Raw genomic sequence first — 144,179 nt, 5'->3', positions numbered from 1 at the left:
AATAATATATAATTTTCATCTTAGGTTAATACGTTTATGGTCGAATATGAAGGTATTAATTTAATTACAATATGGTTTTTGATGGTGGACTACACTACTACCATCCCTTTCAAGGATGCTCTGTGTTCCATCATCTTTCTTTTCAAATTATATATAATTTTCATCTTAAGTTAAGTTCCCTGTGATATTGGCATATTATCCGTAGGGTGAATAATCCGATGTCCCGTAGAATAAATAATAATAAATGGAAATGTAAGTAAAGTAAACCTAGGTTGTACGGTAATTTTGATAAACTAATATTTACAATATTATATTACAGAAGAGGAAGATAGAGAGTTTACAGATGTCTTTAGAGAGGAAATAAAGACATTTGTACGTCAGCATGTCGTAAATGGATCTCTGCAAAGTTGCGACATGAAAAACAACGCCATGCTTCCAACTGTTGGCCATTCCTACGTGAGAAACAATCTATACTCCACGGTACATTTTTGTCTTCTAAAAGTTGCTTTTTATTAATTACTTTTTCCAAGTGTTGAACAAATAGGTACTAATAATAATTAATTTACAATGTCAATTTTAGCTTCCATCTTTCATGGACACGTACAATAGGGCTACCATCGAATGCGCGAGACTACTACATTTTGATTATCATCAATGCAACAACGTCATCCATCAGATCGACAAACCTTTGGTTGACCATAACAAAACGCTGATGGAAGAAATAAGGGATCGCCCCGAGTTGACTAAAGTTTATGAGGTAAGATATAAAATAAAACATTTTCACAATTTTCAACATGTCTCAATTTATATATAGTCCCTGCGGTCAAGGTAATAGTTTTCAGACCAAGGTGGATACATATTTTGAATACTTTTCTCTTTCAGTTTATAGGAATATTCTTATTTTTAAGTATGTGACTGAATTTCCAAAGACTGCTCAACATAATTCAATTCTCTTGGATACTTCTGCTGTCTGATTTTGCTTCTCTTCTTTGATCTACTAGTATGTCCGAGATAGACGTGTTCTTCAACAGCTTAATTTTTATTCCTATTATCAATTTTAATACTGCTGTTGGATGAACTCATGATTTTGATTTTATTTGCGTTGAAATCTTAGCCAAATTTTTACGAATCAAAATGTTTATAGTATTCACTCGGCAAAATATTTTTTTGTTATTTTAAAGTTTTCTCAAAATATAAAAATAATACTTTCTTACAAACTAACACAAACGATGTTCTAATTTATGAATTTCTCTCGACTAGTTTTCTGATCCTCTGTATATCACCAAATGGTTTATTCTGCTATATGATCGCGTTAATGTTATCCATGCCATATTTATGCCCATACATATATCACAAAGCACCAAGAATGTGTTTTGCGACCATATTGGCTGAGCTACGTTGGTGAGCGATGGCGACTTATGGTGTATTATATATATACTCGTATATATATATATATTTATATATATATATATATATATATATATATATATATATATATATATATATATATATATATATATATATATATATATATATATATATATATATATATATATATATATATATATATATATAATATATATATATATATATATATACATATATATATATATATATATATATATATATATATATATATATATATATATATATATATATATATATATATATATATATATATATATATATATATATATATATATATATATATATATATATATATATATATATATATATATATATATATTTAAATGAATTATTTATTGTGACATAGCATTATTTTTAAATCTTTTTGGTGATTTTAGGTTCTGTCGTTGCTTTACTTTCTTACATTTCTTTTAAATTTCCGTTATTTTTTAAAAACTTTATTTTAATGCGTAAGAGAATATTTACTTTTTCAAATGTATTCAAATTGCAAAAAAAAAATCATTTGTATGTAAAAATGCACAAAATATATATTTCGTTGAATGCGCAACAATACGAAATATTTGGACAAGTCTAAACTAAACAAAGTCCAAGTTGAGAACCCGTAACTAAATTGGCTACCCATTACCATTTCTGACCAATTTATATATTTTAACTTTATCATTATGACTTTATCTTCGTTGACTGGTTTTAGACAGAAAAAAAGTCTAATATCGATGTGGAAGTTTTGTTTGAGATGACACAATTACAAAGATATAACGGCATTGTATTTAGGCAAGTCGAAATAAGATAACACGCGAATACATTTCAAGCGATTTAGCTGTTGTTTTTTTCCCTAAATCTCCTCTTTCAATTTCATCTAATATTTCATTCATTTTTCTTTCAGCTACTGAAAGGAACCAAGATGCGAGACGTCCTGCATAACGACAACGACATAACTTTCATCGCTCCCATGAATGAGGCCTTTAAGGCTATTTCGAAAGAGGAATACCAAGAATTACTGGAAAATAAAGAAAAGGCCAACAGCCTATTCCGCAAGCATACGCTTAAAAGTAATATTACCTTTTAAGCTTACGTATAACTTAATTTACTTTAATTAGGCAGAGCCGCAAATATGTATAAGCTTTGTTTAGTTTTTAAAATTCCAAGTTAGATACAAAAGTATTACATCAGTGGTGACTAACCTTAATACATCATGCACCATTTTTTTCACTGATGAGTTTTTGTTTATCTTCTTATTTTCTGTTTCAAAAGATATATCTATATTTAAGGATAAATCTACAATAGTAAGATATGAATCAGTTGCTTTTGTATGTAATTACAATAATTAAATGAAAATATGTTTATAATTGAGAGCATATAGTCTCTGAGCAAGTAAAGTCATGAAAAGGACGTTCAAATGCCTCTCGAAATATCTTGCGCGTTTGTAAATCCGGCTAGAGTAACATCTCACAAGTAGCAATAAAATTTTCAGACGCCTGAAAGTTGAAAATTTCAAAGGCTGTACTGATTGAACTGAAAACACATTGGTGTTTTAAAATATTGATATAGGCGGGCGCAAGGATGCAATGGGCCACTTCAAATCATCTTATGCGCCACGTTTGGCTACCCCTGTATTTCTCTAACGTACTGATCTTGTTTTTAAGATGTATTATGCTGTTCTGGACTTGTTGATTCCCCGTGGCCTCTGATTTCATCCGTATCCACAATTGACAACGATCGCTACCTGTACCGAGACAAGCATATTGGCTCAGCGAAAATAAAGAAATGTGACATCGTCGCTAAGAACGGAGTTCTACACCTGGCTAATAAGGTATGCTATTTTGTACCCATCATCCCCTTTAAACTTGTATACAAGAAATTGTTATTTATATTTATGTATAAAATATGTATATTTTTTAGATGATCACCAATGCGATGATGAAACCCAGGGTCAAGAAGACTAGGAACCCTACTCTGGATTTTCTGCTGTTTGGAATTTAAAACATAATAATTTTTAACTATCTTACTACGTGTGTATGTTACATATAGTTAATGTTAAAATTGTGATTTTTACATTATATTACATATGTTACTTTAACTATTGCGCAAACAGGAGTTGTACTATTTTTTATAATACTAACTACAGGGTGGCGCAAAATTAATCACACTATCGGAAGATGTTACAATTTTCGCAAATGGTGTCGTACGTCAATCATATTTGGCATTTGTGAACGACACAGCTGCAGTTTATAAACATATTTAGCGTGGCGCTAAATCTGTTTGTACACTGCAGCTGTCTAGTTTACAAATGTCAAACATGATTGACGTACGAAGCCATTTGCGAAAATTATAATATCTTCCTATAGGGTGATTAATTTTGTGACACCCTGTACAATTGATGCACAAACTTAAATTGTGTCTTTTAATTATATTACGCAAATAATACTATAAGTACCTCATTCATAACAAAAAATTGTGCTATTTTGTATCACATTACGTATGTTACTTCAATTACTGCATAAACTAAAATTGTGCTATTTTATATTATATAACGTATATTACTGTCGTTAACGCAAAAACTAAAACTGAGTTTTTTTTCTATTGTATAACGTATATTACTGTCGTTAACGCAAAAACTAAGATTGTGCTATTTTATATTATATAACGTATATTACTGTCGTTAACGCAAAAACTTAAATTGTGCTATTTTATATTATATAACGTATATTACTGTCGTTAACGCAAAAACTAAAACTGTGCTATTTTCTATTATATAATGTATATTACTGTCGTTAACGCAAAAACTAAAATTTTTCTATTTTCTTTTATACAACCCATTTTACTATAAGTAATGCACAAACTAAAATCGTGCTTTTTTATTATATTAATTTGTTTTAGCTTTATAATTAATACATAAACTTTATTGCGTTTTTTTGTAATGCATGTCTAATAATTTTTCTTGTCTAGATGATTAACATTTTGGTTGTTAGTTCACGACGGGTGAATTAATTTTAATGGAACAGAGATAGGTCCAATATTTAATGTAACTTTATTGATTACGTTTCTTTAAGGACTTATCAATGATTCTCATAATGTTAGTTTATAACTTAAAAAAAACCATAAAAGCCTGAAGCAAAAATTTATGACTTATGGTTCATTTTACGGATTTCTCGGACACCGTAAAATGGTTAGTAATAAGATATTCATATAAGTTTTGCATGACAAGTTATTTTATACAATGAAAACTTATTCATGTATTCAATTTCTTTACATACATGTTTTGTATATATTTTTTTAATATTATGGAATAAACAAAAAAAGAATTTTTCAAATTTTGTTTTCTTTGTAATATGTAGTTTGTTAAACCCTTACGCATACCTACTACTGTAAGGATAAATGAAGGAAAGATAATATAATACTAAAATATTACACAAAATCTATGATGAAGATGAACGAGCCTACAGATCAATGTTCATAATAAAAAAATTAAAAAAAACAATTTATTTTGGTAATTTATGAAAATAGCGCCACTTTCATGAAATACTACCTCAAGAGCGCTTCACTGTGACTGACTTGGGGTAATGAAGATAGTGGAAATGATTCAGCAAACAAATGCGTTTTTAGTTTTATTCTAAAGATCATCTCACCCTCAATATTTCTAACTACTAGTGGAAAAGCATTCCACGCCATCGGTCCGCAACAGCAAAGTCACGCTTGGCAAATTTAGTGCGCTGGTTGCGACCTGGTAAGATCACTTTGCCCATGACAGTTGTAGCCGATCGAAGTGTGGGACATATTTAAACCAATTTGTATGGAATACACAGCTCTTTAAATACTTAGGTGCCAAATTATGTATTGAAATCAATGACATGTACATGAGTAGACAGAGTTTATATTTAAACTCAACCCCTTTAAGAAAGCGTAACCAGTGCAGTTGGTAAAGTAGTGGGGTGTTGTGACTGAATTGAGAAATTCCAAAAATAAAAGTAGTGTTAGTTCAAATGTGTCAAAAACGCAAGTGTCGTGTAACAGCTTGGGCCTAGATATCTAACAACCCTTGACAGAGAGCAACCAGTTCATCGAAAGGGTAGAAAGCTTTGATTACTTGGGAATGTATACAACGGAGAGTGGCAGTCTTCGTAACGGATGCATTCAATAGTATGAAGGTTGTCTGGTGATCGGTTTGTACTCAGTGAAGATCAAGTGCCACCTATACCATACAATGCCTGTATCGCTCCTATTACCTTATATGGCTGAGACGTACCATCTTACACGGGCCCGGAGCAGTCGTATACTCATACAATTAAGGGCGTGCGGTGGTTTGACATTGTGAGGAATGAGGAAATAGGGCAAAGGACTCAACAACCTATGGTCACAACTGTCATTAAGAAAAGGTGATTTAGTTATCTAGGCCATGTACTTTGCATGCCTCCCAAGAGCCGCCATCACGGTTGCTTCTTTTACAAGGCACAGGTTCACATCCACTGCTGACAATCCGTCAACAGCTCAGATTTTTTTTATTTTTTAGATGGGAGTTGCATTTATTATTTACCTTGCTTATTATATACAAGGTTTAAAGCTCTTCCGTTACACTAGAAGGACTGTTGACTGTCATCAACAGTCCTTCCGTTCCACTAGAAGACGGTTCAGCATTTTACGTCCTAGCTTGGTTGATGGTGCCAATGTGCTTCACTATCACATCACCATCTCCCGTGAGAGTACCTTATGAACTAACACGGATCCGATGTCGGATAGGTCCTCACCCAGGCTCTTGCAACGCGCCTCCAGCTGTTGTCTTTGAAAGCTGACGCAAATCTAACTTCTGAGGATGCAAGAGAGCTGGCAGCTGGCAAAAGAGCCCAGAGGCAGTTTGTGCCCTCCATATGCTCCACATAGGAAGCAAACATGGGTAAATAAATAAGTAAATGATAGTTCAGAGAAAGGTGTTCATTTTATCAATGAAAAAGGAAATAAAAAAAAGACAATTTATCGCAGTTAACATATTTATTTTCATAAAAATATAAAACAAAACATAATAATACAAACAAGTTCACTCTTAATACTAATTGAAAATAATAAATTTAAAAATACCAATAAATTTTTTCATACATTTATGATTTCCTTACTTACACACCATTTTTTTTACATCCTTACATTCCCTCGAAAAACTTAAAAAGAGGTACTATTTATTAAATTACACATAATTTTTTGTGACTTAGTTTATGGGGACTTAAAATTGTATGCCTTTAAAATTTGTGTCAATGATGTAACATCAGACCATTTGGAAATGCATTAGTATTGCTAGTGGGATATTTAAGGCAAATACTAAATCTGATCTACACTAGCAATTCTGACCATAAATGCTTTACTTGGTAAAGTACATCGAAATAAACTTCAAATATGCATGTTCAGCTGCAAAACGATTCTACACCTGAGATATTTCTCACGAATGTCAGAATGTCTTCTCACGAAGACGAATGTCATTCCCTCATAAATTCTGTAATTTAGTGATGTAAAAAGAATTGGTTAATAAAGTGTTCCCAACATTCAAACTAATTACAAGATTGGCTGAGTCAAGGTTTAAGAGCTGTTTACAAAAACGTCTATGAACTTAACTACATAATTCAGTCTAACAATTTATCTAAGGCATTCTTACTCAAGGCAAGGTTACTCGACGCTGTTGTGGAAACAGATGCAGCGTTTAATTATCCGACAGAGTTTTAAAATTTACTCGATTTGAAGGAACAGAACCAGAATAGAGAATATCACGGATCGCGTGGCAAGACTCAAGTGGCAATGGGCGGGACATGTTGCAAGATAGGACCCCACAAGGTGGACCCCTAAATTTTTGAGATGGAGACCTTGGGAGAATAAAAGAGGCGCCTGAATACCTCAAAAAAGATAATCCGACAACATATTCGCTGTGGGGGGTAGAAACTGGCTACAAACAGCAAAACACCGAAAAAAACGGAAGGATACAGAAGAGGTCTATATCTAGCAGTGGACAGAAGGCTAATGAAGAAGAAATGCCATCGCACATAATGAAATTGAAAATCAGCATGCGAAATATCAATCGGCTAAAGCTTTCTAAAGGCACGTGACTTACATTAAATATTATAATAATAATAAAAGCTCCCAACTCACATACAAATATACAAGTTCGGCATCTATGAGTGCGTATGTAACTATACATGCATTTAATAATTCTACCACACACTGCGCACTCCATCTTCTCATCGATTCTGTTGTGCTGAATGCCACGCGCATAGACCTCATCAATACTGTTCACGGAGCTCCTCTAGCCCGCAACTCAAAATTACCATCAATCCCCGCCACCTCAATGTGACATTCGATTGTTCCTTGTACCTTTTGTTCTGCCCTTCCCGCTTTCATTTTAAGAAGCCCACCAAAATATAGCTTTGGGCAGGCGCGAGTCATCCATACGAATGACACACCCCGCCCATCTGCGCAGAGCCCTCCCTATGGCCACTGAGATAGGACAAACGAATAACCTCATCATTCCTATTCCTATGATTCCAACAGATATGCCTTTTCAATTTAATAAATCGCAATGCCCCATTCGACTGGCATTTTCAATAAAAATCAACAAATTGTTAGAATAGTGAGTTTAGATCTACACTACACCCTTGCTTCTCACATAGACGATTAAATGCACCATTTTTTAGAGTTGTAAACCATTCACTCTCTATATCAGAACAGGCAAATATGAAAATATTGTATTCTTGAAATTAAACATATTAGAAATATGTATATTTACTTTTCTTCCATTTCCATTTGACCAGACTGAGCCACAGCAACATGTAGCCAGGTACAGATAGTGTATAAATAAAATAAGAACCCGATGACAAATTGCTTAAAGTGCAGTTTATCGGGACTTTTAATATTATGCTGTCTAATTTTGTCATTATGTAAAAATAAATAAATAAATAAAAGCAAGATCACTACACTACTTATAAAGTGATCACTTAGCCAGCCTATGACAGGCTATAACCCTTGTAAATACTCACACTCTATATTCTTTCATATTCTTCTCCTCTCTATGCTGAGATGGCAAATTGTAAATATAATAAAAAACACTTAAAATGCTTAAAACTAATCTTCGTCAGCATGATGAGGAAATTCATAAGAGGAAAACTGCACACAAGTAGATTATCAAACATAGTATCCCAATAATAAGAGCAGCAATACCCCCACGCATGTACCTAAAACAAAAAATCTATAATTAATTAAGAGCATCATATTTAGACGCCAATTGCAATGTCAAATGATGAAAATAAGCCTAAAATATGAAAATTAAATATCAAGGCAATAAAATAAGAAAATACAAAACCTCTCAAAACGAACATAATTCGTTCTAGAATCTTAATCATTAAGCGAAAAAAAATCTGTTTTGACTGCTGAGAATGTCCCGACTCACTAGTGAATGTCGTGAAAAAGGGACTTGCCCTTTCTCTGTGACTCGTTAAGGTGGGGACTGACCGGAGGCATTTTGTTGCAACGTAACACATTACGATGCGAGCATTTCGTATAGTCAGTATAGCGAGCCGAGCGCTCCATCCATAGTCGGAGTGCTCGCCGCGAGCGACGTTACGACGAAATGCTCCAGTCAGTCCCCACCTTTATGCGAAATGTCACTTATTAAAAGAAAGTTTTATTTTTTTTATTTACTCAATATGCAAATTACTCAATATGAGAGGTTTCACTGTAATTACGTATAAATAAAATTGTGAGAACTTTTAAAAAAAATTTCAAGATACAACAAAAAAAAAATTTCTTTCATTGGTGCATTTTATGAGGGCATTCAGTTGTGTCACAAGTGTCCCGGATGATTTTATTGATTGTTATAATTTTTTTTAGTGATTTTGAATCAGATTCATTTTTTAAGATTTATTTTTAACCCTTTACAGACAACTGCAAAGAAATAGCTCAAACTGATTTTACTATTATTATTTTATGAGCTCTATGCGTATGGACTGAAATCCATGTTTATGAACTACAGTAGTGGACTCTGTCGCACAATGTCGGTATTATTTTGTATGTTTTGAACATATTATCTTAATACCATATATTTGAAATAAAAAACCTGACATTTTTTTCAAATTAAAACATCATTAAAACACATCAATCGAATATATAAATCAAATTTAAGCAACTTTTTTTATTTTTAAATATTTTCTAATATTTTCATATGAATAAAATCATTTAATTACATTTATACCCATGATGGGCGATCAAATAATTGAACCAAAATAAGAGACTAAAAATGAATTCTTCACATGAAGTAGTTGTTTTAGTAGGTGCATTTAGAGGTCCTAAAATCATTATTATTTTAACTTATTATTGTTGTAAATTATTCAGTTATTTTATGAGTTTTACTATCAAGATATTTTTTATTGATTAAACTTCAAGATTTTATAAGAATCTAAATCTCTGAAATAAATAATAATTATAATAAATAAACACAGTAGATGGGTCAATCTACAAAATTTGAGTCGCAACATCCGCTAAATTCAATATTATAATTCGCATAAGATATAATATCCAATAATATCGCTTTTAAAAATAAAAAATCAGGTGCCAAAATTAGTTTTTGCTATTCTATAAAAAATGCATTAGCCATACTTATTAAACATATTTTACAATGATATACTATGTATGTACATATTGTACAGTTGTTAAATAAATAAGCTTAAATTTTATTTTTAATTTAAGTTTTACTTAGTAATTAATTTTTTTAAATCTATTGTGACACGTGTTTCGATACATTTCGCATCATTTTCAAACACCCTATGTGAAGCTAATTCTAAATTTTAGAGTTGTGTACGCGGAATGCATCGAAACACGTGTCACAACAGATTTTTTTTTTTAAATAGTGATATCTACTAAGTAAAACTTAAATTAAAAATGGATATATTTTACCACAAAGCGACTGATGAATCAATTAGAGAAAAAAAAATTGAGTGTGGCATTGGTTTGAAGTGCGAACAACACAATTGTGCAAGCAAAGCAGCATTTACGAAAAGTATTATTTTTAACTTTAATAAAGAAAATAACACTAATATATTTTATAAATTTGCTTTAAGGTGGAGACTGACCGGCGCATTTCGTCGTAACATAACGTCGTAACATCGCTCGCGGCGAGCATCACCGAGCATCCAAAACTATGGATAGAGCGCTCGGCTCGCTGTACTGACCATACGAATGCTCGCATCGTTACGTGTTACGTTACGACGAAAAGCTCCGGTCAGTCTCGACCTTTAGAAGCTTATATTGAACATACTCTATCTGAAATCACTTGTAGATATTTGTCTAATCAATTGATAATAAATTATTTATATCTAAAGTAAAAAATGCCCTAGATAGCCAAAAAAAAAGAAAAATAGTCAGATGCCCTACTGAAGATCCATGAAAGATATCAGGGAGAGATTAAATGATAATAAATTGACTTGGCAAATGTCTGATATGGTTGCCACACAATTTTCTTTTTTAAAAGCACGGTGAAAAGGGGAGTGAGAACTAATTAAAGCATCTAATATAATAACACACTTGCTTACCAATGAAAATTTAGCGATTTTAAGGACCTAATAATATTTTCAGTTTGTTTTCGAGTTTGTTCGAATGTTCCTGTATTATCGATTATAAACTGTGAATTAGCGGCCTTCTCATCCAAAGGCATCTGGGTCTCTATGCGCTTCTTGGCAATTTCCGGAGAAAAATCATTTCTGTGGCACAATCTCTCCAGCTGTTGATCATCTTGACTATAAGATAAGAAATAGAAACATTTATCGTTCGTTTAAGTCAATAATTTAACTGAAAATTTTAGGAATGAATAGCCGAATACGGTAAAACCTCGATATAATGGGCTAATTGGGAGAGGCAAAATCCGTTATATTTAAAATAAGTTAAAAAATAAATAAAAAACTTTTTTTTTTGAACTGTACTTACATTTAAATTAACAATACAAAACACAAACAAAATTGTATTTATTATCTCCGGACACTTGTTGTGAAGTAACATTGCAGTTGGATATCAACGCACTTGCTTTCAGTAATCCTGCTAGTCAAATCAGGATTAAAAGCTAACAATTAATTTTAACGAAACTTGATTTAACAAGTTTGTAATCAACACTCTAAATTTACAAAATTGCATATAATATAGTTGACCTTTGTTATCTGATGAATAGTCAATAAATGTTATTAGACCATCGACATATGATCTTACCACTGATAACTTCTGGCAGTGTTTCCGGCTAGGTGCAGCCAACAAGCAGTACAGCATTATGTCTCAAATTCTAGTGCTAGACGTATGACGTGATTATCATGACAGCTAAAAATTATTTACATGCGGCGACACTTGAATTTAAGCATGAATAATATTAACACAACGGTTATAATTTTTCTAACATTTGGCCGGATTTTTTGTCCGTTATGTCCGAAGTTCATTAAATATAGGTCCGTTATATCGAGGTTTTAATGTATTATACATTGCTGAACATTTGATTGCAATATATTTTAATATTTATTTGTCTCACCACATTACAGTTATGATTTTGTGCATGAAGCCCATCATTCGGCCAGTTTCGAAGAGAAGCGGAAGCTCCATTACTATGAACGCGTGTCCGTGCAGAAAATGCAGTATGGCTTTCTTCGCCAAGACCCTTTGGATGCGCGGGTGTGTGATTTGATTCAACCGACGTCTTTTGTTTTCATCGTCAAATACGATAGCTCCGAGTTTTATTCTGTTGACGCACCCGTCCTCGTTCAGTATGTCTTGACCAAATTCTTCTCTAATCACCCCCCAAGCAGGCTGCCCAGGTTCAATAACTAAAATAATAAAATTTCAATTTAAATTTTTCAATTTATTTATTTCAATTAATAGATACACATTACAAACTATAAAAAATTTCAATCGTATAAATTAAAAATACATTAAAATAAAATATATGCAAGAACTATTGCTAAATGTGTAGAAGAATCCCGCTTCGAAAAACTCCTTCAGACACATTGAACAGATCAATATCCAATGAGATATAATTCAACATAGCGGTAGCTCTTCCTACAGGCATAATCATCGGCAGGTTGATCCTGTGTATAGGAATGTGAAACAATCTATGTCGACGCTGTATTAGGTTACTATCGGGAACATACAGACCAATGTTCTGGATAATTTCAGGATTATCAATCATACCGCGCAACAATGGATAAAAATGTGTAATCAAATACACATTCCTTCTAGTCTCTAAACTATTGTAGCCAAGAATACCTTGGAGAAACTCGGTCGGGTAGAGCCAAGGATAAGCTTTTGGACTTTCTGTACCATAAGAGAATACTTAAGCTCGTGTGGCCCTCAAATCATGGAGCCACTCTCGAGTCTACTTCGCACCAAAGAGTTATAAAGAGTTCTCAGCACGCGGGTATTTTCGAAAACCCTGGCAATATGCAGAACAAATCCTAGCATTTTCAATGTATTACCACTGACCGCCTATATGTGATGGTGAAATGACAGGGTGCTCACAAACCTAACGCCCAGATCCCTAACATTCGATGCTTGCATCAGATTTTGGTAATTCATTTTGTAGCGATAAAATAGAATTTTTTGGGCCCTAGTGAAAGACGTGACCAAACATTAAACATTAGTTTGTTTCGTCTTCCCCATTCACATATATTTGATATATCTGCTTGGAGAAGATGAAAATCGTCAAAAGTTGTCACCTTTAAGAAAAGCTTTAGGTCATCCGCAAAAAACAGAAAATAAGACATAATTTTGTTTCAAAGTTAGAAATTATAAATTGAATTAAATACTTTGATTTTCTCTCTGCCAGACTACTGGATCCTGTGAAGTTAATGAAGAAAATTAAGGTGAAAAGATTATCAATTAACATTATTCATCAACCCTGAACCTAATTATACTCAGACAGTCTGTCGCCTTCACAAACTAAGTTTGAAGTAAGGTCCTTACAATATATTGCCTATGTATAAAATTTAATCTAATCATGGATCCAAAATGGGTGAACTGAAAAAATACTATATGGAAAGATATTTGTATTAGTGAGTAGTTTTATTTTCTGTAATTTTCCATTAAACATTTTACATGCCTATTTACTACAACTTTTATTGCTTTATATTTTCCGTTTTGCCCTGTGTTTTCTTGTTTGTTACTTTCTTATCTGTTATTCAGTCTTTTTAACCTTAATCCCATGTCCCAAAATGAGTGATGGAAATACTCAACGGGAATATTATATATCACTCACTCCTTTCAACAACGTCATAAATCAAAAAGCGTCAATTTTCAGTTGTGCCCGGAATGTTTTCGGAATGCCCAAAAAAAGTACTATATCCCAGCAAAAGCGGCATATTTTTAACTTAATATATACCCGCTACAGGGCAGAAAGTTTTTGCATTTTGAAGAAAAGGTATAGTTTAATTTTTTTTTTTTTAATTTACTAAATATTTTTCAAATTGAGAAAAAAAACATTCAGGTTTTACCTAAAAAGATCTGTTGCACAGTAAAATGTTCAATAAGTGGCATGATATTTATTTTTAAAACATTTTATTATATTTTTAAACTTTAAAAACGATCTCCTGAAAAATCAAGTTTTTCGAAATATGACGTTGTTGAAAGGAGAGAGCGATATGTGACTTGCGTATGTCATATGTTTAAATAAATAAATAAAATAAAATACTCACTCTCCCTCGCGATCTGGTCGGCATCGACGACCGGAATCCCGTGTTCTTTGAAGATCTGCAGGACCGTGCTCTTCCCAGTCGCCAGCCCTCCCGTCAGACCAACGACAAACATCTCGAGGGCGGAAAGATATTTGGGTAAACAACAAATACGAAGTATAAAACAGGGCAACTGTTGACTTCGCATACAATGCGCAGCGGCGACGTCTAACTAACTAACTATGAAGCAATCGGTGAATCGGATATATCAATCAAATGTAAATGACTTCAATTACTTGACTTCAGGAAATATAAAACAGCTGCAGTCACTTCGCGATAAGACATTTTGACAGAAGCAAACCGAAGATATAGAATGTTGCCAGTACAACACAAAAATTAAAAAAAGTAGGTACTATTAATTTTGAATATGATGCCAACTTTGATGAATATTCGAATTGGTATTTCTTTGGATATTTACAATAATGTAATCACAAATTTTAGCCTACCCAGATTAATAAATATAAATTTAAAAAAAACCGTTAGTATAATGAGAAACAGTATGGTGCAAAATAATTCAAATGTACTAAATCATGGGCACAAGTAAAAACAGCAAAATTAAAAATTTATTTCACAATTTATATTAATATTTTATAAACTCTAAAACATAATTTTTATTTTTCATACTCTTTCGCAAAGCTATTTTATACAAAAGGGCTGTACAAACTAGAAACGATTCCGGGTCAACCCAAATAATTAAATATATTTATTGTACGAGAGCGAAACATGGAACTGACAAATGAAGGATGAAAGCAGAATGAACGCTGTTGAAATACGCTCCCTTAGACGAATGTGTGAAAAATCATTGTATGACAAAATTAAAAAGGAATATATATGAAAAGAATGTAAGGCTGAACAAGGAATAATTGAAAATATTAGGAAGAGTTCTTTGAGGTGGTATGGACATGTGGAGCGAATGAATACCGAGAGAATGACTGAGAAAATATATGTGACGAATGTGAGCGGTAAAACAGAACGAGGTGTCAGAACAAATTTTAGTCATCTGCGTAAATTTGCCAAAATTATTGTGGAGGAATAATAATAATGTAAGGGGAGAGTCAATTCGTTGTCCCCTATCATTCTCAAAACAAAATAAGACTGTGACATCTGTGTGTTTTTAATTCAATTTAGGTTGTAGTCTCGGATAATTAACAGACAAACGATCGAAAGAAATTATAGTTTTAATTTATGAAACGACCGCCAGATGCCATTAAGGTCACTGCTCAACGAGTTCTCATTCAATTTATTTCAAATGTCAACATTAATTAGAAACTGGATTCGCAAATTTATCTTAAAGGTCTACGTCAACTAAATTTATTTATACCGTACATAAAACAATTTTCGTAATATTCCTTATTCCACATTATTCTTCTACAGTGGAATGTATTTGATATGATGTAAGCGAATGAACTTGGTATGTGCGAGTACGATATATACGAATCCCATGAAGCGAACTATTACATAATTAAAATATAACTTTGTTTTAAAATCACTATAAATTTATAGTGATTCTAAAACAAAGTTAAATTTTAGTTATAAAATTGAAAATCACAAAGTTATTGCTTCAAATATAAATTATAGAACTATTACATTTTATTTTCATATTTAATAATCAAATACAGTAATCCCGGAAAAAGCGAACAAGATTTTGAAGAAAAACAATTGTACGATTTGAAAAAAAATAGGCTTTTACAAAAACATATTTATTATTATATAAAATTATTGTATACAAACCTTTTGTGGTACTTTTTTTTGCATTTTTGGACTAAGTAGAATCAACTTAGTCCTCAAATGCAAAAAAAAAACGTACTACTTAAAAAATGTCCCTTACTGTGTTTTGAGTTTGGATGTAAGGCAGTGTTCCGCAATCTTTTTCTGTTCAAGGTACACCTGCCAAATCGAGAAATTTTAGAGGAGCACGAAAGAAAATAACAAAGTTTATTTAATATTGATTTATTATTAAAATGAATATAAGGCGAAAACATATATTGCTCACTCCTTTCAAGAACGTCATAAATCAAAAAACTTGATTTTCCAGGAGAACGTTTTTAAAATTTAAAAATATAGCACAATGTATTAAAAATAAATATCAAGCCACTTATCGAACTTTTTACTGTGCAACAGATCATTTTAGGTAAAACCTAAAGGTTTTTTCTCCATTGGAAAAATATTTAGTAAATTTCAAAAAATAATAAAACAATAAAATGCAAAAACAACATTTTCTGCCCTGTAGCGGATAAATATTATGTTAAAAATATGCCTCTTTGCTGGGATATAGTACATTTTCTGGGCATTCCGAAAACATGCTCAACTGAAAATTGACGATTTTTGATTTATGACGTTCTTGAAAGGAGTGATCGATATAACATATTACATTTAATGTGAAATGTGAGCCTGCTTAACTGAGCACAAGCAATCAAAATTTGTAGGTTTGTTATCTCACAAAACTAGACTTCTTTCCGCGGAACACCAACTAATCACCACGGCCCACCAGTGAGCCGTGGCACACACTTTGCGGAACACTGGTGTAAGGTACTATGTATGTACTGTATTACAAACTCGGTTTATCCGAACTTTTCCAAATCCAAACAGGACACAGCCCCAATTATTTCGGATTATCGGGGTTCCACTGTGATGTTTAATTTTTATGCCGGCATGAAATTATAGATTGATGAAGTTTCTATAATTGATGATGAAATTATAGAAACTTCATTCCTGATTTAGAAACATTGAATTGCATAAATTAACAGAAATTAAAAAGAATATATTGCTACAAAAATTCTAAATGTTATTCATTAATACGTTCCTTCCATTTAGGTTATTGTATGCAAAAAATCTCATCTACATGATTGTTCCAAAAAATATGTATTTTTTTTCTTCTTTATCAATTTACATTTTCCCTCCATTTAGGTTTTTGTATACAAAAAAAAAACATATCTACTAGGTTTTCAAAAAAAATTTTATTTAAATGATTTTTTTCAATACCCCGTATTTTCAATATCCCTCCGCTTAAGTTTTTTTTCAGTCCGTTAAAAACGTAAAAAATAGGTTTCAATGTACCGCTAATATATTAATATTATTCCTTTAGAATTGCAACGATTTCCGTGAATTTAAGTGAAACAAGATATACAATGACGATTTAACAAACTTCGCCCGTTTCGACCGTAACAATATATTTGCATTCGAGGTAAAGTTACACGATGCAGTATTAAATTATTAGTAGTTTAGAACACAAATCAAATGCATGTTTTAACCACGGTATGGCATTTTCTCGAAATCATTTAATTATTCTCGAAATATCAGCTTTGATCATGTTTCCACCCCGACCCATGTTGTACAGTTATATTTCAAAACTTATTGATGATATACCATAAGTCTTATTTTAGATACAATGTGTTTCTCATTCAAAGGATCTCTTACTTTCGAAAAGATTGTGAAAAAATGATTAAATTGAAATATTATTTATTTACAACATTTTGAGTGTGTCCAAATACTTGTTCACAAATCTGGATTATCTCCAATTTCACCAGCCTAGACGGTCAGGAAAAAAACTCCCAATTGGAGAAATCTTCTCTATTTTTTTGAAAATAAAAATGCTTTAATTGCCTTGTCAACCGAAGTACTGCATCATTTTTTTTTACTTTTACTTTACTTTATTGTACTTTATTTTACTCTACCTTTTACTTTTTATCTTTTATTGTTTTTATTTTTAAAGTGATATATTTTAATTTTTTTATTTTTGCTTTCAAGTATTCTGTATTAATAATAATAATAAAACCCTTATCCGCACCCCAATGGTGCATAGGGCACTGTCATATAAACGCAGTGTTATCTTGATCGTTTACACATGAAGGAAAGGTGATCAGCCCTCCGCTTCAGGTATCCAGTCCAGGGTAATAATATTGAATAAATATTACAGTGAAAAAATCACATATATTTATTTTACCCCCCTTGGGAATCGAACCCGGGACCTCCAGAACGGTAGCCGAGCGTGCTGACCATTACACTACGGAGGCGGACAAATTCTGTATTAGTCAACTATTTTGCATTTTATATTAACACTTTTATTCTAGTTCTACTTCTTATAATTTGTATTGTATTCTTGCCAGTGCCCTTTACTATGACCTGAATTATATTGTATTTGTTTATATTTTATAAATATTTTTTGTATTTGTATTTATATCATGTTGTTTAATGCAAAAGAATTTAAGAAAGGAAAAAAGACAATAGATGCCCTTCCCTTACTAAGCAAAAATGACCGCTGAAAAATCCAAGATAAATTAGGAGGTTATACATCACCCTCCGTACTCACTAGACTTTAATCCGTCTGACTTTAATCTATTTAGGTCTAAGGAGCACTACTTCAAAGTTAAAAAGTTCAAAATGTGGCCGATATAAAACCCAATATTTAAAAGAGATTAAAAGGTAATCCGATATTTTAATTAAAATACACCATATTTTTATAAAAGGGTATAAAAAATTATAAAATAGATGGGAAAGAGTTTATTGGCAATGTTAAGTTTGTTTCGATTTTAAATTTGGCTTAAATTCTTTATTTAAAAAAAAAATTGATGTATGTAGACACCTTCGTCTTTTAAACGTATAACTCATAAAGTACATTGATTAAAGAAAAAACTTGTTTTTTTACCACTTGAGTTTTATTATTGACTACATGTTTCAGAAGTTAAACTTCCATCATTCAGGTCTGTATAATAACTAAAATATAAAATATAAATTTGTTCTATAAATTGTTCTATATTTTTTAGTTATTATACAGACCTGAATGATGGAAGTTTAACTTCTGAAACATGTAGTCTATAATAAAACTCAAGTGGTAAAAAACAAGTGTTTTCTTTAATCATTGTAACATGTCTTACCACAAAGTTTATGCCGAAACAATAAATAAAACATAAAGTACATATTTGATAACTTTTTTTCATTTTCATCTTTTTGATTTTTTGTTTTGTTTGAATTAAATATTTGTAGTTTATATTAGTACTTAAAATCTAATTTTATTTCTGAAAATATCTATTGTATTTTTGCCAGTGCCTTTTATTATAACCTAAAATAAAATGTATACCCACACACAGGCTATGCCTATGATGTGGGTTTTTTTTGTATTAATACATATTTTATATATTTTTGTACTTGTAATTAAATTATATTGTGAAATGCAGAATAATTAAAAATAAAAATGAAAATGACGTCATTTACATTTTATTATTTTAGTAACATTAAAAAAATCTATTTTATACAAGGAGGACGCTCAGAGACGACATAATTCGAAACCAAAATAGAGAAAAAAGATTTTGTAGAGACCATGTAAACAGGATGAATGCATCAAGGAACCCTTACATTGCGGCTAACGTGATATCACCGGGTCACTGCCTTCCCAAAATACCACCAAAGAGATGAAACGATACCTGGGCGTCGCATGAGGAGCGAAAAAACAGATCTTCAGATCTTGTATAAGAAAAAGAAGAACAAAAAAAGAAAAACATTCTCCTTATAGTCCATTGTTTACTTTGTGTAATACCACTTCTATAAACACTTATTTGTGACAACAAAATCATTCCATCAGGTCATAAAAATAAAATGATTAGGATTTAACATTTGAAAAATTTTGTTTTCCAAAATCAACAATGGATGATAAGAAGATTGTTTTATGAATATAAATTATGATAATATGTATGTGTGTGAATGTATATATTATAATATTATTATATTATAATATTATACTTTAATTACTAAAATAATATATTTAATGTATATTATAAAATAATATGTATGGTATATTTTAATGAAATAAGTACTGAAGCAACAAAATCGATTCTAATCATATCGCTCACTCCTCTCAAGAACGTCATAAATCAAAAATCGTCAATTTTCAGTGTTGCATGTTTTCGGAATGCCCAGAAAATGTACTTTATCCCAGTAAAAGAGGCATATTTTTAACTTAATATTTACCTGCTTTAGGAGAGAAAGTGTTGTTTTTTGCATTTTAAAGAAAAGGTATTGTTTAATTCCTTTTTTTAAATATACTAAAAAAATTTCAAATGGAGAAAAAACCTTCAGCTTTTACCTAGAAAGATCTGTTGCACAGTAAAAAGTTCAATAAGTGGCTTGATATTTATTTTTAATACATTGTATTATATTTTTAAAGTTTAAAAACGTTCTCCTGAAAAATCATTTTTTTTTTATTTATGACGTTCTTGAAAGGAGTGAGCGATATCACCACATGCCAAAGTAAATTGAACTTATTACAAATAATAATACCGCATAAGTTTGATCTCCTCCGTGATGAGGAATTTATCACGACGCGCCCTTGTAATATTATCGAGAGGGTAAATGAATTTGTTTATTTAGGCGAAACCATCGATTGTTTCTTTAATGAAAACCTACATAACGCGCGATCAGTTATTGGCTAACTGCATAAATTAAAGTCCTCTCCCAACATCGCGAATGGCCGTCGCTCTCGGGCCTTTGAATTTCAACCCGAGGCTATTCCTACAAAACTAATATTTCCTTTATTCAAAATGTTCAAATTGCCTAAATTAATAGCGCCGAAAGACCTCTATAATCGGAGACACGACTCTCCATTTTCGTACAGATCATCAAAAAATCACCCGTGAAGGGTAGATAGGTACTTTTGATTCTATGGATAAAAATAAATCAAATCACGGTTACAACAATTCGAGTGTGTTCAAATACTTGTTCACGAATCCGGATTATATGCAATTAGGAGTTATTTCACACATTATTTTTTGATATTTCAAAAAAGATGAAAAAGAAAATGGATGTCTGGGCATTTTCAGGGATTATGATCGTCATTGGCTTGGTCTTCTTCATTTATGTTGAGATGTCAAAAAAGAATGTAAAAAAAATAACTCCTTATGGGATCAAATTCAGATTTGTGAAACAGGGAATTTGGACACACATTAAAAATGTTGTAAATGAAAAGTTACATGTCTGTAAAACAATATACTTTTTCAAATTTCTTTTTTAAAAATATAGTTAATTGAAATAAAAAATCACAGAACAATTGGTAATATTCTTCTTGAAATTATAAATAAGGGAGATTTAAGCTGAAAAAAGTTTTTTTATTTCCTAACGGAAAAACAATGTTACGTCACACTCTGCGTGTAACGTCATCCCCTGTATTCACCTGTCTCTAGTTTATATGTAGAGTAGCTTCCAATTTCTATGGGTTGTATCGTTACGGCAGGTATGGGCAACCTTTTAGTCATATTATTTTTGACATCTCAATAAAGATGAAGAAAAATATGGAAGTCTGGGCATTTACGGCGCTTAAGACCGTCATATAGGTTGGTTTAAGTGAGCACTTTACATACGTGTAACATTCACCAATTCTACCCATGATTGACATCTATACTACTCAAATTCTTAGAAGTTCTTTATATATGATGCAATTGAAAAAAAAAATGCACAAGAATTACTAGAATTTTCACTAGTGACATCTATTGGTAAGATAAAGAATATTTTTTATTTAATAGAAAGTCTTTATTTGTATGTGAGGTCTGAATCCTGGATTACAATCACATACATGAAAATGCCAGAAAATATCCTTTTCGATTTATTATTTTAGCTTATAATTTGACCAGATAATTTATTAACAACATTTTGAGTTTGTCCAAATATTTTTTCTCTAGCCTATAGCCGGTCGTAATCCCCGTAAATGCCCAGACTTTAATATTCTTCTTCATCTATGTTGAGATGTCAAAAAATAACGTGATCAATAACTCCTATAAATTGGAGATAATACAGATTTGTGAACAAGTATTTGGACACACTCAAAATGTTGTTAACCTTTCTAAAGTTTGGGGCCAAATTATCATTCTATCTCCGAGTCAAGGGCCGGACCAAATTATGTTTTTATAATTTTTTAAATTCCTTGTTTATTTTTTATTTGGGAAATTTACAGATAGGTTACATAAAATGATTCACAAAATACTCCAGTTATAAAATCCCACAATTGGAAATTTTAGAAAATACCTAAATTCATGTATCCAGGAGTTGACATCAGTAGCTACGGTGGTCTATATGGTGAGACTGAGAAACAAATAAACAAAGCTGCAGTTATATCAGGATGCTTCAGAAACACGGTGTGGAGGAACAAACACATGAGAATAGAAAGTAAAATGAAAAATTACAAAACATGTGTTCGACCAATAGCCACTTATGGGATTGAGGCAAGAGCACATACTTCCAGAACAAAATCTCGACTTCGAACCTCCGAGATTAAGACTTTCCGATCCATAACCGGAAACACATTACGAGACCGAGTAAGAAATAAAGAGCATTGTAAGATGCTCCGGAGCATGTGTAAGACGGAGCATGTGTAAGACAGAGGATATCGTGAGGTGGGTACGACAACGAAGGCGATACTGGAAGGAACATATAAACAGAATGTCAGAAGACAGGCTTCCACGTATCGCCCTCCAAGGCTGAACATCCCAAGAGCGACATGCAGAGGCACAAACAGATCCCTAGGATCTACAAAAAAGAGAAGAAGAAAATACCTGAAATAGGAACGGGAGCGAGGAAAAGGAAAAAAGGGAAAGGTCAAATCTTAAGTCAATGACAAATTGTATGAAACTAGGGACACACCACGATATAAATGTCGAGTTACAATGTAGGCGATCTCAGTGCTGACAATGACGAGTAGAATATATGAAAATCTCAACAAATTTAGATGAACGATAAATATAGGAACTATATTTTAATCAAAAAAAGTAATTAATCAAAATTACCATATCCGCTCCCATGTGGAGCATATAGAGTCCGCAAACTGCCTCCAGGCTTTTCTGCCGCCTCCAGCTTCTTTGAATCCTCTCAAGTCAGGATCGCGTCCCGAACTAAAAAAGTAATACTTAATTTAATTAAATATGTTGTTACTTCTTATTTTTTATTTTATTTATTTTATTTTTATAATGAACGCCACAATATTAATAAAATACAAATTGGTAACAAAATTTTATGTGAAAATTTGCCTTGTACTTGAATTAAGAGACCATTAATATTGGCATTGGTATTGCTTGAGGATAAACGCATATAATTTTCAAGGTTTTCATCTGTTATCCTCGTTCGATTTTTGATTAAGTGTGTTGTACTTAAAAATCAAATTTGTTCTTATTTTATTTTTTTGTATATACTTTGCTGCGTAGACCAAGTTGTGGACATAATAGCTCGGCGGGCCGAATCTAGCTCGAGAGGCGATGGTTGCCCATATGTGGTTTACGGACTGCCAGTTTCAAGTTTCAAATTACAAGCTGTGCTTCATTGAAGTTACGTATTCAGAATATAAACCCAAATTGTAAAGAATGATTTCAAAGTAATAATTTTATATTTCCAATATAAATTTCATTTATTGTTTCGGACATTGGACTATTCACCCTACGGATGTGTGTGCTATTGAATATTTTTCCAAATATATTTTATATTAAATTTGATATATCAATCAACACAACCTCGACATATTCTGCAAATGAGGTAGCCAGCGATATTGACCTTGAAATACTAAACGCGACGTATGACGTATCTGTATGCGTAAGGCGAGTAGGAACAATTTGACGTATCAGGAACGTTTCTGTGGTTGCGGGTATACTCGTACCTGAACGTACGGGATACGGCTTATTAAAACGGATATTAAAACGACGATTGTAAAACAAAGGTTAGGAATAATCGGCGGGTACGTATGAGGACATGCATGAATGTGGCTGAGGCGAAGATTGTTTCCAAAGGTAGTGTGGTGTAGCATTATATTCCCTCTGCGTACCCCTGCGCAGATACGGTGTGATAGTTAGTTAATCAGTAGTTAGTTTTTCATTTTTTTAATCAAACATATTTTATAATGAAGGTACAAAATTTATAATTCAAGTGGAACAAATTATATTATTAATTTACTACTATTAAGCTACTACTATTATTAAGTTACATTTCAATTAAAACCCATTGTCAACTGGATTCACAAAAGTTTCACGTTGTATGATGAATTCACAAAAGTAACATTTGAAGTGAAACACATTATAAAATGAATTTGCAAAAGTTAGATTTCAAGTGTAAAAAATTGTATATTAAATTTACAAAAGTTACATTTTAAGTGAAACACATTGTATAATAAATTTACAAATGTTATATTTTAAGTCAAACACATTTTATAATGAATAAACAAAAATTTCATTTTAAGTGAAACTCATTGTAACATGAATTTACAAAAGTTAAATTTTAAGTGAAACACATTGTAGATTGAATTTACAAAAGTTTCATTTTTGGTGAAACACATTGTTTAGTGTATTTATAAAATATACATTTTAAGTACAACACATTGTATGTATTATATGATAAATTTACAAATATTGAAATTGTATACTAATCCTATAAAAGTTACTTTTAAAGTTTAACACATTGTATAATGAATAAAAAAAATATTGAAATTGTATACTGAATCTATAAAAGTTACATTTTAAATGCAACACATTGTATAACGAATTTACATTACATTTTAAGTGAAACACATTGTATAATGAATTTACAAAAGTTACATGCGACTAAGTAAGTAAATGTGAGAGGGATGAATTGAAGTCGCTACACAACCGTAGACATAGAAAAGTGGTTGGCGTAGTACTCTCGGGTTGCTGGTATAGCCACTCTGGAGTGTGCGTCTGCCCCGCCGTGTAAGGGTACCGGGCGGCCTGCGAGTACGGCCGGCGCCGCGACGCGCTCGCAAGGTTGGGCGGCGGTGACGTCACCCATTGAACAGCTGCCAGGCGTCGCAGCGGGCCAGCGGGCATGCGCGGCGCCATGTTGGACGCGTGTTCCTGCGGAGGGCGCCGAGACGCCCGAGACTTCGCGCCCCCGAGCGGATCCGCGTGTCGTTAGTACCCCTCCGCACTCGCTGCCCGAACCACCTAGCGGACGGACCTCTACCTAGCTAACCTCGAGGCTATGAGCAACTAATAACCTCCTCCAATGTTTGATGATGATTTGGCGGGGATCGAGGAGCATGACAGGAAGATCATTATTGAGTTCTGTCACCTACTCGAGAAGTCCAAGCAACTATTCAATGGACTGAGGTTAGTGAGAACATTTAACATTTTTACGAAACTAACTGTCATTTCAAAATTACACCCCCTTTTACCCCGACTAATTTATAACACGTTGCGGGATTTTAACTTTTTAAACAAAAATTCCTTGGAATTTTATAATATTTAAAAAATATAAATATTTTGAATTAAGCGCTTTTAAATTTTCTATAAATATTATAACAAAACATGTTAACATGAAACCTTTTAACTTTGGTTTCTAATCTCTTTTTATTTGTACTTTTTTATACAAGATTTATAAATATTTTGAATTGAGCGCATTTAAACGTTGTTTAAATATTATAACAAAATATGTTAACTGGAAATCTTTCAAATTTGGTTTCTCTCTTTTTATTTCTTCCTTTTTTATTTAAAATTTATATATATTTTGAATTGGACGCATTCTTACTTTCGTTTAAATATTATAATAAAACATGTTAACAATAAATCCTTCAAATTTGGTTTCTAATCTCTTTTTATTTCTACATTTTTTTTTTATCTAAGATTTTGAATTGAGTGCATTTTAACTTTACTTTGATTTAATTGTTGGCTTTTAAAATACAAAATAAAAATGATGATTTTCAAAATACAGTTAATAATTTAGTTTGGCTCGTCTAATTTATTTATTGACTCTTAAAATCCATAAATTCTTCAATTGAAATGTGGGGTAAATGATTTTAAAAGATACTAAAATTCTAAAGTAAATAATTTTGTTTGGCGTATTTCATTTATTTGTCGGCTTTTACTGAAACATTTATTTCTTAATTTTAATGTTGGGATAATGATTTCCAAAATATGAACATTAAATTATTTAGTTTGGCTCCTTTGATCTATTTGTTGGCTTTTAAAATACAAATATTCGTCAATATAAAATGTGGGGATAATGATTTAAAAACAAAAAAATTCTAATGTAAATAATTTATTTATTGTAACTGCTAACAGTTGGTAGAATTCCATATTTAATTGTTGGGCAATATATCCAAAATAAAATAAGGTTTATTGGATTGAATTCTACATTTATTTATGTATAAGTTAATACGTGACGCATTTCTTCTTATCAAGACATTCTCGGACTGTTTGATAATGTCTTAATAAGACGAAACGCGTCACGTATTAACATATACATATAAATAAATGTAGAATTGAATCCAATAAACCTTGTGTAATTTTGGATGTATTACCCAACAAGTAGATAATTTAGTTTGGCGTGTTTGATTTATTTGTTTCCTGATCGGGTGAATATGCACCCGCGAGTGGTGAGTCAACTTTCCTTCACGCTCGGTTACCCCGCGGTACAACATTGTCCAATAGATCCTCAATTAATAAACCACCCGTGAAAATCCTTTGATGGCCTCACGAGCTAGTACCCACTTACTTTCCTAGTCCAATGAACATTCGAACCAAGACCCGTACACCGCTTTCAGACGCTCGCTTGTATCTATCACTAATTCATCTACAATATTCATATTACGGGGTTCGAATAACGGACTAAATAAGAGATAACGTAAAGGTTAACGCAATTTTATTAATTACAAGTGTTGATAATAGTATCAATACGGAGTTATCAAATAATTGCTCCACACAATGACTGGAAATAAGCTCTGTAATTATCTGTCATTATGTCACTTAAATAATTTGTCATTTGCGAGTATTGTATTGGTACTGAACTTGGTATTATATTGATACTAATTCAGTAGAGTATAATTTCTCGTCAATGTTGAGTACACTAATTTAGTAAAGTTACGTTGTGTGTATAACTTGTAATAATAATTTGTTTTGTTATTATAGTGATTTGTTGAAGGATATGTTCGATGGAATAATTACGATTGATTTGATGTAGCTTCAAGCGAGGTGATTGAGTCACGAAATTCAAAGCTTAATAATTTCCTCATCAAATAATCCTTTGATACATATTGCTTACACACAAATGAGAACAATTTCATATACTATTTTATGACATCACAAAACCGATAAAAATGGAAATATTTTTTTGTTTGTTTTATTTTTGCTTTTAACTTTAAAAATAATAATGATTTGCTCACAAAACACATTTTGTTTTATAACAAATTATCTACTTAAATTTAAACAACAGATATACAAGTAATAATTACTACTTAAATTTACAACGCATTATTAAGTTGACAAAATTGGTTTTGTCTTTTCCAAAGTCAGAAATTTGCACACAAGTAATTTTTATTGATTTTATTAGGGTGTTGTTCTTTAGTTTATCCACTAAAATTTGTATAATAGTTATAAACACATTTTTAACAGCCACGTAAATTTCAAAATCAAACATTTTCACAAAGAGTAACTTTGGTTAATTTTACGTTAAACGCACATTTATCGCGGGGTGAAAAATGTACTTTAATTTATCCACTAAAAGGTTAAATTTGTACTTTTATTTATTAAATATAATTCAAATTGTTATAAACGCATCATAAAGTTGACACAGTCAGCTTTATAAATTCCAAAATCATTAATTTTCACACAGAGTAATTTTGGTTGATTTTACGGTAAATAACTATTTACTTTATTTTGTCCACTAAAATTTATACCACAGCTATAAATGCATTATATAATTAATAAAATCAGCTTTAAAAATTCCAAAATCATTAATTTTCCCACAGAGTAATTTTGGTTGATTTACGGTAAATACCTATTTACTTTATTTCATCCACTAAAATTTATACAACTGCTATAAATGCATTAAATAATTAATAAAATTAGCTTTGTGAAACCAAAATTATTAATTTTCACACAGAGTAATTTTGGTTGATTTTACGGTAAATACCTATTTACTTTATTTCATCCACTAAAATTTATACAACAGCTATAAATGCTTTATATAATTAATAAAATCTGCTTATTTAATTCTGAAATCGTTAATTTGCACACAAAGCAATTTCGGCTGATTTTACATTTTACGAGGAATATATTTTATGCGTATAAAGTAAGGGAAATTGTAAAAATGTATAAAATATTTAATCCTCGTCTTCACAGACTACGCACATTATTATAACAAGGATTTTGACTAATTCCATGGCATTTGCCGAAATCCCAACTTTGGCACGGCACGCACGAAATCCGATCATATCATTTTAAACTCTTTGGCCTTAAATGAAATGTTAAGTCTGTAACGTTATTTTCATTGTTTACAATCTCGGTCTCGATTCCATACGAAAATTAGCGTTTAACCATGTAGCGTAGACATATTTTGATATTTTTAATGTTTTTGGCATTTTCAAAATCCTGTTTTTGTACGAATTCTCAGAAAATTAAAGATGATGAGTATTTTTGACTGAAAAGAAGAAGGTACTGTTAAAGTTATCTACTCTACGTAGTTAAAGTTAAAACTTCTGTAGGAAATCATAACCCTTATATTATTTATCGATTTGGCATTAACTTTGTCGAATGACATGTTGATTATTTAAAAAAAATAATCACTTGTGAAATTTAACTTAATAAGTTTTATTTCATTACTCACTTAAAATAATAATAAATTAAATAAAACTCATGAAGCGGTATTATACAAGTGTTTAATTAAAAAGAAAATCATTGGCCTTATTTTGCGATGAAGACGAAGCCATATTCATCGTGATTACTTTATGTAAGAATGACTTTATTCTTCTCAATAGCTTTTACTATCTTACTTATATTATTTTACTTATATCTTACTAGCTACTCTTATATGGTTTAAGTATTACTTTTTGTAAAACGTATTACTTTTTTTCTTAATTTTTTTTCTTTTTTTCCGTCTTAACATTTTTCCAATATATTATTGAATTAATAATGAATAAAAAGTACATTTTATTTCATCTCTTGTTCTCAAATCCCGTTTTACATTAAAATCACCTTAAATCTTCATGATAAATCTATTTCTTAATTATTCTCCGATGAAGGTAGTATCTGATACTTGTTTTGTAAGTATATTTACAAAAGTCTATTTAAAATGGTTGAATAATACTAATCATAAGAGCGATTTGTCAATTTTAAACCATTTACCTGATGTCCAAAGTGAAATTTTACTGGATTATAAACCCTAAAGTTGTGAAAAGGTTGCTAAATAGAAAATAAATAGAAAATGATTAAAATATATAATTTTTCACTGCATTACGATCTTTAAGATAAGTTTTTTTACTATGTTTCATATTTATACACACGCTGTGTTTTTCAGTCCGATTTTACTCGAAGCCCGACGGAAAACAAGAAATCTTTTGTCCTCAGTACCAAATGTATCCCTGATTCAAATTAGTCAAAAGCAATGGAAAATTCCTTAAAGCCATCTTAAATGCAACTAAAAGCAAGTAGCGTTATATATTGCGAATTTCGATTTGATGATTATCAACAAAAAAAAATGTAAGCAAATTTGTTACAACCCTTTATATGTTATAAAAATATATATACTGTTTTTTTTTAACGAATTTAAATCTTTAGAGACGATTTTAAATCGCATTCATAATCCAAATTGTAGTTTATTAATCAACAATTACTTTTGTGTAGATTTCGGTGGACGATCAAAAATCTGGTTCTAACACGTGTGGGTATAATGTCACATATGCCTAATATAAAATCAAGCGACATTACTTTGAATGCAAATATTGCTCAAGGGGAAAACAGTTTATTGAAAAGCATATTTATAATTAATTTGTTCGATATCTTGAATGCGTAGCAAAATTGTTTGTTTTGAATTTTTGGATTAACATATTTTAATAGTTACTTGGTAGGGAGGCACGAGTAGGTACTTTGAAAAGCCTAATAAGCTTTTAAAATATTATGTTGTAACGTTTATTTTTCGTTAAATGTTGGCTTATGTCACTTAATTCTCCTTCTAAAATATCACTATCTACCACGTCTATTCATCCTTCAACAATTTCCAAGGGCACAAGACTTAAATCTTGGTTTGGCTTCACATACGGTGTTCTATAATGATGCTGAATGCATCGAAACACGCGTTACAATACATTTTAAGAAATATCGGTATTTACCAAGTAAAAATTTAATTAAAATAAAATAGATATTTCTATAAAAAGGTAGCCAAATCAATCAATTATTTTACAACAAATATTGTTAAGATAACCATTGTTTTACACCACGTTAATATTTTATTTAAAATAACTGTTTTTACCCGGGTACGCGCATTATACGCGCATTGTTGTTTTTACACATCTCTGCTCATTCATATCTTAACTCGGTAGTCTAACTAACCAACTATCACACCGCTTCCCCGCAGGGGTATGAAGAGAGAAATTATCGTACACCACTTTATCGTTGCAAACAATCTTCGCCTCTTCCGTATTCACGCATCTTCTTATACATATCCGATTTTTCGACTCCTGGCCTGCCAACGCCCAAGTATTTAAAATACTTGATCTTGGCAAGCTTTTTTCGGTTTTCATCTGACTCTATGTACTTTATTCGCTTCATAAATTTGTTTTATCATTCGTTCCTCTCTTATCCGTTCCCCACTATGTGTATCCTACTCTCATCTCGTAAAAAGTCATAATATATTCTTCAAATATGAATAACCAATGCTCAAGGCATTGTCAAAGGGATTTGAAACGACAATTTAAATATTTCGTGAATTTTCTTAGCCGATTTGTTTGTCTATTGATTGATTAAATATTATGTCACTTTTTGCATGACTAAACCTTAATTTTTTGACAGTTTGTGTCAACTGTCAAATTATAACGTTTTGACGTTATGTCAAAAATACGTTTTGATCCTATTTATTCTTTTGAAAGCATTATAGTCATTCGATTGCTTCTTTTCTACTCCTTTCCTTGATGCCCGGCTAATGTTTGATGAAAAATATCATTTCACTCTCTTGAACATTATAATAGCCCTCAGGTAATACAAGAAAAATGACAGGTATAGTCGGTATCAGGTTTTAGGAAGAGGATGCGGTTGCAGGAATCTTTCTTCATATTAAAAATCAGTCATGCCTATTTTGCGAGTACAAACTAGGCAATAGGCTAAACTGAAAAACTAAATTGGGGAAATAAAGAACAACAGAGCATGGCTCTCTTTCTCCTTCTCTCGGTGTTATATCATTCTTTTCTCTCGTGCAACGAAATGTGCCTAATACACGTGACGCATCCATGAAACTTCTCTCTCGATTCTCGTCCAATTATCGGTTATCGGATCGCTGCTTAAAGAGTTTCACAAAAAATAGAAAAAAATCCATGCCAATAAATATTTATTCATGCGACTAGTGATTCAGGATCTTCTTCTTCTAACCCTTATTCACACCCGATGGTGCATAGGGCACTACATCGTATTGGCAGTTTTATCTCGATCGTTACTTAGATGAAGGCAAGGGGATCGCTCCTGAGCTTTACGAACCAGTGCAGGGTAATATTAAATAAATATTTAAGTGTAAAATCACTAATATTTATTTTCACCTTTCCCTCGGAATTGAATCCGGGACCTCTAACACGGTAGCTAAACACACTAACCATTACGCCACGCAGGCGGATTCAGGATCTAGGCCTAATATATAAATAATATATACCAATTCCGTTATAAGTGCTGGTAATCCACTAAAATGTTGACATTTGAACGTTTTGTTTAGGGACCTGCCACAGTATGGTCACAAGCAGTGGCAGTCCTACTTCGGACGGACGTTCGACATCTACACCAAGCTGTGGAAGTTCCAGCAGCAACACCGCATCGTGCTGGACACCAAGTACGGCCTCAAGAGATGGCAGATCGGGGAGATCGCCTCCAAGATCGGGCAACTCTACTACCACTACTAGTGAGTATTGCAAATTTTTGAGCGTTACACTTATCTTTCGGGCGAGATTTGCTTTTACTTGCACTGTATTTTTCAGAAACAACTTACTGCAAATTTACTGAGATCTTTATATTTTTAAATGTTTTAATTTTATTTATCGGTTATATTCGCACTAAAAAAACATATTTTGATTATGCGTATTGAAAATATTGCTAACTTAACCGGTCGGTTGAATTTTTCGGTCATTTAAAATTGCCTTTGCTTTGTTTCCCGTCGGTGAAAAATCTATGAGGATCATTGACAGTTTTTTTTGTTAGAAACAAACTACCTTTATAGTTTAAATTGTTCATTATTATTATTTATTACAACTGGTTAAAACTCTTACTGAAAAAACATGTTTTAACATATTCTGACTATGCGTATTTAAAACGTTGCTATTTCAAACTCTCGGTTGAATTTGAAATTGCTATTACTTCACGTCGGTGAAAAATCTTTCTCGCATCTATGAGGATCATTGACAGTTTTTTTTGTAAGTAACAAACTAGCTTAATATTTTTAATTATTTATTATTATTATTTGTTACTATTGGTTAATACTCGTAATAAAAAACATATTTTAACATATTTTGACTATGCGTATTTCAAATATTGGAAATTTAGCCCCCTGGTTGAGATTTTCGGTGATTCAAAATTGCCATCTTTTCCGTCGGTGAAAATTCGTTGTCTTTCTCGCATCACTGGGGATACTTGTTAGAAACAAATTTACTTTATACTTTTAATTGTTTTTTATTATTATTTATTACAAATGGTTAATACTCGCACTAAAAAAACATATTTAAACATATTTTCACTATGCGTATTTCAAATATTGGAAATTTAGCCCCCTGGTTGAGTTTTTCGGTGATTTGAAATTGTCATCGTTTCCGTCGGTGAAAATTCGTTGTCTTTCTCGCATCAATGGGATACTTGTTAGGCACAAATTTGCTTTTATTTTTAATTGTTTATTATTATTATTTATTACCAATGGTTAATACTCGTAATAAAAAAAACATATTTTGACTATGCGTATTTCAAATATTGGAAATTTAGCGCCCTGGTTGAGTTTTTCGGTGATTTGAAATTGCCATCTTTTCCGTCGGTGAAAATTCGTTGTCTTTTTCGCATCAATGGGTATACTTGTTAGAAAAAAATTTACTCTATATTTTTAATTGTTTTTTATTATTATTTATTACTAATGGTTAATACTCGTAATAAAAAAACATATTTTGACCATGCGTATTTCAAATATTGGAAATTTAGCCCCCTTGTTGAGTTTTTCGGTGATTTGAAATTGCCATCTTTTCCGTCGGTGAAAATTCGTTGTCTTTCTCGCATCAATGGGCATACTTGTTAGGCACTAATTTGCTTTTATTTTTAATTGTTTATTATTATTATTTATTACTAATGGTTACTCGTAATAAAAAAAAACATATTTTGACTATGCGTATTTCAAACATTGGAAATTTAGCCAACCGGTTGAACTTTTGACCATTTGAAATTGTCAATGTTTCCCGTCGGTGAAACGTCTTTGTCTTTCTAGCATCAATGAGGATCATTGACACGTTTTCCTGGTCGTTATCGGGAAACTTTATAATTACATTCATACTGAACTATCGTTAATATTCATATTAAATCGCATATTTTGACTATGCGTATTAAAAATTATTATTAATATACCCCCCGATTGAATTTTTCAGTCATTTTAAATAGCAGAAATGTTTCCGGTCAGTAAAAAGTTTTTCTCTTTCTCGCATCATTTAGGATCATTGACAGTTTTTTTGTCCGTTTTTGGAATTTTGTATAATTACATTAATACTAAATAACACAATTTGATTGATTACGACTTTGTTCGATTTTATATCTCTTATATTACGAGGTTAAACTAGAGATTCTATTTTTTTTCAGGTTTTTTTCATTAATTTTCTAATAATTTTGAGTACTATTTTTTTTTAATAAATAAATTTTCGCACCAAAACATGCTCAACAGATGGTCCAGTCGAAAAACTCACAGGGAAACAGTTTTATATGACAAATTCTCTTCAAACCAGATGTTTAGATATTTCATCCCACATTTATATAAACTTTTACTTAAATTCTAATGTTACATGTCACAAGTTTAAAATCACACATTCAAAAAATATTTTAGGCTCAACATACTCGTGTTACTTCATAAAACAAAAGAACGAAACACGAGTCTATCAAGGCCTTTTCAAAACTGACGAAACCATACCATTTCATCGCCATCTTGCTTTTTTGTTTTTTTTTTTCCGTCGCTCACTGTCTTATAAGCGGAACATTTTTTAAATGATATAAATGCTAAATGGGTGAAACCTGTATTTGGAGTTAGCATAATTAATGACCAGGAGCAATTTGAGGAAAAAATACAATAATTAAACATAGATGAAGAAGAATATGGAAGTCTGGGTATTTTACGGGGCTTACAACCGTTAAAGGTTGGTTTATTCACATACTCGAAAAACGCTACAAAATATCCTTTTAATTTATAATTTTTTTAAATTTTTCATTAATTTAAACCCTAATCCGCATCCGATGGTACATAGGGCACTGCATAATATAAACACAGTGTTATTTTGATCGTTGCATATGAAGGTAATTAATATTGATTAAATATTAGTATGAAAAAATCACTTTTATTTGTTTGACACTATCTTGGCAAACGAATTCGGGACCTCAAGAACGGTAGCCGAGCATGCTGACCATTACAGTATGGAGCCGTACCGTATTTTAAGCCTATTTAAGCGTTTCAACTTTAAGCCTATAGTTTGACCAGTTAATTTATTTCCAATATTTTGAGTGTGACCAAATCGGGATCATCTCCAATAAGAGTTTTCTTAATATTGTTTTTTGACAATATTAAACCTTGTCAACAATTTGACCTCTCAACAAAGATGAATAATCTATGTTGAGAGGTCAAAAAATAATATGAAAAATATCTCTCAATTAGAGATAATCCAGATATCGCTCACTCCTTTCAAGAACGTCATAAATCAAAAAACTTGATTTTTCAGGAGAACGTTTTTAATGTTTAAAAATATAATACAATCTATTAAAAATAAATATCAAGCCACTTATTGAACTTTTTACTGTGACAGATCTTCTTAGGTAAAACCTGAAGGTTTTTTCTCCATTTGAAAAATATTAAGTATATTCAAAAGAATAATTAAACAATACCTTTTCTTCAAAATGCAAAAACAACACTTTCTATCCTGTAGCGGGTAAATATTAAGTTAAAAATATGTCTCTTTCGCTGGGATATAGTACATTTTCTGGGCATTCCGAAAATATGCACAACTGAAAATTGACGTTTTTTTTATTTATGATGTTCTTGAAAGGAGTGAGCGATATGTGAACAATTATTTAGACGCACTAAAAATGTTGTAAAAAAAGGGAATAATTACGATTTGTAACTGTTGCCATTTCAGGGGAAAATCAGCAAAATAATGACACACCAAAGTCGGGAATTGGTTTCCTTAGGGAAGTTATTACATGTACCTACTACGTAATTTAGACAACGTTAACTTCACTCCTAGTCTTTCATTTATAATGACTGGCATATTTAAATGCGCGTTGTCAGAAAGTCAAAGTCACTCAATCAATTTATTATTTTACTGAAAAGATGTAATGCTGAAGTTATCTCAAATACGCCATTAAAGCATTAATCTCGTAGGGAATCTCAGCTCACGTCTCAGATTTTATACAACAGTTGATTTTTAACTCTCTCAAATATTTTTTAACTTAAACAAACACAAAAAACGCAAACAATGACAAAACAAAATGATAAAATACACCTTTTCTATGTCTGGGTAGGAGTTGAAATAATCGGCGGGTATGTGTGAGGAGATGCATAAACGTGAAAGAGGCTAAGTGTGTTTGCTAAGACAGAGTGGTGTTGCGTTCTATTCTCTCTGCCTACCCCTGTGGAGAAGCGGCGTGATGGTTAGTTAGTTATTTATATAGTTATTCTATCGTTGTGTGTACGAAGCTCTCTTAGGCTCTACACCCGCACCCGCGCCGTCGGAATGTATTTCTATTCTCTGTATTCTGTATTCTGTATTCTCCTTCTCTATATGTTATATGTCTCTTCTATCTCGTGTAAAGAAATGTGCCTAATAAACGTGATGCATCCTTGAAATTTTACTCTAAATTTTCGTACAATTATCGATAATCGAATCAAGATATTTCAATTGAAAAATGTTGTTTCCCTGTTAGATGTAGGTATATATCATTAATACACATGGTTTAAGTTTAAATGAAAGTGATTTTTCTGAAAGATCGATTTTTATATACTTTGAACTAACCATCAGAATATAACAGAAGAAGAGAATAGAGCGCCGCACTACTGCTTTGCAAACAATATAAGCCTTATTCGCATTCAAGCATATTTTTATATTGATTTGGTGTTTAATTTGCAGAACTCCATTTTAATTTATGTATTACTTTCAAATCAAACACAATTTTTTTGAGTCTACTAAGTTGTATTTTATTATCAAAAACACATAATAAATTAATATTGTGATAATTTTTTAGGGCATTAAACAATTGTGACAACATTATGTTTTTATGTGTTTTTGTTAATAAAATAAAATTACTTAACTAAAAAAATCTGTGTTTGATTTAAAATGAATACATATTTGTATACATACTCGTCGATAATTCCGACTTCTGATGTGACAACGACCAAGTAATTGAAATACTTGATCATGGCCAGTACTCAAAAGATTTCTTTGTTTAATGTTTAATAATCTCATCAAAACATTACAAATAATGATATTTTTTACGTAATACCATATACAAATGTTAAATTTTGATAAGTTCACGTAATTTTGTTTTTGCACAGTGAATGTGTAACGGAAAATGTGATTATAAAATTATGTATATTTCGGAGAAAATTCAATGATGAAATGTAAGATATTTTTTAGCAGTTTTTTTTTCTCGAAATTTTCATCTCTGCAGATAAGAAGAAAATAATCGCCAAAATAAATGTCAAATGTTAAGGAGATACAAATTAGTGATTTTTCGAAAGAACATTTCGTTGACAGTTTTTAAGGCGAGAACATAAAATTATTTAACATAATATTATGTAAATTTCCTTAAATCTGACAGCGAAGAATTCTAAATAAACGATAATATTTTTTCCTGAATATTTAACGATTTCGATTTAACGTCATACATACAATTATTTTCGTGAAGTTAATGACAACAATTTGATTTTTTTTACTATGAATAACGCTCAAAAGTTCTTAGTTGTTTCACACCAAAAATTCTACAACAAATAGGGCTAGGAGATGTTTAATCATTGACAAAATATTAAATATTGCATACAGTAAAAAGTGATCACTAAAAGCAGGTAATGATATTAAAGGACATTCATATTTCCCTCTCAAAAACCTGATTCGTCTCTGTTGAGATACCCATAATATCAAATTAGTTACCTTAACTATGTAATAAAGTCGTGTAAAACAACCATGTTTTAGTGATGTGACTAACGGGTTGTAACTGTTGCATATTCGGTTTTCAAATTGGAATGGTGTTTGGTAATTTTTATCGGTTTATATTTACTTAAGTTTTTAAGTCTTGTCTCTGTGGTGTAGTAATTAGAGGGTTTGACTATCACCCTTTAAATCCCGCGTTCAATTCCTAGAGGGGGGTTAAAATAAATATATCACTAGCAATTTTTCACTCTTACATGAATTAATATCATCCTGGACTTGTACCTCAAGCGCGAGAGTAATCATATTGCACTTAAGTAAAAAACATCAATGAAACTCTTTTCTTTTGTAAAATCAATCCATCCCGAAGTCGGTTATTGCATTCGTTCACCCATTTCTACCGGATACAAATATTAGTACAAGGGTCATCCAAAAAGCAGTACCCGTTTGGTAATATAAAAAAAGTAGCATACATTAAGAAATATAATTTTTTTGTAAAGAATATGTCTTTCTCTATTTCTCTACATATATGTAGCAAATTTAAGCATTTAAACACGTGTGAGGGGTTCCTGATCCCAGCATCATATTTCTCCGCTGCTAGTATATTTTGATATACGTGGTCACAGCCGGGCACAGCTACTCATATTTATCATTTTCAAGTGACTTAGCCCGTGGAGACACTATCAATGCTAACGCATGTTGTGCGACATTGAAGATCTTACGGCGGGGGATTTAAAATCAACAGCGAGGACTTTTGTCTGCTAGCGTTATTCTGCTCCCCGATCATGTCAGGCCGCAAAACACAACAACTTGTGCAAAAATTCAAATGGGACTCTTGTTTTTTACTATTTTTATTTTTTATTTGCTCGGTAACTATGTAGCGAAGTAGTTAAAGGTATGTTCTTTACAAATAAGACATTCATATCTGTTCATATATACTAAAAAATACTAACTAACAATCACGGCGCTTCTCCATAAGGGCAGGCAGAGAGAAAAGGACGCCAAACCAATTTATTTTTGCACACAATCTTTGCTTCTTCCACATTCATATATCTTCTTATACATAAACGCCAATTCTTCCGATTCCTGACCACTTTCAAGTATTTGAAACACTTGATCGTGCCAAGATTTCCTCGGTCTTCTCTTGCTTCTATTATATTACTAACCACATTTGTCTCATAAATTTGTTTGACTATCCTTTCTTCACTCGTTCGATTTACATGGCCAAACCATCTCAAGACACCTTATTAAATTTATAAACACTAGGTTTTTTTAATATTTCCATACGGGTTCTACTTTCTGGACGACCCTCGTACGTTGGTGAATTTATACGTACCTTCTTCGTGTATTATATTTTTGGCATTTCTTTCTCTCTTATATTTTTGATGTATCTATTACGCCTACATGCAAAAACAAACAATTATTTTCACGAAAAAAATATATTTACAAGATGTTATCTACTACGGGCATCATTAGCTTTTTTGCCTTACATTATTTCCTTGCAAAATAACGAATATTTCCAATATTTTGCAAAAATATTTACGATATTTTGTAAAAATATTTTACAAAATAAATTGATTCGCCTCATGAAAGGGGAAATAGGAATCATTAAAATGATGAAGCATAGGTAATTTGATTATTACGGATATACATTATTCCGCCAGACAACCCTTTTTATAATATCTTCTATCCATAAATTACTAAATATGTTCGTAATAACAAGGTTTTCAATATGTCTGAGTAATATGAGAAAAACACGTTTTTGAAAATCATTTGGCTTTAAAACTTAGTTGGTTTATTAAATTAATTTATTGATATTAATAAATTCTCCTTATAACTAACTCACCTCTGTCGTGTAGTAATAAAAGCGTTTGAACACCGCGCTGGAGGTCCCGGGTTCACTTAAATTTAATTTTTTACTTTGATATTTATTTAATATCACCCATAACACAGTAGGGTAGTAAGAATAGGGAAGGTAAATGGGAAAAATACATTACAGATACGCAGATCAATTTACAATAAATATTTCTTGTATTAGACGTACCTAATTATGCCTAAAAATATAAGTTTTCCTACGTCATCCTTTTTCGGCCGCTTTTACCATCATATATATATATATATATATTTATATATATATATATATATATATATATATATATATATATATATATATATATATGTATGTATATACATATATATATATATATATATATATATATATATATATATATATATATATATATATATATATATATATATATATATATATATATATATATATATATATATATATATATATATATATATATATATATATATATATATATATATTTATATATATATAAATATATATATATTTATTTATATATATATATATATATATATATATATATATATATATATATATATATATATATATATATACATATATATATATTTATATATATATATATATATATACATATATATATATTTATATATATATATATATATATATATATATATATATATGTGTGTGTGTGTGTATATAAAGATAAAAATATACATGTGATATGTACATTTTTATAGATTTGGTGTTTAATTTGTAGAACTCGATGTTAATTTATGTATTAAACGTAAAATCAAACACTGATTTTTTGACTTTGTACACTAAAAAAAAACAGTGTTTGATTTTACATTTAATATATAATGTATGGTTTGTATTATAAATCGTATGTTTTGCAGTTCAAAAATTGGTTTTTAATAACGATATGGTTGGTCGGTTCGTTGGTAGGGTTTATTTTGGTGGGCATAGTGAAAAGCCCTCCCCGAGTCCCGCCCGGAGGCTGCCATTGTCCCATTACGTTCGAGCCGAAGCTCCCATCCAATACGGGCGAGTCAACAACCTATCGTGGGCCTGGAGCTACACGGCCAGGCAGTACATTACAGATGAGAAAATAACGCAAATTTCCCACCAGAAACGTGATTCTACTTAATGATAATGCCCGCCCACATACAGTCAATCTGACACGGGAAAATTTTGAAAATATTTACCAAGAGTCGCTGGAATACTCAATTTCGAGCAATAAAATATCCGACAATTTCCACACCTATTTGTTTCATTATTATTGAGTGTTCCTGGGAGAAAAAATAAAGATGAAGATGAATATAGAAGTCTGCACATTTACGGGTCTTACGACCGTTATAAGCACATTTTTTTAAATAAATATTTGTGTACAACATTTTGAGTGTGTCCAAATACTTGTTCACAAAATCTGGATTATCTCCAATTACAGGAGTTATTTTCATATTGTTAAATATTTTTCATATTTTAAATGCCCAAACTTCCATATTCTTCTTCATCTTTGATGAGATGTTAAAAACAACATAAATAATTGTGTTTTTACTATTCACAAAAATACTTCGATTTCATACTATTTCAGTTAGCTTAAGCGACTCAAGAGTCCGCGACACTAACCACGGGACCATGACCCGACAAAAGTTATTTAAATAGTGATCACTTTACGCACGTGTAACATTTAGCAATCCTACCCATGATTGACAACCACACTACTTAAGTTCTTGGATGTTCTTATTAAACATATAGCTTGAATTGACTAGAATTCTTTAGAGACATCTATGGTGAGATGAAAGAAACTTTTTTTACTCAGCTGAAACTCTTTTATTTGTTTGTTATGTCCGAATCTTAGATTATATTCACATACATGAGAAACGCTAGAAAATATCCTTTTATTTTTTCTTATTTTAGCTTATAATTTGACCATTTCATTTATTTACAATATTTGAGTGTGTTAAAATATCCTATGATGGTCGTAAGCCCTGTAAATGCCCAGGCTTCCATATTCTTCTTCATCGATGTTGAGATGTAAAAAAATAATATGTAAAATTACTCCTAATTGGAGATAATCCAGATTTGTAAACAAGTATTTGGACACACTCAAAATGTTGTAACAGTTAAAGAGTTTACGTATTATTGTATGTCTGGATGTAACAGACATCAATGGTTAGGTGAGATGGTATGAGCACATGGGACGCAGAGAACCTGATCATATTGTGAACCAGACAATCGCCATGGATCTTCGAAGATAAAACACACTTAATAAAAAAACCGAACGAGTAAAACAGGTGAAAACCCTTGGCACTAAATTTTAATCTTTTTCTTTCGCCTCAATCCTGTAGATTGGTATTCAGCAACAAATGATACCTCTTTTACTTCGGTCTATTTTGCGAAATATTTAGCTTAAATCAGTTAAAAACATTGAAATTGTGTAGTTCAAAATATAAATTTAAACATATATCGCAAAGGAATTAACAATGGGTATTATTAAATTAAATAGTACTTTACAACATTTTGAGTGTGTCCAAATACTTGTTTAGAAAATCTGGATTATCTCCAATTACAGGAGTTATTACCTCACATACTAATATAAGAGTTTCTGCTTATTAAAAAGCTTCTTTACATCTCACCAATAGATGTCTCTAGTAAAGTTCTCGTGATTCAAGAACAAGGTTTCTAAATTGGTACTGGTACAATACTAATGAATAATTCGATAGTTAGTTGTATATGAGTCATGCATTTGTTGATGACATGGTCAAATAGAATGATCTGTTTCATATCTAGTAATATGATATTATTTATATCTCTTTTATTAGAAGATTCTTTATTTGATGATTTAATGGACGATGTGAGTAGATTGTAATAGAGGTTTATTGCGAAACACTCGAAGCCCCTTTTACCGGACATGGGATGTGTTTAATTATATGTTACACGTATTCACTGTCTCGAGAAAATTGCGGGTTTGAATCTAATATTGCCGCTGCGTGTTTTATTTCTTTTACTTCATTCTTTATAGAGAAACACACACCTTGATGTTCCAGAGTAACTTCTTAGCAGCCTTTTGATCTCGGCTTAAATATATTTTTCCGCGCTAAATGTAATACATGTTTTTTCGTCAGACGAATAAAATAAATAAAATATATTTTCCAACATATTAAACTTTTAAAGGTCACATTCAAACGTAGAAGCAAAGCTTTTACGTGGGGTTTTTAGTAGGTTCTTACGGAGTTTATTGTTAAATATTCAAGGAAATCTCTCCCCGTATTTTTATTTTTTCATCACTCGTTCTATTTCTCCGCGAGAACTTCAATTTAAAAAAAAATTAATTGTCTGATGTTGAAATGTAAACCCCTTCGAACTTTATACAGCTTGTGTATATAAGACGTATTACTTAGTCTCTCATTTTCACAATAAATTCGCCCGAAGTAACTTTCACTCAAATATCAACGTCTTTCAAATTAACGTGTACATTTATTAAGGATATAAGAAATATCTCGAAAACCTTTTTAGTTCACTCCGAATTAATTAATTTATCCAAATTACCATATTTAAATCGCGAAAATGCTTGTGAAAGATTCGCCGAAAAATTCAACATTTTTACGGTATACATTAAAACGACATTCTTTTTAATAAGTTCTAAGTAGTTTCGGGACTGTCTTTGGATTCTTCTCGGATGCTTATCAATTATTCAATCGGGGTTAATAAGTATGGCGAAGGCACGAAGGAACCGACGCGAGTTTCAAACTTACTCAAAATAAAATGGTTTGTAAACACGAAGTTTATTTCATTAATATCTTAAATATTAAGATGAAACACGAAACTTAGTTCTAAAACATTCGAAAGAACATTTAACTTAACGAACTTTTCTGCCGATATACACGTGTTCGATAAAATAAATATTTTATTCGCTTACAGGAGGAGGAAAGGTGTTAAAGTACAGAATTTCCAAATATTCTCTTAGTCAGGTACTATTAATCCACCAGTAAGCCATGGGAGAGGCTTTACCGCACTAGTAAGGCCTCTCGTGTGACCATTCTGTTTTTCTGGGCTTGAAGTTAACAAGTTTCTCTTTAAGTTATCTCAGTTCAGATGTCAGTCACTTCATCTAGTGCTCTTTCCTTAGATTCCGTTCCCGATTAAATTTCCGACGCTTTTCTCAAATCGGAGCACAACCCTGTTTTCGCAATCTTCAACTTTCAGATGGCACAGACAAGGTTTCAAAAGCCAACTCTACAATTTTAAATTAATACAGATCAACCCAAGAACAATTATCAAAGTAATTCTAATAAAAATAAAACTCATTTATCAAAAATATTATTTTAAACATTTCAAGTTTCCAAAGTAGAACCAATTTTAAGAAATGTAGCAATTCTTCGGGTATTAAAAATGATAAATATGTTAATTTCAAAAAAGGACAATCGTAAGATGCCATAATATTTTGAGAATACCAAGTAATTCCAACAAAATTAAAAATACTTAGGATTTAAATATTTTATAAGCCTTGGGTATTAAAAAAAAACAAAAATCAAAATAATTAAATGCCTTTCAAATATGAAAAAGAGTGAAATAAATCGTAGAATTAAAACAATATAAAAGGGTTTTAATGTATCCTAAATTGAGTAAAATAAAAAATAATCATTGTAAATCCCTCTCCAAGAACAAGATATTAGTCTCTTTTTGGAGAGGCACAGCGTTTCTAAAATAAGATATTTAATAAGTAGAAGGGTTTGAGTAATAAATTAAAATGAAATGTTTTTCTAAAGAAATCTAAAATAAGCTTAAGCTAGTCAGCCAATTATCAAAAAGGTCTTTTTAATTATAATTTAGCAAAATAATTCAAAGAAAAACTTGATTTCACCCTTACAAAATATGTACATCGAATATGACATTTACAAGATGGGCCGATGACGTGGTCCACGTCGCGGGTTCTAAGTGGACTGAAAAAGCCCAAACGAGAGAAGTCTGGAAAAAATACAAGAGGCTTAAATCCAGCAGTGGAGAAGACGGCTGACAAAGAAGAAGAAGAGGAGTCTGAGTCACAGTCTTCACAACTTTATTCCCATTTTTAATAACGGGCGTTTTTTAATAAGTCTACGAAAATAGTGTGAAATTGAAATGACTGTAAATATAATGAGAACCCAAATGAGCTTTTGAAAAGCGAGTTTTTTTGAAAAAAAAACACTGAAAAGACTTACATGAAATTTAGAGTTTCTTTTATTTGTTAAAGTATAAACGTGCAAGAACAACCATTAATTTAAAAATATTATTACATTTTTTGCAGATACTTACCAAGCCACCTTGTGTACTTTATTGGTTGAGTTCTTTAAAAATTTTATTTTAATTTTTTTTGTTTAATATAGTTACAAAAAACTTTACAATTTAATTCATTTACTACACATTTCTACTAATAATACTCGTATATCTTATACTCGTAAAGCTGTGCCTCTCCAAAAAAGAGTCTCTCTCTTGTAATTCGAATCGACTTACACGAAACTTAAAATACAAAAAAATAAGCTATACGACAAATTTTGATGGCTGTAAAATATTAAATCCATTGTTTTAAGGGATCAATATAAATTATTTATTATTAACATTACACATCCACTATCTTTTTTTAAGACATTTAAACTAAATATTTTATGAAAAGCAGTGAGAATTTTCTAGGGTAACTAAAACACATTTAAACAGAAAATATTACAACATTTTGAGTGCGTCCAAATACTTGTTCACTTAATCTGGATTATCTCCAACTATAGGAGTTATTTTCATATTATTTTTGATATCTCATCAAAGGTAAAGAAGAATATGGAACCCTGGGCATTTACGGGGCAGACGACCGTCATAGGCTGGTTTGAGTGATCACTTTACACACGTGTAACGTTCACCAATTCTACCCATTATTCACAACCACACTATTCAAATTCTTGGAAGTTCTTTATATATGAACCGATTTCGAAACGTTGTTCTTGAATCATTAGAATTTCACTAGAGACATCTATTGTTGTGATGAAAAGAAGCTTTTTTTATTGAGCAGCAACTCTTTTATTAGTATGTGAGATACGAATCCTGGATTATAATCACATACTTAAGAGACGCCAGAAAAAAACATTTTCATTTTTATTATTTCAGCTTATAATTTGACCACTTAATTTATATACAACGTTTTGATGAGATGTCAAAAATAAGATGAAAATAACTCCAATAATTGGAGATAATCCAGATTTTGTGAGTAAGTACAGTATTTGGATACAGTATTTTAAATAAAAAAATATTATGTTAAATTTTTTTACAGTTTGTTTATTATTGAAAATTAATTCTTGAGAATTAACTTTAATTTAATCGAAATTTGTCGAAACTTAATCCACTCTCTTGTATGAATAAGCTGCGAAATAGAGTTTAAGCCTCAACAGAGCCATGATAAGCGTTGTTGCGTAAGCCTCACATATAATGTATAGTCACACAGACGTTACGCAATACCGAAAATTTACTATCCTTATTTGAACAAGTTTAAAATAAAATAAAAAAACAACACAAGTTAAAACAGGGAGTTTCCGCTTAGTAAAAAGTTTTTTTCCAATAGATGTCTCTAGTGAAGTTCTAAAGATTCAAGAACAAGGTTTCTAAATTGGTTCATATATATAGAACTTCCAAGAATTTGAGTAGGGTGGTTGTCAATAATGGGTAGAATTGGTGAACGTAAAACCAGCCAATAAAGGTCGTCAGCCCCGTAAATGCCCAGACTTCCATATTCGTCTTCATCTTTGATGAGATGTCAAAAAATAATATTTAAATAGGGAGGTTTGGATTTTAAACTGGTAGCATTGTTTCTACAGACTTTCAATTTTACAGTTGACAGTGGATTAGTAGTCAGTACGTTTTGCCATGAATAGACTGAATGACTATTATGCGCGTCGTAGGTTCGGCAAATGAGCCGAAAATAATATTAAGCTTGATCTTCTTTTTCAACGAATAATTTTGTTCCCCGATGAGGCACATTTTGGTAAGCAGAATTGCCGAATTCAGAGTGGAGAAAACCCGGAAGCCTTTATCGAGACGCCCTTACGTCTACTCAACGTTTGGTGTGTTTTGTGGGCTGGTGGAATCATTGGCCCACATTTTTAAAATGACGATGCCGGCCAGAATGTTACGGTCAATGGAGAGCGCTACAGAACCATGATAACTGACTTATTCGTAACTCAGTTGATTGGGATTAATATGACAGAGCTGTGATTTCAACAAGATGGCGCAACATGCCACACAGTGGATGCCACCGTCAATTTATTGCTGGAAATTTGAATTTGCATACATCCTTTACTGTAAAAAAAATCCTATACTGTAAACATGTAAATTTAATTGACACGTTTGCACCGCCCTACCGCATTCCAACTGTTGAATGATAAAATGGGACTTCTTCATCTGAAAGTTCCGCCGTATTACGTTACGAAAATTCTCGTCGGCAAATTTTTTACAGGCTTTCATGTCCGCTGGTCTACGGAGTAAATTAGCTTTTTTATTATTTATTATTTCAAACATCTTACATCTGGATTAAAATTCAAAACGGGCCGACGCCTCCCCAGCAAAATATGGCTTGTATTATTTGGTGAAGGTTGTGTTGAATCACTGAATAATTTAAAAGAAATTAAGGTGAATTATTTGATAATAATGATTTCAAAAAATTACGCGTGTAGTAGTTACCTACCCGTAATAGACACAAAACTTAAAAAGAAAGAAGAATATAGATTTCATGTGATCTTACTATTTTCTCCGCCTCCGTAGTGTAATGGTCAACACGATTGACTACCGTTCTGGAGGTCCCGATTTCGATTCTAAGGGGGCGGTCAAAAAAATATTTAAGTGATTTTTTCACTCCAATATTTATTCAAGATTACTCTAGACTGGTACCTGAAGCGGAGGGCTGATCACCTTTCCATGTGTTAACAATCAAGATAACACTGCGTTCAAGTAATGCAGTACCCTATGCACCAACTTTTTAACCACATTTCGAAAGCGTTAATTCTCCTTTCTGCCGCTTTTATGGTTTATGTTTCAGCAGCATAGAAAAAAATGAGTGGAACCAACTCCTGACAAGCTTTATCTTGGTGTTGTTACTCACACCCGGTCTTTTCAGATTTTGTCTAGCTTAGACAGTCTGGATATTAACATTGTTTTATTTATAATGTATACCTCTATAGTGTAGTCGTTAAAGCGTTTGGCTACCGTGCAAGATGTCTCGTATTCGATTCCCAGGGGAATCAAAATAAATATCTTTATATATATTTATTTCATACGATTTTTATTTCATTTTTATTTTTTTAAAAGCTTCTACACATCTCACCAATAGATGTCTCTAGTGAAGTTCTAGTGATTCAAGAATAAAGTTTCTAAATTGGTTCATATATATAGAACTTCCAAGAATTTGAGTAGTGTGGTTGTCAATAATGGGTAGAATTGGTGAATGTTACACGTGTGTAAAGTGATCACTTAAACCAGCCTATGACGGTCGTCAGCCCCGTAAACACCCAGACTTCCATATTCTTTTTCATCTTTGATGAGATGTCAAAAATAATATGAAAATAACTCCTGTAATTGGAGATAATCCAGATTTTGTGAACAAGTATTTGGACACACTCAAAACGTTGTATTTCATATGACACTAGTCTTGTTCAAGAAGGTTGATCACCTTGTCTTCATGCAAATAACGATCAAGATGACACTGCGTCACTGCGATGCAGTACCCTATGCACCATTGGATGCGGATAAGGGCTACAAGAATAATTTATAATTTAAGGATAAGGACACACCTAAAACGTCATGAAAAGTGGTCGGTTTAGTCAGCCAACGGCTCGTACGCCTTGTGGATGTCCAGACCTCCGTATTCCCCAGGCGCGGGTAGTCACCCCGTTTCAGTTCAGCTACCTAATATATCTTTAAAATAATATTATTCCCCTTTTTATTTACACACGCGCGCGCCGGGTCGGATCCACCGTGGGTCTGTTTGTATAGGAAAACCAGGCGCCAATAACGTGAATCCGCCGCTGCACGTAATATCATCACCAATATTATTTTTACAAGAACACGTTACTCACTTTCCCTGAAAAAGCAATCTATCTAGTTTTACTAGAAAAAAAAGAGAAAAAATGAATGAATTAGAATGCCACACCAATCTGTCTTTACAAACAGTCTTCGCCTCTTCCAGATTCATGCTCTCTTCGTGCATCTTCTTCTCTTCTTCTTTAACAAAACTTAAACTCTGATCTTTCACAAACTCTCTCCAGGCACACTTGCGTCCTCCCAAGTCAGGTCCAAAGTTCAGAATAGAACTGCCGGCGGGAACCTGATGCCTTGTAACAGAGGCAAGTTTGATTAAGACTCTCGGGAGGCATGCGGAGTACATGGCCTAGCCAACTAAATCGCCTTTTCTAGACGACAGTTCTCTCACTCCTTTCAACAACGTCATATATAAAAATTATCCATTTTCAGTTGCGCATGTTTTCGGAATGCCCAGAAAATTCACTGTATCCTAGCAAAAGCGGCATATTTTTAACTTAATATTTACCCACTACATGGCTAAAAGTGTTGTTTTTTGCATTTTGAAGAAAAGGTATTGTTTAATTATTTTTTTTTAATATACTATATACATTTTCAAATGAAAAAAAGTCGTTCAGGTTTTACCTAAAAAGATCTGTTGCACAGTAAATTTTTAAAACATTTATTATATTTTTAAACTTTGAAAACGATCTCCTGAAAAATCAAGTTTTTTGATATATGACGTTGTCGAAAGGAGTGAGCGAGTTGTGACCAAAATTTTCAAAGCCTTATCTCTTCATTCCTCTCAAAATCAAACCATCGCACGCCTAAAATGCCTCGCAGATACTTATTCTTAAAGCTAAGTACCCGACTGCTTTGGGCCCTTGTAAGGTGCCATGTTTGAGAGCCGTATAAGAGAATAGGAGCAATGCAGGCATTGCTCCTCATACACACACGCCGATTATTCCGACACCTCACCTGACAATATTTGAAATACTTTTTATTATCATATCAAGTTTTTGTTAATTTTCAAGATCATGTTAAGTTTTTCTCAGTTTTTCGCATCTTATATTACCCCACCACGCTCGTGTCATAAATTTGTTTTGTTTTAAAATGTGGAACAAAAGCAAAATGAAGGAATAGGTAAATGATCAAGTGTTAATTTTATGAAAATTGTAAAAGGTTTATATTCTTGATTTTTCCCTTTTTTTGTGTATATTACAATGGTTAAAAACAAAGAAAAATGTATTAAAAAAGAACTCCACCGACAAGACACGCAAGGTGGCTTGGTGGGACTCTGCATTTTTTTTTATGTTTAAAATAGTGATATAAATAAATGTATACAATTTATTTAATAAAAAAATATTAAAAATAAAAAAAATACACAGATTTTTTTTTCATCATAACATAACCACATTAACAATTTGACGTATTGGAATTAGTTTGAACAAGCCGAAAATTGTTAGCGTTCAGAAAAATACTTATTGTATGTGAGAAGCCAGGTGGCCATTGTTAAGGAATAAATATTGATGTCCCTTAAGGTCTAATATTTGTATATTTTTCCTAAAACTTGTCACCTAGTTGTTCCCATGTCAGGATATGAATACACGCCCAACTCGGCATTGCTTCTCGTACAAATTTACTCACGACATAATAATTATCTTAATAGCCGTGATAAATATTATAAATCGTAAATACTTATGAATTACTAATCTTTCCAATTCTAGATTAAATTCACTATCAAAATGTGGAAATTCTGACTAAAATTTTAATCAATTATATTTATATTTAAGATATATAATTAACTAAACGTAATCGTCCGCCTCCGTAGTGTAATGGTCAGCACGCTCGGCTACCGTTCTGGAGGTCCCGGGTTCGATTCCCAGGGGGGTCAAATGAATTGACTGTTCCTGAAGTGGAGGGCTGATTGCCTTTCCTTCGTGTGTTAACGGTCAAGATAACACTGCGTTTGTAATATGCAGTGCCCTTTGCACCATTGGGTGCTGATAAGGGTTTGAATGAATAAATTTACCATCACACCGCTTCTCCGCAGGGGTAGGCAGAGATAATAGAACCCCACACCAATCTGTTTTGCAAACGATCTTCACCTCCTCCATATTCATGCTGTCCCCATACATACCCGCCGATCTGACCATGCCCAAGTATTTGATATACTTGATCATCTTAAAGATTTTCCTCTTCTTTAAAAATCAACCACACTCGTGTCATAAATTACTATTATTTTTCATTCTTTCAATTCACATACCCAAACTATCTTAACTCAACTTCCTTAATAGTATTGATAATGCTTATCTTAGCCTTGAATTCTCACCTCATATCACCATTCGAACATCTATCATAATTCGAAAATGAACGGAATTATATGTACTTTTGATTTGAAAACACGAAGAGGATTTCAGAAACTTTTTAATACAAAAAATGTTTTAGGATAACTCCGATGAGTGAAATTAGTCGAAAGTACAAAAAAGTGAGGGTATGTATAACTCATACGAATTACCATCAAAGCTTATCTCAGCCTTGCATTCTTTCCTTATATCATCATCCGAATGTCTATCATACGTCGTTTTTTCGATTCGTCTGAGGGATCGCAATTATTATATCAATTTAATTAGTTTTTTTTAAACTTGTGCACTACAATGCAAAGGTGTTTCATTATGAGTTCTGACCTACTTTTTACATAGCTTAGACTATGATTTTCTCTGCGTTAATCTAACCATGATGTTTGTGTGAAAGCACTAAAATAAATAAAAAGAATTGACCTACTTTCGGTTTTATCATGAAATATGCATTAGTTATAAATTCAGGTAATATTATAGAATGAAAAAATTACTTGTATTGAAGCGAAGCGATGTAAAGACAAAGCGAATAATTTGGGAATAACGTTTTTATTCTAGACTATAACTTTGCGAATATCTCTAATTATGTATTTAGTTTGCTTTATAATGAAAACCTGTTTTAAATAAATTTTTAACTTAATATACACCTCACATTTCAAAAGACGCCTTTTTTACAATGTTGATACTTTTTGGTTTTTAGACGATGTCTACAGAATCACTGCTATCTTACATTTTCACGCTTTTAAAATCAACATATTTTTATTATTTTTAAGTGATTCGCTTTTAAGTATTTTTAACTGCAAAAAAATGGATTTGGCTGTATTTAAAAAAAACACAGGCATATAAAAAGACGCTCGTTTGACACATAATATGAGTATTATGATCATAAATTATTAAGGACCAACTTAAAACATGTTGTTTTAAAAGATATTAAACATAATTTGAAAACTTCTAATTATTAAAAAACGTAGCTAGTTATAAAAATCTAGCTTCAAAACTATATAACTGACTAAATATCGTAAAATTAAATTAAATCAAAATAATATTTCTAATACTAATACTCTAGAAAATTGAGCCGAAATTGTTAGTCTGAAATTATATTTTTATATTTAAAAAAATCAATATTGTTTTTTTGACATTATACATTAAAAAAGTGTGTTGTCTGCTAATTTTATTCAGTATTATAGTATTGAAATTGGTTATAAAAAAATGAATATTAGTGGAGAGCTAAAATTGGTTTATTTCATATGTTTTACAAATGCCTTAGTGTTCAAAATAAATAAACGCAAAATGAAACCAGGGTTTTTTTAAAGTCACGTTTTGTTTTATAATTATTCGTATACTCTGTTCTCACGTGGCATGGCAGTATGCCTCGGTGCTCTTTATTATTTATAAATGGGATTTTGTTGTATAACAATTTCTCCAATTGTTGCCAGTACTAACTCTAGTTATGTAATGGTGATATCGACTTTTCAATAGACCATTGCAACTGACAGGCAATTTGTTATGCATATTTTAAAGACGGTCCAATAACCATATTATTCGTATCCATGCTTGATACAAGTACCTATAGTATATCTCATTTGTTCCAGTTTCTTCGGCTGTAATATGAGCTGTCAGGTACATGCGAGAATAATACCGTTAGAATAATTGAATGTTATCGAAGACTCTAGATGAAAATATGTATTTGTATAAAAGGGTTTGTTGGGGATTTTTTTTTAAGAACAGGAAATTGGACAAATTATATAAGATGGGTACCTACGTCATCAGATTTTAGGGTGGCTTTAATAAAATATTATATAAGCTAATACTGAGTCAGCGCCGAATTTTAAAATCTGCAATATCCAGTTTTGATCAAATAAAAAAAAGCAATAAAATGATTGGCGAATGGTTATATACTAATGTTACTAACATTTTTATTAAAAAAATAAGTAAAAAGGACTAACCACAAAGTTAATGCTTTAAAAATAAATAATATTGAGAATAAAAAAAAAGTTTTTAATAAATATCGTCAGGATATTCTAACATATAAAATAATATCAATGACATTAAATAGTTATTTTATTAATAGCGAAGTGGCTAGTGTGTAGCGACAATTTTCGCATATACGGAAAGCGTTTTGAAGTGATGGAAAAGTCGATAAGTTATTGTGAGAACATGAGCGGGGAGAATATAATAGTGTTTTGAATACAGTGATAGAAGTACGTCCGTGGAAGCTTACATAATGTAGGGACATTATTTTTTTTTTGTTTAAACAAAGTTAAACATGGAATTGGAAAATGAAGAATAAAAGTAGCGTTATTGCCGTTGATATGTAATGAAAGAATTAAAAATACAAGTCTTTGAAGTGAATGAAGGTAAGGCTGAATTAAAGATAGTGTGAAAGAATAATAAATTCATTTTAAGATGGTTTGAACTCGTGGAGCGTATGAATGATGATATACGATAGTATATTTGGCTGGTGTAAAATGGATAGTGAAATGAAACTAAATCAATTTAAAGTCTGAAATCTGGTCTTGTCAAAAGTTTACATGTAACTAGATGTAAGGAATATGAAGTATGCTAGGACTTAGGCTCATGACTTTCTATCCTCTCTGCCTTCTCTCGCAGAGAAGCGGCGTGATGTTAGTAGTAGCGGTAGACTTGATTAGCGCGATTCTTTATGTAGAAATGAATTATTCTAATTTTAATTAAAATTGAAATGTTCTAAGTTAAAATTGAATTCTTGGTAAAGTTCCACACGCTTCTACGAGGGATGATCTATTAGCGCTGTCATCCATTATCTTACTGTTTGGTCCCTACAGACACTCGAATGAATAAATGAATTAGATGGCTGTCCAGTTAATCTATGATCTGGCGATATTCTATACCTCTGAATACAGGTAGTTTAGTTAATATTTTCACAGTTAAAAAATTTACTCTTCTGACTGCAAAGTACCTTACATATATTTATTTATTTTTGTTTCATCAAACAAATAATTACAAATTACAATAATGTGCCCTCACTGAGTTTGCCCGAGCCGAGGACTCATTTAACAATATTTATGTTGCAATCAAATAAAACGTGGCTGAATGATGCGATCTATTTCAGATTTTCCCGCTTCCACTATCCTTTTTATTTGTTCTCCACTTTTAATACTTTTAATAAATAGTTTTTTTTCTCTTCTTTTAATAAATAGCTCTTTTATTTGTTTTCTACTTTTAATGACTTTATGGATAATGGAAGCAGGTTGTACAACTTTAGTTATATAATGTATGTGGTACAGCCAGATGTATACATACTAGAGATATTTGAGAAGTCCTGTGTTAAATGGAATAGTACCACTTATTTAGTTTTGATTTGAGTACGTATTTGATCTTTTTGCATTTTTCGCCATTTGTCGTTGTTTAATCTACCTGGTCTCAAGTCCAAAATGGTATTTTTCTCCATATGTCATTGTAATTTACTCGCTCTTAAACCAAAAAAGGTCATAATTACATATGCCGTTGTATAACCTACTTGGTCTTAAGCCCAAAAAGGTAATTTTTCCAATTGTCGTTTAAAAACCTACCTGGTCTCAAACCCAAAAAGTTTATTGGTTCCATTTTTCGTTTTATAACCTACCTGGTCTCAAGGCCAAAATAGTAATTTTTCTACTTATTTATATAACCTACCTGGTCTTAAGGCCAAAATTGTATTTTATCCATTTGCTGTTGTATAACCTATCTGGTCAAGGCCAAAAAGACAATTTATTTCCATTTGCCGGTGTATAACCTAGCGGGTCTTAAATCCAACAAAGGTAATGTTTTTCACTTGATTTGTATAACCTATCTAGTCTTAAGGCCAGAAAGGTATTTTTTCATTTGTCGTTGTATAACCTACCTGGTCTTAAGGCCAAAACGAGTAATTTGGTTTGTTCCAGCCTTCGGACGAGCGAAACCAATTACCTGAATGAGGCCTACTCCTTTTACGCCGCAATTAGGGGTAGGGCCTACTACTCGCGGGCCTCTAAGGAGGACAGATCTGACCTGATGGTGAAGAAGCTGCGCTACTACGCCAGGTTCATAGTGGTGGGCCTGCTGCTCAAGAAGATGAAGCTGGTGAAGGAGCTGGTGATCGAGCTGGACAGGCAGGTTGTGGACTACTCCAGTACCTACGATCCCGAGGATCAAATAGAGTGGAACGTGGTTCTGGACGAGGTCAAGTCATTCATCAAAGCGGAGGCCATGATAGCAGTGCTTCACGCAGACTCCAACCCTATCATCATATCTCATCGGTGAGTGCAATTTATTTTAACTAATTCTTATGACACGTATATACGCACACACACACGCACACACACACACACACACGCACACACGCACACACGCACACACGCACACACGCACAAATACAGGAATATGCACATGCATACGTTTCATGTTGTTTCATGTTCCGACCGAAAATATTCCAGTTTAAAACTCACCTTTAATCTTCTTCGTGTTAGCTTCTTTCATGATCAGCCTCCACTCTGCTCCTCTCTACAACTCGGTGTACGCGCTACAACACATGTCAGAGATAATTTGGTCCATGAAATTTAATCGGGTTTGCCCTCTGTAGTTTGTGCATTCGCGCATGCCTTCCGAAATCGTAAGAAGCAGGTGTGGGCGTCTCATATTATGGCCTATGGCTCACTGTTGTGTTACTTTATTTAGTAAGTATCTAGACTCCCCAGCCCTGCTTAATACCTCGTTGTTCTCTACATGTTTTAACCAATGAATACCCAACACGCGCCTGTAGCACAACACCTCAAACGCCTTCAGCTGACTTCGGTCTACCGTCATAATAGTCAGCGCTTCGCTTCCGGGAGAAATAAACATTGAGTTTAAAATTGTGTAATTTTAAGATCAGGTATTTTAATTACTTCAATCCAACCGTCATATCTCTTTTATTAGTCTTTTTTTTATCTCGAGATATTTGTATGGAGATACAGACTCACACACTGGAATATGCATATGTAGGTATTATGATGTTAGCTTCCAACCGATGAAGTTTTTTTCCTGGTTACAAGTCACCTTAAATAATGAGTTTAAAATGGTGTAATTCCACATTCAGTCGTTTCAATGGCGTAATTTTGCTGATAAAAAGACAACTTCTCGATTACCGAAAGCACTCCGATAGATTAAGCTTTTATATCAGCATAATATCATTGTAAGAGAGTAAGTTTTCTTCAAAGAGAGGATAAAAGCGACCCGATGCAGCAGAAAATGGATTCTAATGGATCATTCGGATTGAATACTCTTAAAGGGCAAATACAAGAATGGAATGAAAAGAACCATGAGTGTTTACAAAGACCGGGGGAAGATGTTTCTATTGACAATTTTATATGAATTTCATAAAAGATATTACAATCTCATAAAATATACTGTTCTGTATGTTGAAAATGATTCCAGTAAAATCCAACAAAAAAATCTTTTCTCTTTCCATCAGTCTCTTTTGAACTCAGAAAAAAATATGATGAATATTTGGAGCACTTTGTGCTTTTTCATTTTATCCCTTCCCAAACAAATAAGTATTTATTGCTTTTCTTGTAAATAATATATGTATATAAAATACATTAGCGAGCTTATTGCTAAGTAGCAATGTCTTTATCGAAAAAAAGAATTTCAGAAAGAAATGTAAAACTAGGGATACTTGAAAAGAGAAAGAGGTGGTATGGACACTTGAAGCGAATGGATAACGAGAAAATGAGTAAGAAAGTGTGTTTGGCAAAGGTGAACGGGAGAACAGAACTAAGATGGCCAAAACAGATTTGGCACGACCAAATCAGACATCATTTTCAAACACCGCGCACCGGTATAAATATAATATAATAACAACTACGTATGTAGTTTTTTTTCACGTGAATTTTATTTGATCAGCAACAAGGTTTCGTCGTAACCGACATCATCAGACTGGTGTCAGTTACGACGAAATCCAGTTGCTGGTCAAATAAAATTCATGTTGGAAATAAAACATAGTTAAATAAATGTATTCTATTAAAAAAAAACGTTAATAATAATCGGTAAATATTACCACATCGTGACTTTACTTTAAAATCTTTACTAGTAAATAATAATTTATCGAATTTAATAATACCCAGGTAAGATTACTGTGCATCAAATTATTACATTGTACAATACGTTCTCTCAACCTTTTTTTGTCACTTGTAACGAAATGCGAGTAATTAACGTGACACCTCCTTGAAATTTCACTCTCAATTCTCGTCCAATTATCGATTATCGAAGCTCCACTCTAAAGGTTTACTTCCACTATATTGTAACGTTTAATGAACTCATGTAATATCGAACCCTTTTTGCTCGTATCACATCTGACCATGAGCATTTTTTATTTTGAATTTAGCAATTTTGAGTTGAAAGGTAGCGTGATCAATAGCGCTCAACATGGAGAGTGTGAAAACACTCTAATTCTTTACCCTCAGGGGATATTTCTGCGACATCACAATACATTTGTGGAACAATGTTTAGGAGATCTCTTCAAAAAATACATTTAGAAAAAAACCCTTTTAAATTGTAATGGTTGAAAAATTTAGCGTACCGAATACGAGCTACAATTTTCACTCTGCTGCTATTGAATCCGTGTATCAAAGGACCCTTTTCATCATATTCAAATCATTATTCCTTGACCAAACTTGTAATTTCATTTCATTTCCTTCGACGCTTGTACTGACAGTCCTAAACGACTTTCGATTCTTCAACTAATTCAATACATTTTTCACATCACATACAGATAGATAAAACTCGAGTTTTTTCCTTCTTTATAATTCATTTTTTCCTTCACTTGTGAATTTTTTTACGAATATAAATATTTTTTCGGATTTTAACATTATCAAGTATTTCAAATACTTGGGCGTGGTCAGATCAGCAGTTGGAATGATCGGCGAAGATTGTTTGCAAAGACAGATTGATGTGGCGTTCTATTTTCTCTGCCTACCCCTTTTTGAAGCGGCGTGATGGTTAGCATTTTTTTAGTAACCGAAAACAAATGAACATTTTATTTGTAAAGAACATACCTTAAACTACTTCTCTACATAGTCACCTAGCAAATTTAAGCCCTTGTCGTAAGTGTGACGAGTGTTTTGTATCTCAGCGTCATATTTCTCCACCGCCAGTGTATTGAGATTAAAAGACAGGCTGACGTGGCGTTCCATTCTCTCTGTCTACCACAGCGGGAAACGATGTGATAGTAAGTAAGTTAGTAAGTTAAACGTCACTCGGTTAGTTTAATTTGATTTTCTATTCCAAGATGTAGTGCATCATGGAAAATCCATGGGGATATGGGAGGGTTGGTCGGAAGGCGGAAGTAAGTGCAACCCTTCTCTGATAACATCGTTAGACTTAATTAACGATGCACTCGGCTTGCTACGTCTTGTCAACCTGACACTCAGTAAGCTAATGGAGAGAGAGCTCGGTATATTGCAGAATTTGCATGACGAAATTCCTCTAAAATGTGCCGAAGAAATTTAGAAGAAATTTAAGAATCTTACATACAATTCACGAGAGTCTCTGATAAATAAAAAGCTTGCTCAACTCATCCATAAATGCAGCCGAGAACTCACATATGAAAGAATGTGTCAGTTTAATGATATAAACAATGTATTTTGTGCATTAAAAACATATTATTTTTGACATCTCATCAAAGATGAAGAAGAATATGGAAGTCTGGGCATATACGGGGCTGACGACCGTCATAGGCCGGTTTAAATGATCACTTTACACACGTGTAACATTCACCAATTCCACCACACTACTCAAATTCTTGGAAGTTCTATATATATGAACCAATTTAGAATATTATAGGAGTTATTTTTCATATTCTTCATCTTTGTTGAGATGTCAAAAAAATTAAATCGTTAACTTTCATTTCTACCACGAGTTAGTGTTTGAAAAAAGTTGTATTACACAAACTGAACGATGATTGAAAAGGAGATTGTTATACATACAGTGGTATACAAGTTCAGAAAAATCAATCATGGGTAGAATGGTGAATGTTAAATTATAAATATAAATACTTATGAAGATGACTTAAATCAGCTTAAAACAGGTCGTAAGGCCTGTTACCTCCATTTTCTTATGCATATATGTTAAGATGTCAATAAACACATCTAGATATATTTTTAGGGCTAGACAAGAAATTCATTTAAAAGACGAAGTTATATTTTTTAATGTAGGCTAGCAGACCCTAAGCGTGGGCAATTTTTTTGTGTAGAAGAGAAATTTATTTGAAATCAAGTATGTTCATGACGACTTGGTATTGAACATGATAACATAACTGTAAATATTTTAAATGAATTGTGTAAAATGTGCCCTTGGCACGGGAAAACTGGGTAAGAGTACGTTATTGTAACATGAAATTATATATATAATATGAAATAAAAATAAATAAAATGATAATATGGCACCATAAGCCAGAGACGTGTATTTCATATGGTGATCACCAACCAGTCTGATGATGTCGGTAACGACGAAACCCGGTCGCTGGTCAAATAAAAATAAAGTGGAAAAGCTAAAAATATTGGTTTTAATGTAATAATATATTAAAAATGCAATTCCATCACGAAGTGTCGGTGGATAATATAAATCATATGGTATAGGCTGAAAAGCAGTATCTACAATCGCGTGCATGCAGGAGAACGTAGCCAGTACCTACCCTACCATACGAAATAGTGCCTACCTTACGTTACTATACATCTCTACGCCTATCCTAGTTAAAAACCTGTGCACGCCACTAACATATACATACACTTATCAATGAAGACCGCGCGTGAAAACGTGGTCCAACCCGCAGATATAAACTAACCACGCACTGTGGACAAATTTGAAATTCTAGTGCCATTTGAATTCGTACTTATTTAAATAAATTTAAATAATTGAACAACGACTTTCGTTTCTCGGAGACTTCGCAAGTTGAACTTTCGCGTGTAACAGATTTACCGTATCAAAATATCAACAAAAATATACATTTTCAGATATGTAAATTCCAAGAATCTTGTCAAATTTCCGATGCAAAGATGGAGCTGCGTGGTCGCGCCGTAGGTCGATCAAATCATTATATATATTTTTTGACATCTCAACATAGATGAAGAAGAATATGGAAGACTGGGCATTTACGGGGCGTATAACCGTCATAGGCTGGTTTAAGTCACTTTACACACGTGTAACATTCACCAATTCTACCCAAGATGGACAACCATACTGCTCGAATTCTTGGAAGTTCTTTATATATGATCTAATTTTGAAACATTGTACAAAAATCACTGGAATTTTCACTAGTGACATCTGTTGGTGAGACGAAGAAGCTTATTTTTATTGGACAGAAACTCTTATGTAAGAGTTTCTGCTCAACTGCAACAAATATATAAGAATATGTAACTTTCATATTCTTCTTCATCTATGATGAGCTGTCAAAAAACAAAATGATAAATAACCCCTTTAATTGGAGATAATCCAGATAGTAAACAAGAATTTGGACACACATGGAATGATGTTAAATAATTATATCGCTGGAACATATCTCCCAAATTCCGAAAACGTAAATTTGTCACAGTTCCCGTCAATTAAGCATTTTTCGAAATTTTTAGCGACGAATTTGAGATTCTGCTGTCCAATTAATGATTTTAGACTTTTTTTAGAATAAAAGTTGGACGGAAACGTAATTAAATTCGTGAAACAAATCCCTTCGACACGAACGATGTAGGGGGATATTTCTACAGGTAGGTATTTAAATTTCATCTCTGAAATCGCTTAAATAATAAAACGGAAGATTGAAAAAAAGATGATTGAGAGATAGATGAAAGATCGGAGAAAGAAATATTTATACAATGGAATCGTTTTCAACAAAAACGTTTAATGTAAAATAACATCCGACACGAAAAATATTCCGTCCTGATAAAAATGTTCCTTTTAATTTGTACACAGTTTGGCATTTACAGAATTTCTTTTGAAGCGATGTAAAATGCTGATTCCGTAAAGCTGATAGCACATTTGGCTACCATGCTTAAGGACTCGGGTTTGATTCACAAGGTTGTGGAAATAAGCCCCAGTGATTTTTTATTCTAATGTTTATACCGTCCTGGCTTGGTACCTGAATCGCAATACATTTCCTTTACCTACAGGGTGGTGCAATATTAATCACGCTATCCGAAGATGTAACAATTTTTACAAATGACATCGTACGTTAATCATATTCGACAGCTCTAGTATACAAACAAATTGATAAAACGGGAACAAATGTGTAACAACACTGGCAGTAGCCATCTTTATATCATCTTTTATACTTGACAAAAGAATTGTAAAGGTCCAAATAAAGATTTCCATTACTTTTTTTTTTATTTTGTAAAAAATTTTTCAAAAACAAAATGAGAAAATAAATTTTGCACCACCTTAAATATTTTTATATACTGCAGCTGTTGAGTTTACAAATGTCAAATATGGTTGACGTACGACGCCATTTGCAAAAATTAGAACATCTCCCGATAGGGTGCCAGATTTTGCCCCACCCTGTACTTATCTAACAACATAACAATGCTTATAAACGATGCATTGTCTTATGCAATACTGAGTACGTATGAGTATTAGAAGAAAATGAAAGAAATATAATTATCGTCTAAAGAAATATAAGTATTTGTCTGGAGCATTCTGTTATGTGAAAGCGAAACGTGGACTATCGGGCAGGTAAAACGGAGGCGGCAGGAGGCCTTTGAGATGTATTACCACAGGCGCATATTAGGGATTCATTGTTCAGAATATGTAAGAAACAGTGAGCTTTTAAGCAGAGCCACTGAGTCTTAATTTCTAAATGAAGAAGCCAAATGGATAGGTCATAATATAAGACACCCAGGCCTGCTTCTTACGATTGCGGAAGGCGTGTGCGAAAGCACAAACTACGGACGACGACCCGTTTAACCTGCATGGACCAAATTATCTCAGACGAGCAGAAGATAGAGTCGGTGGGAACTGATCATGAAAGAAGCAAACAAATTATCACAAAAAATTTAACCCAAGATGAATGAAGAAGATCCGTGATATGGCACAAATAACTTCAAAGTGAAATTTTTACCAAGAGCGTAGGATCGTTACGGTTCTAGTGAAATTTTCTGCTCGTTATCACTTAAAAGTAAAAACGCAGAATAAGCATCGGATCGTTTCCTCAATCACTCTTGTCTTCGTTATTAATCTTGTTGAAACATCACACTTTTAATCGTCAGAATTTCGGTCGGGAAGGAGAAATTCTCTCAAAATGATTTTGACGAATCAGAAGATTTTGACGTATGTGACATATTTGGACGTATGTACCCTTTAACAAAAACCTGTTTTTCTCTCGAAAACTCGCTGACACAGATGTGTACGAGTATATCTGAAAATTGAAATCGCGTTCTCATGTAAAATCAATTTCCCCTAAAAAAAAGGTATTCATAATGATTTTAAACCATACTCTCACAATTATACGATATACACAACCATACGAAATTATTTAACATAACAATTTTATATTTTGACTTCTCAATATAAATGAACAAAATTATGGGATTTAGGGGTAACGGCCTGTCATAGACTGGTAAAGTGATCATTTTACACACATGCATCATTCGCCATTCTATTTATGATTGACAACCACACTACTCAAATTTTCGGAACTCCTACAATACGAACATCATTAATCTCATCATCCGTAGATATGAATTCACAAGACCCATCTTTACATAATTTTCAAAAATTTGGCAAGTTATTTAATTGACAACATTGAGGGTATGTCCTAATCCCTATTCACAAATATGGGTTTTTGCACTTAGTAACTCTTGAGTGGAAAAATGCAGATGTCTGAACGAGAATTCGGAAACATACGTTCTGAAAATTTTAACCTATTTTCATTTTTGGCGCAGTTTGAGCCCGCTGACCACGCCGCCGGTCGAGCGGTCTCCAATGATGAGCCTCAGCCTTCAGGAGATCCTCATCATCGGGAGTTGCTCAGAGCAGGTAAAGTTCTCCGAGCTGACCATGGACATGTTCAGGATGCTGCAGACCCTAGAACGGGAGCCCCAAGAGGACTACAATCACCTCTACGACGCATCTCCGGTCACTCTGCCCAGCAGGAACTACGACGGGATGCCGTCTACAGCAGGTTTGGATATTTTCAATAGTTTTTTCTTTCTCACTTAAATATCTTAAAGATAGTTTGATTTTAGATAATTATCCATTTCATTTTTATACTCAATTGAATTCCCTGTAAAAGTTTTATATACAGGTGAGGAAAACCAAGTGTAACTTATATGTAACATATCGCTCACTCCTTTCAACAACGTCATATATCAAAACACTAGATTTTTAGGAGATCGTTTTTAAAATAAAAAAAATAAATGAAATGTATTAAAAGTAAATATCAATCCACTTATTGAACTTTTTACTGTGCGACAGATATTTTTAGGTAAAACCTGAATGTTTTTTCTCCATTTGAAAAATATTTAGTATATTAAAAAAAATAATTAAACAATCTCTTTTCTTAAAAATGCAAAAACAACACTTTCTGCGCTGTAACGGGTAAATGTTAAGTTAAAAATATGTCGCTCTTGCTGGGATATAGTACATTTTTTGTGCATTCCGAAAACATGCACAACTGAAGATTGACGATTTTTGATTTATGACGTTGTTGAAAGGAGTGAGCGATATATTTATGATGTGTTTATTTTACATATTGTTCCTTTTTTACTGTGTATAAGCTGAAAACATTTTTCAGTTGAAAACAGAAAGAATAAAAAAAGAAATGAGAATTAAATAAAACTAAAAAGAGTCTAGACACGTTAAGCTTTCGAGCGAGTTGGGTCTTCTGAGTCTTACTTTTTTATACATAAAATAAAAAGTCTTTTACGATTCACAAACAAATTTTTATTTATATACATTAAACGTGTCTCTTGACTTGAGACAAATCATCCACCATACGAAAGAAGTTTGAGAATCCCAGTTTTTTACTACCCGACATTTGGCTGGCATAAGTGATCACTTTATATACTTTTTCGGATTTGGTACACATGTTTATTATTAACAGTGTTAATTATTAACGAGTCAAATAGTCCACTTCCGTAGTGTAATGTTCAGCACCCTCGGCTAACGTACTGGTGGTCCCGGGTTCGATTACCAGGGGGGGGGCAAATAAATAAAAGTCATTTTTCACTCTTGTATTTATTCAATATTACTCCGGCCTGGTACCTGAAACTCAGGACCAGTTTTTTTTTTCATGTGTTAACGATCAAAATAACACTCCTATTTTATAATAAATAAACGTTTTTGAAAAAATGGACGAATATCACATATGTTTGATCGGAGCAAGCTTGTGTTAACGACCAAGATAACACTGCTTTTATATGATATAGTGCTCTATGCATATATGAATATCACTTATGTTTTAAAGGAGAAAGCTATATATGTACTACAAAAATTGTAAATTGATAGCACAATCTATTAAAATTATCTATATGTTCAAAATATTACGGAACATGTAAAAAAAAAACATTTTTTTTCGTTCACAAATAAAATGATCATATAATTCAAATGTTACGTTGTTTTAATATCACAATAAATATATTATTATAACTCAATTATTATGTCAATAATATATATTAATCAGTCTTGATAAAGAAGCGGTTAGCTTCGAAACCGGTAGACATAACAATTAATTTATAATAAAATATTTATAGTGATTTTAAAACAAAGTTACATTTAAATTATAAAATGCAAAATCAAAAAGTTAGTGCTTCATTATAATTAGTTATAATGATTAAAGAAAACACTTATTTTATACCACTTGAGTTTTATTAAAGACTACATGTTTCAGAAGTTAAACTTCCATCATTCACATAAAGGCCAAATTATGAATTATTAAGAAAATTTAGAACTCCAAAAAAAACTAAATTCTAATAATAATTTATTAAATAATATATTTTGCTTTCCATTTTTCCTTTGTTTTCAAACTCCGCCCCTTGACTCACCCCCTCCCCCTAACTTTCCTCTCCTTATTTAAAGAACAATTTTATATTTTATATTTAAGTTATTATACAGACCTGAATGATGGAAGTTTAACTTCTGAAACATGTAGTCTATAATAAAACTCAAGTAGTATAAAACAAGTGTTTTCTTTAATCATTATAACTAATTATAATGAAGCACTAACTTTATGATTTTCCATTTTCACCATGTCTTACCACAAAGTTAATGCTGAAACAATAAATAAAATAATTAGTTATAAAATAATCATAATTTGAAGAAAATTTTAACCAATGATTTTTTAGACAAAAGTGTGGCTACCGCTTTAACTCACAGTTTGGGAATCCACATTTACTTTTCCTATCGTTTTCGGAGCGTCGCGTCGTGGACCAGACTGCCTATCATAAAAAATGAATGAGAAGACGCATTGTCGCCTTAGGATACGAACTCAAGTCAGGGATAGCGCAAACACCCCGCGTTAATCGGGACACTTTGTCCTTTTGGGAGGTTCCGTGGCAGCATTAGGCCTCATTCCCCGGACCTCAGCTCGACGGACGTCTCCGCCGAGACTGTATTACTGGGGAAAGTGTCCGCTATAAAATGTTTAAGTGTGAACGGTGTCAAGGCCAGTCGCAAGAATGGGAGCATATCCCGAAGACCCACGCTCCCCAAGCACGCGACACGTTGAGGCTTTTTGCTTTCGTCGGTGTAACGTTAAGAACGTTGTACAATCGGCACGGATTCGTAATATACATATTCAAACGTGCAGTAAAATGTAAGAATATTGTAAAAAACCAAACAATTGAGAGAATAATAATTATAATTTGTTTTTATAAAATATAATAAAATAACTTTGTTCTTAACTACTTTTCTATTGGTACATTTTATATTGAAGTAGAATATGAAACAACAAAAAAAAACATTAAAGAGAAAATGATATTTTTTATTGATATCTCAACATAAATGAAGAACGGAAAAATATTCAAACATTCAGTAAAATCTAAGGATATTGTAAAAAATAAAAACTCGAGAGAAATTTTTTTTTTCATGTCGATATGAATGAAGAATGGAAAAAATATTAAAATATTCAGTAAAATCTAAGAATATTGAAAAAAAACTAAACATTTGAAAGAAAAAAAGATTTTTTATTGATATCTCGATATAATGAAGAATAAGCAAAATATTTAAATATTCAGTTAAATCTAAGAATATTGTAAAAAAAACACTTGAGAGAAATTTTTAATTTTATTTTTTATCTCTCAACATAAACAAAGAATGGTCGAAAATAAATTCGATAAAAATTTCGAATAACGAAATGATGAAAAAACGGAACACACAGATCCGATGATCTATGAAAAGGAAGAAGGAAATGAAGAAAATATTTCCAATCGCCAACTCGTATGTAAAACAATTTGTGAAGAATATTAAGTATATTTCAAAGAGATAAAAAAAACATCTCTGGAAACCAAATATTTATTTAACTCAACCATGGATGCCGTCGATTGCGCATTCATACGAATATATTATTTCATAAGACGGTGTCAATTGAAAATATATATAATACACCACTTCCGCAAATATAAACAGTGTGGTAGACAATCATGAGTACAATGTTGAATGTTACTCGCGTATAAAGTGATCACTTAAACCATTCTATGACCCTGTATTTACAGGGCTGACAGTCGTAAGCCCTGTACATACTGGAGTTTCCATATACATCTTCATTTGTGATGAAATATTAATGTATGGACTATAACTCCTAAGTGGAGTACAAACAATTGAAACCCTGAATTTTGAACGAGGTTTTGGACACAGTCAAAATATTGTTAAGAAAATTATCATTTCTTTTTTACACTTGGTTCCCCTTACACTGTTTAATAATTGCAACATAAAATACCCACCATAGTTATTTTGTAATATTTATGATAAACCTTTTTTTAATATGCTAAAATAGTAATAATTTGTGTATTGTATATTTTTAATTTTAAAACGCTTTATTTTTCTTGAGATATAACATACTTACAATTCATCATTATCAAGGTTTTTTAATTATACCACAACCAGAACTAAAAATACTTCACACGTGATTTCAAACTATGTACAATGTCACGACCAATACGAACACATTTAAACTATATAATATTACTTATAACCAGATTAAACAAATAAATTTAAATAAATTAATAAAGATAAATTTCTTTGACTTTTTTACTCCAAATGTTGCCAATATTTGTCTCAGTTCAATTTAATTACTAGGCTCTTTTAGACAATTTTGAAACCTCTGATTGAATGATACAAAAAATTTACTTTATGGTTTTAGAAATTGCACCATGTAACATTATAATGAGAAGTTTTGATGATCACTACATCGTTAGGACATAATTTTTTTTACTATTTTAATCCTTCCTTCTCCTTATCCCACAGTCTTAGGTTTCCAATTCCTTTGTATCCTCCCAATTCACCCTTAATTCGGTAGGTAAAAAACTGGCGATGAACTATTTTCCTTCACAATTGTCGTGGCCAAAGCTCTCGGCACGCAAACTGAGCGTCGCTCTTTTTCGATATCATCGAGACATTTTTAGCGTAGGTAGCTATTGCGTGTGTTTGACATTCCCATTTCTATCTCATATTGGTCAGGAATCGAAAAAAATGAAATAAATATCAATAATTTCCGCTAGCAATAAAGTCGACTGTCAAACTGACGAATCTTTGGCGAATGAAGGCAAAAAGGAATAGAGAGTTGCCCAAATTTCGACTTATTGTCCTTGGGAATTTCGTTAACCTTTCCCTAACGGTGCAAAAAAACTTCCGCGTGCAACGGTGATATGTATTTTCATCAAAAACGGGAAATATGTGAATATTCCTAAATGCTTTTATTGGCATAGTTGAAGATGACGTGTAACAATTTTGTAATGTTAGCTCTGGTAGGTATTAGAAAACGAGAAAAAAAATGCATCGCAAGTTGCCGCAATAGCTAGATGACCGCCGTTTACGACGGCTGCGCACTACTGGCGCTGCTGAACACGCTACGACATGTGCGTATACGCAAAGCGCGGCACGTACGCATACACTGAGAAACGGTTGTGTATTGGTGATTTTACCCCTGATTTTTTCACAAACTATTTATTTCCTTCGACATAGATTAATAACTTTAAAATATGATACTTTTATGTAATACTTATTTGTATAACGGAGGAATACAGAAATGCTGAGCCCGTATCTATATTTAAATTGATATTTCCTTTAACCTTCCCTTCCCGGTGTTGTATACCTAGTAAACATTGCTTCTAAAAACCATAATATCTCTATAAATATAATACAAGGCTAAGATTTTAGGTATTCCTCCATAACATATTTACGCATTGATTTAAAAAATAGTTATCAGAATTTATCCGATAAAAATAATCAATAATAATAATAAATAAAATGAAAATAATAATCATTAATAATTAATAATTATATTAATTAATAATAATCAGAGTTTATCGGGTACATCCGAGGTATAATATATATTTATATATGTATAAATATATATATATATATATATATATATATATATATATATATATATATATATATATATATATATATATATATATATATATAAATATATATATATATATATATATATATATATATATATATATATATATATATATATATATATATATATATATATATATATATATTTACATATATATATATATATGTATATAAATATATATATATATATATATATATATATATATATATATATATATATATATATATATATATATATATATATATATACATATATATATATATATATATATATATATATATATATATATATATATATATATATATATATATATATATATATATAAATATATATATATATATATATATATATATATATATATATATATATATATATATATATATATATATATATATATATATATATATATATATATATATATTAATATATAAACAGCGAGTTCAAAGCTCAATGTTCTCTAGATAGCGATAAGCTTCCGACAAAAGCTGACCTATGCTTGTTTCGTGAGAGGTGTCAGATTGTTTTTCAGTTTTTAATGTTTTAATGACTTCATTTAAAATAAATTCAAATAATTCATTGCAAAATAAATTCAAGAAAGATTTATTTTCAAATGGTCTGGGTGTTTGTGATGTATTTTTCACATTTACCTTCCATATCCTTATTATCCTACCTGCACACAAGCATCTAATAGAGGTTTGGCGGGTTATTCCTTTTTAAAAAAGTAATTAAGCTATGAATGTCCGTATTTTTCATATTTAATTTTTTTTTATCGTGTAGTGACTACCCAACCCCAGTTTTATTTTAACACCGGAAGGGAAACGTTAAAGTCGAGTTGTAGTAAATACATATCACCGGGAAGTAAAGGTTAAGCGTAATGATACTGGGCTACTTCTGCATTGATTATAAGCACACGGGAAACAGAGTGGCGGTAGTTTACTAGATAAATGATAGTTTTAACTGGTTGAGGGTAGGATGCAGGGGATGAAGATAAGTCTTACTTGACTTTTTTAAATTAACCTTTTGTGTAAGGGCTAAATATTAACAAGATTTCTCAACACGGGTATTGACATGTTTATTGTTTAGTATACAAGCTGTGTTGTTTACTAAGCGCGTGTTTTGTTAACTAAACAAGTATAAGTGATTGTTTACAACACAAATGGCATAATTTACTAATCTGGTGTAACATTTAGCATACAAGTTTCGTTGTTTACCCGACAAATTTGATTAACAAATCTCTTCGCGCGATGCTCGCTTTCTTAATAATTGTTATTTTATCAAATATAAACATGTATTTTTTATCATCCACATCCACCTCCATAGTTAAATGGTTAACACGTTTGGCTGCTAGGCTGGAGATCCCCGGTTCGATTCCCAGGGGGGTTAAAAAATCCGCTCTAATGTTATTTTTATATTATCTGTAACGCAGTACTGTGTTATCACCTTACCTTCGCATAAACAATCACGTAATACAACACTACATCGAATTCATGCAGTGCCCTTCGCATCATTGGGTGGAGATAAGGACGAGCAGTATATTTTTAAACAAAGGACTGGCCCACATTAGCGGTGTCTAAATCACACGTGTAAAAGTATAGGTAAGCACCCCCTAGCTATTGCTGTTACTCTCCATCACCGCGTGTTGCAGGAGCCTGGGCGAGAACCTATCCGACATCAGATCTTTGTTAGTTCATAATAAAAGAAAGAAGAGGTTGTATCATACATGATAAAAATAGCGAAGGACGTTGGTACCATAAATCAAGCTAGGACATTTAAAGCCCAACCCATTTTTAGTGGAACGGAAGGCCTGTTGACGACAGTCAACAGTCCCACTTCTCCTGAGGAGTTTTAGCAATGAAAACATGCTGAGAAGTTCCTGATTGACCCACACTAGATTATCCCTCCTATTCCCAACACAGCTTAAAATAAAACATGATTTTAGATAAAGCTTTAGAAACGCAAGCTATTTTATAAAGCCTTTTTATAGCTATTTTAGCTTTAGATACGAAAATCCACTAATTGGTCTATAAACCTTGTATACGATAAGCAACTTAAATAATAAATGCAACTCCCATCTAAAAAGACATTTCATTTTCCATCCAATACTGTATTTTCCTACACACTGACTCCCACCCTTGCGTAATCTGCATCTGATTATATATATTCCACTCTTATATCAAATTATCTGGAGCAGAGGGCCGATATAAGCCTTCACGTTATTAACAATTGATGGCCATACATCCCTATGCTCCAACGGGTTCAGAGAAACTAGGATGTTTTTTCAAATTCATCTAGTATAAGTAGGAAACAGAAAGTAACTTTAGCTGCGTGAAACATTGTCTATAAATAATAAATCGCGACTGTGGGGCATTCGCTCCCTACAGCATTCCCCATAATAAATCTATCTCCAAACCAATTACTTTTGTACTAAGTACTACTATACCACTATTTATTTCCCGCTAAAGCCGAAGTCAAGCTGAAGTCACAACACGCACTTGGGTAATACTTTCAAATGTGGCAGAATATCGAAAAAGGATTAATGAAAATAAATTATGTCCTAAAAGTATTTATTATGTGTTTGTCAAAAGTGAAAAAATGAAGTCAGTGTTTCTTAAATGTTTTTGGCGACGGAACCTTTTTGAAATTGTAAGTATTTTACGGAGCCCCAAAATTAGCAAAATCTGGTTTTAAATTCATCACTAAAAATAGTTTGTAGAGCAGTATACAAAACAACACAATAATACAATACACAAAATAACACTGTATTGATAAAACTGTTTCCATTTTATGGGTGGTATAATGTTTTTTTTTTTAATTATTATTATGTTTGACTAACTGTTTGATGTCAGCGATGGAAGAGAGTTGAAGACGCATGGTTCAGCATCCAATTTATTGGGGTATTTTGCCTTGTAGAGAATCCCGTTTCAAAGAAGTACGTATTGTATTTTGTGTGTGCACTGTATACACATCGTGTGTAAAATTCAAGTATTTTTATATAATGTGCAAACAAGTAGGACCGAATCCGTGGTGTAATGGTTAGCGTGTTTAGCTACCATTGGTAGGTTAGTTGTACTGGAGGTCGCGGGTTCGATTCCCAGGGGGGGTGAAAATAAATATCTGTGATTTTACACCCTAATATTCATTTAATATTACCCTAAAGCGTATTAGTGATGCAGTGCCCTATGTACCGTTGGGTGTGGATAAGGGTCAGAAGAAGTACGAACAAGTATGTGCCGTGTGTAAAATACAAGTGTTTTGTCATTGTAGCTGCGTATACTGATGAATCCCATTTCAAACAGTTGTTGGGAATGTCTGAACGCTTGTGTGTGTGTGTGTGTGTGTGTGTGTGTGTGTGTGTGTGTGTGTGTGTGTGTGTGTGTGTGTGTGTGTGTGTGTACAGGCTAAATTGTTTTGTTTGCAGTTTTTGATCATAGCGTTATTGTAGATTTATTGTGCTGTTTGACGCGGCGGAGATCCCCCAGTCCCTCGGAGCTTCTGGACTCCGCTGAGCGCGCTTTTGGAAAAGCTGGAATAGGTAGCAATATTTCTTTTGGACGTTTTGGACGCTTCGTCGGTATACATGTATATTTCTAGATCTTTCTTTTTTTTCCTAAGATCTTTAAATATATTTCAAGCCAAGTTATTCTAGTCAGATCTGTTGAATTCGGTCTTGTAACATACTTTTTTTAAATTTAAAATTGCGTAAAATAAATGCAAGTACAACAATCAAAAGATTTTTAAGGCATCTGTTACGTGTTGATACTGTTACTATTTACATAACGCAAGTACAAATTTGAATTACATGACATTAGTTAAAATCATAGTCCCAGAAGTGGCAAAATATAAACTATACTTTAAGGAAAAGGATCTCACATACATTGAAAAAGGTTTTTGCTAACTCAAAAGTTTCAACCAATGGTGTCACATATGAAAAAAAACGTTTCGTGTTGTAACTTGCAACATACATATAAATACAAGTTTGTGTAACGGGGTTACCAATCATGGGTACAAAGGTGAATGTAATATAAAGTGATCAATTAAACCAGCTAAGGATATGCCGTAAGCCTATTAACTGCCCAGACTTCCTTATCCTTGCACTTCTCAATACTGAGATGACAATTTAATATTAAAAAAAAAGAATTTTTATATTTTGGAATCTGGTCATTTATTCAGAATTTGGATCAGTTCAGTTCAATGGATGTATTGTGTATAAAATAATCATTTAAGCCCAGTCGCTCATGTACGACCCTCGTTTAATCGATGCGAGCTTTTTTTTAAAATAAAATTAATAATAAGACAGCGTTATTGAAAAAACTTCGATACAAAATAACGCCTGATTCTGAACTGGAAAATTATGCCTTGAAAAAAATTATGAATAAAAATAAAAATAAAAATTATATCAAACACCTTATGTGAAGCTAAATTAAAGAATTGGATCCATTGAAGAATGAAGAAGAGGTAGGACTGTTTCCTATTTTTTATCCGTGGGAACTTTTACTGAACTTTTTTAGGGGGAGCATCGTGAAATTGTAAATTTCCATCCTTAAACACTTACCCCCTCTTCGTCCTTCAACGTCCTAAGAAAAAAACTATGACTTAGTTTCACATACGGTGTGCAAAATCGATCCAAAATGCATCAAAACACTTGTCACAATAGATTTTATGAATTAACGGTATTCGCCCAGTGAAATTTAAATTCAAAATAAATTAATTTATTATTAGATTAAAACCAATATTTTTAGCTTTTCCACTTTTTTATTTGACCAGCGACCGGGTTTCGTCGTTACCGACATCATCAGACCAGTCTGATGATGTCGGTAACGACGAAACCCGGTCGCTGGTCAAATAAAAAAGTGGAAAAGCTAAAAATATTGGTTTTAATCTAATAATAAATTAAAAATGCAATTCCATCACGAAAAGTCAGTGGATAATATAAATCTATTCAAAATAAATTACTATAAAGAGGTTCTTCTTATCTTATTAATAAGCAGCCCAGTAAAACCATTGTTAGTCGTACACGGTTAAAAGTGACTAGAAAACACAGAAATTCGTTTTGTGTTATTTATTTAAAATAACAAGATTTTTTTAAATATATTTTTTTTATAACCAACCCTTCTTTAAACAGTCATCGCACGCCTCTGCTTACTGTCGCAAAATAATAGTCTGTGGCTCACGGATGTTTTTATTATTTAAAAAATACTTGTTCTCATATTTGCTCTTACGGCAGTAGTTAGATTCCAAGAATAAATTTTTCAACGTGTCTCTAGTCATTACATCCCACAAAAGGTTAATTTGTCCGATTCAATATTCATTTCCATTTTCTTTTTCCAAGCCGAAATTCAACATCCAAAAGATCTTCTTTGTGTTCGAAGTCTTATATGTGTTCTAACATTTTGTAATATAGTACAAAGGCATATCTGTGTTCAAATAAGCAAATGGAAAAAGAATTTTGAAATAAATATCATCAAGTCAATGCGAGCATCGTGTCAATACCAGATGAAACGAAATTACTGAAAGAAATAGAAGTAAAAAGAGAAATCTTAATAATTATATATTTCATAATGCTATGAAGAAAATTTATCAAATGGAAACAGATATCTATCTCCCAAGAAAGGAAGCTTTTAATATTTAGGAAAAAAGGTAATATTAAACATGAAAAGATGATGTACCAAACGAAATGTATTAACGTGAAACTTTTAAGGCTGCGATTCGAAAATCGATAATAGGATAAGAATCGAGAGAGAAAATTTAAGTACGCATCACGTTTATTAGGCATATTTCGTTACATGTGAGAGAAGAGAGATATCACGTAGAGAGAAGGAGAAAAAGAGATTTACATTCCTACGTCATGAGAGTAGAGCAAAAACATTACGGTCAAAAAAGCTCGTTTTCAAGAAATTTTGTTTTTTCGGAAAAAATACTAATACGCGCTTGAAAATACGCGTATACGTATTTCAATTCAATGATGTGTGAAAAAATCAAACCAATCGCTAAATAACATATTTATTTTTAAGGAATAATTTTTTTCACACACGTATATATATATATATATATATATATATATATATATATATATATATATATATATATATATATATATATATATATATATATATATATATATATATATATATATATATATATATATATATATACATATCTTTAAATGTGAAAAAGATATTCCATGTAATGTGTAAGATAAATATTGAAGATGTTTTAAAATAATTATTCACCGAGTTTACTTTTTTACTTTGGTATTATATATCTCATTATTCAAGCGTTACCATTTTGATCTTAATTATAATTTTATCCCGGAAGAGAATACCTGTATTTAATATTAATTACAAGCCTTAATGAAAATAAGCGGTATAATTACACTTAAAAACATCTCTGGAATATCAAAGATATCATTTTTCAAGTTAAGAGCGATTTTATGAGACGCACACGCGCATCGGTAGAGCAATATTATTTATAATTCTGCTGAATGAAGGGACACGTTCCCTGCTCTTAATAATAAGAAAATTTAATTTTTTCGACTTATCAACCACCTTTAAAACGTACATACGCCTTAGCACCGAAAATGAAGTTCTAAAAATTCATAGGAGTTTGTCATTTTAAACAGATCGTCGGCCGGGCATTCTTAATTTTCTCTTAATCCAGGTAACATTTAACGCAGGCCTGGCCAACCCGCGGCCCGCGGTGCCTCCACGTGCGGCCCGCGGCGCCTTTACGTGTGGCTTGCGGTCAAGTGATGATTTTTTATGACTAAGTATATTATTATTAAGGAACTTTTTTGTAGTTGAATTTTTACAATTTCAACTACAAAATTACATTTTCAACAAAAAAAATTCCGAATATGAGATTTTTTGTTCGAAAAAATATTAGTACCTTTGGATCCGCATACGTTTGTAAGCTTTTTTTTTCAAAAATGATTTATGATCAAAATAATAAGAAGGCGTCAATAAAAGACGTAAATCTGGAAAATCAGTTAAGATGTGCAAATTCAAGTATTGAAATAGATTTAAGAAAATTAAGTGAGCGAAAAGAGTCTCAAATCTCGCACTGAAAGGAGTAGTCATTGGTAATTGGTTTTATTTGTAACAAAGTTTGTAATATTGTTTGATTTATGTGTCCTAATTAATAATTTTCATTGTTAAAATATTTTTCCCAAGACTATATACAAAATTTGTTTCGATCCATGCTAACGTATTGAAGCAGTAATAAAAAAAGAAGGAACAACAAAGTATGTACTGATTTTGTCAGTTTTTGATAATTGTTAAAGCTATATACCTATGCAATTTTATTTAAATAAATATGTGTTTTTTAATTATATGAGCCTTTTTTTATGTGGCCATTGGGGAAATTTTAGGTCGTCAATGCGGCCCGGGGTGCAACTTGGGTTGGCCAGTCCTGATTTAACGTAATTGATTTTTTTCTTAAAACATTTTCATTGAAATAATTATATTTATATGGTTTTGAAAAGAACTGAATTATTGAAAGGTAAAAAGTTTTTTTTTTGTTTATTCTAAAAAACAAAAAAATATCCAGCACACATTCTTTAAAAAAATCGGACGTATACAAACATGTGACCTCTCGCGTGGTGGTATGAATTATGTTTTGCGAATATCTCATTAATAATTACACTTTCGTATTTGTTATTTTGACGTGGGTTCTATTAGAGCGTACATTCTAGCCTTAAGCACTACGTTTTATTATTTTCGCTTAAGACTAAATAAATGTAAGAATGCAGTTCGTCATTTCTGTCTCGCTTCCATACGGTTGTATTACGCAGTAGTTGGAGTGAAAAAAAAATGTCTCGGGTAAAAATAAAAAGCACAAGACCGTTGTAACATTTGATCGCGAATCGATTAACTTGACCGTAGATCGCGGGAATATTTATCAATGCAATAAATTAAAGATTACAGGTTTTGAATATTAAAAAAGAAAAAGAAATTACACATTTTACTAAAAAATATATATTAATTACACTGGTGTAGTGATTATCAAGTTATCGCATGAAATGCTGTTTTAAGAGCAGTTCAAATATATGTTAATTATTGGCAATATTGATTGATTATGACAGCTTGTCACTACACGGAATTTTGCCGTCCGGCATTCCGGTTATGAAAAATAAAAGCGACTTCGACAGTTGGCGTGATCGAATTTACGCGCAACGTTTTCACGCATCGGTCAAGAGCTACGATCTGAAGAAAGATGGACAAAAGCGCAAGCCAATCTAAGCCAATCATCGTTTTAAAACGCTAACTGAAGTGCCGGACGGTAAAATTCCGTGTAGTGCACAAACGCCCTATGTGAGTAGCATACGTGTAAAATGTTGATATATAATATAAAAATTAGGTCATAGAATTAATGATTTGTACAAAAAAGCTCTCTCAAATTTGAGACATCCAAAAAATCTTTTTTTTTCACGTCTATCACATGTATAGTGCTACAAGTGGAATTTTGGTTCAACAAGTAACGTTTCATAGACATTAGTTTAACCTGTCGAGTACTTGGATATTAATGAAAAGTTGTAATTTCATTAATTGATTCGGTAATCACTTTGTGGTAAAATATATCTATTTTTAATCTTACAATAGATTTTAAGAAAAAGTTATTCTTACTTAGTAAAACTTAAATTAAAATGAAAAGGTTGTACCCTGCAGAGTGAGTTTTTCATACGAATTTTTAATTTTGTTTCTGATTTTTTTTTATTGAACACCAACATTTTGAATATATCCACGTATGTTATCAATAAATATTACCAATTCCAAATAATCACTGCGCTCCAAACAAAGGTCTATACGCTATTAGATCTGATATTTTATGGCCCATCCGTCGAGGGAGGAAGAGTTTTATTAAATAAATTGCCATTTTATCATCACTTTGTGTTGTAAATAATGGGTAGAATTAGTGAATGTTACACGCGTGTAAAGTGATCACTTAAACCAGCCCATGACGGTCGTCAGCCCCGTAAATGCCGAGACTTCCATATTCTTCTTCATCTTTGATGAGATGTCAAAAAATAATATTTATCTTTAAAAAAACATTATCCTCATACATACCTTAACGCTGTTCCACGGCAATTTTACTATAAAGAAATCGTTTTGTGCGCAACGTATTTAATGATGTAAATATGTCACCCTTATCGATTCTAGCTTGAAAGCTCAGTCATAATTATATCGATATATTACGAATAATAAAATTATTGCATGCACTAACTTGCATGAACTGAGCAAAGTAGAACATTGGAATATCAAATGTTCCCGGCGAGCAAAAGCCGACATACATGTACTCACTGAATACGTATGAATTACTGAATCTAATTTGTGAGGTACTTGCTGCCTTCATATATTATGTAGTTCATACATGCACATGCCACCGCCCACGGTCGCCAACGCCTTTATAAAACATGCAGGAAAAAGTCTGTGAAAACTAAAACTGTACTTCGACCAATTTTTCAAAATTTTTCGTAATTTTCAAATCATGTCATAGAAACTAACCGCTCGTGTGACTAACATACAATTAAATTATTACTGTTACAAATAAAGGTCAAGTCATGAACAAAGAAAAATTAGAAATACCTACATAAATTTTTTAACTCTGATAAAACGTTAATTAATAATATGCTGTTTCAAAATGCGTCACCATTAGTATCTTTTTTTCTTTTTACAAAAAGTCTTGTTCCTTAACCCCCTCCCCTATATTTATTACCCTATCAACCTATATATGTATATACCCCTAAATATTATTTGCTCGTTAGTTTTAATTTTCACCTGTAGATGAAAACATCAGTTAGTTTTCGAAACTAGTAGTGTATAATAAAATAAAACTCATTAAGTGGTTTATTACAAGTGTTTTAAAAAAAACATGTCATTCCAAAAAATTATTGCCGAATCAATAAATGATTGAATTTTTACAAAATTATGTACAAAAAAAAGATTTTATAATTGCGGCATCACACATTAATACTAATAATAGAAAATAAGTAAATTGTGCACTACAACTAACTAACAAACTAACCGTCATCACACCGCTTCCCCGTAGGGGTAGGCAGAGAGAATATTACGCCACACTACTCTGTCTTTGCAAACAATCTTCGCCTCTTCCTCATTCTTGTATCTCCTCATACATACCGCCGATTATTTCGGCTCCTAACCTGTCCGCTTTCAAGTATTTGACATACCTGATCATGCCAAGTTTATCTTTGTCTTCCTCTGCTTCTTTTTCCAATATATGTAAGCATATTTAGAAATGCTTAATATCATGAAATAAACCAAACTTTATAATTATTATATTTCACAGGTGTTCGGAATTTGACATGAAAAGAATTTTAATTAATTTGAGTGTTCCGAACATGTAAGTACTACGGCTTAACACGAGCTTTGCAGAAACGAATAAGCCGAAACACTCATTATTATAATGTACTTCGCAAACGATAATTAAAACGTAAATTAAGTACTTTCATAATTGACATATTCAATTACCGTTAACACACCATTATTTTAAAGATTAGATTTTTAGACATTTCCGCTTTGTACGCATAAACTTTTCAAAAATTTATTATTTTCCTTTCACACCATATCCGCACCCAATGGTGCACAGGACACTGCATTGTTGACGCAGTGTTATGTATCTTTCGTTAATTCAGATCGTTTATTGCTCGAAGGCAAAGTGATCAGCTCTGCGTTCTTGTACCAGTGCAAGGTGATATTAAATAAATATGAGAGTGAAAATCACCCATACCTACAGATTTATTTTGACCGCCCTGGGAATCGAACTCGAGATTTCCATCGTGGAAGCCACTACGTTACGGAGGTAGACGATTTTTAAAATGAATTAATATTTCATATATCTCATTCTTATTCTCTCATATCTCACTCTTATGGGTTGGGGAAAAAGTCATTTTGTATTTTTCGCTTTATTTCAATGCTTTTTAAAAAGTCTTACAATCATCCGATTTCAGTCAAATATGCGTCGTTTTGTTTGACAACTTGTTGTCAACTAGAATCTCATTTCATAATGTTCCTCTCATGGATGCCTTTATCCCTATTGGCAAAAAACTCGGAACACTAATTTTCACAGGCCTCCATTGAGGGGAATTTTGCACCCCCAAGCGCGTTGGCCGTAGAGAGGAACAGGTGGTAGTCACTTGGGGCCAGATTCGGACTAAAGGGTGGATGCATAATAACTTCCAGTCAGAGCTTTCGGAGTTTCTAGGGCGTCATCAAAGAAATGTGCGGCCACAAAACAAAAATTAATGTATTTCCGATACTAGGCAAGTTGAAATTAGACGCTTTCCTTGACAAACCTTGGAGATGGTCAAGTATTTACTGCAAGTGGGGCTTTCTGGTGGTTCGGTTTTGCGTTTTGCGTTTTATCAACGCGCGTGTGCAGGTGCCCTTAAATAATGTACAGTGACATGAGAGCTTTTTTTTCAAAGGAAAACTAATGTGCTTTGAATTAAATTCATACAGAACCATCAATCTGTTTGTTCCAATTGAGATGCGATTGTTACAACACTGTATATCAAGACCTTTTTAAAATAGACGCACTATGAATGTTCAATAATGGGCAGAATGATTAACGTTACACAGTGTATGAAACGATGCCTTAAGCTAGTCAGGTCATAAGTGTTCTGAATGTCACATATTCCTCTCGTATAAAAAGATGCTTCGTAACGTTTTTTGACATATTACTGTACATATCTTTCTTATATGAAACGTGTTGCTTCACAATTCTTTTATCGATCGAGTTGTGAACCTACGATTTGAGAACTATATATTAAGTTATACAGATGAATGAAATGCAGATTCACAACTTTTTAAGTGTGTCCAAATACTTGTTCACAAATCTGGGGTTATTGGGAGTTACCATACTATTTCATTTTTGACATCTCAACATAATGAAGAAGAAAATGTAAGTCTGCGTATTTACAGGGCTTAAGACCTGTCATAAGGTGGTTGTGATCACATTACCATTCTACCCATATTTGACAACCTCAAACATAAAAAATGGAACTCCTACGTATAACATATCTTAGATCTCATGACACTGTACATGCAAGTTCACTTAAGCCATCTTTAAGCCTTATTCCAACCATAATTTAGAACCACCATTCTCAAATTTTTAGAACTCCTACGTATATCGTTTGCTTATATTTGTATGGAAATAATTTTGTTTGATCATAACGTTCGACCCTCGTAATGAATAAAAACATTATGAAAGAAAACTGTTAAAGAAAAACGTTTTTTTCAACCGTAAATATGAATAAAGATATAACAAAAAATCATTCTAATTTATGGAAATATGTTTTAAAAAATCTGGAAAAATATTGCGAAACCTAGATGGAAAATGATTTTCTAAGAATAAATTACTGGGAAATAATAAATCTCTTTATTTGAAAAGCATAAACGAAAAATATATTTGAAACCTTTCCATTACCCAGAATATTCGATGTCTCATTGTCGTCGTGATCCTCTTAGGAACACGTGGAATTACTTTGGTTCGAGTACTACAATACCCGCCTTATTCCAGGTTTTTGGGAAATCCACGTGTACGCCTCCTAAGGTTATAACAAATACAGGAAATGGGATTTCACGAAGAATTTCATTTTTCATCTTCACTGATCAAATACTTGAGACGTTAATAAAAATGTATTTCTCTTTTTTCTTTGTCCCTTATTTGTACTTTATTGATCACGTATGATGTGAAGTGGGACTCGAATTATGGGAGAATAGAATAGATCCAAGATCTCATATTCGAAGCTTACCATACGACCGGGGTGTCGGAAGCTCTATGGGGAAGAAAATGTGTCGAATACTTCAACTACCTCCGAATCTATTTTTATAACGACAGTGTGATTTTATAATTGATTCTGTTTTTTTTTTGTCAAAAATTATTGAGATATTGTAATATTAGGTAATACGAAACCAAAAAAAATATGCTTGGAATAAATAAAAATATTAAAAAGTAACAAATACCATCCCAGACGTGTAACCGGAAAAATAACAGTTACCCATTAATCACAACTCTAATTACTGGTCATTTTTTTATTAACAAGATATTCGAGTCGCACCCTGTTATCACAAAGTCTACGTTCCATACAATAGATCGGCAAAGTGTGGCTCGGGAGCCGCATGCGGCTCTTTGACCCTTAAATGCGTCTCTACCACAAATATCCGCGGAAAGCCTATTCGACTTAACGTATTCATGCAAACAATATTTTTGAGACATGAACCTTACTAGATGCAAACTGAGAAATCATATTATTGATAAGAGCCTGGAAACGTATTAAAAGTAACGATATACAAACCTGCAATGATCAAACTTTCAACGGAGATGCAAGGACATTCGTAATAAGTAGTGTTGTTATGGATACCTAATATTTAATTTTTTTATCCATGAATAAATGCCTTTATATCGATGAACATGTTTAAAGTCGTAGACGTAATTTAATAAATGTGTACTAGAATTGGATACAGATATTTGCTCTCAAAACTTTATAGATTGTTGTCATGTGAATATTTGGATCTTTGGCTAATAAGTTTTCCAACCACTGGTATAAAATAGTACTCTTTGTATAGACAAAGAGTACTGTTTCTCGCGCTTTTTATAAGAGAAAAGGCTAGACTGTCAAACAGCCAACTAAAATGAAACAAATTCAAACTTTATGACATAGGCAACAGATGAACGATAAATAACAAATAATGTATTTTTAAAACAACAATGCTATTAACATAAAATATGATTTTAATGCTACGTAAATTGTTTGCTGTCTCTTAGAATCAATCACGTTCTGCCCAGCGGAGAATCGTTTAAAATCAGCAAAAATAAGGCATAAAACTGCCGATGCAATTATTTTTCTGTTTATTTTTAGCGTTGCGGGTAAAAATTATATGCCAACTCTTCATTACATGATTTTTAATAACAATAAAAATGCCTTTCATTTAATATAAATGTCAAAACTAGTAAAGTTAATATAGATAAATTTGTGTAATTTTATTAATTTTTTATTTGATATCTCAACATATTATGAGTCTTATCATTTATAAACTGGTTTAAGTGATCACTTTATACACGTGTAACATTCACCATTCTACTCATGATTGACAACTCTACTCAAATTTCGGATGCTATATTTATGCTTCAATTGAAAACATCTCGTGCGTGCTACTTTTCCGGCGATATCCATATAAAATATTTTGAATAATTTTAATATCTGGCCGAAATAGAAGTTTGATAAATTGAAAAAGATTTTTTTTAAATGATATTTTCAGACGTTTCCAAGTGTGAAAATATTTCAGGAAGGATCGTATATTTATTTCATGAAATTTTCTGCCAATAACGAACCTAAATTTCAATGATATGTAGATGATATTATCTGTTATTTACATCAAGATTTCAACAACACTCCTCGCCAATTCTACCCATGATTAACAACCACACTACTTTCATTTTTGAAATAATTTCTAGATATATTGATCAAACTCAAAATACAGTACGCGCGAGTTCACAATTTCCATTTATAGCGGAATGAGGAAAGCTTTTATTAAGCAGAGACTCTTTCCTTTCGTAATATTTGTGATTTCCAAATCCTTGATTATATTCACATACTCGAGAAACGTTTAAAAACATTATATTAAAATTATTTTAGCTTACAATTTGACCGGATAATTTATTTACAACATTTTGAGTGTGTCCAAATACTTTTTCATAAAATCTCCAATTAGAATTATTTTTCATATCTTTCTCAATCTTTCCACTAGAAAAGAAAAAAAAATACCATAAATTATTTAATATTTAAATGAAATTATTATGACGAAAAATTGACATTTTTTTGGTGACACCAATCTTGACAATTTTACAAAATTTACAACTTTATATTCAGGATGTACCTTCATCGCGTGATCCTCCATTACTGATTTGTCAGTTCGAATATATTATTTAATAGCTGGAACATGAGCTGAAAGTCCTTTGAGTCTGTTCGTGCTACATATCACTCGTCCTTTTTCCTTTTCCGGGATTGAGTTATGCCCATTAGACGTAAACATTTTCCGAACTCTACACGAAACTTCCTTAGAGGCATGTGAGCGTTGAAAATAGAAGTTTTATGGGTATTCTTTTGTGTTCTATTCAGATCAATTAGTCTGTTCACATAGAAAATTTGTAAAAACGACAACAATTTAGTATCGGAAAAACTTAGAACGCGTGTCCAATTCATTGATTATTTAATACTTTAGAATTGAACGACCCTTGAATTTATCACAAGTAAGTTTATTTATTAAGTCTTACCTAGTAAATGCCACCTACTTTTTGTGAGGTGATTAATGTATTCACCATGTAAAGATTAACACAATGTGACTACCGAATCAATTAATGAAAGTTAGTTTTTATTTAGTCCTCTGAATAAACGAGTACATAAATAATAATACTCTTCTTATCTTTCATCTTTCACTTTGTGTAATACCACTTAAAAAACACTACTTCTGACTACCGCTATCGGCATAATCTTTCCATTATCGGGTCTAATGTAGACTGGTTATATATATATATATATATATATATATATATATATATATATATATATATATATATATATATATATATATATATATATATATATATATATATATATATATATATATATATATATATATATATATATATATATTTATATATATATATATATATATATATATATATATATATATATATATTATATATATATATATACATATATATATATATATATATATATATATATATATATATATATATATATATATATATATATATATATATATATATATATATATATATATATATATATATATATATATATATATATTTATATATATATATATATATATACATATATATATATATATATATATATATATATATATATATATTTATATATATAAATATATATATATATATATATATATATATATATATATATATATATATATATATATATATATATATATATATATATATATATATATATATATATATATATATATATATATATATTCTCGTATTTTAATGTTAAAAATTCAAAGCTCTTGTTGAATTTTTTTAGCCTTTATGAGTTTTATCTATCATATGATTTGTAGTTTGTATCCATGGCATGATCGTATCTCCTCTTTTATATAAATTATTTCAATTCTGATCTATAGTTTTTACTGGTAGTTTGTATCCATGTTTTGAACACATGTTTTCTCGTATTTCTTTCCAAATTATTCCCAATTCTTGACTAGATCTCCTTTGTTTCCCAAATTATTAAAATATTCATTTACTATTTGTAGTTTGTATCCATGTCATGATTATGTCTTTTTTACAACTTATTTCAATTCTCATCTACAATTTGTAGTTTGTATCCATGTCATGATTATGTCTTTTTTACAACTTATTTCAATTCTCATCTACAATTTGTAGTTTGTATCCATGTCATGATTATGTCTTTTTTACAACTTATTTCAATTCTCATATACAATTTGTAGTTTGTATCCATGTCATGATTATGTCTTTTTTACAACTTATTTCAATTCTCATATACAATTTGTAGTTTGTATCCTTGTCATTATTATATCTCTGTTTATTTTTTTTCTCAATATTTTAGTAAAAACTTAATCGATCTTATTATGTTACCACAACAAAATTAAAAATTGAAAATAAGCGTCTTTCTAGATTTTTTTATTGACATCTTAACAAAGATGAAGAAAATAAAGAAAACCTGGGGATAAACAGGTCCTTTCATTACGACCATACTACTTACATTTCGAAAAATGTATTTATTGTTCAATTGAAAATATCTTCTATATGCAGCTTCGTCGGCGACATCTATGGTTGAAATAAATAAGCTTATTATTAGCAGAAACCTTCACGCAATGTAAAGTACGTAAGTTTCTGCCCAAATTATCTTACATACCAGGAGACACCCGATTCAATAATTATTAATTTTTATTTAACTTATATTTTAGACAAGTTTTTTTTTTTATTATAAAAAATATGTATAATATTTTGAGAGTGTTCTAATAACAGGTCGTAAGGTCTGTAAATGACAGGGTTTTTATTTTTTTCTTTCATTGTTGAGCAATAAAATAATTCCTAAGTGGAGCGAATCTAAAATTCGTGAGCATATTTAGACACACTCAGAATATTGTGAACTTCCTTAGAATGTTTATTTTAGCCATGCTGAAAAAACGTGCCACAAATATTGCTTTGTTTTATACTACGGGATAAATCATAAAAGGCACATTTTTACAGTATGAGGTACAAATTCATGATTTAACAAATTGGATACAAAGCTTAAAAATCACGCCGCTGATTAGAGATTATTTGATAGTATACACAAATATCAATCATGACAAGATCACTTACGTAGAAATATTTTATTATAATTCTCATTAAATGTACCATCACAAAAATGATATTTTTATTGCATTGAAATAGATTTTTACATAAAACAGAAAACACCTTAATTTGTTTGAATTTGTATGCATAGTAGCAGTATTGACACTTTATAAAACGAACGAAAATTTAATTACGATTTAAATTTTTTTGAGTTTGTTACAAATTGTCTACAGTGTGTATTATTCAATCATTTAAAAGCTCTGCATCAGTAAATCTGTTACAATTAAGTGACCCGTTCAGAGCCTAAAGCTAAAAATAACTACAAAAATTGAAAAAATTGTATCATTAAACCATCCTTTTTTATAAAAAATACTTTGCTACCTTTTTTACCCTCTCTTATATTAAGCCCTCATATGAGTTCTTAAAGGCTAATTTAAAAACGGACTCCAAATTATTAAAAATAAATATTAACAAAAAAGTTAAATGTTCACATTATGTAGCCGTCTTTTTCACAAAAAATATTTACCCTGCGACTTTTCCTTAAACCCTAAATAATTTCCTCGTATGAGATTGTTAAAAAAAGTATTTATTTTACAAATTTGTTTAAAGTAAATTATTTTAAGTCTTGCTTGATCGAAATGTCACCACAGCGGCTGTGGGAGGAAAACTCGTTACGTTTTCAAAAGATGTAACGAAGAACCATTGTGCCCAGAGCATTTTAAAAATTTCCATTAAGAAGTAAAAAATTTGATTTTTTAAAAATATTAATATAATTCATTCAGTAAAATGTAAAATTACTCTTTGTACTGTTTTGTCACATTGGAATAAAAAAAAATAACCTAAATTAACTATACTGTACAAGTTATTTATAAATATTTTCATATTAAATATTATAATCCCATATTATGCTCCGTCTGATACAAAAATTCTGATTGATCTACATAAAAAAATACTTTTTTTTAAATTCAAAAGATTATTTATATTTTGAAAAAAACTTTCGAGGGGGTTATTTCTTTGGTCCACAAATTTATGAATCACTGAATCGGTTCTAACTCGTGATTAAGAACCGATCGTTCGCGGACGACTCATGTCTAATCTGTAATGTGACGCTACGTTACGTTTGTTCGCAGGAGAGAGCAGCGACATAAACAGGAGAGACAACCCTCACAAGTACCTGCTCTACAAGCCGACTCTGAGCCAAGTGCTGGTGTTCTTGGCGAGCGGATTCAAAGAACTGCCGGTCAATGGGGCCCTTCTGCTCTACATCTCCGCAGATGGCTGCTTCTCCACCACAAAGCACCCCGAAGACAGTGAGTACACCATATTTTAATTTAAGTTTTACTTGATGATTAAAGAAAACACTTGTCTTTTACCACTTCAGTTAACTCAAGTGGTATAAAACAAGTAAAAAAAGTAATAAAAAAGCAATCTACATTTTCGTTTTATATACTTAGTATAACTTTGTAAAAAAAAAATTAGGTTAGAATATTTTTTACTATTTTTTTACTTGTTTTATACCACTTGAGTTAACTCCAGTGGTATAAAACAAGTGTTTTATTTAATCATTGTAACATGTCTTACCACAAAGTTAATGCCGAAACAATAAATAAAATAAGTTTTACCCAGTAAAATAACGATACTGTACAAGTTATTTATGAACATTTTCATTTTAAATATTATAATCCCATATTATGTTCCGTCTAATACGAAAATTCTGAATGATCTACATAAAAAATACATGTTAAATTTAATTTTTGATTAGTAAATACCACTATTTCTTAAAATCTACTGTGACACGTGTTTCGATGCATTCCGCATCATTTTCAAACATTTAAAAATGGATAGATTTTACCGCAAAGTGACTGCCAAATCAATTAATGAAAGCACATCTTTTCTCTAACGTTTCGAGTTTGTTTGCGTCCAAATCATTGTTCACAAATCTGGCTCCTGCCCACTTAGGAGTTATATTTTGGAAAATTTGCATAATTAGTGAATTGTGAGTACAAGTGACGTGTCCAGGTGAATGTGGTTGGCAAAAGAGGCGAGGAAAGACAGCGGAAAACTTGGCATGAACAAGTGATTCAAATACTCGAAAGAGGTCAGGTCAGAAGTCGGAATAATCGGTGGGTATGTGTGAAGAGATGCATGAATGTAGAAGGGTTTAAGATTGTTTTCAAAGCAGATGGGTGCGGCGTTCTATACTCTCTGCCTACTCTTGCGGAGAAACGGCGTGTTGGTAAGTAAATTAGTTAGTTTTTTTTACGAGTTATTACATTTACCTATTCAATATTACACGGGACCGGTACCTGAAGCGGAGGGCTGATAATTTTTTCTTCATGTTAACAATTTATATAACACAGCGTTTATATGATGCAGTGCCCTATGTACCATTGGAGTGGATGAGGGTTTTATTAATAATAATAATAATATTTGTGTTTTTTGTATATATGAAGACTAAGACAGTAGAATACAAGAAATAAAAGGGGTCTTAATGATTTCTACCAATGAGTGTTCATTGGGGAATATACCTTCCCTGCTGTTTTACTAATGGTCTTATTACGTCTTATACGTTGAGTCAATTGAAATGATTGGGGAGTTATTGCATTTATTGGATGTAATTGAAAGAAAAATGAAGATTGATTGTGCTTTTTTCAAAGCATAACATTGGCAGTTCACAACGGTTTTGTTGGTAGTAACCCAGCGTAGAATGAGGCCAGCATGGAGTTACCAAAAGAAGGATGAAAGTGTATTGGCATTCGAAATGCGATCTCCTTAGACCAGCGGTCGGGTAACTTATTTAACCGTTACCCCAAAACATTTTTGCGTAAATCGATATTACCTATTTTGAAAACAAAACAATCAATGTTGATTTTTAATACACATTATTTATTGATTTTATTTACACGGATGACAAAAAATATATATGAAAATAGTTAGTATCTAATAGAGAAACGAAATAAAATCCTCGAATCGTATCAAACAAAAATTCAGGCATTCAGGTTTCCTTTTCAGTTTTTGGAGAAATAATGTTGCTTTATGTTTGATAGGTACACTTACTTCAAAATTATGACTTTTTGATACACAACAAAGCACGCACACACACACACAACGCACTCTCTTCTCTCGTCTCTTCCTTCTCACGCACACACACCTGAATTGTTTTAGTTTGTAAAAATACTCACGTTTGTTATGTACTTTTCAAATTCACCGTCCCTATCCTTACCATTCTACTTGCAAACAAGCCTGTAAAAGTAGAGGCTTTGTGTGTTAATCTATTAAAAAATAATGCAAGGCATAATTAGCATTATCGACAAAATTAAAAAGTATGTGTTGAGATTGTTTGGACATGTGAGAAAAGAACGATAAAACAAATATATGCCTCGAATGTAGTTTGAAATAGTAGCAGAGGCAGACAGTAAAACTTGGTGTGATCAAGTATGTAAAATACTTGTGCGTGGTCAGGTCGGGAGTCGAGATAATCAGCGGGTATGTATAAAGAGATGCAAGAACGTGGAAGAGGAGAAGAATGTTTGCAAATACAGAGAAGTGTGGCGTTCTATTCTATTTGTCTATCTGCGCACCTTGATGGTTAGTTAGTAAGTCAGAAAGTCGTGTTAAAAATGACAAAAAAATCGTCACAATATTCAAGTAATTTGATTTTTTCTTGACCGTCTTGTTTGCGCGTCTGTAGGCTTGCGGTGAGGGTGGGAGTGTTTTAAGAATATAATATGGAAGTGTGGATAGTAACAAGACTAACGATCCAACAAAGAAAAATAAAAATTTGTCTCGGGCGTCTCGCAATGTGTGTTAATAATTCCAAAGAATGTCATTCGCGTTAATAAAAGTCTAAGCTATTTCATTTACACGATTATCCAGAGATGACGCTCCACCTCGCATATAAGAACACGGCATGTCGCCGTCTGTACATGGCATATATACATACTAACTAACTAAGCGCCCTTGAGTATTTTTTTGCGAAAATGGTGCCATATAAATTATCCATTTTTTTACTTTTATTGTTACTATTTACGAACTACACCCACAAAGGATACAACCCCACATCACTCTTAGTAAACATCCTTCTCCTCTTCCATTTTCACGCATCTCCTCGTCATACCTGTATTCGAAGTAGGTACTTGGTCAAGTTTTCTTTTGCCTTCTTTTGATTCCACTTTTAACTTAATTGTAGAAAAATTAAAATTATATGAAAATTCAAAGAATCTTGTATTATTAATTTGTAGCATAATACCATCTAAGATTTGACTGTTTTTTTATTTGACAGTTATTTCAACTCCAAAGACACTGTCAAATTTAAAAACTGTCCAAAAAAAAACAGCTGTTATTATTCATACAGTTATCGTAATTCAATTAAAAAAAATGATTAGTCATCCTTTTTTTGAAGCACAGCAGCGAAAGTTGGCAGTACACAATAGAGCACTGGTACCAACCTAGTGTGAAAGTGAACCAAGCGTGGAGTTGGCAAAAGAAGGATAAAATTAGACTGAATGCTGTCGAAATCGACCTTGGACAAATGTGCGGGAAAAAGATGTATAAAATATGTTCGAAAGGAAAAAAAGGCATTGAATGCGAGGCTAATATAAGCGTTTTCGGTAAATTATCGTTCATCACTGAAGGCACAACTATTTTGGAGAACTACGGATGTTCTCATCAACACGGTATGATAATGCCCTCGAAATATGAAACAGCTGTTACTAAAATTAATAAAACCGCTACAATCATGAATCATACATATATATATTTATTAAGTATTTCTTTATTTATTTAAAATAAAAAGTGTTTTGACGATAAAACAAACTGCGACAGAGGAAAACCAACATGGTAAAGTATCGTGAGTTAAGGGAAAAACTCAACCTAAAACATACTTTCATTGTTTTTTTTACGAAACAAGTATATAGAGTTTAAAACAGAGGTTCCCAAACTTTTTTGTCTCGTAGACCCCTTGCCATGTTTCTTGATTTTGGGTAGACCCTTACCTATTATTGATTTTTAGCTTATTCATTCACTTTAAATGTATTTATGACAGCCGATGATTTGAATATAAATCTACTAAAAACGGTGTAATTTATATATCTTTGCACTTTTCTGTGGCACTCTCAAACAAAATGACTCTGATACAAACTGACAGCAGCCGCCGGGATTAGCAAAGCTACTAATTTTATCATTTAACTCTATGAAAGGATATTTTTCTTGGGGATTATTCCCACAGATATCAAAAGCATGAAGATTAAGCCAAAATTCACAACGATATCAATACTCAGTCCAGAGAAATTAAGGTTTGAATCTTGAGTGCCGCGCCGACAAAAACTGTGCGTCGTTGACCCCCATTTCTATTTCATGGAGCCCCAATTTTTTTTTGCTGACAGACCCCTATAAGTTGTCGTAGACCTTCGGGGGTCGATATAGACCGCTTTGGGAATCACTGGTTTAAAACAATATTTATTTTATTTTTTTTTTTTTTAAACTTCATGTACAGAAAATAAAAAGTACATTGGCGGGCTTATTGCTAAAAAGCAATATCTTCCAACCGACCAAAGACGGACTAGTGATATTGATCAAAACGTTTGATACCATTTATAGCCGTTTGCAATCAGTGGGCAGATAGTACTTGAACAATTAAAAAAAACATAAATTACAAATTGACATTTAAAAAGAAACATAAATTAACAAAAGACGATAATAAGGAGGGCAAAGGAAGAAGGAATTTAGGGAAGGAGGTAGAGGGAGGAGGTTTGACCCCTCCTCTCTTTCTTAAACTTGCTACCGAATTCTACCTATTTATCATTAGAATCCTAGAATACTTTTTTGTCTAATTGTTAATTAATTGTTTTTTAGTTTTTTGATAAAATCTATTACATCAGACAATAATATGTATTAACTTTTAAAAACGTCTGAGACATTACTATCTGTCATTAGAATCCTAACTGTCGATCAATATTACAAAAGTAAAGAAACGTGATAAAAACACACCCAGAAAGAGAAAGAAACAGCACATTATTACTGTATATTATAAATGTTCCACTCGTTAAATATTTGTACCTGTGTAAATGTTATCACGAATGTCTACTCGAACATTATATCTACTCGCATGCCCGTGGAAGCAGAATAATTAATACTTTGGGAAAATCGTCAGAAACATCGAGAGACATTTGCCGTACGCGTTTGTCGAGTCGCTACATTTTCGTCGACTTGAAATTAATCGTTAAACTCTTTTCAGAATCCGGCTATATGGGATGTATAAGTAATCACATTTTAAGGTTCACGGTGGAATTCACAAAATTAAACATAAAGTTTTATAATGTAAACAAGAAGTTATAATATGAAAGGCGGCAAAAGTTAAACTCGTAATGACGTATTTATTCGGTTCGCCCAGAAAGTTGATCCTCGTCTGAGCTGTGTACCTCGGTATTTCAAATTAATTTGTACTTACTTTATTAATATTAACATTAGTTTTGATCAAAACACGATTAAGAATTTATATTTATTTTTATTTCTTATGGATCTTTAGCGTCGCGAGCCCATATCGCCCACTCCTTTCAAGAACGTCATAAATGAAAAATCGTAAATTTTCTGTTGTGCATGTTTTCGTAATGCCCAGAAAATGGACTATATCTAAGCAAAAGAGGCATATTTTTAATAGATTTATATTATCCACTGACACTTCGTGATGGAATTGCATTTTTAATTTATTATTAGATTAAAACCAATATTTTTAGCTTTTCCACTTTTTTATTTGACCAGCGACCGGGTTTCGTCGTTACCGACATCATCAGACTGGTCAATATATTTTTAACTTAATATTTACCCGCTACAGGGCGGAAAGTGTTGTTTTTGCATTTTGAAGAAAAGGTATTGTTTAATTATTTTTATGGAGAAAAATGGAGAAAAAACCTTCAGGTTTTATTTGAAAAGATCTGTTGCATAGTAAAAAGTTCGGTAAGTGGCTTGATTTTTTTTTAAACATTGTATTATATTTTAAAACTTTAAAAACGTTCTCCTGAAAAATCAAGTTTTTTGATTTATGACGTTCTTGAAATGAGTGAGCGATATAGTAAAACCTCGATAACAGACTAATTGAGGGGATGGAGTGTCCGTTAAAGCCGAAAGTCTGTTAAATAAATAAGGTTATTTTTTTAAATAAATATTTACTTAATACAAAATTAATTTCATTAATTGATTCGGCAGTCACTTTTTAGTAAAAAAATCTATCCATTTTTTAATTAATGTTTTACTTGGTAAATACCACTATTTCTTTAAATCCACTGTGACATGAGTTTCGATGCATTCCGCATCATTTTAAAACATACGGTGTTTAAAAATGATGCGGAATGAATCGAAACACGTGTCACAGTAGATTTAAAGAAAAAGTGGTATTTACTAAGTAATACCTAAATTAAAAATTAATTTGTTGTCTTCGAACACTCTTCGTAAAGTGAGGTTGCTGTTTTATATCGACTCGCTTGCTTTCGGTAATCCTGCTTTGAAAAAGGAATCAAGTTTTGTTTGCACTATTGAATTTTCATGTTTTTTGTTAAAAATATAAAATTAAAAATATTTAAAAATAAATTTTTTTCCTCCATTTTCATCGGATAGTCGAATTGCCCCAAACTAGTGGTATTTGGAAAAAAATGTTACCCATTTGTATTCCAAATCAATTTGCGTGATAAAAAAGGAATAGAAAATATTTAATATATTTTAACCATGTACTCAGTATTCAACCCCATCTTCACGAAGTCTCAAAAACTTGTTCTCAAAGCTAATCCAAGTATACGGCTGTTCAGGGCCCTTATCAGGTGCTACGTTTGACGTGCTAATTTTTAAAATAACGGAGCCAAAGCCATCTTAAATCTTAACATTTAAATCTATAACGAAGAAGTTAAAGTTCTGCCGAGCGTGTTGTGGAACACGCGCTCATTAAAAATGAGTTAGTCCTTTAAATTAAAATGTTTCATGAAATGAAATTCTTCATGTGAAAAAAATGGGGGGAAAAAGTCGTAAAGTACACAGTTAGAAGAGAGATAATTATGAATATAGTTTCACTGAATAATATAAGTTAGTACTCATATTTAAAAAAAAAATTGTTATGTTTGTTGAATATAAAACATAATTACAAAATAACTTCAAATGATTTTTTTTTTTAATATTCTGAAATGATTCTTATGTATTTATTAATTTATCGTATGACATCAATACACATCACATCAATACAAATTTTAACAGTTGAAATTTATAAAAGCCACGCATTTGTATTCCATATCTTTATTTTTTAATAAAAAAGGAATAAAAACGATTCTTACGTAAAAAAAACTTTTCAATCATGTATTTTTTTAATTATATTTTTTAAACACAAATTGACGCAGTTTTAAATTAGCATTTTTCCATGTTTTTGGATCAACCGGGAAATCTATTTTACGGGATTTTTTCATCATTCTTCCCGGAAAATCGTAAGTGTACTGTATGTTATCTAAAACCACAATAAATGGATGAAAACAATTTTTTTTATTTTATTTTGAATATTAAAATCAATTAATATATTTATTTTTAAGGATCTACAAAATTATATAATTATTGAAAAAAAAACTAAATTAAAAAAATTAATTCTTCACAATTCGCGCACTCCTTTCAAGAACGTCATAAATCAAAAAACTTAATTTTCAGGAGAACGTTTTTAAAGTTTAAAAAGAAATCACAATGTAATAAAAATAAACATCAAGCCACTTATTGAACTTTTTACTGTGCAACAGATCTTTTTAGGTAAAACCTGAAGGTTTTTTCTCCATTTGAAAAATATTTAGTATATTTAAAAAAATAATTAAACCATGCATTTCTTAAAAATGCAAAAACCACATTTTCTGCCCTGTAGCCGGTAAATATTAAGTTATAAATATGTCTCTTTTGCTGGGATATAGTACATTTTCTGGGCATTCCGAAAACATGCACAATTGAAAATTAACGATTTTTGATTTATGACGTTCTTGAAAGGAGTAAGCCAATTGTTTTGCCTTGTTAAGGTATGATCACACTACTATCGATGTTTATGCCATAAGAAGTCGAAACAATCGTCGAAACATAAATTATATAAAAAAAACATTAAAAAGAGTATATATTCAATTCAGTAGACCCTTAAAACTAAGTCATAGAGATCTTCAAATTAAACCACAAATCTAAGAATTGTGTGGTTTTAGTTTTGATTCTCCAAACTGAAAACGTTTGAAACGGCTTTTACAACTACAGTCGTGACAAACATCGTATTTTCCACCACACATCTTTTTACAAGAACTTTTATTTCCGGTTGTGATTTTCGACAATGATTATTTTGACCTATTTTTGACAAACACTCCTAGTGCATGATAATTTTTAACCTTTATTGTATGTTAGAATTCGGGTCAACCAAAAACTTATGTAATTAACAAAAAATTGATTGTATCCGAATTTTTATTCACAGTTTTCTTAGGCGATATTTATATTGATAATCTTAACATAGATGAAGGGAAATATGGAAGTCTATATGGTTTTATACTTGGATAACGACATGACATTCTGCTCGTTTAAACGGTATTAAAAAAAAATATGATACATATGAAAGAAGGTGTAAAATAAAAAACACAATATATTGCATTTAAGAATTTCTCTCACATATCACAAGAAAGCAGATTCCAGCAAACCACACAAATTCAAATGAACAATGATATCCGTCAAGTGGCAGCCGCCAGCGTTGATAAACATTTGTGCCCATTTTATCAATTTGTGTGAATACTGCAAATATGATTGACGTACGACACCATTTGCAAAAATTACAACCACTTCCGATAGGGCGATTTATTTTCCGCCCCCCTGTATGTATTATACACATGGTATATCGAATCGTGACATGTTGTATTAAATTATGCACCGCGTAAATGGGCGTTATACGAACAAAAGTGAAACAATAAATTGACCCATATATTATTTAAGTAAAATCAACGATAAACAAATACATTAATGGAAAAGTAATTACGCATTTTTACCCTAGAATTAGTTCCCACATAATGCGTAGCCGGTAATTTGATTAAGGGTTTGAACCTTCTGCGAAAAGTTTAAAACAAAAAAAAAATTAACAGGACTTTCGGCCCCTGTAGTTCTGCAAATGTTCATCATTTTCTAATTACCGGCACTCAGGATATAAATAATAAATTAAATATTGAAAGTATCCTTTTAGTGTGGGTATCCTAATTATATTGTTTTCAGTATCACTGTAATATTTTTTTTTATTTGTTCGGGAATTGTACAGCTTTACATTTAAAAAATATATAATAAACAATTGTTATATAAACAATAATAAACATTACATTACATTAGCAAAAATAGTTACATTAATAAAAATGAAGCCAATTAAACAATTCCACATTTATAAATTAATAAATCCATGAAAAAAATCATGCAATCGAAAACATTAAAAATGACAGCAGCTATCGAGGAGCACGCTATTCACCGTTAACAACGTATTAGATTCCGTTTGTTTCTGATAGATTCAACAGATGGCACTGCCATTGCGGTATTTATTTTAAAACACTTCTCAAAAAAGGTTGTGATACATATTACTTTTTCACATCTCATCAAAGATAAAGAAGAATATGGAAGTCTGGGCATTTATTTAAGTATTTGGACACACTTAAAATGTTATTGAATTTAAAAAAATAAATATCGAAGAAAATATGTACAATTCATATGAATGTCAAAATTTTAGAAGCAAAATTAAACTGAGAGTACAAAATGACTTTGAAAAATGTTAATGATTTTAAATTTCTTTTAAAAATTCATTCATACACCGGACTACTCATAGGAAAATCAATCAATGACCTCAATTTGCGAACCGTTAAATGGTGTATCGATAACAAAGTTGATAATATTGAATCTATCGTCAATTCAAAATATACGCGTAGAAATTACTCATGATTTTTTTTGTTGGAGTCTATATTATATATTAAAATAGAGGGGTTGTGGAGGCATGTACCCTTTTAATAATTTTATCTAAACTATGAATCTCCTATAGAATGATAGGACGAAGTTAAGTTTGAAGGATTTTTTAAATATTATTTTTTGACATCTTATCAAAGATGAAAAAGAATATGGAAATCTAGGCATTTACGGGGCTGACGACCGTCATAGGCTAGTTTGAGTGATCACTTTAAATACGTGTAACATTCACCAATACTACCCATTAATGACAACCACACTACTTAAATACTTGGATATATATATATATATATATATATATATATATATATATATATATATATATATATATATATATATATATATATATATATATATATATATATATATATAAGGATCTTATTTCGAAACATTGATTCTTAATCACTAGAACTTCACCAGAGACGTTAAAAAATTATTTAAAAATAATTCCTTTAATTGGAGAAAGTCCAGATTTGTGAACAAGTATTTGGACACACTCAAAATGTTGTAAGGAATTTTTCATACTCAGAATAAATCGTGAAAGTAATTGCACACAGTACACTTTTTTCGAGAACCTAATGTGTAACGTTAGTACGCGTTTTATTATAAAATGTAGCTAGGAGGCATATCGATTACAACGTTGTATGAAGAGTACCTATTACAGTGTGAAATCGTGCGGTAGGGTGGAATGGTCACTAAGGGATGTATGGTATAAAGGACTATTTTTAAGACGTATTGTAGATATCTCAATAGAAATGAAGTATTTCGTTTTTTACAGGAAAGGTATTTTGGAATCGTAGCATTTACAGGGCCGTCGTTTAATCCTATATTAACCCTCGACGGATAGTTTAATCCAGTATTTGCGTTGAGGGATTCGCTATTTCCTTAAATATTGTTAAGGACTATTTCACTAGTGGTTTAGCTCGGCTACCCCAGTGATAAAATTGAGTTTTTTTTTGTCACAGTCCAAAGAATGAATTAGTAGAAATATATCTCTTTTATATAAAATATTTTACGTTGTAAAGATGAACATGGAATGGAAGATTTGGACATTCTTTAAATATTGTTTAAAAAAATTTGAACAATTTTAGCACAGCTTTGCTCGTGATAAAGATTAAGTTTTTTTTATTGTATTTTTTTAAGTTGTAACTGTCTAAAAAAAAATATTTATTGAAATATGTGTCTCTTTTTCGTACAATATTTCAAGTTATAAAGATGAACATATGATATGGTAGATTTGGACTCTTTTTCAATATTGTTAAAGACTTTTTTACTAGAATTTTAGCGCCGCCTGAGTCGAATGAGTTTTTTTGTGTCTTAAGTATGAATTTTAACAAATATGTTTCTTTTTTCATAAAATATTTCTCGATATAAAGAAGAATATATATAATGGAAGCACTGGGACAAAAGCATCTTTTTTAAATATTTTTAAAAGAGGACTCTAAAAACGTGCTGAGAATCTAGAAAAAGCGTCTGATTGATCTGATTTTTAAAATATTATTTATAGTGAGTTCTATCTGTCAAAAAGGTTTAGGGAAAGTTAGGCTAGTTGTTACAGGGGCAAGTTGTTATATTTTTAATTCCACTACAAGGTCCTGTAACGGGCGTGTCACACAGCATGCTTGAGTATCATATCCGAAATCCCTGAGGAAAAGTCGCCTGGATCAGTCGTGCCTAATTAAAATGAAACCAATGTATTTCGTGCCTCAAAGTAACCCTCAATAATTGCATTTGAAGCTTTATTATTCGCCAACCATAAGAGATGAGTTGATTTTCAATAAAAAAAAATATATTCTACGTATCTCTGCTTGCACTGAGATTACGAAAAAGAAAATATCACATGTCATTAACACATTAATAACTATTGCGAAGATTGGTGTCTTTGACTCCCCCGTTTGCGATTGTCGTTTTGAAGAAAAAGACTTTAACCATTTATTCTTTGTTTGCCCAATAAATGACCAAATGCCAACATCTTTTAAAACTCTGGCCCCGCTCATTCCCTTCCCTACAAATATCTAACTCATCCTAGCGAGCAGGAACCCAATTATAAACAATATTTTAGTTATTATTTTAAAATTGAACAAAATCAATTTATACTTTAATAATAAATTTATCATAATTTATAATCAAATAACATTATTAAATTAACTTGACATTGGCAAAAGCAATATATTCTATATGCAACCCCATTATTTATACAAAAAAAACGTATTAAGAAATATTAAACGATTTTAATTCGTTTTTCAAAAGGTGTCTAACTTGTTATGAAATATATATATATATATATATATATATATATATATATATATATATATATATATATATATATATATATACAGTATCTACTCAATGAATTAGGGCCACCCAATATTTTTTTGAATACTCTGAAATCTTTTGGATTATTACCCATTATTTTACATAAATACTTTAAGTTTTCTATTGACATCTAATATCATGTATATTACCTTCAATAATATGTAAAATATACCTGGATTATTTATGCCTTTACAAAATTTCAAACCCTTTTTCTGAGAAAGGTCCCTAATTAGCACAGGTAGACAGATAGTTGAAAGTTCAAAAAATAGTCCTATCTCATTTATTAGTGAAGTTTCTTGAGTTCTGGTTGTTGTTTTGTTCAGAGAGGTTATATAGTTATCGTGTCTTGTGAAAAAAACTTCATTTTTAATTTTAGTTCATAAAGTATAATTTTTTTTTTGTAAACACAAGTGTTTTTTTTGGAAAGGACAAAATGGGAAAAAGTAAAGTCATTTCTGAGGAAAAAAAGTCTAGTGTTATAGTGCTACTGAAATTAGGAATACTATCTAATAGAGAAATTTCAAAAAAAGAAAACGTTTCTCGTCAAACAGTGGACAGATTTTCAAAATCAATAAAAAATTAGTCACCCGCCACCAGCAATCGGCGAAAGAACTGTCGTAGGATTAGAAAAACAACACCGAGGGCTGATCGAAAAATCGTTCAAAGTGCCTTAGAAACCCGTAGTGCATCAGCAAAAACATTAAAAATAAAATTGGAAGAAGAGGGTATAAATATATCGGTATCAACACTGAGGCGACGTCTTTACGAAGTAAATCTGAAATGCAGGCGCCCTGTAAAAGTACCAAAATTGACACCACGAATGAAAGCGGATCGATTAAAATGGGCCAGGCTACATCGAAATTAATCGGTGGATGATTGGAAAAAGGTATTTATTTTAATTGAATTTTCAACATATCATTTTAGTAAATAAACCTATATATTTAAATTAAACTTAAATTTTCATTATTTTTCAGGTCATCTTTAGTGATAAGTGCCGGTTAGAAGCCGTGACAGAGAGCCGTCGATTCGTCAGGAGAACACAAATGGAACGTTACAATGAGGTCTGTGTGGTAAAAGTTATCAAACACCCCCCTGCAACAATGATATGGTCATGTATTATTAACAATTTACCTGGACCGTTGTTTTTCGTGGAAGGAACAATGAACCAAAATTCCTATAAGCAGGTCCTCGAACGAATTTTATTGCCCTTCTACCATACACTCGACCCAACAGAAGGTCCATACACCTTCATGCAGGATGGGGCACCTTGCCACCGGGCTAAATCAATAATAAAATTTTTGTCCAACAAAAATCTGCCTTGCTCCCCTGGCCTGGAAATTCTCCGGACCTTAATCCTATAGAAAACGTATGGAGCATGTTAAAAATAAGGTTTACTCATTTCCAAATCCGACAGTAGACTGTCTAAAAAAAATATTCAAAAAATTTGGTCAGAAGACGAAGAAATAAAAAACATGATACAACAGTGCATTTTAAGTATGCCAAAAAGAATTGAGGCAGTTATTTCTGCCAAAGGTGGAAATACTAAATACTTACTATATTTATATGAAAATATATGCATAATTTAAGCGTAATAAAGTGTTCATGTGTAAATAAAATTCAATGTTGTTTTATTCAAGGTTTTCTCTGAGTTATTTCTGTTTGAATTGAGAAATTGAACAAAATTCTGCGTGGCCCTAATTCATTGAGTAGATACTGTATATATATATATATATATATATGTATATATATATATATATATGTATATATATATATATATATATATATATGTATATATATATATATATACATATATATATATATATATATATATACATATATATATGTATATATATATATATATATATGTATATATATTTAAATATACATATATATATATATATATATATATATATATATATATATATATATATATATATATATAAATATATACTTATATCATTCTTCCCTTTTTTATGAAAGAAGATGGAAGTCTGAGCATCCCAGACCTTACGACTTAGCATTTGGCTGGCTTAGCGATCACTTTATACACTTGTATAACGTTCACCTTCTGCCCAATATTGAACATCCATATTGCACTAATTATTGAAAATTTTATTTATGCAATGGTCTTAGATCCTTCGGTCTTTACCCCTGGGATACTCAGACTTCCATCTTATTTCATAAAAAGGAGAAGAATGACACATGTTTCATATCAAGTTGAGACACATTTAAAATTGACATCTCATCCGTAGGGTAAACAATCCGGTATCCGATATAATAAATAATATAATATAATTTTAATCCAATTAGGGTTAGACGAACTAGTTCTTACAACACGATAAGGGTAACTGTTACTGAAAAAATATTTCCACTTTTTCCCTTATAAATAATAAAACCCTTATCCACCCCAATGGTGCATAGGGCACTGCGTCATATAAACGCAGTGTTAAGGAAAGGTGATCAGCCCTCCGCTTCAGGTACCAGTCCAGGGTAATATTGAATAAATATGACAGTGAAAAAATCACTTATATTTATTTTACCATTTTACCCCCCTTGGGAATCGAACCTGGGACCTCCAGAACGGTAGCCGGGCGTGTTGACCATTACACTAAGGAGGCGTACAAATTATACTTATACTTTTACTTTATACTTTATTTAATTACAATTTTTTTCAATGATACATTATACCCATATCTATGAAACGTCACATAAACTACTTCCCCTCAATCATTAAGAAAATTACGCTTTTTAAAAAGATTTAAACAGAGAGGTGGTTGAAAATAATCACATGACTAAAAACAATATTTTTAAGCAATCCCTCTCGCTTGCATTGAACCTAATATCATCATGTCATATTTTTAAATAACAGAAATATGGCCATATAATCGAGATATCTTCTCAAAGAGAACTACAAGCCTTCAGAAATTTCCAATGTTAGGAACGTTTGTACTGATTTTTTTTTATAAAATTTTATTTAATATAATTGAAGGTACAAAAATATATTATTATATTAATACAAAAAAATATCTTACAAAGGCATGGCCTGCGTGTGGGTATACATTTTATTTTAGGTTATGGTAAAGGGTTTTTTTTTTTTTTTTGACATCTCATCAAAGATGAAGAAGAATATAAAAGTCTGGGCATTTACGGGGCTGACGACCGTCATCGGCTGGTTTAAGTGATCACATGAGATGTCAAAAAATAATATGAAAATAACTCCTGTAATTGAAGATAATCCAGATTTTGTGAACAAGTATTTGGACACACTCAAAATGTTATAGTAAAGGGTACTGGAAAGAATGCAATAGATATAAAAAAAAAATTTAAACTGCTAATATAAACTACAAGTATTTGATTTGTCAGGAAAGAATTAGTTAATTAACAATATTCGTCAAAATGTACTAGTGGGTTCATACTTAGTTTTCCATTTCTTCTTTCGTGAACAATTACAAGAGAAAAGAAAAACTTTTAGTTCGGATTATGTGTTTAACATAAGTACGATATAATGTTAGCTATTCTAAAAATACAGAAATATTATTGTAGAAAACAGAAGCGAGCAAAAAGTTCTGCGAGAATTGGCAATAATACAAAAAGCCATTAGATGTAGAAACTTAACGACAAGCGATGGGGTGAATCCAGTTGTATGGAAAGATTATAAATTATAACCATTCATTCGAATAACTATTAGATTAGTAAAATTCATTACTTCTTCTTCTTTTACCATATCCGCTTTCTACGTGGAGCATGCGGAGTCCACGAACTGTCACCAGGCTTTTGTCTGTCGGTTGCCAGCTCCCTTGCATCCTCCCAAGTCAGACGTCAAGATGAGAACACCCGACGAATTGTCAGCAGTGGTCGTCCTGGGCGGCGCGAACCTGCCTTGTAAAAGAGACAAGCTTGACTAAGGCTCTCATAGCTAACTGAATCGCTTTTCTTGACGACAGTTGTGACCAATATTTGGTGCATCTTACGCCTTATCTCTTCATTCCTCACAAAGTCAAACCACCGCACGCCTAAAATTATTCGCAGACACCTATTCTCAAAGCTACTTTCAAACTACTACTCTCAAACTACTACACGGCTTCTCTGTGTCCTTGTAATGTGCATTGTTTTATAGCCGTATAAGAGAATAAGAGCCAAGAAGCATTGTATTTTAACAAAATTCATTATATTTATTTGAACATTTCAACATAGATGAAGAAGAATATGGAAGCCTAGGTATTTACTAATACTCTCTCTCTCGCTCTGTTTCAAATACTGTTTCAAATAATCTCTTTTAATCTTATGTATTAATTTTAAATCAAACACAGATTTTTTGAGTCTACTAAGTTGTATTTTATTAACAAAAATCACATAAAAAATACATAAAAAATTATATTGTGACAATTGTTTCGCCTTGTTAGGGCATTATCAAACGAATGTGAAGATCAAATGGATTACGGTCCTTATGTAGCTATACAATTCTAAGTGACAGTTTTAACATGTGCAGCAATAATTTATGGGAGACAACAGTAGCTAATGGGGGATGTAGGTATGTACCCTTATATTTGTTTTCTGGGAAAGGCAGAATTTATTGACATGGCCATATTTTAGAGATTTTAATACAATTGTTGGTAATATTATTTTTTTTTTAAATTTATATCTTTTAATCTTTGTTTTTTATACGAAATTACACAGTAACAAGTGTACAGTGCTTTCATTTAAGTACATACAGATTGTAAACATACTATTTATTGTAAACATATATAATCTTATCGTTGAATTTGTAAATAATGTTGCCTCGGAGGGCTTTTAACTGAAAATTTATAATTTTCCAAATATTGTTCATTTTAGCTTTAGGGATTATTTTACCCGCATTCGCTAATATTTTCCTAAAATTCTATTTTTATTAAATATTCATAAATTAATTGAAGGTATTAGTCACGACTGTTTTTGAGTTCCTAACAGTGAAAATTTCAACCGAGTGTTAGCGGGTTAAAATAAAGTATTTTACTTTCATTATTGAGTAGAACATCGCTGTGTTCCATTACACAGCAGACACGTAAACTGTAATTTCATTAATTGATTCGTCGGTTACTTTGAGGTACGTGTATATCTATCCATTTAATATTCAAGTAATACTTTGTTAATACCACTATGTATTAATAATTCTAATGTGCTGCGACGCGTGTTTCGATGTATTCGACATCATTATCAAACATTTCTGAAATTGTAAACCTTACATTTGGGAGCTGTTTCTCGAGGGTGAAGAATGGGGATGGTGTAGGGTTTGTCTAATTATACTTCTATGGGATCATTGAAAAAAGATAATTCTTAGGTATCTATTGACATATGACAAATCATTTTATATTGTTATTAGAATTTAAATTATTATTTAAACTTTCTTATTAGAGTATAACTTTAATTAAGATTCAATGTCGTTTTGATTGTACGTGTGATTTTTTTTTTTTATATGACTTGCAAATTCAGTCATAGGTCATATCAATGAAAGAGTTTTCAATCATAATTTTATTAGCAATATATATATATGTATATATATATATATATATATATATATATATATATATATATATATATATATATATATATATATATATATATATATATATATATATATATTTATATATATATATATATATATATATATATATATATATATATATATATATATATATATATATATATTATTATTTATTATTATATTTATTATTTATATATATATATATATATATATATATATATATATATATATATATATATAATAAATATATATTATATTAATGTTTTTAAGTTGAGATGTAAGATTTATTTATATTTAAACTTTTGTTAAATTCTAATGTTAATTAAATTTTGTTTTCAAATTTGTTAGAACAATTTGTTAGAATGTTTAGTTGTATTCCTATTCTTCCTCAAATAACCAAAACAAGGAAACTTTTCTTAAGTAATTTCTGCTCTCGGGTATACTATATACTAAGTAAAAGTCTTATTCATTAATTATTTATTCCACTTAACACTAATTACAAAAATTGAATCAAAATCACTAGCTTAATTAATTTCTTCTAGATAATTAATTTCGAATTAAGGTTAACGGTACCCTTAATATTTTAAAGAAACATTAATCTTTTTTTTTGACATCTCATCAAAGATGAAGAAGAATATGGTAATCCAGATTTTGTGAACAAGTATTTGGACACACTCGAAATGTTGTTAACATAAATCTGATTCATTATATTATCTTAATTTTTTCCTCTTCTTCTTCATCTTCTTGGTGTAGGTTTTGTGGGCTGTTTTAAAAGGGATTATTTAATGGCGATTACATCCTGCTATGTTGATTCTCAACTGTCAATTCATTTCTTTGGTGGTCCGCCCGGGAGTCGTCTACCTTGGGATTGGCTGAGCAGTGCGATGGGGGGGAGTCTAGATGGTTCCATTCTCCTCACATGCTCATACATTGTCTTCCCCACTTTATAATTAAAGTTAACCTTTAAAAATTTATTATCTGAAATTTGAGATTGTAATACACGTGATCGTTTAAACCAGCATATGACGGTCGTAGGCCCCGTAATTGTCCAGACTTTTCTATTATTTTTCATCTATGTTGAGATGTCAAAAAACAATATGAAAAAAAGTACCTGTAATTGGAGATAATCCAGATTTGTGAACAAGTATTTGGACACACCGAAAACGTGACTGGACAATGGCTGGACAAAAGGAACAATATTTTTTTATAAATAATAATACTTTTAATACACAAAATATAAATAATACATTTCTATAGCCAGCGCCTGCAAGGCTCGTCTTCTTAATAAAAAATTCTTGAATGAAATTTGATGTTCGTATGACGTAAACATATTCGAAACGTGTTTTAATATTTTATTTATAAGGATTAAGTTACGATTGTAAATCAGTTTTTCCGTCCTCCGGAAAACCCGAATTTCGGCAGATATACATTTTTGCAATGGAAATTAGGTAGGTACGTTGAATCCGTAACATTAGCTACGCGAAAAGGTGTTTTCTTTGTGAGGGGTTTTATGAGTAGTCCACTTGCAAACCATGTTATGTTAAAAAAGCAATAGCTGATAAGAATATTTATCTTTATAGTTAATGAGTCTACGATCCTATCAAATTAATTTAAAGTTTTAGATTGACATTTCTCGGTGGAACTGCATTTTATAAAATAAAATAACAACCGTGTAATTTTTTCCAAATGAATTTTATTTGACTAGCAACCGGGTTTTGTTGTAACCGACATCATCAGACTGGTGTGAGGCTAGACAAAGTTCTTTAATAATTAAAATGTAACTTTGTGTTAAAATCACCATAAATATTTTATTACTTGATTATAATGTCTACCAGTTTCGAACCTAACCGCTTCTTTATCAAGACTGATTATTACTAAAAAATTGTCTGCTAAGCAAAATTTTAAATATTTTGACGGTGAAGAAGCGGTTAGCTTCAAACCCGGTAGACAAAATAATTCAATTATAAAAAAAATATTTACTGTGACTTCAAAACAAAGTTACATTTTAAGTATAAAATGGAAAATCACGAAGTTTGTGCTTCAAATATAAATTTAAACTCCATAAATTATATTCACGAGAAGACAGGAGTTGAAAACCATCATATTATATAAAATCATGGTTTACAACTTCTGCCTTGTTGTGTATTTCATATATAATTTTTCCTAGCCTACCACCAGTCTGTTGATGTCGGTTACAAATTTCAAATTCATTTATGTTAAGAAATAAAAACAGTGTTTATCAACAATCATTTGATTTGCATTTTAAAATGTAATATAAACAGTTTTGCACGAAGTACTTTAAACATGGATAGTTTTACAGTTGTATTCAATCAAAATAGGCAGTTTTAAAACCGTTTTATTTTCAAAATTTTATCGTATCTACTCTTAACAAATTTTAATTAAAATCTATTATTACACTCTGTCCATTTCTTCATTCATTAAAGTCTCTTCACTATTAACTTCTTTAGTATTTTCATTTAATTCTTCTTTTAAAAAAATATTTTAGAGGCATCAAATTTAGAGTGCCAAGACCCAGGTAACTTTAGTATGACACTCTCCTTATCATTCATCGTTCACTTTGAGTAATACCACTTCAATGCATTACGCAAAATAAATGATTATTTAAAAACATTTAGTATGTTTTTGACGCTTAAATTTCCCGATTTTGCATGATTATACAACATTCTACGCAACTTAACAATTTTATAGTAACTAAGAGATTTTTGAAATTGAACTGTCGATCGGCATAGCGAGATTTGGAACAGTATTGATATTTCTAGTCCATTTTATTCCTAATTTAATGAATTTTGGCAGATTATGTTAAACAAAGATACTTGTTCACTGAAAATTGTTCAAAACGTGTACATAAATTATCTGGTCAAATTGTAAGCTTAAATAATAAAAATTAAAATGTTATTTTCTGGCGTTTCTCATGTGTGTGATTATAATCCAGGATTCGGACCTCACATACTAATATAAGAGTTTCTGCTTAGTAAAAAGCTTCTTTACATCTCACCAAAAGATGTCTCTAGTGAAGTTTTAGTGATTCAAGAACAAGGTTTCTAAATTGGTTCATATACATATAGAACTTGAGAATTTGAGTAGTGTGGTTGTCAATAATGGGTAGAATTGGTGAATGTTACACGTGTGTAAAGTGATCACTTAAACCAGCCTACGAAGGTCGTCAGCCCCGTAAATGCCCAGACTTCCATATTCTTTTTCATCTTTGATGAGATGTCAAAAAATAATATGAAAGACGTTAGTGTCTACCGATTGCCGCCATTAGCTAAAAAGCTTACTTTTTAAACATAACGTGGTGTGCAAGTAGACTACTCATATTCTCCCTTTGGAATTATTTGAGTAACGCGCATGAAAAGATTTCAGGAAGGTGTTCGGTGGTTAAACAGAATTACGACCGTATTCTACAAACCTGTTAGGGGTTGAAAATCCGCACAGAATAAAACCGGGAGTTCCGGCGATGAATGAAACGAACGTGCTAACTTTCTCAAATCCCTCTTGCCAGCTCTTTATTTTGTAATTGGATCGTGACAATTTGTTTACGCTCAGTATACCTTTTAATAAAATACTTTTCTATTTATATAATAATAATAAACCCTTACCCGCACCCCACGGTGCATAGGGCACTGCGTCATATAAACGAAGTGTTATCTTGATCGTTTACACATGAAGGAAAGGTGATCAGCCCTCCACTTCAGTGCCAGTCCAGGGTAATATTGAACAAATATTACAGTGAAAAAATCACTTATATTTATTTTACCCCCCTTGGGAATCGAACCCAGGACCTCCAGAACGGTAGCCGAGCGTGCTGACCGTTACACTACGGAGGCGGACTATATTTATTTACTACCTCCAAAAAAAATAGGCTTAGGTAATGGTCAGCAAGCTCGGCTACCGTTCTGGAGGTCCAGAGTTCGATTTTCAGGGGGGGGGGGGTAAAATGAATATGTGATTTTAACTTTAATATTTATTCAGTATTACCCAGGACTGGTTGGTACCTGAAGGAGTGTTAACGATCAAGATAACACTGCGTTTATATGATGCAGTGTCGAATGAGTGAAGAAAGAACAGTAAAAACTAATTTTTGTGAAAAATTGTGGCAGAATTTGCATGATCAAGTATTTCAAATATTTGAGCCAGGTCAGATCAAGAGACGAAATAATCGCGTGTATGAACGAGGAGATGCATTAATATAGAAGAATCAAAGATTATTTGAAAAGATAGATTGGTGTGGAGGTCTATTTTCTCTGCCTACCCCTTGGGGAAGTGGCGTAATATTGTAGTATTTTTTGTTATATAATAAAATAACAACTATATAATTTTTTTCTAATCGGTTTAATAGAACATCGTTACCGACATCAGTCCGATAATGTAAGATAAAAAAGTTGTCTTTATTATATAAGAAGCAGTTCCACCTAGAAATGTCCGTAGCGAACTTATAATTTATATACTACTACTACTACTACTACCATCACGCCGTTTCCCCGCAGGGGTAGGCAGAGAGGATGGAACGCCACACTCTTCTGTCCTGACATACACTCCTCGCCTCCTTCACATCCATACATCTAGTCATACATGCCCTCCGATTACGCAGACTTTTGACACCGCCAGATTTTAGGTTCTGATTGATCTGATCGTGCCAAGTCTTTTTCTTTTTTTTTATATTATTATATAATTTATATTATAATCAATAAATAGACTTTCAATTACGTTATAATTTATTTATCGTGACAGCTGCTTTGCATGATCAAACTAAGTCGAAAAAAAACAGGGTCATTTTTCAGTAAAATATTTTTTGAGGACCTACAACTGGGAGTGATTGCAATATTATGTATTTTTTTCTTTTTGGTCTTTGGAAAAATTGTGTATTGTTAAGGCCAAGTATTCTTTCATATTTGTCCGCCTCCGTAGTGTAATGGTCAGCACGCTCGGCTACCGTTCTAGAGGTCCCGGGTTCGATTCCCAAGGGGAGTAAAATAAATATAAGTGATTTTTTCACTGTAATATTTATTCAATATTACCCTGGACTGGTACCTGAAGCAGAGGGCTGATCACCTTTCCTTCATGTGTAAAACAATCAATATAACACTGCGTTTATATGACGCAGTGCCCTATGCACCATTGGGGTGCGGATAAGGGTTTCATTATTCTTTCAAACTTAATTTTCTTTATACCCAGGTAACATTTGACGTAATTGTTTTTCTCTGTAACTCTGTTTTCGTATTGAAAAATAAGTTTTCCTTCGAAAAAATACATACTTATATGGTTTTGTCGAGAAAAGAGTTATTTAAAAGTAATGAGTTGTAAAAAATTTTAAAATATGTTTTCAATACATTTTCAAAAACACAAAAAATGCAATTATTAAAAAAAAATCCGTAACTAGATTTCCGGCACTATGCATTGCCGGAGGCCAACTGAGTTTTATTAATGTAAGTTTGGCCTTAATACTTTGTAAACAAAGCCTACTGGCCTCAGGTCTGCCTTCGTGTTTAGCTACCGTGTTGAAAGTCCGGGTTTCCCAGGGGGAGAGGGTGGAAATAAGTGTTTATGATTTTACACTAAAATATTTATCTAATCTTACCCTGGACTAGTTCATGAAGCGCAAGAGTGATAACCTTGCTTTGAAGTAACGATCAAGATAACACTGCGTCAATACGATGCAGTGGTCTATGCACCATTGGGTGCGCGGATAAGGGTAAGAAGAAAAAACAAGGTACACCTATCCCAGAGATTTAATTAGGGTAAGCAGTAGAGGTGGATAGTAAGGTAAGCTGGTACTACTTACTAGAGTAGGCAGTATGAGTATATAGTAAGGTAAGATAGGTACTACTTAGTAAAATAGGGTAGGTTCTAGTTTCGGTTTTTATATGTCACGCCAAGTAAGTAGGATAGCTACTGCTTTTCTTCCTATGACCTATCCATCTCTGAAGTAGGCAAGGTATTTTTATAAACCTTTTGGAAAAATAATTCCTAAACAAAAGCGGTTAAAAATAAAGTTTATTGTTTTTTTGTTTTTTTTAAAAAAAAAAATTATGAATCTTAAAAACAACCATGCGGATTAAATTACAGACTCTTTGTAAATAGGGTAAGCATGATTTACAAATTCGCCTGGATCTTTTTATACATCCACGACTCATTCTCGAGATGTAACAAAATCCAAGCAAAGTAAATTATTTTCGTTATTGAATCATACATGCTCTTGGTAGCATTCCAAGATTTAAACCGTTAAACTTAAAATCATTTGCAGATATTTCTTAAGCAATCGTGAGCTTTTCATCCACGCCAAAGATGCATAGAGAACCCGTTCTCTTACGAGCCGGCTTTAGTTAAACAAACTACTGCTTATATAAGGGATAAAGATATAGAAAGGACAGTAATTTCTGGGAATCACTTAATCAGTTAAAGCAAATAAAAGCCTAAGAATGAAACCTAAATTGGCAGTACACAATCGAGTCCTTGTACCAATGTAATGAAAGAATGCAAGCCAGAGATAATCTATCCATCTTTAATTTACTAATGAAACTTTTTTTTTTAATTCAAAATTTTTAACCATACAGACGTAAAAAGGATATATGAAAATTCTTTAAAAAAATGAATGCCTGTTATTCAAATTAATTGAAAAAATATATAAAAGACTTTTGTATAATAAATTACGTACAAATAATGTGTTTTAAGTCCCTCTCCAAGCACAAGAGCTAAGATATATTTTAAGTTGAAATATGTTATGAATGAATTAAGTATTTTTTAAAATTAAACACTTGTATATACCGCTTTATCGAGTTTTATTTTTATTTACGACTAGTTTTGAAAACGACAGATGTTTTCATCTTCTGGTACAAATTAAAACTAGCGAACAAATATAAATTTAGGTGTATATTTAGGTTAATAAATATAGGGAGGGGGGTTAAGGAAGAAGATTTTTTGTAAGAGGAAACATTTTTGTTCGTTGGTTTTAATAATGTACCAGAAGATGAAAACATCTGTCGTTTTCGAAACTAGTAAATAAAAATTAAACTCGATAATGTGGTATATATTCAAGTGCTTCATTTTAATAAAATAATCATGTCATTCCACAAAGTTAATGCCGAATCAATAAATAATATAATGAATTAAGTTGTATTGTGTAACTATATTAATGAAATAAATACGTTAGTAAATAAATATCAAACTAGTTTAGAGCATAAAAATGTGTTCAATTTCTTGTATAATACATAATATATACCGGGTACGAATTCGAAGGTTGACAATACCATCGCCCAATACTAAAACAGCGCCACCGGGTCTAACTGAATATGTATTGGGTAACACCAAATTATAATCTCTTTGGAAGCAGCCTTCGCCTTCTCCACATTCTCCCTTCACGTGTACACGCAGACCGCTTCAATATGTGGTGTACCATATCTCTCACTCCTTTCAAGAACGTCATAAATCAAAAAACTTGATTTTTCAGGAGAACGTTTTTAAAGTATAAAAATATAATACAATGTATTAAAAATAAATATCAAGCCACTTTTTACTGTAAAATCTTTTAAGGTAAAACCTGAAGGTTTTTTCTCCATTTGAAAAATATTTAGGATATTTAATAAAAAAAATTAAACAAAATCTTTTCTTCATAATGAGAAAACAACACTTTCTGCCCTGTAGCGGGTAAATATTAAGTTAAAAATATGCCGCTTTTGCTGGGATATAGTACATTTTCTGTCCATTCCGAAACCATGCACAACTGAAAATTGACGATTTTTGATTTATGACGTTCTTGAAAGGAGTGAGTGATATGTAATCCTCTCCGAGCTTCCTGGGTTTCTTCTCCCATACGCGCGCACAAATCTGTTCCGCCGGTTTTTCATCATTCATTCAGACCATCTTAACACACGTCGCTCACTCCTTTCAACAACGTCATATATCAAAAGACATGATTTTTCAGGAGAACGTTTTTAAAGTTTATGAATATAATATTATGTATTTTAAGTAAATATCAAGCCCCTTTTTGAACTTTTTACAGTGCAACAGATATTTTTATGTAATACCAGAAGGTTTTTATTCAATTTGAAAAATATATTTTGTATATTTAAACAACAAAAAAAATTAAACAATACCTATTCTTCAAAATGCAAAAACAACACTTTCTGCCCTGTAGCGGGTAAATATTAAGTTAAAAATATGCCGCTTTTGCTGGGATATAGTACATTTTCTTGGCATTCCGAAAACGTGCTCAATTAAAAACTGACGATCTTTGATATATGACGTTGTTGAAAGGAGTGTGCGACATGTTATCGATTTTATCTCGGCTTTGCATTTTTTTCGTATTTCGCCATTTGAATATGTTATGCTGAAATATTTCAATTTCGCTCGGTTTTCTTTTTCCTTTCTTCCAGTCCCAGCAAACCAATATTACATATTTTAGAAGCCAGAGTGGCCTGACCTATCATTACATATTTATGAATAAGTGTACTCTTCACCTTTTCTAATTATAAGATAATCCGAATTTATAAAAGCAGTTAAAATATTAAAAAAATACCGTATAAAAATAATATATGAAGAGTTTTCTTAAAGATATACACATACAAGTTTCCCGCAATAAATTAATGGTGACACTCGCCGTGTGGCATGTTGCGCAATCTTGTCGAAATCACAGCTTTGTCACATCAATGCCATTCAACTGAGGTGATCATGGTTCTGTGGCTCTTCATTGACCGTAACATTTTGGTCAGCTTTGCCTTTTTAAAAATATGAGCAAATGATACCACCTGCCCATAAGGCACACCAAACAGTGACTTTTAACGGGTGTAAGTTCGTCTCGACAAAAGCTCTGTGTTCTGCTCAACTTTGAACTGTCTAATGGGCAATTCAACAAGGTTGCCTGTTTAAAAACCGAACATCTAAAAAAAACACCCTTTACTTAAATTCAAATGTTCCCGTAAGTTCAAATGCAGTGGATAAAACTAATTTGAGATTATCGAAAAACTATTAAAATTATTCTTTATTGATTATTGTATCTTAATGTACGCATAAGTATGTGTGTAATAAACGTGACGCTTCCTTGAAAATTTACAGTTATTAATCGCTGTCTAAAAAGTATAATTTCTTATAAAAATAAAAATAAAATTCACTTTCTAAATATGTACTAGAATGTGACTTTTTCTTAGAATTAATATATTAAAAGAATATTTTTATAAATTTTTTTGTATCTTTTTGTAACCTTTCTTTGACTTTTTTCTTGCCAAAACCATTTTTAAATACAAAAACTTATTTTTTCAATACAAAAACGGTGTTTTAAGCAAAAAAAATCAACCACGTCAAATGTAACCCAGGTTTAAAGAAAATTAAGTTGCGATTTATCGTATATGTGTAATGAAATTCAGTATACGGAAGTTTTTACGTATTTCCGACTTAACCGTGTTAAAAGCAGCATTTATACACATGTAAACTCGTTTACTTAGTATGTCCGTTTTATAGCAGACGATGTTCTTTGTATTGTTTCCTCAACTACCCCGGCAAGTGTCTTAGTAACCCAGTTTATGGGGAAAGGACCCATCGCATTGCGTAGCCGTGTCACCATCGTTTCTGAATTAAGCCATAACAACCTCATGGTGGTCGGGTGAAGCAATAGGAAAGAAACCCTAATTCTAAAAGTTATCGATCCTTATTGTCTACACCCTAAAACAGTTATTTCGAGACTTGATTATCCTTTTTGGCAATGTGCCAAATGTAGGCTGAGATTCCTTTCAAAGACTCTAAAACCGGGAAGCGAAAATTCGGGAAGACAAATCCAACTAACTTACTAACTAATTAACCATCAACGCTGCTTCCCCGCAGGGGTAGGCAGAGAGAATAGTACGCCTCTTTGCAAACATTCTTCTCCACATTCATGCATCTCCTCATACATACCCGACGATTATTTCGACTCTTCGACTCCTGACCCGGCTGCTTTCAAGTTTTCCTCGGTTTTCCTCTGCTCTTTTTTTCAACTACATTTGCATCATCAATTTGTTTTACCGTTCTTTCGTAACTTGTTCGTTCCACATGTCTAAACTATCTCAACACACCCTTTTTTATGGATTATACTTATTCCTGCCTTGCATTCTTTCCTTAGTCAGTTTTCGGTCAAATTTCATATAAAGGGAAGATCGACACATGTTTCATATGATGTTGAGACACCTTTAAACCGATATATATATATATATATATATATATATATATATATATATATATATATATATATATATATATATATATATATATATATATATATATATATATATATATATATATATATATATATATATATATATATATATATATATATATATATATATATATATTATATATATATATATATATATATATATATATATATATATATATATATATATATATATATATTTATATGTATATATATATATATATGACGTTGTATATATATATATAGAATAAATCCTAATTTATGACGGAGGTTTTATTTAGGTAGGTACTTAGAGTGTCTAATAATGTATGATGTTGCTTTGGGCGTTCGATATTAATTTAATTTTTACGTTGTACCTTTTACATCAAATTAATATTCTTGAATTAATGCGTCACGGCATAGGGCTTATTGTCAGTACACGCTCTACCCAACTGAACTGAAACGTGTTTACGCATTAAATATGGACGAAGCACGGGTCCTAAATACCCGATCATTATTGATTCATTCAAAATTCATTTCGTTTACTTTTGTTACAGTGGCTTATGACTTGGGAGGAGTCCACACGAACAGCCGGCGCGAGATGGATACGGGTAAAAAGGGCATACATCTCAAAGAGATGCACTGCCTGCACCCTGGAGACCTGTATCCCTTTACAAGGAGGCCTCTTTTCATCATCATCGATTCGGATAACTCCTTCATCTTCCAACACATTCCGAGGTACTTCGGACAGCCGATCGTGACCCTCATGTCGCCACAGGACATTCCATCAGCCTTCCAAGGTAAGACTTTACATATTTTAAAATACTTTAGTCTTCTGATCATGCCACTTATATCGGAGATTGGCAAACATCTCTTTGAACTCCACACGATTCTGGGCCAGCTGAATGACGTTTGCTGTCTCTGGTATTCCAAACCACTGTCGAAGATTTTTAAGCCATGATGTTCTTTTACGCCTCAAGCCCCATCTACCCTCTATTTTTTCCTCTACTAAAAGCTGTGGAAGGGCATATTTTTCGCCACGGAATATGTGACCAAAGAAGTGGCTTTTCGTCTTTTGACAGTGGTTAGAAGTTCTCTATCTTTACATTATTTTATTTTATTACACATTGGATTGTTCACCCAACGCATGATATATCAGAAAAATATATATAATTTTTTGGTGCGTGTCATGTCAGGCCTTCTGACATCGACTATCACTTGAGAGTAATTGTGTCACATACTTTCAGAATCCGCCAGATCCAATTTAATAAGATTTCAAAATAAATACTTTATCTGAATGCCAATTGTGGGTTTTATTGTTTAAAATATTTAAATACTGGAAAACCCTACTAAAAATACTTAAAAACAGCGTTGTATTTCGAATTCTGCCATAATCATGGAACTCGCCTTCTGACCCATATCGGCCAATCAGGATAGGTCAAAAATTAATATGACGTCATTATCAGTTTGTCTCGTATTTTTTTGTACTAAAAAAATTTTAAAACAATGGGAAGATTCTCTATTTCATAATATTTTATTGAATGATAGACAGATCTTTGAAACATTAATGTTGCCCGGAGAATTTTTTATTTTTTGTAAAATCGACTTACATGGATCTGGCGGATTTTGAAAGTAGGTGACACAATTGTCCTTGTCCTAGGCAGTTCGAAATAACGCCCCAATGGTCCTGATCGCCGTTCAATCTTGTATATTTCTCATCCAATCTGTTATATTCATAAAATGTCTTCAATATTTTTATTTTTTTTGACAAGAAGAATATGGAAGTCTGGGCATTTACGGGGCTGACGACCGTCATAGGCTGGTTTAAGTGATCACTTTACACACGTGTAACATTCACCAATTCTACCCATTATTGACATCCACACTACTCATATTCTTGGAAGTTCTATATATATGAACCAATTTAGAAACCTTGTTCTTGAATCACTAGAACTTCACTAGAGACATCTATTGGTGAGATGTAAATAATGCAAATGTCAGAAATGAAGACTCTAAGAAGCATATCAGGCAAGAGTCTACGAGAGAGAAAAAGAAACGCCAGGATCAGGGAGATTTTCGAGATCGAAGATGTCATTAGGTGGGGAAGGCAACGAAGATTTTGTGAACAAGTATTTGGACACACTCAAAATGCGGCAATATTGTGGTCAGAAACGTAAATGTGATCCAAAGAACAAAAATAGGAAGACAGTTGCTGACTGATATCAAAGTCCAAAAGGTGTCCTATGTGGGGCATGTGCTGAGAGGAGATAAGTACGAGCTATTGCACCTAATCATAAAAGGCAAAATAGAAAATCAGCGAGAGAGATCTCTTTGGAACATACGAGATTAAATAAGGATCAGAATAGTCGAGGCGCTGTTTAGAGCTGAAGAAGAAGCTGTATCGTTTTCATATGAAAGAAGATGAAAGTCTGAGCATCCCAGGGCTTACGACCTGTCATTATCATTACTGTACACACGTATATCATACATTTCTCTTATGCGTTAAATATTTCGTTAGCTGTCATTTTATCGATTCCGTCACCTATATCGTCTGCTTCGGAGTTTTCTTTTTCCCGCTGTTTATTTAATGCACATACAAAGTCATTGATTTTCATATTCTTTAAGACTTCCATATTTTTATTCATCTATGTTGAGATGTCAACATGTACAAATAACTCCTACTGCAGAAACCCGGATTTGTTAACAATGATTTAGACACACCAAAAAATGTCGTAAAAAAATATTTTTCACTCTAATTAGGTGCGCATAAGTGTAAGAAGAAGAAGAAGAACAGTATAAATATTTATCTTTCTTGAAAAGTGGTTCGTTTTTGGTTTGCTCATGGTGTACGAGGCATGTATTCCGTTTGTGATGATTAAAATTGTCGAAGTATACGAAAAGCCAAAATCAATAACGCTTAGTGATTATAGATTTGCTTAATGGGTATTCTTTACTTATATAGGTACTTGATTGGGATTACCTAAACATAATTTGTTGCTTTTTCCCGTTTTACACAATGAACCTCCCATTTACACGGTAGATATGTACGTTCCACGCGATCCCGTGTAGAAAAAATATACTAGAACAAAGCTCAAATGTAGTACACTTGGTTGGCTTGACTCTGGCCAGTGTCTGTACACGACGGATTCTTCAGTTCTTTAGACACGTTGTGCGTGGCAATGAGGATAGCCTAGAACGACTCGTTGTGACCTGTAGCCTGGAGAGGAAGAGAGGGAAAGGAAGATCCCACGCGATGTACCGATCAAGTTAAGGCAGCAGAAGGCACCTTACTGACGCGTCCTTGAAATTTCACAATTTAAAAATAGAACTTCGACAAGATCAAAAACAAATAAATTATTTTAACTTTCATGCGTACCCAAAAGTGCATAGGGCACTGCATCGCACCGATGCATTGTCATCTTGATCGTCAATAACGTGGCTGCAGGATCATTAGTCAGAAAAATACATTATGACATCTCTACAAAGATGAAGAAAAATATAAAAGCTGGGTATTTACTGAGCTTATTACCTGTCATACCTGGTTAAGTGATCACTTTACACGCGTGTAACATTCGCCATTCTACCCATGATAGACAACCACAATACTCAAATTTTCGGATCTCCTAGATATAGATATTGATCAATCTCATTACACAGAGCATATGAGTTCACAACAGCCGTCTATGTTGGATTGAAAAACCTTTTATTCAGAAGATACCCGTTTATTTGCATGCAAGATCTGAACCCCGAAAATTTTTTTTAAGAGTGTAAAATGACTTATTTTCTTTTATCGAGAATCGAACCCGGGACATTCATGGCGGTTGTTAAACGCGCTTACCCCTTTACTACGTAGGCGGATAAAAAATCACTGTCAAATTATTTAAAACTCAGCATTCGAGAATTCATAAATAAAAAAATGGAGGAATCAAGAACTCAATAAAGATGAAAGTCATAACTCAATTTATACGTTTGTTTCTCAAAATCTCTCCGCTTATCAAAATCGTTTCCCATTTTTATTCAAATTTGTGTACAATAAACTGCGAACGTGTTTTTCTAATATGCTTTCACTATTGGTTATTGCGTTTGCCGCGTGCAGATGGCGCCAAAATCGTTCCCAGTACGCTTGTAAAACTACGCCCCGAGTTGACTACTCAGTTTTCAGATCATGTAACGAAATGTGCATAAAACGTGACGCGTCCTCTAAATTTTTTTCTCCATTATCATTTCAATAAATCAAAGTAATGAAAAATCCGAATACCTCTCTGCGCATCTTCTTCGTGGGTTACAATTTGTGTGATGATTGGTTTGCTTCTTTCATAGTCAGTCGCCACCCGGCTCTATCCTCCTCTCATCTTTCCAACTCGGTGTACCTGCCACAGCGCATATCGGAGATAATTTGGTCCATAGTGATCGTCCTCTGCAGTTTTTGCAATCATAAAAGTCAAAGGAACAAGGGATGTAGAAAATTTCAAATTATTACTATGCATTTTTTGATGACTGTTCGATTTTTTCATTTTTGGTACCGCGTGATTACGAATTTTTGAAAAAAAAATAGCGCGCAAAAATTCAATGTATTTCTTTCCAACGTAATATCTTCATGTCAAATTATCAAACAAAAAAAATATAACAAGAGTTATAAATTTTTTTTTTGATAATTTGAACAACAGTTCCTCACAGACTTCACAATACAAGTGCATGCAAGAGCTTTTTTTTAAAGGAAACTCATATAACGTAGATATTCTGCATATTGAAGCGGTGATTGTTTGCAGTACTGAAGTTGCGAACAAACTTACCGGTAAAAATGATAAAGTGACATTTTAAACATTTTAATCTTTAATTTTCTCGTAGAACAGTTTTGACTCATCGACTTCACAATACAAGGTTAGAATTCTAATGTATTAAAGATACTCATATTACGTAGATATTCTGCAAATTTGAAGCGGTGATTGTTTGTAGTAATGAAGTTGCGAACAAACTTACCGGTAAAAATGATAAAGTGATATTTAAACGTTTTAATCTTTAATTTTCTCGTAGAACAGTTGTGACTCATCGACTTCACAATAGAATGTTAGAATTCTAATGTATTAAAGATACTCATATTACGTAGATATACTGCAAATTTGAAGCGGTGATTTTTTGCAGTAATGAAGTTGCACTTTATCATGTTTACTTACCGGTAAACATGATAAAGTGATATTTAAACGTTTTAATCTTTAATTTTCTCGTTGAACAGTTGTGACGCATCGACTTCCCAATACAAGGTTAGAATTCTAATGTATTAAAGAAACTCATATTACGTATATAGTCTACGTATTGAAGCGGTAATTGCTTGCAGTTACGAAGTGGCAAACAAACTCGACAATTGGTAAAGTCATATTTTGAATGTTGCAATCTTCTTCGTGGCAAATTAGGTGGGAATCAATGGATCGATTTCTACACGGCAGAGAAGAGCTGAAAAGATGTAGCGTCATGTAATTCTCACATATACTCAGATTGATGCTGGAGTTAGTTTATATTTTTAAGGAGGTCACGCATTTTGAAGAAGCAGTTTCTCACCATTCCTGCCCTGAATTTGATCTTTCGGGGATGGTCCCACTCATCATTAACCTACAACCTAGATTATTTTATTTATTAGTTTACAAGTTGTGCCCAGTTAAGAGTCACTATGGCTCATTCGGAATAAATAGAAAAGAAAGGAAATAGATACTACGCTAAATGTTTCATTATACAAAACTTGCGAAACAGTGAAAGTATTAATGATCTAGACACAAAAATGCGATCGAAAAAAACTGAAAATGCTATATGATAGCAACTGTGAAGAAGAGCGCTTTCCATCGTAAACAATGTTCAGTATTGTATGTGTTGCTGTCACTGTAAACAGATGGCGCTGTCATTGCGGTAAAAAGGCATTTTTAAATATGTCATCTGCCAAATTAATAATTATAAATAAAATAAAACAACGACATGCGTGTTCAAATATAACGTTTTTTTAAAATTTCAAATCAATCGGTGAATTACTTATGGATATTTATAATTTTGACTAGATAAATATTTAAAATTTTACATATATGGATAAATAAAACACGCACGTGCTTCGAACGCAACGTTGTGTTAAAATTTCAAAGCAATCGGTGAGTAACTGTATGAGTTTTTAAATTTCTGAAAAAAAAATCAAGTTTAATTTTTATAAATATTTAATATTTTTACTTTTAATTTTTTACAATTTAATTCGTTTACTAGAGAATTTTGATTATAAAATATCTTTTATTTACTACGCTGTGCCTCTCCAACAAAGAGACTAAGCTCTTGTGTTTGGAGAAGGACTTGTACATAATTAATTCATTTATCTGCAATTTTAATATCAAGTACCGGAACACAATTAGTGATAACATTTTGAGAGTGTCCAAATACTTGATCACAAAATCTGGATTATCTCCAATTACAGGAGTTATTTTCATATTATTTTAATTTTTAATATAAGAGTTTCTGCTTAGTAAAAAGCTTCTTTACATCTCACCAATAGATGTCTCTAGTGAAGTTCTAGTGATTCAAGAACAAGGTTTCTAAATTGGTTCATATATATGGAGCTTCCAAGAATTTGAGTAGTGTGGTTGTCAATAATGGGTAGAATTGGTGAATGTTACACGTGTGTAAAGTGATCACTTAAACCAGCCTATGACGGTCGTCAGCCCCGTAAATGCCCAGACTTCCATATTCTTCTTCATCTTTGATGAGATGTCAAAAAATAATACAATTAGTGATGCCTGTTATATGATGAGTTATAAAACAACCCAACAATTATGTATATTATTTATTGATTTGGCATTAACTTTGTGGAATGACATGTTGATTATCTAAAAAAATGAAAACACTTGAATATACCACTGTATTTATTTATATAAACGACTAGTTTCGAAAACTTGCAGATGTTTTCATCTTCTGGTAAAAATTAAAACATATAAATAAAACTCATTAATATTATTTTTTGATATCTCATCAAAGATGAAGAAGAATATGGAAGTCTGGGCATTTACGGGGCTTACGACCGTCATAGGCTGGTTTAAGTGATCACTTTACACACGTGTAACATTCACTAATTATACCCATCATTGACAACCACACTACTCAAATTCTTGGAAGTTCTGTATATATGAACCAATTTAGAAACCTTGTTCTTGAATCACTAGAACTTCACTAGAGACGTCTATTGGTGAGATGTAAAGAAGCTTTTTATTAAGCAGAAACTCTTATATTAGTATGTGAGATCCGAATCCTGGATTATAATCACACACATGAGAAACGCCAGAAAATACCATTTTCATTTTTATTATTAAGCTTATAATTTGAGATAACTAGATAAAATAACTCCTGTAATTGGAGATAATCCAGATTTTGTGAACAAGTATTTGTCACACTCAAAATGTTGTAAAACTCATTAAGTGGTATATTCAAGTGTTAAATTAAAAAAAAACTCAACAATTGTTGCCATGCGTAAAGTAATATCTTCAATGCGCTAAGATTAAAGTAACACCGAATTTCCTCATCGCTTAGTTTGTACTTTTTGAATTCAGGCCAGCATACGATGGTGTCGACATTTCGATACCTACTGGTATCGTAATTTATTTCTTCAATGCATGTACGGGTATATAGTAATATGTAAAAGGTGTTTTCAAAAACCGAATAAAGCTTCATTGAATACTTGAAGTGTTATTAATTGTGGAAGTGAAACATGGAGTTGGCAAAAGAAGGATGAAAGTAGACTGAATGCAGTCGAAATGCGATCTCTCATAAGAATGTGCGACAAAACGATGTACGATAGATGTGCGAATAGTGAAATAAGGAAGGAATGCAAAGCTGAGATAAGAATTATCGATAAAATTAAGAAAGGTGTGTTGAGATGGTTTGGACATGTGGAGCGAATGAGTGACGAAAGAACGGTAAAACAAATTTACGAGGCAAATGTTAGTGGGAAAAGAAGCAGAGGAAGACCGAGAAAAACATGGCACGATCAGGTATGCCAAATACTTGAAAGTGGTCAGGTTAGGAGTCGTAATAATCGGCGGGTATGTATGAGGAGATGCATGAACGTGGAAGAGGCGAAGAATGTTTGCAAGGACAGAGTGGTGTGGCGCTCTATTCTCTCTGCCTACCCCTACGGGGAAGCGGCGCGATGGTTAGTTAGTTAGTTAGTTTTATTTATTGTATTATTTTTTGACATCTCATCAAAGATGAAGAAGAATATGGATATTAAAAATATTAAGCAGAAACTCTTATATTGTGATTATAATCCAGGATTCGGACCTCGCATACTAATATAAGAGTTTTTGCTTAGTAAAAAGCTTCTTTACATCTCACCAAAAGATGTCTCTAGTCAAGTTCTAGTGATTCAAGAACAAGGTTTCTAAATTGGTTCATATATACAGAACTTCCAAGAACTTGAGTAGTGTGGTTGTCAATAATGGGTAGAATCAGTGAATGTTACACGTGTGTAAAGTGATCACTTAAACCAGCCTATGACGGTCATCAGCCCCGTAAATACCCAGATTTCCATATTCTTTTTCATTTTTGATGAGATGTCAAAAAATAATATGAAGGTTACTCCTGTAATTGGAGATAATCCAGATTTTGTGAACAAGTATTTGGACACACTCAAAATGTTGTTATTTATTGTAGCTGCAGTCAGATGGTAGATCTCCATTTTAAATTTTTAGGTATTGTGTCCAAAATTACATAAACAAGACTTTGGAATTGTATTCTACTTTATTTAAATATGCACAATGATATTAATTAAAAGAGATTTATTGTGAGTGACAGAGAGAGCGAGAGAGAAAGAGAAGGAGAGAGAGAGAGAGAAGCAGCATCCTAAATAAAACCTAAAATATGCTTAAAAAATATTTGGTTTATTCAATATTTACACTGTCATTGATTGTTGCTTGAATCGTCGTGTTAACGTCGCTTTCTAAGTTATATCTTATTGTAACGAAATGGGCATTATAATCGTGACGCGTCTTTGATATTTTACTCTCAATTCTAGTCCATTTTTTAATGTTCATTTTTTTTATCTAAAACTTTATCTAAACGAAGACCAGGAACGATAATTCCAAAACCGGTAGTTATGAAGCAGAGTTTTTAAGTAGGATTACATAAAGTGAACGATTATTAAGAGAGTGTTATTTATAATGTGTTCACATTATCTCAGTGTCTCAGATTTGAATATGGACCAGTTTAGTATGCTCTCAATAAGTGTCAGACAAAAAATAAATTATACTTATGTATTTATTGTAAGTGCCGACAGATGCTAGAATTCCATATTGAATTGTTATGTAATATATCCAAAATTAAACATGGTTATTGGATTGAATTCTATTTTAATTTATTAAACATATATATGTGACACGTTTCATCTTTTAAAGACATTATCAAAATACCTTTGGTGTTTTGATAATGTCTTAATAAGACGAAACACGTCACATATAATCATATATCGCTCACTCCTTTCAACAACGTCTTATATAAAAAAAATCATCAATTTTCAGTTGTATAAGTTTTTGGAATGCCCAGAAAATGTCCCAGCTACCCGCTACAGGGCAGAAAGTGTTGTTTTTGCATTTTGAAGGAAAGGTATTGTTTAATTATTGTTTTAAATATACTAAATATTTTTCAAATGGAGAAAAAACCTTCAGGTTTTACCTAAAAAGATCTGTTGCATAGTAAAAAGTTCAATAAGTGGCTTGATATTTATTTTTGATACATTTTATGATATTCTTAAACTTTTAAAAATGATCTGAAAAATCAAGTTTTTTCATATATGGCGTGTTGAAAGGAGGCAGCGATGTATGTAAATAAAAGTAGTATTCAATCCAATTACCGTGTTTAATTTTGGATATATTACCCAACAATTAAACTTGTGTAAATGATGAAAAGTATCTACATTTCATACACGCTAAGAAAATTCGTGAAAAAACATATCACCTTAATTGTAATTCTGGTTGTGTTTTTTTTAGATAAAACAGAATAAATACGTGGTAAATGCCTTATTACGCGTAGTTACCTAGAACTCACTTTATGCTTTAATTTGAATTTTCAGCTCTGTTGCGTCGCGGCCTAAGTTTTCATTCAAAATATTTACCTTAATCTTGGAAGATACGTTTTTAACCATTGTAATGAATAAAATTAGTAGTGTTTATTTACACAAGACGGAACGATGTGAAAATATCTTTCGAAATTCGTCATTATTTAAATTTTACCATCAGTATTATTTAAACGCCGCGTAATACATATTTCTACAAAAATTAAATAGCAGCGTCTTACATAATATCGCTCTATTAACATTTATTTAGTTGCGAGCTAAGAGAGTCGACAAAATATTCAATATAATTCATATTTAATGTCCGAAATATTCCTTCTAACTTAAAAATACATCAAAAATCTAACAATAGAGAAGCTAAATTTCTTGAATGTTTTTCGCAGATACTTTGTGGATCATTTCATAAACTTTATAAAATTAAAAGACTTTTTTTAACCACTTTTTTATTATGAGTACACTTTTACCTACCGGTTTATTTAATACTAAAACATTAAAGACAAATTGTTAGCATTAAATTGTTTTTGGTAAGGAAATGTAATAAATTATGAGTATTTTAATGTTTTTAATGTTTCAGTTTGTTTTTAATAAACCCTGATGATGACAAGGTTCTTGTCGAAACCGGTAGGTTAAAGTGTACTCATAATAAAAAAGTGGTTAAAACAAAGTTGTTTTATTTTATCAAGAGTAGCTAAAGACTAGAGTATTTCATTTATTTATTTATATTTTCTATGTAGGTCTTCTTCTTCCTGGCTCCATCACTTATCGTCTTTGTAGACTATTGGAGTTAGCTCTCTTCATCTTTAGTTTGTAGGTCGTTCAACTGTATACAACATAACTTGTCGTGCCTTCGAATCATGTTTTCTTTATATAGAATCTACGAATTCTTTCATCTTTGTGTAGAAGATGTCTCTTGAATCAAACTGTTTTGTGATCATTAAGTTATTCTATTTATTGATTCGGCATTAACTTTATGGAATGACATGATTATTTAAATTAAATTAAACACTTGAATAATCCACTGAGTTGAGTTTTATTTTATTTACTGTTTCAAAATACGTCACCATTATTATCAATGTTTCCTTTTACAAAAAATGTTGTTCCTTAACCCCCCTACCTATATTTATTGATCTATATATACACCTAAATATATATTTTTTCATTAGTTTTAATTTGTACCTGAAGATGAAAACAATTGTCGTTTTTGAAACTAGTCGTAAATAAAATAAAACTCAATTCAGTGGATTATTCAAGTGTTTAATTTAATTTAAATATTAAGTTATTCCATGAAACGTTGTTTTAGTGGAATTTAATATAGATACTTGGATACCATCTCAACACATCTCTCTTAATTTTATCGATAATGCTAAACCCACCCTTGCATTCTTCCCTTATTTCACCATTTGAAAATCTATCATACTTGTACTTCATTTTTCCGTGCCAGAGATCATATGTCGACTGCATTCAGTCTACTTTCTTCCTCATTTTAACAACTCCATGCTTTACTTCCATATATTAGGGATGGAACCAGGTTTGTGAACAAGTATTTGGACAAACGTAAAATGTTTTATTTAATATTTAATAGATTTGAATGTCTCTGTTACTGGCAATCTAAATACATACAAATTGGAAATACCAATAGAGAGATTATAGAAGTGCTCCTGTTTTGATAGTGATGGGGATTAGTAACTAGTTCGTTCTGTTAATCAGCTGGATCCGTGTTCCAACCTAACGGTGGTTGGGTTGCACACGTTTTACATGTTCCAGCACAGTAAACAGTCATGGAGACGTGTCAAAGTAATATCAGAAAATAACAATTCGAACATTGTTTTCGTATTTGACGTCATCATTGACAATGATAAACAATTTAATATAAATAGTAATGCACAAAAACAAATAGTTATCTTCCTTCGTGTATATTGGGATTACGTTTGATAAAAACTTGTGTGCGACCCATCATGACATATGGGATCGAATGCAGAGCAGACACCGCAGTTAACAAAAAACGCGCTAAGAGTGTCAGAAATGCAGCATATCTGGCAAGAGTCGATGAGACAGAATAAGGAACACCAGCATTAGAGAAATATGCGAGATCGAAGATGTCGTTAGGTAGTAAGGGCAACGAAAAAGACAATGGTATACGCATGTAAGGAAAATGGAACTATCCAGACTCACCCTACATTGTACTGCACGGCCAACTCCGAGGTAGATGACTACCAGTCAGACCACTAAAGAGATGGATTGACACCTGGGAATTGATATCGCAGGAGGCTATTCCCTCTTTAAAACAAGACTTACACCGAGCAGGTGTTTGATCGAAGGTGCTACATCATAAGGGTGTTTTGCGTTAATATGTCGATAGTAACTTGTAAAGTTGATATATTTTCAAAATACTTAATGGTGTTTTAGGTAATGCATGATATAGGCACAGTGTTATCTTGATCATTTTATGCTCTTCAGGTACCAGTAAAAGGTGTAATAAAATAAATACAAGACAGTTTAAAAAACAAATATGTCGTTTTTATAAAATATTTCCAGTTACCTTTTTCAGCTGTTGGTTAATCTAGCAATTATTGGTGTCTTTAGAATATATTAGAAGCCACTCTGCTACAACTTGATTTCATGTTTTTAAACACAAACCCCCTTCGGTTGTTATAAAGTGATTTTTTTAACTGTGAGAACACAAATATATTCTTTGAATAAATAAAGCTTTCATAAATATGTTCGTTCCAGTATGAAAATTTAACAACAGGAAAACCAAAGTTTACTTTTGGCCAGTAGTATGGACGGTACATTAATTTATAACGATATCATTGTTAGTAACTGCGCGAATTTTGGCTAAAAAATTCGTATTGTGTTAAACGTAGCGAGCTTTACCAGTTGTTCATTCGTGTACGAACATATTGACATACGTGCTTATGTGAAATGAACACCTGAAACGTAAATTCAAAGATCAAAGGCTGTATTCGTCTACCGCAAACACAATGTGCGAGACCTATGGACATTGCAGAAATTGTAATTAATTAATGAAAGATAAACAGACTTTAATGAATTTCAGCTAGCAAAACAAATTTAATTAATTGATTCGTCAGTCACTTTGTAGTAATATCTATTCATTTTAAATTTAACTTTTACTCGGTAAATGCCACAATTATTATCAAAAATTTGAGGGTTGTTCCCTCGGGACGTTGAAGACTGGGGAGGGGAAGACGCTGTTTCTTATTTGTCAGTCAGAATATAAAAGAGGGAGGTTTTAGTTATTGTCAAATTTATAATTTTATATTTTATATTACGCAAATTCTTATAAAATTAAAATGTTGAAGTTTATAACTTTCAGTCTTAACATTTTAACGATTTTGTTTAGGCTAAGGTTTACATTTTGAACTCCTCCGTAGTGTAGTGGTTAGGGCATTTGGCTACTATACCTTCAGAAGCTGGTGAAGCTCACGATGCAGTCTAAGATTGTTTGAAAAATTTAATCGAAAATTAGGTCCTTCAAACATTAATAACCTCAATAGACATTTTTTGAGATGGAAAATTACCGGAAAAGTAGGAAAAAGTAGAAGTCAGCAATGGAAAATCCTTTAATTAATTTTTCCATTTTTTAATTCTGAAATAAATTAATTTTCGACGCCAACATCAAATGGACAGAACTAATTTGCACTCGTAATAATTAACGATGAACTAAATAGCACTTTTCTAAATATTATATCATTATTTTATGTTACCGTTAAATGGTACTTGAAGCGTTGCATTGATAATGCAGTGCCCCATGTACCATTTGGTGCGGATAAGGATCAATATATTGTACGATTTACATACGGTGTTTGCTAATGTTGTAATAGCATCGAAACACTTGTCGTAATTCATTTTATACTAATATGGCGGTGATATTTGCCATGTTAATATTAAAATTTTGATCAACTGAACATTGCACTGCATTGATAATGCAGTGCCCTCCATGCACCATTGGGTACGGGTAAGGGTCAATATATAGTAATATTCACATAAGGTGTTTACTAATGCTTAAATAGCATCAGGACACGTCGCTCACTCCTTTCAAGAACGTCATAAATCAAAAAACTTGATTTTTCAGGAGAACGTTTTTAAAGTTTAAAAATATAACACAATGTATTAAAAATAAATATCAAGCTTCTTATTGACCTTTTTACTGTGCAACTGATCTTTTTAGGTAAAACCTGAAGGTTTATTTTTCCATTTGAAAAATATTTAGTATGCTTAAAAAAATAATTAAACAATACCTTTTATTCAAAATGCAAAAACAACATTTTCTGCCCTGTAGCGGGTAAATATTAAGTTAAAAATATGCATCTTTTGCTGGGATATAGTACATTTTCTGGGCATTTTGAAAACATGCACAACTGAAAATTGACGATTTTTTATTTATGACGATCTTGAAAGGAGTGAGCGACGTGTCACAGTTGATTTAATACTAATGTCGCGGCGGTATTTGCCATGTTCATATTAAATTTTTCAAAAGCAATAAAAAAAATAATTAAGGTTTCAAGAGCGACAAGTGAGAGGCTGTAAAATAAACAAAAGAGGAGGTTTTTCATTACAAAGCAAAGTCAAAGGTAAATAGGAAATTGAAAAAATTCTATATACAGGTACTTTTTAAGAAGTAGAGAGAGTGGATCCGCTGTAACGCTAAGTCGCTGTTTATACGGGCTGCTGACAAAAGCTTAAATTGTCATGTGGGTATATTATCAGATTCTCTTGTACTTGCTGATTGCCTTTCATGAATAAATTCTTTATACTTTATTTTTCAGTCCAATATCAAATTTTTCCACTACGTTGAAAATGTACCGTTAACATTTTCCTCAAAATATTGTATTTTTTCGCTTGTTAGGCAAAATTAATTTGAAGTTGAAATCTATTTTCTATTTTTTTAAATAATTTTAATAATACGATTTTCTGATTATTATTATCTTCTTATTAAAATTAATATTTTTAATTTTTAAGTAGTTTATGAGTTTATGTATTTTTTTTACTTACAATATTATACCCTTAGTAAGAAGGCTTAACGAAAAAATTGAAGGCAAGGTACAAAGTTATAGACATTTTTAAGTGTTCAGTTTATCTCTTTGACTAAGCTTAAAATAAAATTACAAAAAAATAGGGTAAAAAAACCTGGAGCAGACGAAAAAGTGAAACGAATTCAACCGGCAGTTGAGAAGAAAGAGTAGATAAAACGTTTCTACTCTCTTTGTCGCATACGTCATAGGCAGTCTATGCGCAAGCACCGCGTGCACTGCGTTAAAACGTAGTATAGGGAACATATTATACTGTACATTAGCTAAATACGTTTCAATATTATAAGGAACAATTTCCACTCTTGATACAGCATTGTTGGGAAAGGAACTGGACAAAATGCCAGGGATTATGAATGGTGATTTGTGTCGCCTACTTTCAAAATTCGCCAGATCCAATTTTATAAGATTTAAAAGAAAATACTCTATCGGAATGCCAATTGTGGGTTTTATTATTAAAAATATTTATAAACTTGAAAACCCTGCTAAAAATACGTAAAAACTGCGTTGTATTTTAAATTCCACTATATTCATGGAACTTGCCTTCTGACCCATATCGGCCAATCACAGGGCTAATATTAAGCTGACGTCATTATGGTTTGTGTTTCGTGTTTTTTTTTTAATACTGAAAAAATTCTAAAAAAATTAGAAAACTCTCTATTTCATAATATTTTATCAAAAAATGGACAAATCTTTGAAACACAAATGTAAGCCGGAGAATATTTCTCATTTTTGTAAAATCGACTCACGTGGATCTGGCGGATTTTGAAAGTAGGCGACATATTTCAACATCAACTTCAACTCGGACGACGCTCAACCGTTAATGAGATTTTTGGCTAAAAATTCTTATTAAATTTGAACACTGACAAAGGTCAATCTACAACCAGATCAGGTACTACCACTGACGCAGTATTTCCTCGTTATTTAGAAAATTTGCGGTCTTAATTATTTGTATCGTGCTTCATAAAGGTATCATAAACCCGTAATATCTTTCTTAAAGTATAATCAATGGGAGTTGAGGAATAAAAGAAATATTTCTTTGAATTAGGAGAGATACTCTTCAATTAAATTTCAAAGAACTTTCTCTACTCCTTAAATAATAAAATCGTCAACGAACGCTAAGAAATTAATAAATGAAAATTGTTGAATATAATAAAAAGTATTTATTTTTAGTTCGTGTAACAGGCGCGAGCATTTCATGTAGGCAGTATATCAGTGCCTGCCCTACCATACTCTACTTACTATCTCTTTTATTTCTCTAGAAGTTTAATAAAATCTTTCCTAATCCAACTAAAGAAAGCTCCAGTAAACCAACATGTACAGTTTCATGAGATTAATTATATATGTAGGAGTTTAAAAAAAATAGTATTGTGGTTTTCAATCATGGGTATTATGGTGAATTTATCGGTAAATACGAATAACACATTAGTAATTCTCAGACCTCCATATTCTTCTTCATCTCTGTTCTTCTTCCTGGCTCTATTCCAACTAATCGTCTTTGCAGACTGTTGGGATCAGCTCACCTCCTATTTAGGTTGTATGTAGGTTCTTCTATCATATACAACGTCACCTAGGCTATGCCTCGGAATCGTGTTATCTTTCAGTAGCGTCCATATTTTTTTTGGTATTTCTCTAGATATCTTTCGAAAAAGATCCATGGCAATCGCCTGTCTTACTAATATTTTCAAGTTTTCTACGTCTTATGTGCCTATATCATCTCAATTACCCTTTCTTTACCTAACTTTTGATGCGTATTACACCCAGGTTTCTACGAATGAGTGAACTCTTTATTTTCTCTAAGGGACACTTCGGCTGACCACCTAAGCATTCGCATTTCAGCAGTTTCTAGTTGCTTAGAGGTTTTATACACTATCCAGCATTCGGAGCCATGTAGAAGTGCGTTCTTTATTAAGATGCTAAAAATCTGTCTAAAAACCTTGTGCTAATCACTCTCGTGCAGTTTAGGCTTACGTCGGCAATTGGTCTCATTGTTGTAGATCAACAGCACAATGGGTCTCTGTTCACCCTGTTCCTGCACTCTCCGCTGACTGCGTTCTGCTACTGCTGCAACCTGACCAATGTGCCCATCCACCATTGGGAGCGCTGCCAGTCGTACATCGACAGATTTGTGACAGAGGCTTCCAGGCTGTTCACAAGGTGCCGAGTGGGTGAGTCGAAAATCCATTTAATTTTATATCCAAGTATTAGTTAGCATAAGGGTATGTATTGTGGTGTGGTATCTCAAAGGGTGCTAAAGAAGGATGTGTAATGTCACTGTGACTGTTAAATCTATACATGGATAATTGCATAAAAGAACTGAAAGGTTAAAATGAAATAAAAATTATATAAGTATATAGTTAAGTATTTATTAGTATTAGGGTAACTGGCTCATTTTTGTCTTGGTGTAGCAAAAAAGCAGAATAGTAGATAACGTAGATACGGCTAGTTGTGATCGGTAACCTGGAGGGGAAGAGAGGGAGAGGAAGATTCCCCACACGATGGACCGATCGAGTTAAAGTAGTCGGAGCGCTACGTGCAGCGCAGTCGAGGGATAACTGGAGAAGAGTCATTACTTCGACAACAGTCACAACCCTCAGTAATGAGGACTAAGACGGAGAGACTGGTCTGTTGTGATGTGTTTTTCACATTTACCTACCCTATCCTTATTATCCTACCTGCAGATAAGCATCTAAAATAGACTAATATTTTTTTTTTAAAAGAGTTTTATATTCCTCGTAGGCATGTCTAGAGCAACTTTCGATTTTCAGATATGTCGTACATCCAGTTCTTCGGCGACGACTTCCTGCGTCTAGTGCTCGTGCGCTACGTGTTCTGCGATGTGGTGCTGCGCCTGCACCGCGGCTTCCGCGGGAGGCAGCAGCGCCCTCGCGCCTCGCCGCCGCTGCCCGACGCCGAGCTGCTGCTGCACCCGGCGCTGCGCTCGCTCGTGCTGGACCTGGCCGCGCACCTCGACCTCATGTCGCACTTTCACGAGCCCGTGGAGCGCCCGCGCCGCGCCCGCGAGCAGCACCGCGGCTCGCACGACGTGCCGCACGCCTCCGTCATGGCGTCCCCTTGAACACGCACTATCATTTATTTCATTTATTCATTCGGCAGTCACTTTCTGGTAAAATCTTTCCATTTTTAATTTAAGTTTTGCTTAGTAAATACCATTATTTATTAAAAACTACTGTGACACGTGTTTCGATGAATTTTGCAACATATCGCAAATAAGGTGTTTGAAAATAGATTTGAAGATATAGTGGTATTTACTAAGTAAAACTTAAATTTAAAAAAATATATAATTTTTATTTGAAGCACTAAGGGCGCTTGTACTCTACACGTAATTTACTGTCCGGCAGTACGGTTGGAATGATAAAACGGGTGACGGGCTTGGATTGGCTTTTGCTTTTAGCCGTCTTTCATCGGAACGGTGCATGATCACGGTGCGAGTAAATTTAATCGCGCTTAACGTAGTCCCTTTTATTAAATAAAACCGGAATGCCGGACGGTAAAATTCCTTGCAGTGCACAAGCACCGTAACTTTGTGATTTTTCATTTCAAAATTAGAATATAATTTTGTTTTAAAATCACTAAAATGATTTGACAACATTTTGAGTGTGTTCAAATACTTGTTCATAAATCTGGATTATCTCCAATTGAAGGAGCTATTTTTCATTGTATCGTTAACTATCCAGAATTCACATACACATAAAAGAGCTTCTGCTCAATAAAAAGCTTCGTTTTATGTCACCAATAGATGTCTAGTGTAATGCTTGTGACTCAAGAACAATGTTTCGAAATTAGATCATATATCGTAGTCCTACAGGAGAAAGTGACTAACTAACAAAACGTAAAATGTTCAGGAGGGCCATTTAAGTCACTTTTGCTTGGCAAGAAAATAAACATCAATGCAGTTAATCATTTTTAACGTCAATATATTAAATTTCCAAGTTTAAAATTGCTTTGGGATTTTTTTCAGGGCAATATTCAGCTAGTAATTTATCAAATAGTCAATAATCACGTTTTTGTAAAAAAAAAAACACTTGGACACATTCTCCTGTATGACTACGACATATAAAACTTCAAGAATTTGAGTAGTGTGGTTGTCAATCATGACTAGCCTTCCATATTTTTCTTCATCTTTGGTGAGATGTTAAAAAATTTAAAAAATATTTTTTTATAACTTGATTATAATGTCCACCGGTTTCAAAGCTAACAGATTTTTTTTTCAAGACATGCAAAAGTCTTAAAAAAAGCGGTTAGCTTCGAAATCGGTAGACATTATAATTAAGTTATAATAAAATATCTATAGTGGTTTTAAAACAAAGTTATATTTTAATTATTTGATAGTAAACTCTCACAGAGTTTCAGAGGTACCCGCCCCAAAATGCACTGCCCCCCAGAGTCAAAGAAACGTAATTTTATTTTATTTGTTTTATTTTATTTTTTTATACAGGTTGTAAATAAAAAGTAGCTAGATTGACAATGATAAGAGCCAACCAAATAATTCCACATATGTGGAGGTCCTCACCATACATTTCTATCATAAATGAGTTTTATTTTTTATTTACATTTTCTCAATCAGGAATTCTAGTTTGTAAAATTGTTACGTTTTGGTGTGATTTGATGATTTCATGTTGGTTTAACACAAGATCGGTCACGTTGTGCCGAAACATAAATTAAGATTTCTTTAGAATATAGTAAACAGAACAGATTTGCATTTAAAATATTTTTTGTGCAATTTTGGAAAAGTTACTTTTTGGTGGGGACCTCTACATATATGTTATGAATACTGTTGTATATTAATAGAGAAAAGAGAAGATAGGGTGGGAGTAAAAGGGTAAGGGGTATGGTATAAAATGGAATATGCAGGAAGGAAAAGGAATTAATAACTCGATAAAAAAATATGCAATTTTAATTTATAAGGGATTTTTACAACGTTGAAAAACAAAATTATTTAAAAGAGTTCTATTTAACAACAACAAAAGCCAATTAAATTGAAATAATTCCACGTATTGGGTTGGAAAGAAGTAATTTCGTATTTCATGTTTTTTTTCAACTACGTATATCTCGTTCGTTATTAGTCACATCGGATTATACATACGATATGGCGTTGTAAAGGTGTGAAAATATACGACAAACCCTTTATTAGTAGTATGGAGGTCTCAAAAGAAGAAATTCGCCATATTTTACGTTTTTGCTGCCTGAAAGGCAATATAATAATATAAAGGCAATATATAATACTTTATTGTGTAGTAAGAGAGAAAATAATTTTTACGGATATAATTACGGATTTTACTGATTTAATTTATCTTCAGTTCTTCTTTGATCAATATCCCACTTGACTTTTAGACGTTAATTGCCTTCTTATAATCTCATGAACAATATTAATTTGCTTTATAAACACTTACTTTAAAGTTTAGAGTAAGTTTCAAAAAAATAACAACAAAAAAACTTTTTATTTAGATAAGAAATAAATCCATAAAATGGGCTTTTTAATTGAACTGGTGGCGTATTTACGTTTGCGTGTTGAATAGGAAGAAGGTTTACCTCGAAACAAACACGATATTGTAAACAAGTTTATCTAACATCCAATTAATACACGTTACTTCTTGAATCGCGTTCGGGTTTGTGGTAGTTTGAGTATTTATTAGAAAACCGAGTTTATTTTAGGGAATTGTTCGTTATGATTTTAAATTCAAAAAAAAAATTTAGTTAAAAATAAAAATTAATTATGGAATAAATAAAATCAATGATATGTAAATATGACCTATTAATGTTCAAATTTTCATTGTTACTCACATTGGCGTACATTTTTGAAACCATACTAATATATTACTTGCTTTCTGGCACTGCTATGTATCCAAAATGAATTCGCAATACCACTTTGTATTACATAAATTTAAAAACTAGTATTGACACCTACGAATTCATCTTTGCATAGCGCCTCCTGGCGTAATTTTCCAAAAATATCTTCGTTTAGAACGCCTTAAAATAAACTCGGTTATGTTGTATTTATGCATGTAGTAACAAACCCGTACGCCATTGAAGACGTTCGTAAGCATTGTATTGTATTGCCTTACAAAACTCTTACTGAACACGCAAACGGATATATGCAAAGGAGCGACTGGTAATCGGATAACTTCCCTGTCTCAGTTTTCGGGAAAACGAAATAACAGTTTTTTTTCTTTATAATATAATTTTTACAGAGGATAATATTATATTACATAGAAGAAATTTTAATTAAAAAAAAAATAAGGCAAAATACTGAGAATTCATGAATTATAAATTTGAATTTACGTGAGATGAATTATACTAACCTTTGATGTCATTTTGCTGGATTTATTTAAAAAAAAAAGTTAAACTAACCAACCCCATCATTTGTTTTCATTTTAACGACTTTTATTTTTTATATATTTAAAAATATTATAATTAAGTAAAAAAGGATACAACAGATATCACACGTGTTCACCACGTTGTAAAAAATCTGAGTCCTTTGATCATTATAAAAACCCCAAAGCTTGATAAGGATATCAATAAACTTTATTAAACCAGGAAAAAAGTCATTTAAATAATTTAGTGACTGTCTCATGCATAATTTTAAAGAATATTTACTAAGCAAATAAAATAATTACGTAGATTCAATTTTCATTTACCACCATTTTTTTTCTTCAAAATCATATCTAAACAGGGTTCAATCTGTATTTATATCAACAACAATAACGAAAACCAGTTGAAAAATATAACGTCAAAGACATTTTTTTGTATTATTAAAAGCAAAAACACGCGGCAGTACATTTATTTTTGAAACAATTATAATTTTCAACCTTGTTTCTACGTAACATTCATTTATCCTTATTATAACTCTGTTTATATATATATATATATATTTTTAATATTTTTGAAAGCATCGATTACTTTTAAAATAACGATAAAGTTTCACATGCCAAATAAATTCTGTGTATCTTATTTAAATAAAATCAAACATCGTAGAAATTCCCAATTACGTAATTCTCAGCCCGACATTTTAATTTAAGAAAAATGTATTTTACTTACGAGACCTTTAAGTGTGTTCGAATTCCATTAATTTCTGGAAAATGAAGATAAAGTTACACATTTTAAATACATTATTATCATTGAAGAAAATCGAACATTGTTGAAATTAGCAATTGCGTAGTTCTCAGCCCAATATCACAATTTAAAAAGAAATATTTAACTTATAAGTCCTTAAAGTGTGTTCAATTTCAATTCATTTCAAGTAAATGAGAAATTTATTTACTAGAATTTTTTTCTACGGATGATAATATTAATAAAGTAATCTTTAGTTATTTCTTTTTATAAGTTCAATTTATTTTAAACTTTTATTAAATTTGTACAAAGTTTCAAAATTCATAGACGTTTCTTTGACTCTCAGGGGTCGAGTGATCCTTCGGTATTCGCAGAAGTTACATTTTTTTTAGAAGTTCGTGAATAAAGAAACCACCTTTACATCCTTCATCGAATGAGTCTTCCAAACTTATCCAATTAAAAAATAAATAACCATCGCATCGCTTCTCGCAGAGGTAGGCAGAGAAAATAGATCGCCACACCTCGCTATCTTTGCGAACAATCCTCGCTTCACCTCTTACGAATTGATCGACTTCTGATCTGACCACGGTCGAGTATTTGAAACACGTGATCGTGCCAAATTTTCTTCGGTTCATCTCTGCTTCTATTAACAACAACATTGGCTACATAATTTTGTTTTACCGTTCATTCCTCGCTCATTCGATTCACATGCCCAAATTATCTAATATTTTTTTCTTAATTTTATCGATTTGCTTTTCTCAGCCTTGCATTCATTCCTTATTTCACCATGCGAGGATCTGTCATACATCGTTTTGCCGCACTGAATAATTTTATTCTTCATTTTCATCCTTCACTTCCATTCACTAGGACTCCGAGATAAAATAATACTTTAATTGAACACATGAAGAATGTCACACGCCAGTACCGAAGGATTGGAGATAGGGTAAGTAGGGTACATATTTTAATCCTTTTGATTTGCTAAAAGCTTTTCTTAGTTAAGTTCTACTTAGTTAAGTATACAATGGCACAGCCTCCATCATCAGGGCTGTGATAATTACGAAAATGGAAGAATTTAAACCCAAATATAATCTAAACTGTTACATTATCCCCACATTCGAGATGTTTCAAAGTGTCAACCTTTTCCACTCGCTAAGTTGTCACTCATTACGCGGACCGTTGGACTAACTCATTTCAGTAGGTAGGTACCCGGAGATGTTCAAAGTAAGAGTCGAGTGAATCAATCGTTGAAACGAGACTAAAAGTAACGAGACGAGAAGAATAAAAGTGTCATTGAATAAAAATATCTTGAATATCAAATATCAAATTAATTTCGCATTTGTCGCGAGATGAAATCAATTTATATACAAATCACCAAACACACAAAAAACTGATTTTTGAAAACTCTATATCTATTACAATCGCTGAGGGCAGAATAAGAGTTACACAGTGGAAAAGGTTAATCACATGAAACGTATACTTTAATATATTTACTTTATTCGCTTGGAATTCTCTTCCGAGATAATTAAGTTAGATTAAAATATTAATTAAGTCACATTGTACATATATTACTATTACGCAAGTCAAAATAAAAAAAATACACTCCTCTTTCGTTTAATCGATAAACTAACGCTTCAAAAAAACGCTACTTGATCGAATAAACATATGAAGACTTTGAATCAAAAACAACAAACAACCACTTTTTTTCAAAATTCTTTGTCAATGATTGCACTAGGGAAAAGTATCCGGCATCATTTAAAGTGCTCGCAAATATATAATTTGGTTTTTGACGTCTCCCGTAAAAACTGGTTTTGCGACAAGTGTAGTTTTTGCCTCAAAGTCTCGAAGTGAAAGGGTGTAGTCCACACCGCGTCATCCGAATATTCGTTACGGCATAATGTGAGTAATATCTACTTTGTACACAAATATCTTTGTATTAGTACATATTTGTGCATCCATCGGCTGAATCCGAGAAAGACGCGTGCGGTGACAATTTTATTTGACATTATTATACCTTAAGCTTACATAATTTATAACCTTGTCTAATCAAATAAGATAAAAATGATCTCTGATATTTAAATGTGTATATTATCTAAGAAAACCCTTTTTAGCATATAAATATTTAATCCTTAAATCCATCTGCTTGTTTCACTAAAGATTGTTTAAATTTAAACAGTCCTAAACTGTATTTTATTTTATCTTTAAACCTTTCAAGAAACCCTCCCAGTAGATGTACATACATATATTGTAGTTTAAGCTGTGTGTAATTGCTATATGTCATAAGTTATTAGTACTAACGAGGACCGCGTATGAATTTTCTAATTTGCGCCTGTGTCGATTTACGGTGAATTATTCATGTGCTCTGAAATTACTCAGTACGCGGCGTACCTGCTAATATTATCACATTACCTGGATTCATCCAATGTCTTTTATGAAAACCAAAAGAGACCGATTATGACGATTGAAAATTTGAAAAAAAAAATACAAAAAAATTATATTTAAATTTATAAATAAATAATATTAGAAATAATTTTATGATAAGAAATTTAAACATAATAAGATTTGTATATAATACCCGCTTCGTTGAACACTACTTTGCTGGGTGTATCACACCTACTGCTTAAAGGTGGTGGAGTATTTTAAAGGTAATTTTGAGAGCTTTCGACATGTATCAACATTTCTCTAACCACCTCTCAGGTAAGCGGAAACTTCACCAGGTGACTAATTATAATAATAGAAGTAAGAATCCTAGGTTATTCTCTCCATAAATCTGACGACATATTTTAAATTAATGTTGAAGAGTTGTCATTTCTCCCTTTCATCTCTGGCGAACATGTCCCGAACATCTCGTTAAGAAAATAATATAATATTTTTGTTTTTCATTATTTATTTATTACTGACTTCGTCCCACTTCTGGTGTAATCCGGTGATTCACGCAACAAGAAATAACCTTGGAGTAATTTCTAAATCGGTTCCAGCAAAATTAACAAGAGTCGGTGTGTGTTTACCTTCGAGCAAGCCGATTGTGTATTATGAGATATTCATATTACATTCCATCTCATACTGAGAGATCTTTACCTACTTGCTTTTCACGTGTTTGGTTATTAATTCACCTCTAATAAAAAACAGTATTGTACTCAAAAGACTATATTCTACTAAAACATTTTCACCCTACACTTGTTATTAAGAATAGATTATTCGCCTCTCATAAAATAGAGTATTCTACTCAAAAGACTTTATTCTACTATAACGATAAATCCATATTAGATTCCGTATCATTACCTAATTGCCTCTCACTTGTATGGGTAATTAAGAATAGATTATTTGCTTCTCATAAAAAAGAGTATTCTACTCAAAAGACTATATTCTACTATCATGAAAAATTCATATTAGATTCCGTATCGTACTAAGAGATCATTACCTTTTCACCTTACACTTGTTATTAAGAATAGATTATTCGCCTCTCATAAAATAGAGTATTCTACTCAAAAGACTTTATTCTTCTAGTGCGATGAATTCATATTAGATTCCGCCTCGTATTAAGAGATCATTACTTCTACTCCTTTCACGTGATTAAGAATAGATATTTCGCCCCTCATAAAAATCGTGTTCTACTCAAAAGACTATAAACAAATTTGTCTTCAAGATACTTCAATAAAATCTAAACCAGGGTCTTCAGTATAGAATAAATATTAAATTATGTAATTAAAATCTACTAATGCCCTTTAAAACCTACTAGAAAATGTTTAAATATAAAAGCTAGTTTATCGGTACTAAGACATTTTGATCACTCCACTGCATTGACAAAATATAGTGTACAATAATTTGATAAGTATGGTGTAAATTAATTTAGATACAAAATACATTGTATCTAACTATTGTTAACTTTAAATTAATATTTGATTAAGTAATACAATATCTCTCATATATCTAAGTAAAAATAAAATCTCTTCTACACACATATATATATATATATATATATATATATATATATATATATATATATATATATATATATATATATATATATATATATATATATATATATATATATATATATATATATATATATATATATATATATATATATATATATATATATATGAATATATATAAACTAAAAATGATTTTTTTATTCCGTTAGATTAATGTTAACTGTGAGATGCGTCAGATTTTTCAAAACGCAAATATAAAAAAAATCCTTGTCATCTGTTATGGATTTCACGTCTTAATTTTAAAACTCACCCAATTACAAAACTAACATTATTCATTGGCAAAAGAACTAAGAGAATTAAACAAAATGTTTATTAGATATTGTTAGACAAGTATTTTTTTTTGAAACTCGATGTTTCGAGCGAACATTGTATATTGAATGGAGAAAAATAGCTTCGCTACTATATTTATTAATGATATTCAACAATAACAAAAAAATGCATCATTGTTTTTGTCATATTTACATACATCGATCTGAAATGGTAAGAAAAAAACATTTTTTTTGTGCGATGTCATATCGCAGTTTCGATTTCCCCCTAAGTTAATTAGTGCGTTATACTAGTTGCTGTAATATTAATTATCTAGTCTAAATGGATGCAATATTTCAAGTAGTCCAGTTTAAATATTTTCAGATATCATAATCCTTTAAACGTTTCTGCCGATTTTTTTTTAAATATCATAAAGAATTTGTAAAATTTATTGTAATTTACCATGTCGATAGAAATTTTAAAAATATAAACAAAGTTTAATCGTCTTTAAATTTATAAAAATAATTTAATGAGGCTATGTGAGAAGTTTATTGACGTATTAAAACGTTTTCTGTAAAAACGTGAGCTTGGAGCGTAAACTTTAATTGTTACTAATAAAGTTCGATCAGCACATTTATAATACTAATTCACCACTATTAATCAAAAGAATAATTACTTTTGAATTTAATTGTTAAGTCATAATTTTTTACTCTAATGTTCGTAATATAAATAGTTTTTATATATCTACATAAGCACACTATACTAATGAATTAATCACATATTTTGCAATCATGCAAACTCAACACACGTGTGACAATGTTCCACATAAATATAACATATTATTGGACTCGAAAACGAGAAGAATTGATTACATCTTGCATGCATCAGTCACTACTACGTATATTATACCTAGTTAATCATAAATAATATATAAAAATAGTGAAATAGTTATTATAATCCTAGTTGTACTGTCTTTCCTATCTCACGGTCTCTAGTGAATATAGAGTTACGAGGTTTGAGAACCATTTGTCATTTTAATAATATATAAGTCTAGGCTAAGGTCAGTCACAATAAATATTACCTAAAACTGCCTGAAATGACATACCTCGGTCTTCATGTTGCTTTTTCACAGATATTTCCATAAATTATATGTTTCTAACACCTTTAGAGTAAAATCAACAATGTTATTAGATAATGTGATACAGCATGACATGCAGATAACTCAAAAATATGTTTTGATTGCAATTTACATGTCAATGATATGTACCAAAATCAGCAAAAAATCAGTATTTTGATTGTATATGTATTTTGAACACTCTGAAAACGATTACCTTTGCCTTTATATTCTCATTAGATTAAAATATATAAAAGTATTTACATATATATATATTCAATAAATACTCTTAAATGAGCTAACATTTGGTATATGCTGTTAAACATTAAATTTAGAAGACTTTTATGCAGTTCAATTCATGAACGATTATGTTATGGTCTTAATTATATAATATAAAAATATAACCTTGTAAATAAATTTAAATACCCTTTTCGACTCGGGTTGGGGCTTCGTGGTGAGTGCCAAGTGTGACTCACATTCTCTCGGTTCGACCCCCCACCCTGCCACAACTCGATTCCTATTTTCAAATACGAGCCGCACGGGCTTGCCTGGAAATAGTATCGAATTGAAATATTTGTATGTCACTTAAAAAAAAATTCTTATACTTACATAAATAATAATAACATAAATATCTTGACTTGCGTTAATTGTCGGCAAGAGCATTAAAAATGCTTCTATTGTGGCGATATAAACTAACTTTGTTACATACAACCAATGATATCTGGAGAGCAAACATATGTATAATAGTTATTAAAAGGTGTGCTTCAATAAAAACGTCGCAATTTGCCTACTACTCGTATAAATTGTTGTCTCTGCGATGTGCAGTTATTCTCTATCTTGATTTGCGTCGCTTCAATTTACGTATCCGACTCACCTATGGCGCAACTTTGGGGTATTTCTGAATCCAATTTGCAACATATAATGATATTTATACATCTTTAATTTTTACAAAGTATTTAAATTTTTTGTACACTGTAATCAGTTACTTTAAGAAAAAAAAAGAAAAAATTATAAAAAAATAATAGCTTAACATATAATTATTATTGAAGATACTACTTGTACAATAGCAACGAATATCTCGGGTATTACTTGAACCTATATTTCCATCACCCTATTTGAAATATGTTTGAAAATAACCACGGATTGAATAATCACTTATTTGACTGACTAAAAATGAGTTTTTTCTCATTTCCATGCCAAATTGTTAGTAGTACTGATGAATGACAAAATCTACAATGATTTTTTTTCTTAAATTTCCTCCGTGGTAATATGTCACATTCATTCATAAGCCAGCTGTTGTTATTATTATTTTATATCGCAGTATTCAATGTCTATCTATGTATGTAAAGCTTAAATTGATAAGTAACGTTTGTACGCACGTTCAATTGTGAAACCGCCAAAGAGACTAATCTTCGGTTAGGTGAAAAGTAGTTAACCTGCTGTAGTTTAACTACCAAACTTTACCCGGGGCTGGATCGTGGGCATTGACCCAAAGTACACCCGATCTGTTTCGAAAAATGTAACCACCACCAAAGAATTATTTACGCTTCTTTGAATGCTGACCTTTCGGCTCGGCAGCGCGTCACGTATTCGAGATAAAGGGTAGTCTGATTCACCCCGCCTAGCGACAGATACTTACATATTTACTTCACAACGTATAACATTGTATCTGGTATCTAAGTGTTCTCTTGACATAAAGTGAGTGATAATATAACACAAGTGTGTTGTATTATTTTTAATGATGCACATATAACACTAGTTTATTGTTGAGAAGATTTACACTCCACACTATTGTGGAGGAATAAGTAGGCACTACTTTAAGGGGATAAAATTGTTGTGCAACTGTTAAAATATAAGTAAGGTTGCTTGGTGTACAGCTAGAGTAACTTAGTCTGGAAAATTTTACGAGCTATTCTTCGTGTACCTTTGTAACGGACATTATCCAGAACACTTACATACGTATAAGAATAGAATAATTCCTAATCTCCTTAGCTCTGCATCCGACTTACAATAAATTAGTCAAAATTGATTTTCATATATTT

General features: G+C 31.7%; 3 protein-coding genes across 3 annotated transcripts in view; 2 read left to right on the top strand and 1 right to left on the bottom strand.

The window, feature by feature from the left end:
• Nucleotides 1–4,557, top strand: part of mfas (midline fasciclin) — a 19,906-nt gene extending 15,349 nt beyond the window's left edge. Inside the window, exons 13-17 of the mRNA XM_088274894.1 lie at nt 320–480; nt 581–757; nt 2,312–2,477; nt 3,072–3,238; nt 3,328–4,557. Of these exons, the coding sequence (XP_088131020.1) occupies nt 320–480; nt 581–757; nt 2,312–2,477; nt 3,072–3,238; nt 3,328–3,408 (752 nt within the window). The 3' untranslated portion in view covers nt 3,409–4,557. The remainder of the gene's footprint in view (nt 1–319; nt 481–580; nt 758–2,311; nt 2,478–3,071; nt 3,239–3,327) is intronic.
• A 1,835-nt stretch (nt 4,558–6,392) lies between these two features.
• On the bottom strand, nt 6,393–14,488 carry Dpck (Dephospho-CoA kinase). Its single transcript, XM_088274896.1, has 4 exons — nt 14,115–14,488; nt 11,960–12,251; nt 10,983–11,186; nt 6,393–8,630 (listed from the first exon to the last, which is right to left on the bottom strand). Exons 1-4 carry the CDS (start codon nt 14,296–14,298, stop codon nt 8,549–8,551), a joined length of 762 nt encoding a protein of 253 aa, XP_088131022.1. The 5' UTR covers nt 14,299–14,488; the 3' UTR covers nt 6,393–8,548.
• Nucleotides 14,489–25,076: 10,588 nt separating this feature from the next.
• On the top strand, nt 25,077–132,872 carry LOC148300362 (protein SCAI). The gene is made up of 9 exons (XM_088274899.1): nt 25,077–25,240; nt 31,821–32,003; nt 54,594–54,947; nt 62,592–62,848; nt 69,586–69,592; nt 86,741–86,898; nt 115,137–115,379; nt 131,712–131,882; nt 132,483–132,872. Exons 1-9 carry the CDS (start codon nt 25,137–25,139, stop codon nt 132,791–132,793), a joined length of 1,788 nt encoding a protein of 595 aa, XP_088131025.1. The 5' UTR covers nt 25,077–25,136; the 3' UTR covers nt 132,794–132,872.
• The last annotated feature ends 11,307 nt before the right edge of the window (nt 132,873–144,179 follow it).

This window comes from Brachycentrus maculatus, unplaced genomic scaffold, assembly GCF_059751285.1.
Source record: "Brachycentrus maculatus isolate JH-2025_06_01 unplaced genomic scaffold, ASM5975128v1 h1tg000743l, whole genome shotgun sequence".
In the NCBI taxonomy this organism is placed as follows: domain Eukaryota; kingdom Metazoa; phylum Arthropoda; class Insecta; order Trichoptera; family Brachycentridae; genus Brachycentrus; species Brachycentrus maculatus.
Note: the sequence above shows the minus strand (reverse complement) of the source record. Positions and strands in the feature narration are given on the sequence as shown.

What these genes read in the sequence shown, in the direction of transcription:
- Dpck (XM_088274896.1), bottom strand. Translation starts at nt 14,298, where the DNA reads ATGCGAAGTCAACAGTTGCCCTGTTTTATACTTCGTATTTGTTGTTTA. An exon ending in AAAATCATAACTGTAATGTG is followed by an intron (nt 11,187 to 11,959) that starts GTGAGACAAATA and finishes CTTATCTTATAG; the next exon opens with TCAAGATGATCAACAGCTGG. An exon ending in AAATCGCTAAATTTTCATTG is followed by an intron (nt 8,631 to 10,982) that starts GTAAGCAAGTGT and finishes TTTTTGTTTTAG; the next exon opens with GTACATGCGTGGGGGTATTG.
- LOC148300362 (XM_088274899.1), top strand. Translation starts at nt 25,137, where the DNA reads ATGTTTGATGATGATTTGGCGGGGATCGAGGAGCATGACAGGAAGATC. An exon ending in CAACTATTCAATGGACTGAG is followed by an intron (nt 25,241 to 31,820) that starts GTTAGTGAGAAC and finishes CGTTTTGTTTAG; the next exon opens with GGACCTGCCACAGTATGGTC. An exon ending in CCTATCATCATATCTCATCG is followed by an intron (nt 54,948 to 62,591) that starts GTGAGTGCAATT and finishes TTTTTGGCGCAG; the next exon opens with TTTGAGCCCGCTGACCACGC.